This window comes from Marmota flaviventris, chromosome 3 (assembly GCF_047511675.1).
Source record: "Marmota flaviventris isolate mMarFla1 chromosome 3, mMarFla1.hap1, whole genome shotgun sequence".
Lineage (NCBI taxonomy): Eukaryota > Metazoa > Chordata > Mammalia > Rodentia > Sciuridae > Marmota > Marmota flaviventris.
Window position 1 is genome coordinate 252405 of NC_092500.1, and position 114670 is coordinate 367074.

The 114670-nt window shown below is 49.0% G+C and overlaps 9 protein-coding genes, 2 long non-coding RNA genes and 2 pseudogenes across 26 annotated transcripts; 10 read left to right on the forward strand and 3 right to left on the reverse strand.

The window, feature by feature from the left end:
• Positions 1–565: 565 nt before the first annotated feature.
• Positions 566–20228, reverse strand: LOC139705128 (uncharacterized). The gene is made up of 3 exons (XR_011706961.1): positions 19718–20228; positions 3021–3120; positions 566–638 (listed from the first exon to the last, which is right to left on the reverse strand). It is a non-coding gene; the product is annotated as an uncharacterized lncRNA (long non-coding RNA).
• Positions 20229–20330: 102 nt separating this feature from the next.
• Positions 20331–23928, forward strand: Chkb (choline kinase beta). 4 transcript variants are annotated; one of them, XM_027953126.3, is made up of 11 exons: positions 20331–20767; positions 21003–21111; positions 21366–21479; positions 21657–21790; positions 22002–22097; positions 22250–22308; positions 22386–22467; positions 22593–22701; positions 22837–22940; positions 23215–23296; positions 23455–23620. In XM_027953126.3, exons 1-11 carry the CDS (start codon positions 20523–20525, stop codon positions 23527–23529), a joined length of 1209 nt encoding a protein of 402 aa, XP_027808927.1. In that variant the 5' UTR covers positions 20331–20522; the 3' UTR covers positions 23530–23620. The 4 variants fall into 4 exon arrangements, 3 of the variants coding, with proteins under 3 accessions (XP_027808927.1, XP_071465454.1, XP_071465455.1); XR_003585163.3 differs by lacking the exon at positions 23455–23620 and having other exon boundaries at positions 22837–23000; positions 23215–23297; XM_071609353.1 differs by lacking the exon at positions 22837–22940 and having other exon boundaries at positions 23455–23928.
• A 192-nt stretch (positions 23929–24120) lies between these two features.
• Positions 24121–32286, forward strand: Cpt1b (carnitine palmitoyltransferase 1B). 2 transcript variants are annotated; one of them, XM_071609352.1, is made up of 19 exons: positions 24121–24349; positions 24792–24951; positions 25249–25388; positions 25699–25876; positions 26093–26194; positions 26387–26524; positions 26605–26682; positions 27427–27534; positions 27610–27694; positions 28281–28476; positions 28742–28927; positions 29189–29294; positions 29372–29488; positions 29888–30052; positions 30130–30264; positions 30355–30507; positions 31003–31116; positions 31710–31802; positions 31957–32286. In XM_071609352.1, the coding sequence occupies exons 2-19, from the start codon at positions 24811–24813 to the stop codon at positions 32038–32040; spliced, it is 2319 nt and encodes a 772-aa protein (XP_071465453.1). In that variant the 5' UTR covers positions 24121–24349; positions 24792–24810; the 3' UTR covers positions 32041–32286. The 2 variants fall into 2 exon arrangements, with proteins under 2 accessions (XP_071465453.1, XP_027808930.2); XM_027953129.3 differs by having other exon boundaries at positions 24121–24256.
• Positions 32287–39440: 7154 nt separating this feature from the next.
• On the forward strand, positions 39441–56553 carry Syce3 (synaptonemal complex central element protein 3). Its single transcript, XM_071609131.1, has 2 exons — positions 39441–39549; positions 56396–56553. Exons 1-2 carry the CDS (start codon positions 39441–39443, stop codon positions 56551–56553), a joined length of 267 nt encoding a protein of 88 aa, XP_071465232.1.
• Positions 56554–57655: 1102 nt separating this feature from the next.
• Positions 57656–59638, reverse strand: Klhdc7b (kelch domain containing 7B). The gene has a single exon (XM_071609132.1). It carries the CDS (start codon positions 59477–59479, stop codon positions 57656–57658), a length of 1824 nt encoding a protein of 607 aa, XP_071465233.1. The 5' UTR covers positions 59480–59638.
• A 6047-nt stretch (positions 59639–65685) lies between these two features.
• Positions 65686–66702, forward strand: LOC114106314 (partitioning defective 6 homolog gamma pseudogene; annotated as a pseudogene).
• A 5826-nt stretch (positions 66703–72528) lies between these two features.
• LOC114106303 (uncharacterized) lies at positions 72529–75528 on the forward strand. The gene is made up of 4 exons (XR_011706962.1): positions 72529–72882; positions 73103–73201; positions 74611–74676; positions 75457–75528. It is a non-coding gene; the product is annotated as an uncharacterized lncRNA (long non-coding RNA).
• A 3362-nt stretch (positions 75529–78890) lies between these two features.
• LOC114106323 (rhomboid-related protein 4 pseudogene) lies at positions 78891–80594 on the forward strand (annotated as a pseudogene).
• A 7287-nt stretch (positions 80595–87881) lies between these two features.
• Positions 87882–89524, forward strand: Cimap1b (ciliary microtubule associated protein 1B). Of its 6 annotated transcripts, none has more exons than XM_027953183.2 (6): positions 87882–88075; positions 88239–88442; positions 88690–88794; positions 88874–88995; positions 89096–89294; positions 89386–89524. In XM_027953183.2, the coding sequence occupies exons 1-5, from the start codon at positions 87967–87969 to the stop codon at positions 89276–89278; spliced, it is 723 nt and encodes a 240-aa protein (XP_027808984.2). In that variant the 5' UTR covers positions 87882–87966; the 3' UTR covers positions 89279–89294; positions 89386–89524. The 6 variants fall into 6 exon arrangements, with proteins under 6 accessions (XP_027808984.2, XP_071465457.1, XP_027808983.2 ...); XM_071609356.1 differs by having other exon boundaries at positions 89096–89260; XM_027953182.2 differs by having other exon boundaries at positions 89096–89236.
• Positions 89512–93604, forward strand: Tymp (thymidine phosphorylase). 2 transcript variants are annotated; one of them, XM_027953178.2, is made up of 10 exons: positions 89512–89932; positions 90137–90360; positions 90507–90709; positions 91127–91225; positions 91756–91885; positions 92124–92242; positions 92638–92800; positions 92893–93123; positions 93210–93350; positions 93447–93604. In XM_027953178.2, exons 2-10 carry the CDS (start codon positions 90147–90149, stop codon positions 93602–93604), a joined length of 1458 nt encoding a protein of 485 aa, XP_027808979.2. In that variant the 5' UTR covers positions 89512–89932; positions 90137–90146. The 2 variants fall into 2 exon arrangements, with proteins under 2 accessions (XP_027808979.2, XP_071465456.1); XM_071609355.1 differs by lacking the exons at positions 89512–89932; positions 91756–91885 and having other exon boundaries at positions 90268–90709.
• Positions 93605–94491: 887 nt separating this feature from the next.
• Positions 94492–95315, forward strand: Sco2 (synthesis of cytochrome C oxidase 2). The gene has a single exon (XM_027953184.2). The coding sequence runs from the start codon at positions 94492–94494 to the stop codon at positions 95269–95271; it is 780 nt and encodes a 259-aa protein (XP_027808985.2). The 3' UTR covers positions 95272–95315.
• A 70-nt stretch (positions 95316–95385) lies between these two features.
• Ncaph2 (non-SMC condensin II complex subunit H2) lies at positions 95386–106556 on the reverse strand. 4 transcript variants are annotated; one of them, XM_027953173.3, is made up of 20 exons: positions 106329–106556; positions 101516–101617; positions 100588–100643; positions 100393–100477; positions 100253–100321; positions 100059–100138; positions 99830–99975; positions 99376–99459; positions 98609–98766; positions 97609–97680; positions 97262–97328; positions 97022–97129; positions 96799–96852; positions 96602–96672; positions 96436–96529; positions 96281–96352; positions 96142–96197; positions 95955–96056; positions 95716–95865; positions 95386–95647 (listed from the first exon to the last, which is right to left on the reverse strand). In XM_027953173.3, the coding sequence occupies exons 1-20, from the start codon at positions 106434–106436 to the stop codon at positions 95507–95509; spliced, it is 1875 nt and encodes a 624-aa protein (XP_027808974.2). In that variant the 5' UTR covers positions 106437–106556; the 3' UTR covers positions 95386–95506. The 4 variants fall into 4 exon arrangements, with proteins under 4 accessions (XP_027808974.2, XP_027808975.2, XP_027808977.2 ...); XM_027953174.3 differs by having other exon boundaries at positions 96281–96349; positions 106329–106555; XM_027953176.3 differs by having other exon boundaries at positions 101516–101586; positions 106329–106403.
• Positions 106557–106825: 269 nt separating this feature from the next.
• On the forward strand, positions 106826–111103 carry Lmf2 (lipase maturation factor 2). Of its 3 annotated transcripts, XM_027953172.2 has the most exons (14): positions 106826–106962; positions 107536–107789; positions 107886–107914; positions 108021–108235; positions 108308–108486; positions 108629–108770; positions 108928–109062; positions 109132–109237; positions 109311–109407; positions 109483–109665; positions 109739–109907; positions 109980–110091; positions 110162–110258; positions 110340–111103. In XM_027953172.2, exons 1-14 carry the CDS (start codon positions 106869–106871, stop codon positions 110640–110642), a joined length of 2115 nt encoding a protein of 704 aa, XP_027808973.2. In that variant the 5' UTR covers positions 106826–106868; the 3' UTR covers positions 110643–111103. The 3 variants fall into 3 exon arrangements, with proteins under 3 accessions (XP_027808973.2, XP_027808970.2, XP_027808971.2); XM_027953169.2 differs by having other exon boundaries at positions 107536–107914; XM_027953170.2 differs by having other exon boundaries at positions 107536–107914; positions 110165–110258.
• Positions 111104–114670: the final 3567 nt, after the last annotated feature.

Here is a 114670-nt window from a genome sequence, read left to right on the forward strand (position 1 = left end):
ATACTCTACTGTCATGTATAACCAAAAAGAAAAGGATATTAAAAATATTATGAACAACCTTATGCCAATAAATTTGACAACTTAAATTAAATGAACAAATTCCTTGAACAACACAAATTACCAAAATTGAAACAAGAAACAGAAAAATCTGTTTGACCCTGAAGCTATTTTAAAAAGTAAATTCACTATCATAAACACTCCACACCCAGACTTCCTCACTGGCGGATTCTAGTAAGCACTGAAGAGAGAGAACACCAATCCTACACAGGCATTGGGAAAGCAAGGGTAAGAAGCCTCCCAACTCATGCTGTTAAGCCAAGATGCGCTGCTAAGGAACACTGAGAACAGGGACGACACCAGCATCTCCAAAGGAACTGCAGTCCTGGCTCCCAGCCAGCTTCCCGCGGGTCCAGTGCAGCTCTTCAGTGTTCACCTCCTCAGCCGCGGACTAGAAGCCTGAGGCCAAAGTCAGCAGCCCAGAGGACGGAGCCAGGAGCTGCTTCAGGAATCCTGTAACCCATCAGGAGTGAGTCTTGGTCACTCACACCTGAGAAGAGCGGTCAAGGGACAGCTGCCTCATCTAAACATGGGCTCTTACTGTGTTTATCCTCTTCTGTTTTATCCTGTGTTTGGGACACCTGAAATATTTTTTAGTTTATAAGTCACTGGATTTATACACTACTATACATTGGGAACGTTGGTGACAAATGACGTATCTTCTCATGTATAAGTCCCTGGGTGCTATGGCTTTGACCTGAAGTGTCCCCAAAGGCCACGTGTTACAGGCTTAGTCCCCAGGTTGGTGATACTGGGAGGCAATGGGAACTTTAAGAGGTAGGCCCTGGGGAGGTCTTAGGTCACTGGGGTGTGCCCTCCAGGGCAACTGCAGGGTCCCCATCTCCTCTGTGTCCCAGTGAGGTGATCAGTATTGCTCCACCATGCACACTGCCACAGAGTGTGGCCTTGCCACAGGCCCACAGACAATGGGGCCAACCAACTGCCACTGCAGGCTCTACCACCATGAGCCAGAATAACCCTCTTCTCTGTATAAGTTGATTATGTCGCCAGGTATGGTGTTGTACGCCTGCAATCCCAGCGACTCAGGAGGCTGGCAAGTTCAAAGCCAGTCTCAACAATTTAAGAAGGTCCTAAGTAACTTAGCAAGACCTGTCTCAAAAAATGAAAAGGGGGGGCGGGGTTGTGGCTCAGCAGTAGAGCACTTACCTAGCACATGCGAGGCCCTGGGTTCGAGCCTCAGCACCACATAAAAATAAATAAATAAAATAAACATATTGTGTTTGACTATAACTAAAAAGTAAATATTTTTTAAGTATTTATTTTTTAGTTGTAAGTGGACACAAATACCTTTATTTTATTTTTATGTGGTGCTGAGGATCGAACCCAGCGCCTCATGCATGCTAGGTGAGCATTTTACCGCTGAGCTACAACCCCAGCCCAAAAAATAAATATTTTTTTAAAAAAGGACTGGATATGTGTCTCAGTTGTTAAGTGCACTTGGGTTCAAACCCCAATACAAAAAAAAAAAAAAAAAGTTGATTATCTCAGTAACAGAAAGCTGACTAGCACGCTGGGCCAACTGGGTCTGCGCCTGGGCCTGCTGGAGTAAACTGCAGAGTGCACAGGCCTGTGTTTCACACAGGAGGCTGTGACTGCTGGGCTGTCACACAGGTCTCTCTCAGGTATAGGTGTGTTCCAGGTTAACAGAGCACAGAGAAACATGTTGGCCAGCCAAAGGGCCAGACTATAGCAGAAACTGATTATCTCCTAATCGTTTTTTGTTGTTGTTGTTTTTGTGTGTGTGTGTCCTGGGGATTAAGCCCAGGGGTACTTAACCCTTAAGCCACATCTCCAGACCTTTTTTAAATATTTTATTAGAGACAGGGTTTCGCTGAGTTGCTAAGTGCCTAAGTTGCTGAGGCTGGCTTTGAACTTGCACTCCTCCTGCCTCAGCCTTAGCCTCCCAAGCCGCTGGGATTACAGGTGTGTGTCACCTATAATAAATAAATAAATAAAATTATTTTAAAATGATTTTATTTATTTATTTGGCTGGCCTGACTGTGCCTGGCCTGATTGTCCCCTAATCTTATTCTACTATTCCCCCACAATTTTTTTTCTTTTCTTTTTTTTTTTTTTTTTTGAGATGAGATCTTTTTATGTTGCCCAGGCTAGCCTCAAACTCCTGGGCTCAAGTGATTCTCCTGCCTCAGCCTCCTGAGTGGCTGGAATGATAGGCACATACCATGGTACCTGGTTTGAGAACCCCTGGAGTTGCAGGGGTACATGGGGTGCTGGGGTAGAACCCAGGGCCTCACACATGCTAAGCAAGTGCTCTACCATTGAGCAACACCCCCAGCTCAAGAATCCCTGTTGTTGTTTTCTAAATAGTGGTAATGAGCATGCCATTTATTATACTTCTTTGTGTGTGTGGTACTGGGAATTGAACCCAGGGCCCAGCACATACTAGGCAAGCAGAATAGCACTAAACTACACCTCCATCCCAAATCCTTGGTTTTTAATCAGACATTTAGCCCTCAAAAATAGAGCCATTATCTAAGCCTAGGGCTGGCTACCTGCATGTTTTTAGATGCAATTGATAAATGCACAAGATGGTACAGGTGGGGTACTGTGCAATCCAAAGGCCCATGTGATGTAGGCTGTATGCTCACACACAGACAACATTGCTAAAATTTCCCTTACTTAAGTCCCTATTATTCTAGGTCTCTATGATTCACAGCCAGATGTTACCATAATTGCTAGAGTATAAATTTCTACACTGAGGAGAAATTTAGTACTGTTTCATAAGATTTGGTAAAACATATATATTCTATTCTCCCTTTGACATCCTAATCCTAGAGTGGTGGTTCTCAAAATATAGTTCATGGATTCCTGGAGCCCTAAGACACTGAAAGGGCAAAACAATTTGGGTATTATTTATCTTTCTGTGGTATTAACATTTGTGCTGATGGTGCAAAAGTAATGATTGGTAAAACTAGTGGTACCTTGGCACAAGTTATGGTAGTGGTCCCAAAATGTGATAGTAGTTGTTGAACTCCTCACTGTTACTTCTGGAAGGAAAAAGGCAATTCCACTGAAGAATTCCTTGAAGAAGCAAAAAAATAAAAAAAATTTTAAAAAATCATCAACTACATCTCAATACTAAGAAATATACACTATTCAGGGTGAGGACACAGGAAGAATACATAAAGTCCTTCATACTAAGTATGACTGTTGCCAAATTACTTACACAATTACTTACATTGCCAGCTCAACTAGGCACTTTTGTGGAGCACTATTTTTAAAATTTTTTTAAAGGTTCATTTTATTCTGTGATAAAGTCCAAATGGTTATGGATGTCTACATATCAAATAATATAACACTGACTCCACACAGCAAAACTAAAGAAACAGAGAAACATTATTAGCATGAGAATTTGCTTCACGTTTTAAGTCTACAAGTTGTGTGTGCATGTGCATGCAAACAAAAAATATCTGTGACAGCAAGGACAGATAATTCTTTTTGAAGAGTTATGTTTCATAGGAAAAAAACGAAATGGTTCTGCAGCTCATATAAATCTAAAACAGACCTCATGGTTCATTCATTCTTATTTAAACTTCTATTCTGTATAGAGAAAGAACAGAAATGTTAGCATCTTGTAACATAAAAAATTTTTAGATACCCATTGCACAATATTTATTTTTTTTCTGTGAAATTTTTCATAATAACATTTGTGGGGGGCTGGGGATATGGCTCAAGAGGTAGTGCACTCGCCTGGCATGCGGGCGGCCGAGGTTCGATCCTCAGCACCACATACAAACAAAGATGTTGTGTCCGCTGAAAACTAAAAAATAAATATTAAAAATTCTCTCTCTCTCTCTCTCTTTCTTTAAAAAAAATTTTGTGAAGTAAATTTCCTATTCATTGTTAAGTTAGCAAATGTTGCCCATTTATTCTTTAAGATATGCTAAAGGATAACTTTTTTAAAAGTCTAAATCCACTAATATTTTAACTGACATTGCACAAAAGTTCTGAATTAATTTTGAAATACCTGCTATTTCAAAAATGTTCAGCCAGGCACAGTTGTACACACCTGTAATTCCAGTGGCTATAAAGGCTGAGGCGGGAGAATTGCAAGTTTGAGACCAGCCGCAGCAACTTAGCAAGGTCCTGAGCAACTTAGCGAGACTCTATCTTAAAATAAAAAAATAAAAAGGACTAGGGATGTGGCTCAGTGGTTAAGAGCCCCTGGGTTCAATCCATAGTACCAAAAAAATGAAAAATAAAAATTGAAAATAATCATAACATGCTAATTTATGTAAATAATAATATCTTTCTATCACGGTAGAGATTCCATTTTCTTTACATAGGCTCTTATATTTCTCTTAGGGTCATTCCTTAGTCATTTACATTTTCTACTGCTATCATGAGTGAAATATTCTAAACACTGGACCATATAATTATTTTTTAGTGGTTTATAGGTCATAGTATGGATGTTCTGCATATTTGCCAAACATATGATTAATAAATAAGTTCTTTAAAAGTTGATGCTTTGGGATTTTCTAGGTTAAAATTTTATATTGTGTGTAAATGATGATTCTGTAGTATACATCTATGTTCTATACATTATTGCATTGTCTAGAACATTTAAAGCAATTATATAATAATGGTCATAGTATGATTGCCTTTCCCATATTTTAGAAGAAATTCTAAAAGTATTTCCAATTAAATACAATGCTCAGTTTTGGTTTAAGATGGCTATTCTTTATTATATTAAGAATGTATCTTTCTATTCCTAGTTATCTCAGAAAAACTGACGAATACATGTTAAAGTTTACCAAATACCCTTTCAACATTGAGATTATCATTTTTGTATTAGACCAAGAATTACTATATACATTACAAGGACAAATTTGATAATATGGGATAAAAAAATAATATTTGGTCATGGTAGATAGTTCTTTTAATATAATGTGAACTTTGGTAGCACTATTTTTTTAATATTTATTTTTTTAGTTGTAGCTGGACACAGTACCTTTATTTTATTTTTATGTGGTAGGGAGGATCAAACCCAGTGTTAGGCAAGCATTCTACCACTGAGCCACAACCTCAGCCCAGCACTATTTTTACTAGAAAGAACAATTGACAATCTACGGTTATTCATATTTGGATATTTGACAGATACTTTCTCAAAAATGAACAAAATGTGCATGTCACATGAAGGAAAACAACTGACAGTATTTGTTGCCAATAATAAAAATTTGAGGTTGTGGCTCAGCGGTAGAGCTCTTACCTAGCACGTGGAAGGCCCTGGGTTTGATCCTCAGCACCACATAAAAATAAATAAATAAAAATAAAAGTACTGTGTCCAACTACAATTAAAAAATAAATATTAATTGAGATTTTTTTTTTTTTTAGTGGTACTGGGGATTGAACCCAGGACCTTGTGCATGCAAAGCAAGGAAGCACTCTACCAACTGAGCTCTATCCCCAGCCCTAAAATTTGAGTTTTTAAGTAAAAAATTAGAATTCTGGAAAATCTGTGTCTATCACCATAAGCTTTGTTTCCCAACATTTAAAGATTTTTCTGATGAGTTTGTGGCAACATTAACAAGGATGATTTCTTCTTGAAGTGGGGATGGGTACTAGGGATTGAACTCAGGGGCACTTGACCACTGAGCCACATCCCCAGCCCTATTTTGTATTTTATTTAGAGACAGGGTCTCACTGAGTTGCTTTGTGCCTCGCTGTTGCTCAGTCTGATGATTTGCCTGTCTCAGCCTCCCGAAGGGTGAATCTGTTTTGAGGGGTGCCCACTGGGGATTAAACCAAGGGGTACTTTACCACAGAGCTACATCCCCAGTCTTTCTTTTTTAATTTAAATTTGTTTGTTTGTTTGTTTATTTAATGTGGTGCTGAGGATGCAACCCAGTGCCTCACACATGCTAGGCAAGCACTCTGCCACTGAGCCACAACCCCAGCCCCTTCCCTATTCTTTCTATTTTTTTTTTTTTTTTTTTTTGAGATAGGGTCTCACAAGGTTGCTCAGGACCTCACTTAGATGCTGAGGCTGGCCTTGAATCTGTAATCCTCCTGCCTCATTCTCCCCAGTTTCTGGGATTGCAGGCATGTACCCATACCCAGCAACAAAAATTATTTTAAAAATATTATGTAATAAAACCTGTCAAAATGTGGCTGCATATAACTCAGTGCACCAAAGTTTTCTGAATGACCAGCATATATGTTCCAAAATTATGCATGAGTCAAATATCCATTTAGCATGCAAAATAGACCAATGTATTTTTAAATAACAAAGGATAATGATATAGTTTTACATTACAAATTGCAACTGACATTTAAGAAAATACCTTTTGCTGAGGCTATAGTTCAGTGCTACAGCACTTGTCTAGAATGCTACAGGCTCTGGGTCCAGCCTGGGTTTGAGGAAAAAAGGAAGGAAGGGAGGGAGGGAGAGAGGGAGAGAGGGAGGGTGGATGGATTAACTCATCAAGTCTTAGTGAAATGTCAAAGAAGATACACAATTATCTGAAAAGTTATTGAAAACTTTCCCAACTACAAATCTGTATGAGACCAGATTTTCTTCACATATTTCAACCAAAACAACATACTGCAAGAGTCAGTGCAGCAGACACTGGAAACCAGCTGTCCTCAACTAAGTCAGATGTTAAATCTGAGAGGGCTGGGGGTACAGTTCAGTGGTAGACGACTTGCCTAGCATGTACAAGGTCCTGGGTTCAATCCCCAATACTGGGGGAAGAAACAGAAAGAAACTTGTGAAAAATGTAAAAACAGTGTTACTATCTCAGCCCATTTTGTGCTGTGGTGACAATAACTGAGAATGGGAAACTTAGAATGACTACACCTCTACTGGCTCGTAGTTATGGAGGTTAAGAAGTTCAAGGGACTGGAGTCGTAGCTCAGTGGGAAAGCACTTGCAAGTGAGAGGGACTGGGTTCGATCCTAGCACCACATAAAAACAAATAAAGGCATTGAGTCCATATACAACTAAAAAATAAAATTAAAAAAAAAAGAAGTTCAAGGGGAGGACTGCATCTGATGAAGGTCTTCTTGTCTCATTATCCCATGGTGGAAGGAGAAGAACAAGAGAGAAGAAGATCCAGAGAAGACACAAGATCAAACTCACAGTCTCAGGAGGTATAAGTGGCAATAATTGAGTCATGAAGCTGAGCACAGTGGCACGTGCCTGTAATCCCAGAGAGTTGGGAGGCTGAGGCAAAGGACTGAAAATTCAAGACCACCCTCAGTAGCTTAGGGATAAAAATTAAAAGGACACGAGAAGTAGCTTGTTAATAGAGAATCCCTGGGTACAATCCCCAGTACTGAAAAAAGAGCATCATGAAGGTAGGTACCCTATGACCTGAGCATCTCCCATAAGTACCCCACCTCCCAACATTCTTGTACTGTGAATTAAGTTTCCAATGCATGCTTTTTTTTTTTTTGGGGGGGGGGACATTCTTGGAAATTACAGTAGCCACTCTTATCATTAAAACTTTATTTTAAATAGTTATTTTTCATAAGATATTGTTTATGTTAACATGTAAAGGTTTACTATTATTTAAAATGATTAAGTAAAATACTCCTTCATGAATATACCATACTTCAAGTATCCAGAGGGGAAAATCAAATCACATTGTAATGGAGTCCACTTTATGCTATGAGTACAAACCTTTCACTTGACCACAAGTGGATTATTTTTTTATTTATTCTAATTAGTTACACATGACAGTAAAAAGCATTTTCACAATCATATATAAATGGAGTATAACTTCTCATTCTTTTGGTTGTACATGATGTAGAATCACACCAGTCATGTGGTCATATACATACATAGGATAATAATGTCTGATTCATTCTACTATCCTTCCTACCCTAAACCACCTCCCCTCCCTTCACTCCCCTCTGCCTAATCCAAAGTATTTCTACTTTTCCCTAGCCACCCCCTCTTATTGTGAATTAGCATCTGCATATCAGAGAGAACATTTGGCCTTTGGTTTTTGGGGATTGGCTTATTTCACTTAGCATAGTATTCTCTAGCTCCATCCATTTACCTACAAATGCCATAATTTCATTCTTTTCTAAGGCTGAGTAATATTCCATTGTGTATATGAACCACATTTTCTTTATCCATTCTTCTGTTGAAGGGCACCTAGGTTGGTTCCATAGTTTGGCTATTATGAATTGAGCTGAACATGGATGTGACTGCATCACTGTAGTATGCTGAATTTTTAAAAATATTTTTTTTAGTTATCAATGGACCTTTATTTTCTTTTTTGATATGCAGTGCTGAGAATTAAACCTAGTGCCTCACACATGCTAGGCAAGCACTCTGCCACAGAGCCACAACCCCAGCCCAATATGCTGATTTTAAGTCCTTTTGGTATAAACCAAGGAGTGGGATAGCTGGGTCAAATGGGGGTTTCATTCCAAGTGTTCTTAGGAAACGACATACTACTTTCCATAGTGGTTGCACCAATTTGTAGTCCCACCAGCAATGTATGAGTGAACCTTTCCCACCACATCCTTGCCAATATTTGTTGTTGTTTGTATTCTTTTTAATATTTTTAATTTTTTTATTATAGGTGGACACAATATCTTTGTTTATTTATTTTTATGTGGTGCTGAGGATCAAACCCAGTGGCTCACATGTGTGAGGCAAGCACTCTGCCACTGAGCCACAACACCAGCCTTGTTGCTTGTTTTCTTGATAATTGCCATTCTGACTGGAGTGAGATAAAATATTATTGATTGAGTTATTTATTTTTTTATGTTAAGTTTTTTGAGTTCTTTATACATCCTGGAGATTAATGCTCTATCTGAGGTGCAGGTGGTAAAGATTTTCTACCATTCTGTAGGCTCTCTCTTCATGTTATTGTTTCCTTTGCCGCAAAAAGCTTTTGTTTGAACCAATCCCATTTATTGATTCTTGATTTTATTTCTTGTGCTTTAGGAATCATTATGGAAGTCAGGTCCAAAGCTGACATGATGAAGATTTGGGTCTGCTTTTTCCTCTATTAGGTGCATAGTCTCTGGTCTAATTCCTAGGTCCTTGATCCACTTTGAGTTGAGTTTTGTGCAGGGTGAGAGAGTTTTAATTTCATTTTGCTGCATATGGATTTCCAGTTTTCCCAGCACCATTTGTTGAATGTATGTTTCTCCAATGTATGTTTTGGGCGCCTTTATCTAGTATGAGATAACTTGTGTTTATGTGTGTTTGTCTCTGTCTTCTATTCTCTACCACTGATCTATATGTCTATTTTGGTGCCAGTACCATGCCATTTTTGTTACTATAGCTCTGCAGTATAGTTTAAGTTTTGGTATTTGGTAGTTTTGATGCCTCTTGCTCCATTCTTCTTGCTAATGATTGCTTTGTTTATTCTCGTTCTCTTATTTTTCCAAATGCATTTCATGATTGCCTTTTCTATTTCTGTGAGGAATGTCATTGGGATTTTGGTTGGAATTGCATTAAATCTATATAACACTTTTGATAGTAAGGTCATTTTGACAATATTAATTCTGCCTATCCAAGAACAAGGGAGATCTTTCCATCTTTTCAGGTCTTCTTTAATTTCTTTCTTTAGTGTTCTACAGTTTTTATTGTAGAGATCTTTCATCTCTTTTGTTAGGTTGATCCCCAAGTTTTATTATTATTATTATTATTATTATTATTATTATTATTTTAAAGAGAGAGAATTTTTTTAAATATTTATTTTTTAGTTTTTCGGCGGACACAACATCTTTCTTTGTATGTGGTGCTGAGGATCGAACCTGGGCCACAAGTATGCCAGGCGAGCGTGCTACCACTTGAGCCACATCCCCAGCCCTTTATTATTATTATTATTATTTTTAAAGAGAGAGAGAGAGAGAATTTTTTTTAATATTTATTTTTTAGGTTTCAGCGGATACAACATCTTTGTTTGTATGTGGTGCTGAGGATCGAACTCTCACGCATGCCAGGCGAGCGCCCTACCGCTTGAGCCACATCCCCAGCCCCTATTATTATTTTTTGAGGCTATTGTAAATGAGGTAGTTTTCCTAATTTCTCTTTCAAAGGATTTGTCACTGTGTACAGAAATTTGATTTATGAGTGTTGACTTTATATCCTACTACATTGCTGAATTCATTTATTAGTTCTAGAAGTTTTCTGGTAGAATTTTGTGGATCCTCTGCTGCTCCTGACCCACGGGGGCAGGTGAACTTAAGGTCACTCATGTGAATTTCTAAGGACACCAAATAAAACACACTCACTTCACCTTTAAACAAACTTCAGAACGGCTCGTCTGCTCTAGGCCTCAAGGTCCCTAAATGGGAGAGCAAGGGATAGTCATGAGAGGCTGGCGAGAGACAGGGGGAGAGAGAGAGGGAGAGAGGGAGAGAGGGAGAGAGGGAGAGAGGGAGAGAGAGGGAGAGAGGGAGAGAGAGAGAGGGAGAGAGAGGGAGAGAGGGAGAGAGAGGGAGAGAGGGAGAGAGAGAGAGAGGGAGAGCGAGAGAGCACGAGAGCACATTGGTTTGGAAGTGGGCTTTTATTAGGAGCACCATCATTCTTAGATAAAGTTCCATCCAAAAAAATAAGAAGGGGCGGAGTTACAAGGGACATGTGAGTGTAATTAACCCAAGGGCTGTAGAGTGACACCAAGACACATCCTCAAACTTCTGGAACCCAGGCAATGTCCAAGTCACTACAAGATGTTGTGATAGTCAAAGCCTCTCCACTCCAAGAGGGAAGACGCGAATCATTCAAAGTGGCTCCCCACAACCCTCTAAGTATAGAATCATGTTGTCAGCAAATAGTGATAGCTTGAGTTCTTCTTTTTCTATTCATATTCCTTAATTTCTTTTGTCTAATTGCTCTGGCTAGAGTTTCATGGACTAAGTTGAATAGAAGTGGTAAAAGAGGGCATCCCTGTCTTGTTCCAGTTTTTAGGGGGAATGCTTTCAACTTTTTTTCCATTTAAAATGATGTTGGGGGCTGGGGCTGTAGCTCAGTGGTAAAGCACTTGCCTCACATGTGTAAGGCACTGGGTTTGATCCTCAGTACCACATAAAAATAAATAAAGATATTGTGTGTCCATCTACAACTAAAAAAATATTTTAAAAAATAAATAAAAATAAAATGATGTGGGGCTGGGGTTATGGCTCAGTGGTAGAGTGCTCACCTCATATGTGCAAGGCCCTGGGTTTGATCCTCAGCACCACATAAAAATAAATAAAAAAATAAAAGTTATTGTGTACGAACTACCAAAAAATAAATATTAAAAAAATTTTAAAAAGTAAAATGATCTTGGCCTTGTGTTTTGCATAGATAGCTTTTACAATGAGAGGTATGTTCCTATTATCCCTAGTTTTTCTACTGTTTTGAACATGAAGGGATGCTATATTTTGTCAAATGCTTTTTCTTAATCTATTGAGATGATCATGAGTCTTATCTTTAAGTCTGTTGATGTGATTAATTACATTTATTGATTTCCATATGTTGAACCAATCTTGCATCCCTGAGATGAACCCCACTTGATCGTGGTGCACTATCTTTTTAAATATGTTTTTGTATTCAGTTTTCCAGAATTTAATTGAGGATTTTTGCATCTATGTTCATCAGGGATATTGGTCTGATTTTGTTCCCTTGATGTGTCTTTGTCTGGTTTTGGTATGATGGTGACACTACCCTCATAGAATGAGTTTGGAAGGGTTCCCTCATTTTTTCTTTCATGGAATAATTTGAGGAATATTGGTATTAATTCTTCTTTGAAGGTCTTGTCTCAGCTGAGAATCCATCTGGTCCTGGGCTTTTCTTGATTGGTAGGCTTTTGATGGTATCTTCTGTTTCTTTTTGCTTGAAATTAATGTGTTTAAATTATGTATGTCCTCCTGATTCAGTTTGGGTAAGTCATGTCACTAGAAATTCATCAATGTCTTCAGGATTTTTTATTTTATTGGAGTATAAATTCTTTAGTATAAATTATTTAGTTCTATAGTTTGTTCAAAATAGTTTCTAATTATCTTCTGTATTTCAGTAGTACCATTGTGATATTTCCTTTTTTATCATGAATTTTAGTAATTTGAGTTTTCTTTCTCTTTCTCTTCATTAGCATGGCAAAGGGTTTATAAATTTTATCTATTTTTTCAAGGACCTATTTTGCCAATTTTTTAAATTGTTTCTTTTGTTTCAATTTCATTGATTTCAGCGCTGATTTTAACTATTTCCTGTATTCTACTGCTCTTGGTATTGATTTGTTCTTCTTTTTCTAAGGCTTTGAGATGTAATGTTAGGTCATTTATCTATTGACTTTCTATTATTTTAATGAATGAGCTTAATACAATGAACTTTCCTCTTAGCACTGTCTTCATAGTGTCCCAGAGATTTTGATATGTTGTATCATTGTTTTCATTTATCTCTAAGTATTTTATTTCATCCCTGATTTCTTCTGATATCCATTCATCATCCAATAGCATATTATTTAGTCTCCAGGTGTTAAAGTATCTTCTAATTTTTATTTTAATATTTTATTATTTCTAATTTCATTCCATTATGATCTGATAGAATGCCAAGGTAGTATCTATTTTTTCGCATTTGCTGAGAGTTTCTTTGTGGCATATGGTTTATTTTAGAGAAGGATCCATGTGCTGCTGAGTAGAAAGTGTATTTACTCATTGACGGATGAAATATTCTATGTATGTTAAGTCCAAATTATTGGTTGTATTATTTAGTTCTATAATTTGTTCAGTTTTTGTTTGGAAGATCTATCCAGTAGTGAGAGAGGTGTGTTAAAGTCACCCAGTGTTTTTGTGTTGTGGTCTATTTGATTCTTGAAATTGAGAAGGGTTGTTTGTTGTACATAGATGCTCCATTGTTTGGGGCATAAATATTTGTGATTGTTATGTCTTGTTGATATATAATTCTCTTAAGCAGTATGAAATGTCCTTCTAACTTTGGCTTGAAGTTCATTTTATCTGAGGATGGAAACCCCGGCTTGTTTACATGGTCCATGTGAGTGATATGTTTTCTCCCATCCTTTCACCTTCAGTCTGTGGATGTCTTTGCCTTGGAGACAACATATTGTTGGATCTTGTTTTCTAATCAATCTGCCAGTCTGTGTCTTTTGATTGATGAGTTTAGGCCATTAACATTCAGGGTTATTATTGAGATATGATTTGTATTCCTGGTCATTTTAGTTTATTTCTAGTTTTTAATTTGACTTAGTTTCTCCTTTGCCTTTTCCTTTAGTGTAGTCCCTCCCTTTGCTGGTTTTCACTTTTTTCTTTCATTTCCTCCTCATGGAATATTTTGCTGAAAATGTTCTGTCATACAGGCTTTCTAGTTGGGAATTCTTTTAATTTTTGTTTATTATGGAGGGTTTTTATTTCATCTTCAAATCTGAAGCTTAGTTTTGCTATACATAAAATTTTTGGTTGGGATCCATTTTCTTTCAGAGCTTGGTATGTGTTGTTCCAGGACCCACCTCTGAGGGTCTGGGCTGAGATACCAGCTGAGGCCCAAATTGGTTTTCCCCTATATGTAATCTAATACTTTTCTCTTGTGGCCTTTAAAATTCTATCCTTTTCCTATAAGCTAGGCATTTTTATTATAATGTGCCTTGGTGTACATTTAGGGTCCTGTAAGCATGGTTTATTTTAAAACTGACATTTTTCCCTCCTCTTCTTCCCCTTCCCTTCCCTAATAGTGGGGAAAACATGGCTACCATTTTTCCAACCCTGGCTAAGCTACCATGTCCTTCATACCTGGAAGGATATCACTACCCACCAGACTAAAAAAATTCCAGACCCGGGCCTGGAGCAATGGCTCCTTCAAGGACATCTAATGGACATAAATTAATTCTATCTACTGATGATATTTGGACCCCTGCACTTGTATTCCTATTTTAAAGGCCCTGTGTTTCCCCTGGGAAAGAGAATCACAGCCTCTGGGACAGGAGATTCCTGTGTTTCTCCTTTACTTGCAAATCAGTAAGGTGTTTTTTCTTTTTCTCAAAATCTTGTCTTTATTATTAGGTCTGTAATGGAGATAAGGATCAAGCTTGCAGTATCAACATCCAAGGAAGAAAAATCAGGCTGAACTCAGAACTTTCTTTTTTTTTAGAGAGAGAGAGAGAAGTTTTTAACATTTATTTTTTAGTTATCGGCAGACACAACATCTTTGTTTGTATGTGGTGCTGAGGATCGAACCTGGGCCGCACGCATGCCAGGTGAGCACACTACCGCTTGAGCCACATCCCCAGCCCCTGAACTCAGGACTTTCTAACTGCAATATTTAAGGACTAGGACACATGGAGTGAGGGGCTGAATGTTGTGAGTAAAATCCATACCTTAATCCTGGCAAGTGTTACCTTGTTTGAAAACAGAATCTTTGGAAATCTGATATGGGGTCCCCTCTTATCCTCTGAGAGTTTTGTTTCTATTCTTGAATAAATCTTACTCCTTTCGCTCTTAAAAAAAAATAGGGGCTGGGGTTGTGGCTCATTGGAAGTGTGCTTGCCTTGCATGCGTGGGGCACTGGGTTCAATCCTCAGCACCACATTAAAAAAAATAAGATAAAGGTATTGCATCCATCTACAACTAAAAAAAATTTTTTTTAAAGAATCTTTGGTGAGGTGATTAAGGATTCCGAGATAAGGAGATCATTTGGTTTATCCAGGTGGACCCTAATGCAATCATAAATTCCTCATAAAAGAGAGGCAAAAGGACATTGAGCAGATGAATGAAGAAGATGCAGCTTGACTATGGTGACAGAGATCAGAAGGGTGCTGCCACAAGCTAAAGAATGCTTATAGTAGGCCTGGATTGTGACTCAGTGGTAGAGCGCTTGCCTTGCATGTGTGAGGCACTGGGTTCGGTCCTCAGCATCGCATAAAAATAAATAAAGGTCCATCAACAACTACTAAGATATTTAGAAAAAAAAAAAAAAAAAGAATGCCTATGACACAAAGAGCAGGTTTTCCCTGAAGCCTCTGGAGGAAGTGCAACCTTACCCTCACCTTGATTTCTGGCCTCCTGAACTATGAAAGAATAAACTTCTGTTATTTTATGTCACTAAGTTTATGGTAACTTGTTACAGCAACAATTGGAAATTAACACAGTTACCCAAGAGTATTATGCCTAGTCAATTTATTTTTCTGTCACCAGCATATGGATACTAATCAAGTCATGGGTAAAAATTAGCTCAATTAGGATTCACAATCCTAACAGATCCAATACATTTAACATAACTTCTCTTTATAATTTGATGCATGTATACACTGCATAACCAACACCACAATCAAATTAATGATCACACCTATAACCATCCACACTGTACTTCAGGTGCCCAGAACCTGCTTATCTTATAACTCAAAGTTTGCACCCTTTGACCAACATCTCCCCATTTCTCCTACCTCCAAGCCAGGTTACACTGCTCTCTCTGATGCTTCTATTCCTTATGTAAGTGACATCATACAGCATTTGTCTTTCTGTGTCTGGCTTATTCACTTAGTATGTTTTCTAGGTTCATTCATGTTGTTAAAAATTGAAAGATTTGGGACTGGAATTGTGGCTCACTGGTAGAACACTTGCCTAGAAAGTGTGAGGCACTGAGTTTGATCCTTAGCTCCACATAAAAATAAATAAATAAAATAACGGTATTGTGTCCATCTACAACTAAAAAAATTTTTTAATTGAAACATTCCCTTCTTTTTGTGGCTGAGTAAAATTCCATCATATATCACACTTCCTTTATCCATTAGTCCCTGGATGGACACTGGGGTTGATTTCTTGTCTCGGCTGTTGGGAACAGTGCTGGTAAGCAGACCCTGCAGGCTCCTGCTGTACCAGAGAGCTCCTGGGGCAGGAAGTACAAAAACACAGATACGTGGCAGGTGCCTTAGAGGCAGCTCTGTGGGTCCACAGCAATTTAAGGTGGAATGAGGTCCTTCAATGGGAAGGCTGGTCACCACCTCTACAAGAGAATTGGTGCAAGAAATACAGCAAGTAGAGTTGCCACTGCTGCTGAGGCACCCAGGGATGTAAGCAACATTCATCATGACCCTCCCCTGCCTCACCAGCTGGGTACCACAGCTTGCCTAATGAGGTACCCAGACCTTCCCCCCTGAGGGGTATGAGCCCCTGCTGTTGACAGTGTTTGCTGCACTAGTACCTCTCATGGAAGTACTCCAATGCACAACTCCTCTAAGTGCCAGTTGTGTGGTAACACTCAACAGCCTCCTAACAGCCAGGGTCTGTTATCCCTTCCTCTTTTGCCTGCAAGTCCACCAGCAAGAGCTCAGAATGATATAGTTGTGTCTGCAGATTCAGGTCCAGCATCCTTCCCTGCCCATCAGTGGGATCCCCTCATGCAAACAGCCCAACTCCAGTGGATCCTAAGGCTGTGGAGACAGAGCATGTTTTACATGTGAGTTGCTAGACGATGGTGAGAAATAGTTAATTCCAGCCTCTAGGTTCGTGGACCTGTGTTTTTGCTCCCCAATCCTCACCTGCTGACTCTTAGTGGATCAGCATCACATATGGGGTTTTGATTCAGTGCACATACCCCAACTTCTCAGGATACTGTCCCAAAGCCAAGACCTTAGCTCAGCCTTTAGAGGTCATTCTAGGGCTGGGGTTATGGCTGGTGGTAGAGTGCTTGGCTAGCATGCACAAGGCACTGGGTTTGATCCTCAGCACCACATAAATGTAAAACAAAGATATTGTGTCCACCTAAAATTTAAAAATAAATATTAAAAAAAGAGGTCATTCTATCTTTCCATTAGACTAGCTTCTTGTGGGTAATGCAGGACCTCAGAGAAGCGGTGGATCCATGGCATTCCACATATTGCCACATCCCTTTCACTGTAAGAGAGTTTTTTGGCCTGAGGCAATGTTATACATGATCCCACGCTGGTAAACTAAGCATTCTCTAACTGTGGATAGGGAAGGCAAATCCACACTCAGAGTAGTTTTCAGTTCCAATGAGGATAAATCAGCCAGGAACAGTGTTGCACACCTGTAATCCCAGCAGCTCATGAAGCTGAGGCAGGAGGATCACAAGTTCATAGCTAGCCTCAGCAAAAGCAAAGCACTAAGAAACTCAGCAAGACCCTGTCTCTAAATAAAATACAAAATAGGGCTGGACATATGACTCAGTGCTTAGTGCCCCTGAGTTTAATCCCCAGTTCCAAAAAAAAAAAAAAAAAGATGAATGGGATAGAAAGGGTGGGCTGTAACCAACCTGCTAGAGTGACTAGCTGATATTGTCTACAAATGGCAGTACAACAGAAGCTCAGCTTGATCTCAGCTGCTAACAGGTCAGTCAACAGCAGTAATAACTAGAGGAGTTATCATTATGCTCTAACTTGATAAGAGCGAGCCCGAGTTAGTAGGCAAAACCTGCATTCCTGTTACCATGGCACCTCCAACCATGAGCTAGCTCACTGTATAGTACAGGAAGGCAGAGGCTGGTATCTCTGTCTTGTTCAGTGACTCCCCTGCCATGAGGAGGCACAAAGATGCACACATGCTGTGACCACTCCCTGGGTCACAGCTGTTTCCCCAGACCTCCAGTCTCTAGTCTTCTGCTCTGGCCCTTTCCTGACCAACCAACACTGTCACACCCAGGATTCCACCTGAACTTCCATAAGCTCCATCTACTCACTCTGCACCAAGTGATAGCCACGGCACTGCATGAGGTTCTGCTCACAGAAGATTCCCCTTATCATCACCCTGAATGGGACTGCCACACAGCAAGCAGCAGTTCATTTTCAGCTCGTAATACATCAAGATGACCCACTGTGAACCGGACCTGATTTTTATTTTCTGTTGATAGACAGGCATTGGTGCAACAAGGTAGGAGGTGTGGGACCACAGTCACCTTGTCCTGTAGATGACTGCTCCCTCGTGGAAAAGGTTGGCTCCATTCCCAAGGATACCTTTTTCATTGAACAATGAATGAATTATTCTTATTACTTGGTAGATATGACAATGTCTATCCCAGGACAAGCAGACTGAGTTGCAAGGTCATTTGGTGCCCCAATCAGGTGTTCAGCCTCTACTTGGGTGTGGTAGCATGCCAGGGGCTGTTTTTACCTGGCAAGTGATCTTACCAGGTGTACTACAAACCTCCTACTGAGGCTTGCTAGAGGTACCACTTAGGGCCTTTTCTTCCACAGATGAGCCCAACCCAGCCCACTGGTTCTGCTAAATGGCAGGGGAGCCCATCCCCCAATCTAGATCTTCAGGAAAGACTTCTTTTTCTCTATGCCCCACTCAAAACTGGCAGTTTACCAAGCTAGCTCCAAAATGGGGCTATATATATATATATATAGAGAGAGAATATATTAGTATATTCTCTAGTAAATTCTGGCTCCAAGTAGAGAAGTTCATTAAAGTGCTATGCCTCTTTCTTCTTGATTGGGATGCATAATACAATAACTCCTTACCTCAGAGGCAATGCCCCAGCTTCCCCTAGAACATTGTACCACTAAGATACAACAGATTCTATAACTTTGGAGGCTATATCCTCTAACATTTATGGTCTGAGCATAAATGTTAGAGCATAAATGTTTATGAGCATCAGTGTCACTTCCTTCTTCACCATGTCAAATTAGTATGACGTCATTTATGACTTGTGGAGTGTCCAGATGATAAGGTCCTTACAGACTATGTTGTAACAGAAAACAGGAGAGTTAAAACAGCCTTGGAGCCACATAATGCATATGGCTGTCCTTCCCATATAAATGTTATCTGCTTTAGATCCTCTTTACTATTGGGAATTGAAAATAACGTTCAGTATATCAGTCACTTCATTATCAATGACAGAGGTGCATTAATTGGTTCCAATAAAGACATCACACCAGGCATGGCTGCTGAGATTGGGAACACTACTTGGCTAAGTCTATGATAGTCCACCTTCATTTACATGAATATATTTGGATTTTCAGGGACCATCTAGGTGAAATGAAAGAGTGAAATGAAGGAGTGAAATGGGAAGGTGACACAATTCATACAAATTCACCTGGAAGGCAGTGTTGCTTCTGATTTACTACCCTGGGGGGACCACTAGGGTGGGGAGTTTCTACTTTGCTCCTCCTGCCACATGGTTCTTACTCCACAAGTCAGGGATGAATGTATGAGCTCTGCTTACTGTTAGGTATAACCATCCAAGCACACATTAGGACCAGGGAAACTACCACAAGGAGTTGGGGCAGAATTCCATTTTTCATGAGATTTTCATAAGCCCCTACTCTAATCAGAAGACCAGGATGCTTCAGGTGCCCTGGCGTCAGCTCAAGTCCTGTGTCTAATCTTCGGAGTTCTGGATAATCCCTTTTCCATAACAAATTAGTTATTTAAGTGCCTCTAGGCACCTTTAGGGGAGGAGTGGGGAAATATTTCTTGTGTATACTTATGGTAGCACTCTAGAATCTGTCCTCAAGGGAACCCTCCCTTTCAATCAATGGGCTTTGGGGTCTCAGAACTGGCTCAGATTTAAATGGAGTGAGGGATCAAGATTTTCTGCGGCAGCAACTGACATTTGCCTTCCCATTCTTGATTTCTTTCTGGTCATTCGAGTTAGTTAGCTGCCCATGTGTTTTATCCCAAAGAGCACCGAGGTTCAACACAAGCTGCCACAAATCGTAGTGGGTCAAACCTCCTGACTGCCACACCCACATGCACTTACCATGGGATGCCCTCCTGGGAAGTGAGTCTGAGCACTGCAAACAGCCTAGGTGGGCCAAGGAGAACTTACAAAACCCCAGATGTCTGCTCCAGAGCTTGATTCTGCAATTGATTCTAGGTCTGGAACCAATCACAGAATTGGTCAGTGAAGGACGCGCAAAGACGACAACTTCAAGCGGCAGCCAAGGTTTCATGACTCTGAGTTGCCAGGAGTCATCGGAACTGTTTAAACAGCCCCATTCTTTCACTCGCACGACAAACGTTTATTGCACGCACCATATACCCCCACTTCCCTCAACCTAGACGTGCGTCTCTCACGCATCCTAAGACTCTAAACCACACTGCCCAGAACAGCAACGCTGTGCGGGAGCCCCAAGGGCTCACCTCCACCCGTCCGAGCCTCCCGCAGGATCCTGCAGAGGGCGCGCCCCGCCCACGTGTCGTAAGCCTCACCGCTCACTCTTCTGATTGGCCAATACACTTTCTTAGTTCCGGGCCGCGGTCCACACAGCTCCCGGTCTTTCAAACGACCCCCGCCCAGAGGGGCGTGCCGACAAGCGCCCCACCCAGGGAAAGAGACTTTGCTTTTTGCCTTGCACAGGGGAGGGGCACAGCGAAGACAAGCGGCATTTGGGGCCTTCGGAAAACTGAGGTCACGGAGAGAGCCGAGTCTAGCCGGAGAAGCCCGAGTATGACCGGAGAAGCGCAGACCGGCCGGAAGCGGAGTCGAGCGCGGCCGGAAGAAGCCGAATCCGTCCGAAGGGAGCTGAGCGCAACTGGGCGTTGGGCCCGGCGGAGCCCGCGCCATGGCGGCGGAGGGGACAACTGTGGCCGAAGGCGGGACAACTGTGACCGAAGGCGGGGCTGTCGGCGGCCGCCTGGCCAAGGACAGCTTGTGGCAGTCTAAATCCCCGGACGCGGCCCCGACCCGGCGACGCTCCTCGTCGCTGTCGCGTGACGCCGAGCGCCGAGCCTACCAATGGTGCCGGGAGTACCTGGGCGGGGCCTGGCGCCGAGTGAGGCCGGAAGAACTGAGGGTTTTCCCTGTGAGGTGGGAGGTCAGGGGTTAGCCCCTCCTGTGCGCCGCCGGGGCCCGGGTCAAGGGTCAGCCTCGGAGTCCTCGAGACTTTCCCGCTTCTGCTGCCTCCGAGTGCTCACGCCTTGGGTGGGGCGGGGCCCGCGGGGGCGGGGCTCGGGGCGGGGCCCGCGGGGGGCAGAGCCGGGAGGGGCTAGGTCGCGCCGTGAGGGACTGTCTCCTGCTGAGGGTGCCTGATGTGGGTCTGCAGCGGAGGTCTCAGCAACCTGCTCTTCCGCTGCTCGCTCCCGGACCACCTGCCCAGCGTTGGCGAGGAGCCCCGGGAGGTGCTGCTGCGGCTGTATGGGGCCATCCTGCAGGTAAGGGGGAGTTAGGGCTGCAGGATGGCCCCATACGGCCGTAAGTCGTGCTGGTAGTGTCGTCCCCATTACGCCGTGGAGGCCAGGGACTCAGTGATTTGTACTTTATCATACTAGAACTTGTGCTCCAGAGCCTCCAGGTAGTAGATAGTTCCAACTATGGTGGGCGCAGAAAGCAGACGCTCCTGTATGTGCCAGGGCCCCACTGCCTTGGGTCCTCCTGACAGGCCCTTTTACTATCCATCTTCCTTCAGGGTGTAGACTCCTTGGTCCTAGAAAGCGTGATGTTTGCCATTCTTGCAGAGCGGTCGCTGGGTCCCCAGCTCTATGGAGTCTTTCCAGAGGGCCGGCTGGAACAGTACCTCCCAGTATGAACCCAGCCCACTTCTCCCCAAATCGCCTTCTCCCCTCAGTCCCTATCCCTTCCCCAGTGTCTGCATTCACATCCCAGTCTTTTCCCCAAGACTTTGGCCTCCTCCCATTCCCCTACCCCTTCCCCCTCCTGCCCCTGCCCCCTCACCACCCTGATAGGTTCCTGGGTGCAGAGCCGACCATTGAAAACTCGAGAGCTTCGAGAGCCAGTGTTATCAGCAGCCATTGCCACGAAGATGGCCCAATTCCATGGCATGGAGATGCCGTTCACCAAGGAGCCCCACTGGCTGTTTGGGACCATGGAACGGTAAATCAGGTTTAGGACTTACCTGAACTGGCATACACCTGAACTGAACCAAATTCTGTCCAGCCCTACAGTCAAGTGGATTAGGCATTCCAGTATCTAGTATGGGCACTCAAGATTCTCAGCCAATAGAATGACTTAATCTGGTTTCAAGGGCAGTTGGGAGAGAGGGTAAGGACAGCAGAGTGAGTGTATTCTATTCTTTGGGCTTCAGGTACCTAAAGCAGATCCAGGACTTGCCTCCCACTGGCCTCCTCAATATGAACCTGCTGGAGATGTACAGCCTGAAGGATGAGATGGGCAACCTCAGGTAAGGGCAGGCAAGCTGTGGTTGTGAGGAAGGTAGCACCAAGAAACTAGGAGTCCTCCCCAGGGTCTACTTAGGGTTAGGGTCATGGCCTAGCCCACGAGGGTGACTCTAGTCATTCCTAATCAGTACCCATGCCTCTCCTACCCTTGTAGAAAGCTGCTAGATTCTACGCCATCGCCAGTGGTCTTCTGCCACAATGACATCCAAGAAGGTAGGAGAAGTTTTCTAATCCAAGGTAGAGGGGCCAAAGGGCCCTCATGTGACCCGAACCCCATCCCTTTCCCCCAGGGAACATCCTATTGCTCTCAGAGCCTGAAAATGCTGACAGTCTCATGCTGGTTGATTTCGAGTACAGCAGTTATAACTACAGGTGAGGGTAGGAGGGAAGGCTCCTATACACCTGGTTGCATGGGAGGAAAAACAGACCAGGTGTTCATCTCTGCATTGTAGCTGCCCAGGGCATTTGGGAACTGAAAGTCTACCTTGTTTCCCCAGAGGCTTTGACATTGGGAACCATTTTTGTGAATGGGTTTATGATTATACTCATGAGGAGTGGCCTTTTTACAAAGCACGGCCCACAGACTACCCTACCAGGGGACAACAGGTATGTGGGCTGGAGGATGGGAAACAGGCCTTATCCTGTAAGAGAGGAGGGAAGTCAGTCTTGGAAGGGTATGGCCAGAAAGGGTGCTAAATATTTAAGTCTCTCCAGTTCCTGGCTCTTGTCCATTGATTTCAGCTCCATTTTATTCGCCATTACCTGGCAGAAGTAAAGAAAGGCGAGACCCTCTCCCAAGAAGAACAGAAAAAATTGGAAGAAGATTTGCTGGTAGAAGTCAGTCGGTGAGGAAGGGAGGGGCACCATGAGAGTAGGCCAGGGCTCCAAGAAAAGGGGGATTACAGGTAAGGTGCCAATGCACATTGAGGCCAGAGATATGGAACATGAGGTTGAGGCTGGCGAGGAGGAACAGTTTTGAGAACTGGAAGAGTCAGGATGAGGTAGGGATTAGAATAATGGAGAAGCTAGAGTTTAGGGACTGACCAGCCTAGGGAAGGGGATCCAGGCGATGCCAAACGTGCTCTTAAATGCCCCTTCTTATCCTGCCCCCACCTCCAGGTATGCTCTGGCATCCCATTTCTTTTGGGGTTTATGGTCCATCCTCCAGGCATCCATGTCTACAATAGAATTTGGTTACTTGGTAAGTAATCCAGGGGTGGGCATGTTGGGTGGGAGCTGGAGTGCACCAGGGACCATATGTCCTCTAAGAAATCTGGGTAGTCCCAGGTGGTCAAAGGATGGTAGAGGGTGCTGGTCCTAAGTTCTTCACTATTGTGAGAGGTGAATTTCCTTTCCTAGGAGTATGCCCAGTCTCGGTTCCAGTTCTACTTCCAACAGAAGGGACAGCTGACCAGCTTCCACTCATCATCCTGACTGTCCAGTTCCTACTCCTCAGAGTTTCTCCTGGAGCCTCCAGGGCAGGACCTTGGAGGGAGGGGCAGAGGGCAGGAATCCCTGGGATGGGGCTGTGCCCCACAGTGCAACTGTATGAGGAGGCTGACCTCTCCTCCAATTTGAATAGTCCCCAAGGCAGGCAGGCAGGAGCCCTTGGGCTGTGTACCTTAATAAATGAGCTTCTTCCTTCACAAGATATCTTGTTCCTGACTAGCTGCAGCAAAAATACCAAGCCAAGGAATGCACACAGACTGACCAAGTGACCACTGCTTTCTGTTCTGTGGTCTGAGCTTAAAATGGTTGAGGATCCATTCTGCCCATTGGGGTACCCTATCCCTCAACCCTCCCCTCTTGCAGCCTAGAATAACAAATAAAGGGAGGACTGGGGAGTGAAGAGGTTACAGAGAGCCCTGGGATGAGCAGCCAGCCTGAGAAGGGATCAGGGAACAGGCTGCACAGCTGACACAGCCAGCGACCTTTCCCTTACATTCAACTATTTTTAGCTCTAATGCCATCCTCCTCACGTGAAACTCTTTGCCTCCCCCCACCCCCATCGTTGTCCCCAACCCCTGGGGCTCCCAGATCTTCAAGCACCCTTCAGTCTGCAGGAACTACCCACCTGATTCCCACCGTGGAAGGGGAGTTTCTGGTTCCGCCCTGCATCTATTCTCTCGACCCCAATTTGGGAGTGGGTGTCAGATTCCCGGTAAGGGCGGGGTATCGGTGGCCAAGCCTGAAGGACGTGGGGACATGGGCCAGAGTGGCCAGCCCCATACACTGACAGGACCGAACCTGAGCTGTGAGTAGGGACCAGAAAAGGGCGGCCAAGCCCCCCACTCGGCCCCTAGCCCAGCTCGGGAACCAGGCCGGTGCTGAAGTCCAGAGTTGGGGGCGCCTGGAACCCGCCTCTGTCCAGGCCGACTCCGCTTCCCAGGACGCTTCTCCCAAGCCCAAGGCCGCCCTTCGCTGCCCTTGGGGTTCCTGGCGCTTTCATGGCCCGGACCCACTTCCTTCGCCCTCATAGCTAGGCCAGTGCGAACGTGGGCGCGGGTTCCGCGGCAGTTGGCGGGGCTGGGAGAGCCCGCCCGGGGGGCGCCGGCCTCGAGGCCACCAGTGGGGTGGGGGCAGGGCGGGAAGGCGGGGGGGGGGGGGGCGGGGGGCGGGGCCTCAGCTCGGAGACGGGGCGGCCCGGGGAGGGGCTGGCCTGAGCTGCTGCGCACCCTCCTGCCACCTACTCCCAGGTGCCGACCGGCCCCCAGGATGGCGGAAGCACACCAGGCCGTAGCCTTCCAGTTCACTGTGACCCCTGACGGGGTGGACTTCCGGCTCAGTCGGGAGGCACTCAAGCACATCTACTTGTCCGGAATCAACTCCTGGAAGAAACGCCTAATTCGCATCAAGGTGGGCTCAGGTGGTCCGGACCTCGCTCCCAGCCGGTGCAGGGCAGAGGCCCCATGATCAGGGTCTCTCATGGCTTTGCTTTAGCAGTGTGGTGGGTACAAGCCCTAGCAGTGCAGAAACCATAGTGGTGACAGAGGTGTGGTGGGGCACAGTGAGCAATGGGTGCTACAGGTGTGAGTGCCTGAGAAGGAGAATACAGGTGGTTGAGGCAATGCAGAGAGCCGAGTCCCGGGACTTCACAGGTGCCTGAGTACCTCATCTTTCTTCTCCACAAGGATGTCTATTTCTGCCCCACAGAATGGCATCCTTAGGGGTGTGTACCCTGGCAGCCCCACCAGCTGGCTGGTTGTCGTCATGGCGACAATGGGTTCCTCCTATTGCAAGGTGGATATCTCCATGGGTCTGGTCTGTTGTATCCAGAGTTGCCTCCCTGAGAGGTAAGAAGCCAAGAAGGCAAAAGTGTCAAGGGCAAACCAGGCCAGCTCCCAAGGCCAGGGTTCCTGAGTTGGGCAGATACAGGACAACAGCCATGGCTGGTCACAGGGGCAGTGCTCCCCCAGGGCCACCATCATCTCAGTCCCACATCAGTTTGTATTTGATGAATATACCTTAGTATGTGTGCCCAGAGAGTTTCTTGCCCCTCTGTGCCTCCCCTGAGATAGTTCCAAGTCATCAACTGCATGTCAGAATTCCCAAGACTGGTCTCCAGGGAGCCCTCCCCTGCAGCCTTCCTTCCTTCTCCAACAGGTGTGGCCCCTACCAGACCCCGCAGACCCGGGCACTTCTCAGCATGGCCATCTTCTCCACTGGGGTCTGGGTGACAGGCATCTTCTTATTCCGCCAAACCCTAAAGCTGCTTCTTTCTTACCATGGGTGGATGTTTGAGATGCATGGAAAGACCAGTCGCTTCACCAAGATCTGGGCTGTGAGCAGAAGTATTGGCGGGTTCAGGCACTTGGTTTGAGAACCTGCGGGGCTCATTTGGGGTCTGAGAAGGAGGTGAGAGGCAGACTGAGCACTGGTGTCTGGTGCATGGTTTGTCCTGAAGGGGTCAGGAGAGTTCTGAAGGCCTCACTTATCTGCTGATTTGTGTCTGTTCTTCCACTGGCTCCCGCACCAACTCTGTGCTCTGTGTCCCCAGATCTGTGTCCGCCTTCTGTCCAGCCGGCGGCCCATGCTGTACAGCTTCCAGACATCTCTGCCCAAACTTCCTGTCCCCAGCATACCAGCCACAATTCAGAGGGTGAGGGCCTGGGTCCCAGTGGGCACAGGAGGCTGGATTCAGAAAACTTGCCCAAACATAAAGAACTATTCCCTGTAAATAATGGGCTTGAGAGTAATGGGGCCAGGGTGAGGAGAGAGAGGTGGGAAGAGAGTTAAGGCAGAGGTAGCCATGACCGTCTGGCTCCCATGTAATGATAACTTGGCTGAACAGTACTTGGAGTCTGTACGGCCCTTGTTGGATGATGAGGAATATTACCGCATGGAGACACTGGCCAAGGAATTCCAGGACAAGACTGCCCCCAGGCTGCAGAAATACCTGGTACTCAAGTCATGGTGGGCAACGAACTATGTAAGTCTGCTGTCCTGGGATTGTCCTCACCCATAGGTCTGACTGCCCCTTCCCCTGCTCTAACCTCCATCCACCCACAGGTGAGTGACTGGTGGGAAGAGTACATCTACCTTCGAGGCAGGAGTCCCCTCATGGTGAACAGCAACTACTATGTCATGGTAAGAAGTAGAGCCCCCTGGCTCTGGGGCCGGGACTTAGGACAGCCCAAAGACTTAATGGAAGTTCCTGTGGGTGAGTGGGGGTTGTAGAGTGAGATCTGAGAGAGAGGGAGGAGAGAGGGGAGAGCCTGGAAGAAGAGTCCTGAGGCAATATAGGGGAAGTGGCCATGCCAGGACAAGGAGAATCCTGAGACCCTGCAGCCTGTCACTGCCTCGTAGGGTCTCTTGGGCTCACTGTGCCTGCCTAACTCAGACTTTGTCATTGCCTTTCTTGTTCCCTCACTAGCTTCCCAACCCCAGTTCCCTAGACACTTTCTAAGGGACTTCCTAAACCCACCTTGCTCTGTCATTCTGTGGAGCCAGGTGATGAGAGCCAGGCTTCACTTCTCAGGGCTCAGGAACTCACTGTCTGTCTCAGTCCACATGGCTGGCACTTGTCCTGACTGTCGCCAGCGCACAGCCAGCTGGTCTCCCTGCTCTCTCCTTTCCCACTGTCCAGAGTGCACAGGACAGGGCAGCCTATTGGAACTCCCCTCCTCTTCTTCAAAGCAAAACATGAACAAATAAAATAGCAACAGATGAAAAATGCAGCTCTGGTTGAAGCTGGGTAGCTGGAGCAGGGTAGTGTAAGTTACACGTTGGACTGAGAGCAACTCATGCCCTGGATAAGTTGGTCCTTGGTGGGGTGAGACCCAGGTGATCCAGACAGAGGCCCCCACCCTGCAGGCTCTGCTCTGTCTGTAGGACCTTGTGCTGGTCAGGAACACAGAAGTACAGGCAGCCCGCCTGGGAAATGCCGTCCATGCCATGATCATGTATCGCCGCAAACTGGACCGTGAAGAAATCAAGCCTGTGAGTTACATCAGGATTGAGAATGGGGTGGGAAGGGGAGGCCTGAGTCTGAGCCATCCTGGGTCTTCCTCCCAGGTGATGGCACTGGGCATGGTGCCCATGTGCTCCTACCAGATGGAGAGGATGTTCAACACCACCCGCATCCCGGGCAAGGAAACAGGTACCAGGCCACAGCCAAGCACCACTGGCCCATCATGGCTAGGTGCCCCACTGCTGCTCACCAACCAGAATCTCCAGTGTCTCAGGATCATGAACCTGTGAAAAGTGGTCAGTTTGTGACGGATACCAGACATGTGTCATTTGCAGGCATGATCCTGGTGCTGGGACCCCAAGGGGCCCAGAACAGAGCTTCTCCCCTCCGGGGCTTCACTGTGCATGGGAAGGTGGTCGTGTGAGTAAATGGCAGTGGAGCTTGGAAGCACAGATTCCCTCCCCAGAGTCCATAGAGGAGGGGAGAGCAGCAGGTTTGCAAGAGGCAGCAGCCTTCCCTGTTTCTGACACTGTCTCCTGGGGCTATCTGTGTAATTTCCTAGCTCGCTGGCTCCTTCTCCTATGGAAGATCTCACAGGATGGTTGTGAGAGGTAGTACAGGGCCTGGCTTAGCATGGAGATCCACCCCAAGGGGAAGGAAGGCCCAGGATAGAGCTGGGCAAAGCAGGCTCTGCAAGGGCCACCTAGAAAGGGCTCACATGGGGAGAAGTCTCCCCAAGGACCTGCCTCAGCCTGCCCACCGGCCTCTGTCACAGATGTGCTGCAGCACCTCTCCGACAGCAGGCACGTGGCCGTCTACCATAAGGGCCGCTTCTTCAAGGTGTGGCTCTATGAGGGCTCCCGCCTGCTCAAGCCTCGGGACTTGGAAATGCAATTCCAGAGGATCCTGGATGACCCCTCCCCACCCCAGCCTGGGGAGGAGAGACTGGCAGCCCTCACTGCAGGGGGAAGGTATCTGGGCCTGTGGGGAGGGTTTGCCTTGGCCTAGGTTCAGGGCCTCATGAGGAAAGAGCTTGGACCTGTCTGCCACCCTGGCATTGGGGGTGTGTAGGACCACACAGTGAGGGCCCTGGAGATGTCAGCAGTGGGCATGAACCTCTAACAGTCAGTGTGTGGCGGGCGGGACCAGATGCTCCTCCCTCACCCAAGCCCAGCCCAGCCCAGCCAGGTCCTGGGTGGCACCCAGATCCAAAGTCCTCTGCCCTTGTGCTCCCAGGGTAGAGTGGGCACAGGCACGCCAGGCCTTCTTCAGCTCTGGCAAGAACAAAGCTTCTCTGGAGGCCATCGAGCGTGCTGCGTTCTTTGTTGCCCTGGATGAAGAGTCCCACTGCTACAACCCTGATGACGAGGCCAGTCTCAGCCTCTACGGCAAGGCCCTGCTACATGGCAACTGCCACAACAGGTGTGTGCCTTGGCCTCCGTGTTGAGGGTTGGCCGCGGGGCTAGAGAATTAAGATAGAAGTCAGGGTCACGGTCAGTAGTCAGGCTGAAGTGGAGATAGAGGTGACTTTTAGGGTTACAGTTGAAGACTAAGGAGTCTTAACATTAGGTTTAGGTTTAGGGCTTGGATTATTGGTTAGAATTGAAGGATTAGGGATTGTAGTGTAAGGTTCTGTGTATGTCCCCAGCTCTTGAGTCACCCCTGTGTCTACTTCTCCTTCAGGTGGTTTGACAAATCTTTCACTCTTATCTCCTTCAAGAATGGCTTGTTGGGCCTCAACACAGAACACGCGTGGGCAGATGCCCCCATCATTGGGCACCTTTGGGAGGTAACAGGATTGGAGGGGGATCTGCAGGGCAGGCACTGGCAATGAGGCTTAGTTCTCAGCTTGACGTTTCTCTACAGTTCGTCCTGGGCACAGACACCTTCCACCTGGGCTACACAGACACTGGGCACTGTCTGGGCAAACCAAACCCAAGGCTAATACCTCCTCAGAGGCTGCAGTGGGACATTCCTGAGCAGGTATGCAAACCAAGAGCAGTAGGCTGGCACGTGAGTGATGGGTTCTGAGTTGCTCTGCCTTCTCCTCCCCTCTAGTCCCTACTACTTGGCCTGGCCCTCAGGGGAAAGGGACAGGAGCTCCCCTGGGGTGCCACAGGGAAAGCAGAGTCCCTGGGTCTTCTGTCATTGGTGAAAGGTGGAGATGTGAGGCTTATGTCTACCAGCACCTGTTAGTGCCTCCCTCTTCCCCCTCTGGCTTAGTCGGGCCTCACAGAGTCTCCTCAGGTTGTTCTTTGTGCCCCCTGCCAGTTAAGCTGCCTTTGCTCTTCACCTGTCACCAAGATGTCATGCCTCCTAGACATGACCTGGAGTCCTGCTTGGAGGGCTCTGCCCCCAGCTGACTCTTCCATGTCTTGGCAGTGTCAGGTGATCATCGAGAGGTCCTACCAGGTGGCCAAGGCACTGGCAGATGATGTGGAGCTGTACTGCTTCCAGTTCTTGCCCTTTGGCAAAGGCCTCATCAAGAAATGTCGGACCAGCCCTGATGCCTTCGTGCAGATCGCCCTGCAGCTGGCTCACTTCCGGGTAGGAGCCCCTTGGGTGCTGAGTGGGCAGGGCAGCACCAGGGTTACCTGATGGATTCACCCTTCTGTGTACCCCAGGACAAGGGCAAATTCTGCCTGACTTACGAGGCCTCCATGACCAGAATGTTCCGGGAGGGGCGGACTGAGACCGTGCGTTCCTGTACCAGTGAGTCCACAGCCTTTGTGCAGGCCATGATGGAGGGGTCCCACATGGTGAGCCCCCTCCCTTGCTTCTCATTCCCCAGCCCCCTGTCTGCCTCAAGGGTCAGGGCTACTCTTTACCCCTCTAATTCTGCCCTCCAGAAAGCAGACCTCCGAGATCTTTTCCGGAAGGCTTCTGAGAAGCACCAGAATATGTACCGCCTGGCCATGACAGGGGCTGGAATTGACAGGCACCTCTTCTGCCTGTATGTGGTCTCCAAGTACCTGGGGATCAGCTCTCCTTTCCTGGCTAAGGTCAGTGTTGATGGTGGGTGTGTCCTCCATCCCCCTGCATTCAGGCCCCAGGGGCTTGGCCTTGGGATGGGGCTCTACTCTTTTCTGCCTGGCCAGTTCCCCTGAAGTTGCTGTGGAGGGTGGCGGCCATCTTTCCCACACCATGCCCAGCCCAGGTCAGCAGGGTCCTCCTGGTGGAGTCACTGTGCTTGTAGGGGAGACACACACAAATGTGTGACCCATCAGGTGATGGCTGTGCTATTGAGAAAAGAAGCTGAGGCAGGGGAGGGGCAAGAAGGGCCTTGCATGGCAAGATGGAGGGTTTCCCACAGAGGCTGAGGTGATACAGAAGGGCTGTGTGGACCAGGGGCAGCAGCCAGGGAGCTCCTGTACATTGCATATTCCTGCACCTTCCGTCAGATGTGGCCTGCCTCAGGTCTGGACCTGAGTGTGCCTCAGGTCTGAAGTGGGTGCTGAGTGCCTCATGCCTAGCTGGCTTTCGCCTCCCTCTTGCAGGTGCTCTCAGAACCCTGGCGCCTCTCCACCAGCCAGATCCCTCAGTCCCAGATCCGCATGTTTGACCCAAACCAGTACCCCAATCATCTGGGTGCTGGAGGTGGCTTTGGCCCGGTGAGTATCCCTGAGGAGGCGTGGGCAGCACCAAAGCCCAGGGTTTCACTAGGGGGTGCAGAGCCTTGACCAAGGCAGACCAGGGTAGGAGTACCTTGTTTAGAGGAAATTCCCAAACCTGCATGACAGCAGAATGGCAGCTGTCAACCCAGCATACAGGACCAGGACCCAGCCATTCTAAGCACCTTTCCACTGAAGCGTGACCACATCCAGAGCAGGTTTCCAAGGAACAGGGCAACATGAAGTATGTCTACTCAGCGAGTCCAGCTCTTTCCTGCTGAGACATTCACCCAGACGCCCAGCTGGTTTCTCAGAAGGCTAGAGGCTTCCCTGGAGAAAGGAGGATGGTCTAGAGTATGAGGTTCTTGAGGGAAACAGCAGTCTGGGATACCTGGTAGGGGTCCAGAACCAGAGGGGCAGCATTGTTTGATCTTCACACTGTTTCCTGGGTGGGGAGAGGGTCCTGCCCCCTGGAAGGGTGCAGCATCTAGAGGTGGACCTCCTCCTGAGTCTGTCTTGGGAAGAGCAACACCAGCTTGGCTTTGAGGCCTTCACGGTCAGTGTACATCTTCTACTTCACCTCTCCTCCTCAGGTAGCAGATGATGGCTATGGGGTTTCCTACATGATTGCAGGTGAAAACACTATCTTCTTCCACATCTCCAGCAAATTCTCAAGTTCAGAGACGGTGAGTCTCCCCTGCTCCAGCTCAGCCCTGAGAAGGGGTACCACCTGGGGCAGCCCGGGAGCACACTGCACCTCTGGGTGGAGATTAGTCCTTGTTTGTGGGGACAGGGGTGGGAGCTCTGCAGATGGTGTGTCTGAGTCCTCAGTTCCCACAGAATGCCCAGCGCTTTGGGAACCACATCCGCCAAGCCCTGCTGGACATCGCTGATCTTTTCCAAGTTCCCAAGGCTGACAGCTGAGGACTGGAGAGATGCCAGCTGCCCTTTCATCCCCACGTTGTGGAAGAAGGGGCCTGTGACTGGATTGCAGACACAAGGGTGGCCGTGCACAGGTGCCCAGCTCTGAGGACAGCTCTGGCAGCAGGCACTCCCCAGGTGGACGCTGCTCCCTGAGGGCCTAGGTGGCGGAGGTGCAACGGGGAGAGAATTTTGATTTGATTTTTTTGTCTTGGTAGATACTAATAAAAATAAGGCTGTGTAATTCTCTCTCGGCCCTTAGGTACCTATTTTTTCTTTGGGAACTAGAAGGCCCTCCCCCTGCCCCAACTCAGGTCAGAATGGTGGAAAGGAAGACCTGGTCTGGGGAATTTTTCATGAGGGGCTTGTGGCCTGCTTTGGAGTGTGTGTATCTGCAAGTGAAGCCAGCTCTGAGGCTGCTGTTCACACCCTCATGTGCACTTGGAATAGATCATTGCTTCAAAACCTTCACTGGTTCCCCAAGGCCACCTCTGTTTGTTTTCCAGAGAGCAGGGTCCATCCATCTCCTCCACACTACCCCTCTGGGCTGGAGCACAACTCTGCAGAGGCCTGTGGCATCCTCCCAGATTAGGTGGGGCCAAAATCCCAGACCTGAGGCCAGAGTGCCGGGTGGTCATATCTGGGAGAAGGCACGTGGGATACAACATATCCCTCCACTCAGATTGACTTTTCTATTAAATAACTTTGAGTAAACCAAAAACAGTTCTTATGAGCAGTGTGAGTAGGTGCTGAATCACTATTGCTGCATGCTTGCATTAATCCAGATCTCAGTGTTCTCTAGGTGCTCAGAACACAGAAGTGGACCAGGTTAGGTTGGGGGCCTTCACTTGGAAACCAGTGTTTGCTGAGCACCCACCACAGACATGGCCCTGTGCTGAACAGGGCACTCTGTCTGCCCAGTGTAATTTGCTGCCAGGTGAGGCAAGCACCATAAGCACTGAATAGCCGCTGGAAACCAGGAGGCTTTGAGAATAACCCATTTAGCAAGTACTTACTGAGTGCCTGGCACTGGGCTGCAGCAGTGGACAAAGCTAGCCAACGCTTCCTGTGGGATGGGAGTCTAATAAAGGATACAGAAAATAGCTGAGAAGAAGATGGACATCACACAGTAAGTCAGATGGAGGTAAGTGCTAAGGAGACGGGGCAGATGGAGGGGTGGATGGTAATTCCAAAGGACAGGCCTTCCTGAATGGAGCCACTGCTGGCAGACTTGAACGAGAGGAGGGAGAAGAGTCGTCCCTCAAGTCCCATCCTTGAGGCAGAGCAGTTCCTGGCCAAAGGGTCAGCAAGAGCTAAAGCTCCGAGGAAGGAGGTGCCGGCTGCAGGAAGTCTGCACGGAGGGCCTGCAGCTGGTACGGTGTCTGCTGGGGAGAGGAGCAGGGGCAGGCAGACAGGGGGCAAGTCTCAAAGACCTGACTCTGGCTTCTTAAAAAGATGGGGAAGCTGGTGGGGTCTGAGCACAGGGTGACAAGAACTGTCCAAATTTTAAGAGGATCTCTCTGGCTAACCAGGATGGTAGAACAAAGTGGGATGCAGTAGGGAAGAAACAGGAGGCCTGTCAGGGAGCTTCACTGTGGTGGTGGCCGAGGGGCTTACACAAAGGTAGTACCATAGGACTGGAGAATTGAGGAACTGAGAAGCTCAAAGCTGGGACTGACAAGCCTGATGTAGAGGCATCAAAGATAACTCAATTTTTTTTTTTTTCTTTACTTTGGGTGACTAAGATTTTTAAGTGTGAAATTTGACTTGCCTATAAGGTATATTCATAAGAATGTCCCAAAGACTCTTGAAAACATAAATTAAAAACTAAGGCAAGATACAAACTCCTTATAACAGTTTTTTATTTTGTTTTGGGGTACCAGGGTTTGGACCCAGAGGTGCTTAACCACTGAGCCACATCCTCAGCCCTTTTTAATGTTTTATCTAGAGACAGGATCTCGCTGAGTTGCTTGGAGTCTCATGATCCTCCTGTCTCAATCCAAGCCACTGCGATTATAGAGGCATGCACCTCCACTTCTAGCCCTATAACCATTTCGAAGGTAGTTAAAACCTTCAGAGCAATGAGAGGATTCTCAGGGCACAGGCTTCTAACCGCTTGAGTCTCCATAAGTTTATAAAAATACTACTGTGCTCATAAAAATGTTACATTCTATATCAGAGCTTTCTTGGGCTTCCAAAATGTCTTCACAGACTTCAGCCTCTCACAGTCTGCACAGGAGGGCCTGCAGCTGGTATGGTGTCGGGGAGAAGAGCAGGGGACAGGCAGACAGGAGGCAAGTCTCCTGTCCTGGGTAATATCTCCTGGGAAAGAGGGTTTTAGTAGGTTTCTGGAGACATCAGTTCACCCAGTCCCTGGAGAGCAATGAAGCTGGCATTAAGTTAATGTTGAAATTCAGTCATTCAAGTTCTTTCATCGGGTTTGTTCTTGGTTCAAATAAGTGAGAGGAAAGGCAAGCGTGGTAGCACACACCTGTAATCCCAGTGACTCAGGAGGGTGAGGCAAGAGGGTCACAAGTTGGAGGCCAGCCTCAGCAACTTAGTGAGACCCCCTTGTCAAAATAAAAGATAACAAAGACTGGGGATGCATCTCAGTGGTAAAGTTCCCCTGTGTTGAAGTCCCACTACCAAAAGAAAAAAGTGAAAGGAGAAACAATAATGCTAAACCGGGGTATAAACCCCCCGTGAAAACCCGCCATACCCGAATAAGTTCCTTTATGTCTCATGGGTTTGCAAATCTGCATTAATTAAGACTAGTAGCCACAACAGATAAATCCTAAAATCTCAATGACCTAACCCAAAAGAGTAAAAGTTAAATTCTTGGTCAAATCAAATCCAGTTGCGTGAGGTTGGGGCTTTGCTCCATACCATTTTTTGAGGACCTAGACTAACAGAAGCCCTACCTTCAGCATGAACACTGAACAAGTACATAGGGCAAAGAGAAAGTGAGGGCCACTTGTGGAAGGCTTTGATGGACCTAGGCTGGAAATGATGAAGGGCACTTCCATCTACAACCCCCTGGCGGAGACTCATTGCAAGGGAATGTCAGAAGTGAAGTCGGGCTGAGTGCCCGGGCTGTAATGGAAACGTTTGATGACAGCTGGTCTCAGATGCACAAGGACACAGAACAGACTGACATCTTAGGAGCTTCCTAAGAGACCAGACCTTCAGGGCAGGGGCTCTGCAGGAAATTTCAGATAGCACACCTCTATCTGCTCACACTTAAGCCAAACTGATCTTCCCTGAGTCCCCTCTCCATTCCCCAAGGAAGGCAAGCTCGTCCACATCCTTACCTTTGCCCTTGGTGGACCTTCTGCCTGGAATCCTGGGCCCTTCTCAGCCTTGTAAACTCACTCCTCAAGTCTGATGGGACGACACTTACAATCAGAGTTAACCCCAATTCATGTTTTTCTGGAGTGTTATAATGGAAACCAGTGCTGGGCTATTTAAGCAAATGGAAGAATGATTGGAAATATGAAGGGCAGGTTCTGGCAGGAAAGGACAGCCAGAAAACCAGGTTCCGAAGGGACAGAAGCCTGGCAGCTTAGGGAGGAGGTGTGGCCCAGGGAGCAGTCTCTCCAATAAACAGGCAATGCTCACTAGTGTCCAGAACTGTCTGTCTCAATTCCAGCTCCTCTAACCTCCTCTTGGGTTAGACTGCTAAGAATCAGATTACTTTTAGATGCTTTTTTAAATGGAGAGAACACGCAACAGGGTCTGGGTTTGTCAGTATTTTCAGACACAGGGTGTTCAAAATTAACCACCTTCCAAACTGGCCTCTTGGTGCTCTTTTCCTCTCCACCTCGGTACCATTTCCAGCCACATGCATATTCCTTCTTTCTCCCTCACCTCCCACGCGACCAAGCTCTGTTCAGTACACCTTCTGAACACCTTTTGATCCTCTGTACTTCCCTCCACCGTGGCCATGCCTACCCTTCTCCACACCTCCATCATCACTCACCCAAAGAGCCAGAGCTTGCTCCCTCTCCATCCTGCGCCCCCACCCACCCGCCGCAGCAAATGGCCCCTCCATTGTCATTCCTCCCTGTGCAGCACGGGCGAGGGTGGGGTTAGCGTTCCCTGCTTGGTGAGTTCTGCCTCCACTGCCCAGAGGTCAGGAGCGCCAGGGGACCTGGGCCCACACTGCCTAGCTTCGCATCCTTGTGTGTACCCTGCTGCTTTTCGCAGGCGCTGCCCCAGTGTCACGATGGGCAAAAGGTGCAACTTACGCAGTCGAGGGGGAGAAATAAAGAATGGCCACACGCTTCTGCCCTTTCCCATGATTCATTCACTCAAATCACTCAATACAATTTCACTATAGGTTCTTGATCAAGAAAACGACGATCCTTAATGCAAGGCGTTGCAATAGACATAATCAATTCACAGCACACAGTTCTAGATTAATTAATTCTAAGCACTGCAAACACCCTCAGTCATGACAGGCTCCTGACAGACATTCCTTCTACATGCTAAGTTCAGGTGCTGGGTGTAAAGTCTCAGGCCTTAGGCTCCAAGTCCACAGATGCCCACGCACTCAGATGCCGTGATCAGGTCAGGAACCAAGGCAGACTTCCCCTGGGGTGGAGCCGATGGCCAGCTGAGGGGATCATAGGGAGAAGTCGCAGCCCCCACCAGGGTCAAGATGTGGCTATAGAGTTTGAGAGCAGTGAGGACCATGCAGAGGGTCAGCAAACAGTGACCAGTGATGGGATGTCAGTCCAGGTCCTCATCAGGCTCTGAGGTTTGTGTGCATCCTTGTTTTGGCTGGCTGAATGTGTGTTCATTTGCTCCTTCATTTACAGTAAAGTTGGGGGCTTCGGACCACCTTTCAATCCCTATCAGCTGCCACTGGATTTCTCAGTCATTTACCCTGGGGTTAAAGCTTCTGGTCTGGTGGTACCCACCCTAATTTTCTTGCCTTTCCCTCTTATGGGGTCCCTTTCCCCTTATGGGGTGAGCACAGCCTGCCAGAGGCTTCACTCTGAGTTTGTCAGGGAGGGGGAAGTGACTTGTCTGGGCCTGAGGGCCGCACTGGAGGGTCTGTAGGCAGGCCTGGTGAAGCTGCTGCTTTCAAACTGGAGTTTTTTTAAACAGAATGCTTCGGCTCTGGCCTAAGGCCTTCCTCACACGGGGCTTGGCTTGCCCTCCCTCAGGCCTCTGGTCCTTGGGAAGACCACAAATACTGGGCTTTCAGCTATTGTTTCTCACACACACACACACACACACACACAAAGGTTTAAAGCATTGTCTACACCACATGCTGCACCCCAACACAGGGGCACAGTGGTCAGACAGGTCCTCCACACGCATGGCCTCAGGCAGAAACAGGTGGGGGGAACTTCCCTGGGACCAGGTGGGGGGAACTTCCCTGGGACCAGGCGGGTGCCCTTCGACCCCTCTCCCCCGCCCCACACAGGGGTGCGCCCCGCCACCCCCAGGCGCCCCGCCCTTCTTCCAAGAACAGCCAATCAGTGTGAGAGGCGTGCTCTGGGGGCGGAGCTACCAACGGAAAGGGGCGGGGCGTGGTTGCCAGGAGCCCGTCCTGATTCGCGCGGTGCGGGACCGAGCCCCCAGCGCCTCTGGGCCAGAGCCCCCAGCGCCTCTGGGCCAGGTGAGCAGGCCCGCCACCCCCACCACCACCCTCACCTCTCACCTCACCCCTCACCTCAGCTCCTCACCTCACCCCTCACCTCAGCTCCTCACCCCTCACCTCAGCTCCTCACCCCTCACCTCACACCCCTCACCTCAGCTCCTCACCCCTCACCCCTCACCTCACCCCTCACCCCTCACCTCACCCCTCACCCCTCACCTCACCCCTCACCCCTCACCCCTCACCTCACCTCAGCTCCTCACCCCTCACCTCACCTCACACCCCTCACCTCACCCCTCACCCCTCACCTCACACCCCTCACCTCAGCTCCTCACCCCTCACCTCACCCCTCACCTCACCTCACACCCCTCACCTCACCCCTCACCCCTCACCTCACACCCCTCACCTCAGCTCCTCACCCCTCACCCCTCACCTCACACCCCTCACCTCAGCTCCTCACCCCTCACCTCACCCCTCACCCCTCACCTCACCCCTCACCTCTCACCTCACCCCTCACCCCTCACCCCTCACCTCACCCCTCACCTCTCACCTGTCATCTCAGCTCCTCACCCCTCACCTCACCCCTCACCCCTCACCTCACTCCTCACCCCTCACCCCTCACCTCACCTCAGCTCCTCACCCCTCACCTCACCCCTCACCTCAGCTCCTCACCTCACCCCTCACCTCAGCTCCTCACCCCTCACCTCAGCTCCTCACCCCTCACCTCAGCTCCTCACCCCTCACCCCTCACCTCACCCCTCACCCCTCACCTCACCCCTCACCCCTCACCTCACCCCTCACCCCTCACCCCTCACCTCACCCCTCACCTCTCACCTGTCATCTCAGCTCCTCACCCCTCACCTCACCCCTCACCCCTCACCTCTCACCTGTCATCTCAGCTCCTCACCCCTCACCTCACCCCTCACCCCTCACCTCACCCCTCACCCCTCACCTCACCCCTCACCCCTCACCTGTCATCTCAGCTCCTCACCTCACCCCTCACCCCTCACCTCACCCCTCACCCCTCACCCCTGCTCCTCCTTATTTAATGACAAGGGTCGACAAGACGGTCAGCACAAGCCCAACACCAGTTGAGACCTGCCGTGATGGGAGAGGCCTGGGAGCCATAGGCTACGAAATGGAGGCCTCTTAGTATAGCAAGAGCCAAGAACTGTACCCCACACGTGCACACGCACCCTGAGAGCAACGTTATGTTTGGGGCCATCCCTGCCTGATTAACAGTCACCTAGTTTCTTCCCTCATAATCTCACAGAGTGCAAATTCCCTGGCAGTTTCTATGGCCTCATTAATTCTTTTTCTCCCTTCTTTTCTAGCCCAGAGTCTTGTAGTTAAATAGATAAGCATCAATTATTAATGGGATGAATTGATGTGATTAGTCAAGATCAGAAGAAGATCTGGAGTAATTTTGTTAGCATTCAATATTTTAAATAACAATAAATATGATTTATTAAGTGTTTATTACTGTAGGTACTTGCAGAAGAGTACATGATTTATGACATTTAATCCTTACAAAAACCTTATCCATAAGGTACAGGTACTATTAGCCGTTCCCTTTTACAAAGTACAGAACTATAGTTGGAAACGTGAATGAGTTGCCTACTCAAGTCAGGACCCAGTCTCCCTGGCAACTGCTGCTCATGCCTCTGGAGTAAGTGGTACTGTCGGAATCTAAGAGCCAGGGAAGAGTTCTTTAAAGAATCACTGGCTGTGGAATGTGGAGTAGAAGTGAAATGCCAGTCCATCTCATGGCAGCTTCTTGCTGTGCACCACCTAGATGGCTGATTCTGACCCTGGGGAAAGAAATTACGACAATATGCTACGAATGCTGTCAGACCTGAATAAGGACTTGGAAAAGCTATTGGAAGAGATGGAAAAAATCTCAGGTAGGATGCTTTCCCAAACAGCATGCCTTCTTTTCAATAGCTTGAATATTCCCCAAACTTCTGAGCTCATATCCAGTGTTCCTTCTCCTAACAAGGCTTTCCTTGACCACCTTCCAATTTTCATAGCAGTAGCTGTACCACAAAATTTGACCCTAACATTGGATGACCTTGAATTATTTTCTGTGGTTTTGCATTGTATTTCTGCAATTGGACTATTATTATCTTCTTGAGGACAGAAATAGTGACTTGCAGTTGGTACATTACCAGATACAACTCACATGTAATGACAACTCACATCAGATGATAAACAGGTGACTATGATATCTGTGAGCAGACCAGGCAGGGCTTTCTTTCTGTAAGTCATTTAAATAGAAAGTGTTCAGCATAACAGTGATAAGAATGGGAGATACATTCAGTGGACTGAATGAGCAATAGGACTGAGCAGATTTCTAAATTTGGGGGAAGAAATGTTAGTTTATTGTCTTATTTAATCTGTTTCTACTCAGCAGCGGTAGTAACACCATTATAATTTTATTTGTTCTTTATTAACTCAGAATATATGTAATTCTTATAATTTGTGAGCCTAATCTTTGCTAGAAAAAATAATAATGGAAAACAAACTTTAGAAATCATGAATACCTTAGGGTTGGACATGTAGCTCAGTGGTAGAGCACTTGCCTAAGCATGTACAAAGCCCCGATTTTGATTCTCACCACCACAAAAACAAAGCAAAACAAAAAGCATGCATACTTTAACTCAAATTTTTAAAAAAAGGTTTTTGTTTGTAGTACCAGGTATTGAATCCAGTACCTCATACATGCTAGGCAAGAGCTCTGCCACTAAGTCATATCCCCAGCCCTTTTTTAAATATTTATTTTTAGTTATAGGTGGACACAATATCTTTATATTATTTTATTTTTTATGTGGTGCTGAGGATTGAACCCAGTGCCTCATGCATGGTAGGTGAGCACTGTACCTCTGAGCCACAACCCCAGCCCCCAGCCCTTTTTTAAAAAGATATTTTTTTAGTTGTCAATGGACCTTTATTTTTATTTATTTATTTATCTGTTTATATTTGGTGCTGAGAATTGAACTCAGTGTCTCACATGTGCTAGGCAAGTGCTCTGCCACTGAGCCCCAGCCCTAGGCTCTCCCTAACCCTTTTACAAATTTTTATTTTTGAGACAGTTTTGCGAAGTTGCTTAGGTTGAGCTTGAACTGTGATCTTCCTGCCTCAGCTTCCCAATTAGCTGGGATTACATGTGTGTGCCACTATGCCCAATGAAAACAAACTACTTTAAAAGACATTATTCATTTTTTTTAAACATTTAGTTTTTAGTTGTAGATTGACACAATACCTTTATTTTTTTTTATGTGGTACTGAGGATCAAACCCAGTGCCTCATGCATGCTAGGCAAGTGCTCTACCTCTGCCTCGACCCCAGCCCAAGATATTATTCATTTATTTAAAAAAAAAAGTATTCATTACAGCAAACTCTAAGAAATTTCTACTTAAAAATGTTTCCACTTTTCTGCCTAGATACTGGAAAGTTTTAAATATATTTTAAACTACCTATTTCAAAAGTTCTGTAATTCATTTTCCACTATAAACTATGTGACTCTTTCAATCTAGTGAAATGTTCTCTTTACTTAACAGCACTCACTGGGTATCTACCATGTGCCATTCTAGGAATACAAAGTCGAATAGAGATGGTCCTTCCTTAGATGTGGGTGGGGAGCAGACACAAACATTAGGATGACTAGTTACATTCCCTGGACTCATGTTAAGGCGATTATTTCCCTTTATTGAATTATTTCTTAGTTTTAGTTTCATATGTTTTCTTATTTTGTTAAAATATTTTTTAGTTGTAGATGGACACAATACCTTTTATTTTTATGTGGTGCCAGGGATCGAATCCATGCCTCACCCATGCTAGGTAGGCGTTCTACCACTGAGCCATAACCCAGGCCCCTATTTTCCTCTTTTATAATTCTATTTATATATAAATGTTCTACCTGTTATCAAATTTGGGGGTAATGTAGTCTTTTTAACAATTTCTCTAGCAGTGTGTCAGCTGCTGAAAGTATGTTAGCAACATATAAGCAGTAGCAGATTAAATGATATTTGAATTGTATAGTTTACCTTTTGTGCTGGGTGTGGTGGCTCACACCAGTAATGCCAGCTACTCTCGAGACTGAGACAGGAAGATTGCAAATTTGAGGTCAGCCTAGGCAACTTAATGAGACCCTGTCTCAAAATTTAAAGATAAAAGGACTGGGGATGTAGCTCAGTGACAGACCAAGCCTGGGTTCAATTCCAAGTACCACAAAAAAAAAAAAAAAAATCATACCTTTGGTAATTTTTTAAGCAATAGATGTTCTCGAACCCAGGGACTCAAATCCTAACATCAAAATATTTTTGTAACTGAAGTATAAGCAACAGAATAATTTCTTCATATTGTCCCTGGGATAAGTTAGGACAGTTTTTATTGGCAGAAGTAAGATAATTTTGGACCAGGATTATGTCATCTCTCATCCTGACCCTTTAGGTTAGATCTGAAGTGAGGCTCAGCATGTAACCCGTGACCTCTGATGCCCCCGCAAAGACCTTTGACTTGTTGTTCTTTGGATCTTTAATCATACCAAGGAGGCAATCCCTAACAAATGTAAAAATTTCAAGCAATATCAAAGGCAAAATCTTAACTCCAAGGCTTAAATTCCTCTTTCTCTACTGTCAAACTTAAGTCAGGACATGGCTAGGACAGCATTCCTGGCACAAGTTTAGCTGGCATTTTTGCTCCATGAGAGTAGAGGGTAGCAAGGTGGGGTTACCCCCGCAAGTCCACCCCATCCTCTCCTATCAATTTGCAAGTGATTTATGACTCGTGAGGGTCGTATGTATAGTAGGGCAGAGACAGCTATTCCATTCATAACGTTATGTTTTAAAAAGTATAGTATCAGGTCTGGGGCTGGGGCTCAGCGGTAGATCACTCACCTAGCACTTGCGAGGCCCTGGGTTTGATCCTCAGCACCACATAAAAATAATTAAAGATATTGTATCTATCTACAATTTTTAAAAAAGTATAGTATCAAACTATTTTCATTATTAACCTTGAAGCTCCCCTCATCATTCTTTTTCTTATTTTATGATTTTTAACTTTTCTCTCATTTATTCTTCCAGAGGAACAATATAGATTCATTTATTTAATACTTTATTTGGAATTGTGTTAAACCTATACATTAATTTGGGAAGAATGATTTTTTTAGGGAGGGTACTGGGAATTGAACTCAGGGGTGCTTTACCATGTGCTATTTTCCAGTCCCTTTTTTTAAAATATTTTGTTTTAGTTGTAGCTGAACATAGTACCTTTATTTTTATGTGGTGCTGAGGATTGAACCCAGCACCCCGCACATGCTAGGTGAGCACTCTACCACTAAGTCACAGCCCCAGCTCCCCCGGTCCTTTTATTCTTGTTAAGTTGCTAAGGGCCTTACTAAGTTGCTGAGGCTGGCCTGAAACTTGCAATCCTCCTGCCTTAGCCTCCCAAGCTTCTGGGATTACAGGTATGTTCCATTGGGTCCAGTAAAGAAGGATATCTTTTTAACATTACGTGTTCTCATTTAGGTAGAGTATGCCTCTCTAAATTATGTATTAATATGCATTAAGATGTCTTAAAATGAGTTTTGCAAAATTTTTCTGCAAAAGATTTTTTTCAATACATTTACTTCTGGTCTTTATTCCTTTTATATGTAAGGTCTTTTTACATTTTTTTTTTTTTTTGCTACATTAATGCCAGCATGGAGGAAGGCTGTGGATTCTTAGGTATGAGTGCTATTCCAGTGTTATCAGTGATAATGACAACAACTTATGTTGATCGTACACCATGTGTTGGTGTTGGACTCTGCCATATGCCTTACACATATTGTCTTATTTATTTATTAGAGAAAAAATCTGGGGCATAGATAGTATTATTATCCTTATTTTATAAATGAGGAAACTAGGGCTTACAGAATCTAAGTAACTGTTCAAAGATACTTGGGTCTGCACAATCTCTAGAGTCATATTTTTCCACATTCTGAAATTATATGTTTACTATTATAGTATTTGGAAGCAATTGGCTTTTTAATATTTCAAAGACCTCAATGACTCAACCATTGGAGAGTTTTTTTGTATAACTTTTCAGTTTTTTCTTTAGAAATTGCTTTGTTAAGATTATGTCAATCTGGATATTTTCTTCCAAATCATCTCTTTTAGCAACATTTTTTAATGTACCAAAATGATACTATATGCAGTGGAAATTTTCTGGTGTGAGCATTAGCATTTCAAAATAAATGGTTATTAGGTTTATAATTGCTAATCAAATAATAACATTTAAAGGAAATGTTGCATGTTCCATTTTAAAATTAAAAGTAAAATTTAAAATCAAAACAAAGTCATGATGGCCCTGAAGCAAAGGGAGAAATAAAATTAAGAAAGTTTGTGGGACCTCTGGCCACTCTAGCCCTCTGGAGACAGGATGGTAGACTGTGCCCTGAGCTCTGCCGTGGCAGCTATGAAATCCACCTGATAAGGAAAGGGTAGCAGGCTGCAAGGGTGCCTGGTGGCCAGAGATGTGCCCCACAGTGCCAGGCTGGAGCTGCTGACAGCTGGTCACTAGGAGACACAAAGTGCCAAGAGACCCCCAGGTCCTGGAGGGTAGGGGGTAGGGCAAGGGCCACTGCCCCATGTGGTCTGCTGGACACACCAGCCAGGCCATTTTAGGTCTGTGTTTTTAATTTTATCAGTGCTCTTACCTCCTGTACATAAGCCTGAGATTTGGAAATAATAAAACAGCAAAGTGTAGAAGAAAAAAGAAAGAAAGAAAGGGAGGGAGGGAGGTAAGTTGGTTTGTGGGAAACATTAAACTAGTGTTATTTCTTTAGTTATATCCTTTCACCTTATTCAGTATCTAATACCTGTCATCAGAAACACTCAGAACTTACTACTAAATACTACATATTAGATAATTGAGTCTCCACAACAATGTCATACAAGACTCTCATCCCTGTTTTATAGATGAGGAAACCAAGTCATAGTTAGCTGTTAGCTATACTACTCTTTATAACTAATCTACTATTTGTTGTTATCAAGATTTATAACATCAGCTGATCAAGGTGGTGCACCTGTAATCCTCGATACTCAGGTTGAGGCAAGAGGATCCCAAATTCAAGGCCAGCTTCAGAAAACATAGTAAGACCCTGTTTCAAAATGAAAAATAAAAAGGGCTGGGAATGTGGCTCAGGGGTAGGGCCCTCCTGGGTTCCATCCCCAGTACCACATACACACACATATACAAACACAAACACACACACACACACACACACACACACACAGAAGATTTATGACATTTAAGTTCTGTAATCATAACCCCTACAGTCATTGTGACATACATTTTTGTATTCAAACAGATGGAATATTTAAACCTAGTAACTATATTCTTTGATTTCATAAATGCCTGAGAATATCTGTCTGTGCTTATACCTGGATGGCAGTTTGGTGGAGTATTGATAACTTTCTCTGTGGCTTGAAGGAGAACTTGGTGGCACTGTGCAGTGGTGGGAGGCCTTCATTTCCTCTTGAGCAACTTGCTTCTTCTGCCTTTAAGATTTTTTTCTTTATCTTTGAAGATCTGTGATTCCAGCAAGATAAGACTGGTGTTATCATGTGACACTTTTCCTGGGACCTGGCAAGCCCTTGGAACAGTGGACTTGAGAATGCTCATGAACAAATTTTCATTTATTGTTTCGCTGGATACTAGTTGTTCTGTTTCTTTGGTTTCCTTCTTTAAGAATTCCAGTTGTCCATGTTGTGCATCTCCATTTTGCTGTATCTTTTATTATCATTTCTGTAATCAGTTTTATTTATTTGTTATTTTCCATTTTATTTTGTGTGGTCTCCTCAAGACTATCCCCCTATTCTCAAATTACACTGTTGCATGGTCAGTTTTTCATTTATTTCTATCTCAAATATAGAGGACTGATTTTTTTCATGGCCCTCGGTTCATGGTATATCATGATCATACCGGCCCTCCAGCTTAATTTTTTATTTGTCCCCTTTAATCTGTATAGTTCATTCTTTTCCCTCTCTCCACCCACAGAAACAATTCTAATGTGCTTAATGTATGCCTTTCTGTGTGTATGTTCTTGTAAAATGTATATTGGTGTTTTATGTACATATGTTTTTAATTTATGTAAATAGTATTGTTATATGTCTCATGCTATTTCTTATTTTTTTCATCCAGAACTACATGTGTTAGCTCCTTCCAAGATGTGTACAATCTATTACTTTTCAGTGCTGCAAGTTATGCTATGGTGTACATCACCCCTGGCCAGGGTGGGCTAGGCCACAGGGGAAATGAGACTGATGTTCAGGTTAAATTCGTTCTAGGATCTATGGGTGATGGTAATTCTCAGAAAAGGGTACATGGGCCAGGAAAGCATCTCAGTGTGCTTCTATTTTTCCATATTCTGACTTATCTGGATTTCTTGGGAGGGGGGAATTCCTCTGCTTTTCCTAATTTTTTATTGCTGTTTTATTAAAACTTTGAGTTGAATGCTGTGTTCATTTATTTTATTCTTTTAAATCACTTGGGGATGTAGATTTATCTCTGGCATATCCTTTACCACATTCATAAATATTGATATATAATGTTCTTGCTTTTTACTGTTCCTGAAGTCATCTTCATTAAGGTATAATTTACATACAATATAATAAATGCACTTTAAGTATAGAGTGCACTGAACTTTGCCAAATGTGGCATGGTAAACAACACCAGCATCCAAGTGCAGAACATTTTTGCCAACTCCAGAAGTTTCTTTTTACCTTGCCCAGCTCATCTCCAACCTCCATCCCTAACACCATTTAACAACTACCATGCATGCCCCGAGTTTCATCTAGATGGAGCTGCATGGTACATGCTCTTGTATCTGGCTTCTTTGGCTCACCAGTTCAATCAGCACAATATCATCGATGTTATGTACCAGCTGGTGTTAGTCAGCTTCTCACCACCATGACAAAATACCTGATAAAATCTACTTTAAAGGAAGAAAGGTTATTTTGGCTCATAGTTTCTGAGGTTTCAGTTCCTGGACTGTTGTCCCCATGGTTTTGGGGCATGTAGGGGGCAGAATATCACGGTAGGGAGCTAGTGGTAGGACAAAGCTGCTCACTTCATTATAACTAGATGCAAGTAGAAAGAGAAAGGAAGGGGCTGAGGTTCCAGTATCCCCTCCTCCAAGGGCACCTCTTACTTCAGTGACCTACTTCCTTCCATTGGGCATCACCTTCTCAAGGTTTCACCACCTCTGAGTAGTGCCATAGGCTGGTGACAGAGCCTTTCACACAGATCCAAACCCTAGCCACTGGGGAGTTGATAGACCTGATAAGGGTAGTGAAGGTGAGTTATTGGCCTGATCATCTAAAAGCAAACTGCTTCTGATTGGCTTTGCTCACATGTACCCAGAAAACGTTTGCCAGATCAACAGCTGCATACCAGGTACAAGGAATGTGTTCATTTGTTCATTTTTTCCAGCAACAAACCGTATCTGGAGTCACCTTCTGATTGAGTTTGATAATCTGCTGTCATTCTCTAAGATCCATTTTCTGCACAGGCCAAACAGGCAAGTGGAATAAGGATGTGGTAGGAATGTCCCCGCACCTCTCAGGGTTTTAATGATGGTCCAAGCCTGCAGTTTGCAGAAATGCAGCTGCTTTGGTTTACTGCTCTCATAGCTGGAGCAGTCCTGCTTGGCTTCCATTTCACCTTTTGCATCATGACAGCCCTCATGAGTCAGTGAGCCAATGTAGGGATTCTCCCGGTTACTGAATATGCTGTTTCAATTCTGCATACTGAAACTGTGAAAATAAACACAGGGTGGGTTCAGAGGTCTATGGTCCACTGTGAGACAAACCAGAGCTGACACTCCATTGGTCACCTGGCCTCCACAGCCTCAACTCTGACTGGTGGACCACAGTAATGCTCTGAATCTCCAGGAATTAGTGTAAGTTGAGTCTAATAACCCTCAAAAGGTCTGACTACTTTCCTTTTCACAATGTGTATGTGATACTGACCATGCAGTAGGTTCATAGTGAAGAGTGGTGGCCCAAGGACACAACCCTGAGAAATGCCCTCAATTGGAAAAGCAGACAAAGGTGTTTTACTGTAAGGGAAGAGAAAGACAGTCATGGGCACAGAGAACTGGAAGAGTAGCATCATGCCATCCAAGGCAGGAGACAGTTTCAGGAAGAGGTGATGATCAATACAGCCCTGTGTTTAGAAATACTGAGGTCATTTGGTGATTTGGAGAGTGCTGTTTTAGTGAGGACAAAAGGCTTGTGCTGAGGAGCAAATAGCCTTGCATTCCTAATGTGACAGTGAAGGAGCTGTAGCCTAGGGCTGGCCACACCTGTAATCCCAGCTGCTCAGGGAGCTGGGGGTGGGGGCCCTGCAGGATCCTTCCATCCCTCACCAACAAAACCTAGATAGAACACATTTTTAAGGCATCACTGGTCACACAAAAGGTAAGACCCCTAAATAAACTTAAATATAGTTAATAAGGCCTCTGCTGGATCATACTGCACCTCCATATAAATAGAGAAAAGGTGCTGCTTTTTCTGGGTAAATGATTGGAAAAATTCTCCTTTGTAATGAATTAGAAAAAGGCACCCCCTCTGGCCAGATAGCAATCTTCTCATATTGAAGAGAGGACCATAATTTAGATTTCAGCCCCCACTCACTCGCTTTCGCTGAAATCCTTCATGCAAGGCCAAAATTGCACATGGTACCATCAACCTAGTAAGATGAGCCTGGCTCAACTAGGTAGCTCAGCAGGTCATGCAGGAACTGGAGGTTCAATGGTGACAGGCTGGGAACAAATATCCTAATGCTGAAGGCAAAGTCCCAGAGCAAAGCCACCAGAACAGCAGGAGTCGGAGCAGCAGGAGGAGATCTTGCTCTGTAGTGGGATCCTCTGTGTGTTTGCTAGGTCTGCCCTACAAACGACTACAGTCTGGACAGCTTAAACAATAGAAATGTGTTTTCTCACAGTACTGGAGGCTAGCAGTGCGGTAAGGTTGGTTTCTCCTTGGCTTGTAGATGTTTCATCTCCTTCTTGTGTCCTTACATGATGACCCCTCTCCTTATCAGGATGCCACTCATACTGAATTAGGGCCCATTCCAAAGACCTCATTTTAACTAACTACCTCTTAAAATTACAATCTCTAAATACAGTCACATTCTGAAGTACCAGGAATTAGGATTTCAACGGATGAGATTAGGGAGGAAACAATCCACCCTATAACAGATACTGAATCTTGAAACATCAGAGAGGTCGAGAAGCTGAATGTATGACTCTTGCTCAGTACCAAAACCCCTGAGAGTGTTAATTTCCTGGATGGGGGCTACCTCAGCAATGACCTCACATACAAAGATAAAACCACAGACATGCAATGGTAAGCCACTGTGAGTGAAAGAAACTAGAATCAGTACCTTTAGATGTCCAAAGATGAAGTCAGACACAGAACATAAGTAGCTATACGTAAAATGGTTTAAGAAGTAATGAATGAAATAACAGATGAGCATAAAATAAATTTAAGAATGAACAGCCAAAATTGGTAAAAACAAATGGCGATTCTAAAGTGAAAAATATAATGAAATAAATAATATAATGAAAATATAATAATATAATTAAATTAAAAATATAATGAAATAAATAATATTTCACAATAAATATTGTGAAATAAAATGTCATCAATAACAGTTGAAGGGGCTGGGATTGTGGCTCAGCGGTACAGCGCTCGCCTAGCACGGGCGGGACTCTGGTTCGATCCTCAGCACCACATAAAAAATAATAATAAAGGCATTGTGTTGTGTCCATCTACACCTAAAAACTAAATATTTTTTTAAAAAATAACAGTTGAAGACTTGAAAAGAGAATTAGTAAACAGGAAAATAATGCTTCAAAAATAAAAAAGGGCTGGGTGCAGTGGTGCATGCCTATCATCCCAATGACTCAGAAGGCTGAGGCAGAAGGATCGTAAGTTCAAAGCCAGCCTCAACAATTTAGCAAGTCTCTGTCTCAAAAAAAAAAAAAAAAATAGAAATAGCTGGGGATGTGGCTCAGTGGTTAAGCACCTCTTACTAGGTTCAATCCCTAGTACCATAAAAAATAAAAAAGAAGGGGCCAGGGCATAGCTCAATAGTAGAACACATGTTTATCATGCACAAGGCCCTGGGCTAGATCCCTAACCCTGCAAAAATAAATAAATAAAATGAAAAAAGATTAAGAAGGTTTAGCATGGTTCTAATGGGGATCTCAGAAAAAAAGTTAAAATGGAATAATGACAATATTTAATAATATAATGACTGAATCTTCCAGAACTGATGAAAAATTGAATCAGAGATCCAAGAAACAAAATATATCCCAAGCAAAAGAAAATTAAATCCATACCTAGAGAGTGAAACTTCAGAACATCAAAGACAAAGAGAAAAAATTTGTAGGAAGCCAAAGAAAGAGAAAGAGATCATCAAAGGAAGGACAATTGGAATGATTTCCCAACAACAATCATGAAGACTAGGAATTGGTTGGAAAAAACTAAATATCATAAAAACACTATTAACCCAGAATTATGCATCCCAAAAAACTATCTTTTTTCAGAAAGATATTTTTTAAAGATGGACACAATATCTTTTTATTTATTTTATTTATTTATTTTTTATGTGGTGCTGAGGATTGAACCCAGTACCTCACAAGTGCAAGGTAAGCCCTCTACCGCTGAGCTATAACCCCAGCCCCCTGAAAAACTCTCTTTCAGAAGAGAAGACAAAGACATCTGCAGATGAACAAAACTGAAACTATTTATCACAAACAGACTTGCTCTAAAGATCCTCTAAAAGTCATACCAAGTAAAAGGAATGTGATCCCAAAGGATGATTTGAAATTCACAAAAATATGGAAAAATGAGTAAAATGTTAAACATGTCAGTTGGGGCTAGGGTGTTACTCAGTGGTGGGGTGTATTCTTGGCTTCTGTGGGAGGCCTTCGATTCAATTCTCAGCACCAAAAAAAAAAACCCAAAAAATAGATAAATCCTTGGGGCTGGGGTTGTGGCTCAGTGGTAGAGCACTCGCCTAGCATGCGTGAGGCACTGGGTTCCATCCTCAGCACCACATCAAATTGAAATAAAGATATTGTGTGTCCACCTACAATTAAAAAATAAATATTAAAAAATGGGTAAATCCTACTAAATAATTCATTAGGTACATTTTTGACCTTTCAAATTATTTCTTGTGACAGTATTGCTGAATTTTCTGCCTCTACATAACAAGGATCTCCTCTCCTTCAGCTTCCAATAACTTTTCTCACTTCTCTTAAAGCCCTTATTGTTAGTCTCATTAAAGTCCAAAATTCTATGAACAGTGCATTCAAGGCACTTTAAACTTTTACTAGCAAAATCCTTACAGCTCTTCTTGTTTCCACTTATCACCCATTTCCAAAGCCACTCCCAATTGTAGGTTCTTGTTATGGAAACACCAAATTCCCAATACCAAAATCAGTTATTTGTTATTTAGTGCAAGTTAACCCAAACTTAGAAAATGAAAATCAAAACCATTTATGATGACACAGTTTCTGAATGTCAGAAGTCTGGGTGTGGCATAGCTGGGTGGTTTCTGGTTGTTTCATATGAGATCACAGTCAAGATACCAGCCATGGCTTCAGTTTCTGAACCCTGGACTGGGTGCTGGAAAATCTGCTTCCAAGCTTAGGTGGCTGTTGTCGGGAGGCTTCCTATGTGGCCACTCCATAGGACTGGTCATACCTTTGCTCAGAGAAAATCTCAGATGGCATAATGTCATCTGTACCATATTGTTCCACGGATCAACTCTGGTATAAGAGAAAACTATACAAAGCTGTGCCTACCAAAAGGTAATGCCCACTGGGAGCCCACTTGGAAGCTGGCTGCTACCTCTAAAACACAAATGGTTGGAAATAATAGTTTAGTAATGTGGTCGGATATAAGATTTATATACAAAAATAGATTACATTTTTACATATCAGAGGCAAAGCATGAGGACATATTGTGTGTGTGTGTGTGTGTGTGTGTGTTGCTAGGAATTTTTTTAAATAAAAATAAATGGAGCCATAGTTAACTCTGTGAATAGAAAGGCTTAATGTAATAAATGTGTCCATTCTTTCCAAATTCCATCTAAGAGTACAAAGTAGTTTAATCAAAATCCTCTCTGGGGGGCTGGGGTTGTGGCTCAGTGGTAGAGCGCTTGCCTAGCATGTGTGAGGCCCTGGGTTCAATTCTCAGCACCACATAAAAAAATAAATAAAGATGTCCATTTATAGCTAAAAAATATTTTTTTAAAAAAATCCTATCTGGGGCTGGGGATGTGGCTCAAGCGGTAGCGCGCTCGCCTGGCATGCGTGCGGCCCGGGTTCGATCTTCAGCACCACATACAAACAAAGATGTTGTATCCGCTGAAAACTACAAAATAAATATTAAAAAATTAAAAAAAAAAAAAAAATCCTATCTGGATTTTCATGAAATGTGACAGGTTGATTCTAAAACATTTATGAGAGCCCTAAGAGTCAAGAATATAGTAAGATATTTCTGAGGAAGACAGATAGGGACAGAGGACTTACCCTATAATTAACAAGATTTATTATGAATCTATTTAAACTTATGTAAGTATATCATGTTGTATATATAGCTACATAATAGGTTAAAAGCTATATAAGTAAGCTATAAAGCTGTGTATTTAAAATGTTGTCATATTGGGATAGAAATAGACAAACTAAGCAATAAAACACAAAAGAGGGCCTAGAACCAGCACATTGCACTTTTATTTGATATACCTGGTATATCAAGTGGACTCCCACCTCCTCCCTGTTGCAGCACATGGCTTGTTTCCCAGCAGTACCTTTAACCACCTGCAATCACCCCAGTTGATGGCGGTCTCTCCCGTGCAGGAGAGCAGTGTGAACCTCATACCTTGCATGCCACCAGGGCTGCCTTTGCAAGTGCCATCACAAAAGTGTTCTGTAAACACCAAATGAATGAATGAAAAACTCAAGAAATGTGTATTTCTGGAGAATTTTCTGATGATTGTGAGTCTTCCTGCTGTGTGTATTCCAAAACTTTCCATGGGCCCTAGAGAGGGCTGTGTACCTTATGTGGTGTTTTGGTGTCTTGCTGAACTGCCTCTCTGAGCTGTGCTTTGCCACCCTGGTACCAGCTTTCTTTTACCAGTGATCCTAACATAGTAAGGAAGGAACACCTTGTATTTAAATGAGGATGCTAAGCTGGGAGGGAGGTGCACACCTGTAATCCCAATACTTGGGAGACGGAGGCAGGCGGCTGGGATGAGCCCAGGAGTCTGAGGCCAGCCTAGGCAACACAGCCAGTACCTTTCTTTTCGTAAAGACCCACTGGAAAATTGTCCTTTAGAGTAGTAGTGTTTTAAAGGATGGATTGTTTCTCTTTTGTGAATACTGAGTCATTTGAACATGTTTCTTTCTCTACTTTGGCTTAGGAAACTCAGAGTCAAAATTCTAGCTCCTATGGAAGATCATGTCTGTAAGCTGTTACCCGCCTACACCAATTTTAATTTCTTATCTATCTTCTTTACCCTGAATACCTCAATTATTTATTTTGTAAAAGTTTCTTCTTTCTTGAAGCAACTCTCCTTGTATAAATATCCAGTCTTGTTTCTTACAAGTTCTATCTTCTGCAAAACACTAGAAAACAAACACAGTTCAGCCAAGTTCTTTGCCACGTCATGACAAGCATCACTTTTTCTCTGGTTTCTGATAACTTATTCCTTATTTCCATCTGGTACCTCATTAGAATGGTTTGGCCTTTTGTATTTCCACAGTCTATTCTTGATCATTTATGTATTCTCTAAATTCTTCTTTTATTCTGAGCACTTACCAAATTACTTTTAAAGCTCCATACACAGGGTTGGGGTTGTAGCTCAGTGGCAGAGTGCTTGCCTAGCATGCTTGAGGCACTGAGTTGGATCCTCAGCACCACATATAAATAAACAAATAAAATAAAGGCATTCTGTCCATCTACAACTACAAAATTTTTTAAAAAACAAATAAATAAAAAAAAGTGGAGCTGGGGTTGTGGCTCAGTGGTAGAGCGCTTGCCTGGCATGCATAAAGCACTGGGTTCGATCCCAGGCACCACATACAAAAATAAATAAATAAATAAAATAAAGGTATTATGTCCATGTACAACTAAAAAAAATTTTAAAATATAAGCAAATAAAAGCTCCATACACAGTAATACTGTATCAGTTTCTAGCCTGCACTTCAAAGCTCTTGCAGCCTCTACTAACTGCCCAATTCCAGGGCTACTTCCACACTTTCATGCACTTGCTATAGCAACAACCCACTTCTTGGGACCCATTTGTCTTTTTTTTTTTTTTTTCTGTGATACTGAGAATTGAACCCAGGCATACCACTGACCTACATCTGAGCCCTTTCTATTTTTATTTTGAGATAGGGTCTTGCTAAGCTTCCCAAGCTGACCTCAAACTTGCAGTCTTCCTGCCTCAGCCTCCTGAGTTCCTGCAACTACAGATGTGCGCCACCATACCTGGCCTATTGCCTTATTCATTTTTGTTTGACTGATTGGCTGTTTTTTGTTTGTTTGTTTGTTTATGTTTGTTTTTGTTTTTGTTTTTGTTTTGCTTTGCTTTGTACTAGGGGTTGAACCCAGAGGCTATTTTCACTGAACTACATCCCCAGTCCTTTTATTTTTTATTTTGAGATGGGGGTCTCATTAAGTTGCTTAGGGCCTTGCTAAGTTGCTGGGGCTGGCTTTGACCTTGAGATCCTTCTGCCTCAGCCGCCTGAACTTCTGAAATTACAGGCATGTACCACTGTGCCCAGCACAATTTTTGTTTTCATTGTTTTGTGACCCTATAACAAATCGACATAGAGTGGTTTAAAAGACACAACAAACATTTATTTCTCAGAGTCCTGGAGGCTAGGAAGTCAATCTAGTGCTGATGAGAAGCCTTTTCCTACTTTGCAGTCACCTTTTCACTGTGTCTTCACATGGCCAAGAGCAAACTCTCGTGTCTGTTTTATAAGGATACCAGTCCCATTCACATGGACTCCATACCCAACGGCACTCATCTCCTAAAGGCCCTGCCTCCTAATGTTTTCATCTTAGGGTTAGATTTCAACATGTGAATGGGGAGGGGACACAGACACTCGGTCTATATGTCTCTTTGACACATGTGCTAGGCAGCTCATGTATATTACCCCCTTAATCTTCACAGCAAGCCATGAGATCAGGAAGTAGGCTCTGCTTTGCGAAGTAGAAACTGAGTTTGCCAAGTCTAACTCCTTATTCAAGGCCACAGGGACAGCCAGTGAAGAGTTGGGAAGCAAGTTCTGTTCCACAAACCTGGTCCATGTGTCACCATGTCAGCATTCAGCCACCAGCCCTGTGGTAGCTTACAGGCTAACAATTTTCTCTCCTTGGAGCATGGGGTGTCCCAGCAGGGTCCCGCTCCCTGGCAGCACAAGTGAGATGCCCCCAGGTAGCATAACCAGCTAGACAAGAATCACCATGGGGTGGGGGGTGGGGGCAGTCGCCTACATTGTAACAAGTGACCCAAGGGTCACTCAGGCTTCTTTAAGTCCAAGAATCCCTATACTAGCTAGAGTCATGAACTCTGTTGGGACACTGCACACTTTCTTTTCTTTTTAATATTTGTCTTTTAGTTATGGGTAAACACAATGTCTTTATTTTACTTTATATGGTGCTGAGGATCAAACCCTCCTCACGCATGCTAGGCAAGCGCTCTACCTCTGATCCACAACCTCAGCCCTACACACACCTTTTCTAACAATTTTCCCTAACCAAACAGGTGTTACTCTGAGCTTCAAGTCTGCCATGTGGCTGACCTTGCTTGTGTGAGATACACTTGTGCTTTTATCACTAATCATGCTTCTTGTATCATCTTTGGTTAATTTCCTTGAAGACATTGCTTCCCAGAGTACCAGTATTTTTTAGCTTGACAAAGAGGAGTGTTAAGGAGAGAGATCCACTGTGCTGCGCTGTCACACAGAAAGGGTGACCTTTGTTCTGTGAAGTTCTAGAATGTAGAGCCACAGTGATGGCGCCTGGTGAAAAGAGGGGGTTTTGCATACTTCCACAGAGTCTGCACAAGAAGCATATGTTCACCTGGAGACCCAGGGCACTCTGCCCTCAAGCTGCTCTCAGAGGGAAAGATCAGTGTGGACATTGAAAGCGTCTCATCGGGGAGGCAGCAGAACCTCCCCAGGAGAAGCCCTGGCCTGAGCCTTAATGAAAACACAGAGTTGTACAGCTGCAGGTGGACAGGTATCCCAGGCCACGGAGCATGGAGAAACATGAGAGTGAGGACTTGTAGGACTGGGAATGGTTGGCCTGCCTGAGCATGTGAACCAGGTAGACTCCTGTGGAGGTCACCCTGAAGCCACCAGCTGTGAACTGTGTGTCAGCAAGGACTTGGGGTTTGCTCCATTTTCTCCCGGTTCACATCAGACTGGCCTCCAGCTTTTACTGTCATGGGCTGATGGATCCAGAAGTTAAAACTGGAAATTAGGGAGCATCATGATTGCTGTTTGCAGGGAGTTTTCATAGGGGGTTTTATGAGCCCTGTGGTGGCTTACAGCTAACAACTTGCTCTCCTTGGAGCATGGGGGGTCCCAGCAGGGTCCCGCTCCCTGGCAGCACAAGTGAGGTGCCCCAGAGCTGCAGCGCCACCTGTGGCCTGACTGGGCCTGTCTGGTTGTTGCAGTGCAGGCGACCTGGATGGCCTATGACATGGTGGTAATGCGTACCAACCCCACTCTGGCGGAGTCCATGCGCCGGCTAGAAGACGCCTTCCTCAACTGCAAGGAGGAGATGGAGAAGAACTGGCAGGAGCTGCTCAGTGAGACCAAGCGCAAGCAGTAGGCCCCGCTGCCCATCCACGCTGCCACCCATTATGCACTGGAGCCACAGAGACGGGCCAGTGACCCAGATACATAGCTGTGTGTACAGCACTTGTTTTTCAATAAACTTATTTTTAAGCACAACCTGAGGACCCTTTCTGTCCTGTGCTGTGACCCACTCAGCTGTCTGCCATATTTTGTGAACTCAGCAAGACAAGGGTAGGATGCAGATGCTTTCAATGGGTGGGACATGTATTTGGTGCAGTTGTGTTGAGCATAAGAAAAAAGAGCCAGACAGGGGCAAGCCAAGTCAGTGCTGGGATAGGCAGCAGCACTCAATCGAATTTATTTACCTGCCTAATGTGGATTTTGAAGTGGGTAGGGAGAGAAAACATTCATTTCTCATGCTGTGTACCCCAGGTCCTGTGCCAGGTAGCCCACTGATGATCACATTCTCACGGCTCTCCTGAGAGGCAGGTGTCCATTATGCCGCTTTTACAGAAAAGGTAAAGATGGGAGGTTAAATGCATTGTTTTGAGTCCACATAACTAAAAAGGGGTTCATTTAGAGGGAAATCTGGGGGAAGGGGATGGGAGCCTGGCAGGGCAGAGAGACCTGCAAGTTGCAGAGGAGCCAAGCAGTCTGTCAGGTCTAGGCAGGGCCGTGTGCAGGGCTCCACCCCCAATCAGACTCAGGAGGAAAGAGTCAGAAGGCTCCTCCAAGGCAGAAGTTCCAGAGGCAAGGGCATCTCCTGGGGACCTCTTTGCCTCCACTTCCACCTGACAGAATACAGGGAGCACAAATAAGCTTTCATCCTCTCCTTCCTTAGCTCTGGGCCCAGGAGTTTCCCAGGAAGATGGGAGCCTGGGAGCAAGCTGAGGCATCCAAAGCAGGTAAGGACCTGGGGCAGGTACCAGCATGGTGTGGGGAGGGTAAGAAGGGAGGTGGAAGGGCTCTCACTCCAGAATAAGTGACAGCCTTTACAGCAGGAGACAAACATAGAAGGAAAAGTGTCCCAGAAACTGGAGCAGAAGGTTCTGACCCCAACCCCACCTCCACGCCCCACACCCCCTCAGACTACCCCAGATGAAAGGTGTCCCTGAAGTACAGTTCTCCACTGGCACTCAGAGTGAGGTCTGCAGCCGGGCCGCAGTGGGCAGAGTCAGGATGAATGGACAGAGGATCCCCTTATTCCCCAGGGGAAAGGGCTGCAGCTCCTTGGCCTGAAACTGCGCAGTCCCCTCAGAGACTGCAAAGGTGGCTGTGACCTGGTGGTTGAGACAGTAAATGGTGTTGCCCAACACAGTACAACGGAGTGGGATGGCCTCAGGCAGTGGCAGGGAGGCAGCACGGCTCCAGGAACCCGTCACCGTGTTGTAGCGCATCACTGCAGCGCCCACACCCCGCAGCAGGTCGAAGCGATACAGGAAGCCCCCTAGTGCCACCATGTCACTGGAGCGCCGGTGGCTGGCACTGTAGGGGCACTCATCCCATGAGTCCTTCACAGGACTGTATCTAAGCAGGCGGTAGAAGAGGTGACCTCCTGTGACATAGATGTCCCCACGGCAGGCCACAGCCTCATGGGCCACAGGGAAGGTGCCTGCAGGGAGGGGAGCACGTAAGGTCCAGGCATCTGTGCGTGGGTCGTAGCGCTCCATGCTGTACAGGCACTCGCCTCCAATAGCATACAGCAGCCCGTCCAGGGCCACCAGCTTGAGCTGGGCTCTGGCTTGCTGCATGGGCCGAACCTGGCTCCAGATGTTGGTCAGAGGGTTGTAGCAAAAGACCTCTTTGGAGCAGACAGCCTTGGCACCAGAGCCACGGATGCCGCCTGCAAGGAACAGGTAGTTGTGCATGGTGCAGAGACCACAGCCCCGGAGGGGGGCTTCCTCCGGCACCTGGGTCAGGGGCCGCCAAATGTTCTCTTGAGGGTTGAACACATGGAGGAATGTTCGATGAGGCAGAGGTGCAGTCTGAGCTTCAGGAGATTCCTCAGCACGAGAGCTCTTCTTGAACCCGGAACGGCACACCGGGTAGAGTCTGGGCAGTACAAGGACCCCCAGCCTGGCCTGGCCCTGGCCCGTCCGCAGGCCAAGGATGCGCTCCCGATCAGCCCCACTCAGCTGCCGGTAGAGGTGCGGGTCGCCCAGCACGTGCAGCAGGTTGCTGCTCATCAAGGCATAGGTCTCCTGGGCCAGGCCAGGCTCCCCATGCTGCTGGGCAAAGGCCAGCACCTCCAGGCAGCTGCCCAGGTCTAGCCGCTGGGGACGTTGAACAGCTGTGGCAGCCTCCAAGGCCCACGAGTGGGGCTTCTGGGATCCCTTGACCATCCCCCAACTCCCAGGCCTCTGCAGAAAAACCATGAGTTTTTGGGCCTCTTTCTGCTTCTCTGTGAGGACTCCCCTGCTGCCTGCAGAGCTGGCCTCCTCCCTGAGCACTTGACCCTGGTGCTGCTCTGGGGCCACCTGGCTGACCAGATGCTCAGAGCTCAGGGCTATTTCACACATGCTGTGTTTCCGTGGTCTGGGGATATGCTGAGAATCCCACCTCGTAGCAGAGGGTGGTGCAGAGCCAGACTGCATCTGCACAGAGCGCTGTGTGTGTCCCCCAGGCACTTCAGCTGAGGGCAGTGAGTCTAGACTTTTCTCCTTGGTTCTGTTTTCTTTGGGGCCTAGAGGTGGGCCAGGGGTGGGCTTCCCATTGGTTTCAAAGCCCACTGGCTGCGCCTGACATGGAGTCTTGGCCAGTCCTCCCGCCTGTGTGACAATCCCCAAAGAAGATGGGTGCCTATTCTGGAGGTTGGGGATTTCCCCTTCAGATTGGGAAGCCCCTGGTCTGTGTTCAGAATGGGTGAAAGAGCTGGGACCTGCAGGGCTCACAGGGACTGCCCTTAGGGCGCATCCTTTGGGCTTCTCTTGCCTGGGAAAGGGGTGGCTTCTAAGAACCATGGCAATAAGGTTTCCCCAGCTACTTGTAATCTGCCCTTCGTGGTAGCTCCTGGAGAGACCCACTTTGGACTCTCCAGCCGCAGGGCTTGACCCACCAGCTAAGGCAGGGGCTGGGAGTAAGGTTGGTGATGGGCATGGGGTTGAGGCAGGGGCTAAGGCTGTGGGCGGAGCTGAGGCTGCGGCTGCGGCTGGTGATGGGTTTGTCACTGGGAATGGGGCTCTGGGTGGAGAAGGGGCTAGGGTTACTGTTGGAGCTGAAGTGGAAACTTGGTCTGATGAGGAGGCCGGCGCCGCGCTGACATTTTCACCCTCAGAAGGATCCTGGCTGACTCCGTGGGGCAGAGAGTTTGCAGGAGAGGGGCTGGGGGCTGCAGAGAGGAGGCCCACGCCCGACCCATTTGCCTTCGGGGAAGGGCGACCCGCATCCCCGCCCCGAGGCGGGGGCGTGGCTGGACGACCAGTGGAGGGGACGCCACTGTGGCCCTCTACAGTTGGCCTTCCTCGGGGCGGGGTCTGCTGGGGCTCCAGGTCAGCCACCAGGCCACCAGCCGCCCGCTGCCTGCCCTGACGAGGCTGGGACTCCCTCCCTTCTCCCGCTCTGCCCAGCCCGGAGTCGAGGCGGGGGCCGCCGTCTGCTGGGCCCGCAGCCCCGGCCGGACGCGCGCCGCAGGACTCCCCCTGCACCTCCTCAGGCGAGAAGCCCCACGGCGGCCCCTCCGGCCACTCGCCCGCCGAGTCCAGGGCGCGGCTGAAGTCACCGGTGGGGCTGACCGCTTTCCTCACCCAGGGCCGGCCCTCCGTCGGGGCCGGGACGCCCGCAGCCTCCCGGGGGGCGAGGGCGCCGGTCTCGGGGACCTTGCCAGCCTCGCCCTGGGAGCCCAGGGGCTGGGCTGGGGCCGCCTGGGGGCTGCACTTCTCGCGCCCGCGCTCCGGGCGGTTGGTCCCGGGAGCCGTGAGCGCGGGTTGGGCCTGGGGCAGTGCCTGCTGGGCAGGACCCTTGGCGGAGGCCGACCACCGGGAGCCTGGGCCCGGGCTGCGGGAGCCGGCGTCCATCGCAGCGGCGGACGCAGCGTCTACAGCGTCCCACACACTCACCGCAGCGCCCAGGCGCAGGGGGTCGGGCTTTGGGGGCTGGCAGGTTCGGTCTCCCGAGACAGCGTCGGCCTGACGTCGCCGGCTGCGGCGGACGGTCCCCAGAGAGCCAGGCAGGTACCAGCGGTTGGTGTCCTGTTGCTCTCTGTGGACAGGGGCTGGCCGAGCTGGCCCCTTAGCACCGGCACCACCTGCCCCCGCCTGCAGTTCAGCTTCGCCACCAGAACTCCGAAGGGTGAAGTGGATCAGGAGGGGAGCAGGTGTCGCCCCTGCTTTGCTCCTACCCAGGATAGCAGTGTCTGGCCTGGGGGGCTCCCTTCCTTCACTTCGCTGGGCTCCTGGGGTGGTGTCACCACACCGCTCTCCCAAGGTCCCTCCACTGGTGGCATTTCCAAGAGTACTGAGTGGAGGTCCAGCTGTGACAGCCAAAACTCTGCCAACGAGGGGTTCCTGGTCCTGGGCCGCAGACATAGCAAGGCTCCCCTGACTGGGTCTTGGAGGGTGAGGCTTCTTCTGCCTTTCTCTGTCTCCCTTGCGGCCACCACTGACCTTGGACTCTGGATGCAGAACCAACCTGCCTTCTTGAGTAGACTGGGTCCCCCCGACTGTGGACTTCGGTCCTGCCACTTCCTGATCCTGTCCTGAGCGAAACCAATGCAAAGCCAGTGCTGTGGCAGCCACCACAGCCAGAGCCAGCAGACCAAGCGCAGCACCGTCCCAGTCATCATCACCGTCCCCATCCCAGCCCCAGAGGGGCCCACCAGCCTGGGCACCCTGGATCATGGTACTGGGTGCAGACAGGGTATGAGGAATCCAGTGCTGGTTGGCTGCTGTGCGTGCCCTGCTCACGGTCCTGGGCTGCCCTCTGGGCCAGTGGCATCCTGAGAGCCCCGCCCAGGGCTGCCCTGTTAAGGTGGACCTATTCTCTAGTACCTTGGGAGTCTCTTCCTGCCTGGAGGTTTGTCAGTAGGTCCAGTTGGAGATATCAGGAGACCTTCAACAGCCTTGCCAGGCTGCCTACCAGCTCCTGCCCCCTTCTCCTTTTCTTGGCATCCCAGGATCAAGTGGCAGTGTTCTCAGGCACTATGCTAGCAGCCCAGCCAACCTGCTTCTGCCTGACAGATCCTCACACCCCCAGTTCATCCCACACCCTGGTCCCTCCTCTGAGCCTGGGTCCAGCTGCAGGGGCCTGGCAGGGAAGGTAACCCGCGGGGAGATGTTATCTCTGGCCTTAGTAACATGATGCAACCCTGATGAAGTTACCAGAAACTGGAGAGGCCGATTCCACTGTGACAACAGGGAGGAGTTGGGGGGACAGACTTCCTAGTCTCAGACTAGGGAGGGGACCCTGGGACATGGGTCCCACAGTAAGACTATCATATCAGTGTGAGTATAGGTTTGTATCTGGGTGTTAGGACGGAGGCTTCCATACTACCTTCTTCAGCAGCCCCTGGACTTTCCTTGCCCTGAGGTCACCAGAGAGAGATGGGGTAGAGTTTTGAAGTCAAGAAAAAAAAAATGAAAATCCAAAAATGATGTTTCTCTCTTTGCAGCCAGGCTTATTCCCACCCACCCAGATCTAGGACCTCCTGAGCCCCGCTTTACTCCTCCAGACTGCTCAGATGTGGTTCCAGGTCCCAAGAGAGCCGTGAGCCTGCCTGCCCTGCTCAAGTTACATCAATCGGCCACCACCCAGATCTTTCAGAAGCCCTTCTGGCCCTGGGCCTCTGCCAGCCCCACATCTGAGTGTCCTCTCAGTCCCCAACCTTTCATGTCTGGTCTGAAATCTCACCTCAAGACCCCAACTCCTCTCTGCTTCCTCATCCAGGCTTAGGCCTCACACGCTGGTATGCAGACATGGAACACAATCTTGGTTCCCTAGGGAGGAGCCCTTCTCCATCTGCTTCTCACTTAAACCCACCTCAGGAATGAGTCTTGAGACAGGTGCCCATTGGAGCCCAGGTGTGAAACAGTCTGAAGTCCCTGGGACAGTGGCATACCCCCCAGTGTGGCTTTTTCCTTCTTCTGGGGACATAGTGGACCCAGCGACTTCTGCCTGAGTCTGGCAGCAAGGAGATGCCAAGAGTGTCCCTGGCACCCAGCCTGGGTTGTGCTGAGCCTCAAGTGTCTCTCCTGGCCTGCCCCCCACCTCTTCGAGTTCCCCCAGGACTATTAGATGACAGTGAGAGGGTGGGGTGGGCCCTGTGCCTTAAGGTGGACTTCAAGCTAGGGAGGATTTTCTTCCCTGATCCTCTGTCCTAGCCCCAGGCTCTGAATCTTGGTTTAGGTGGGGTCCAAGACTTTCAGAGGGTGGAGATGACACCCCCAAACCTCCCTATGGGCCATACAGTGCCCCTTCAGTCAGCTCCACCTAGCTTCTAAAGACTTGTCAGTCAGAGCCCCAGGCCACTATCAGAGCAAGTGATGGAGGACAACATGGTAGGGAGGAACAAGCACAGGGATCACCCCAACCAACCCACAAGGTGTGAGGACCATAGCAGGTGCTGCAGACACAGGTGATTAGGACCTGCTCTTTCCCTTTGGAAAGGAAGCATCATCCTTTGCCAAAAACAGACCGAGGGCAAAACTTTGAATGTAGAGACTTCATGTGGGTAGAGTGACTGTTTGGTCCTCTTGGCTTCCCAGAGAGAAAATGTGGCACAGCTGGGAATATAACAGAACCTCAAAGCACCTACACAAATCATGAAACACACACAATTGGCCAATGTGTGCTGTGACAGCATAAATACCACACATACCATAAAGGGTTGCAATGGAAGATCTGACCAGCAGCCAGGCGGCCGGTGCTTTTGCACAGGAGTTTCCCAGTCACCAGGTACGACCTAGCAGCCAGGCATTCTGTGTCTTTGCACAGAAACTTCTTAGTCACCAAGCTTGTCACAATCATGAAGTCTGTAGACCCCAATCCCAAACACATAATTCCTACAGACCAAGGCCGGAGCCCACATACCTGGGGGTCTGGCCAGCCATCCTCTTCTTGGAGTTGAAGCCCTAAACGACCATGCCCTCTGGGTAAGAGTGAGTGAAACACAAATCAGCCCCCACATGGGTCTGAGGCCGAGGTCTGTATGACAGAGGATCCAGGGACTTCAGCTTTGAACTTGGATCAGAGTGGTTCAAACTGTTCCTATCAGTCTTCCAACTGAAATCCTTTTTTTTTTTTTTTTTTTTAGAGAGAGAATTTTAATATTTATCTTTTAGTATTTGGCGGACACAACATCTTTTTTGTATGTGGTGCTGAGGATCCAACCCGGGCCGCACGCATGCCAGGCAAGCGCGCTACCACTTGAGCCACATCCCCAGCCCCCCAACTGAAATCCTTAAGAAAGTTACCATCCTCAGGCATGGTGGCCATGCCTGTGATCCCAGTGACTCCAGAGACAGAGGCAGGAGGATAACAAGTTTGAGGCCAGCCTCAGCTACTTAGTAAGACCCTGTCTCAAAAAATAAAAAGGGCTGAGGATGTGGCTCAGTGGTTAACCATCCCTGGGTTAAACCCCCTCCCCCCAAAAAAAAACCCCACCATTCTAGACCTCAAATAATTTCTACAAATAATGTTCACACTAAATATCCATGTGGGGGGCTGGGGATGTGGCTCAAGCAGTAGCGCGCTCGCCTGGCATGCGTGCGGCCCGGGTTCGATCCTCAGCACCACATACAAACAAAGATGTTGTGTCCACCGATAACTAAAAAATAAATATCAAAAAAAAACTCTCTCTCTTTAAAAAAAATATAATAAATAAATAAATATCCATGTGGGAGGCCAACCTTACACGTGACTGAGTTACACTCCCTGGCTCGGTGCTGAGGCTCTCAGTCACAGAAATGTGGCACCCTTCTTGGGTGCGAGGGTCAGTGTCTCGTGCATGGGTGTGTCTTGCTACAGCCCTACGGGTGAAGCTATGCTCACCTGTTCCCTTGTAATCTAACCCCTTGCCCTGTTTAGGATAGAATCCTCCATGGAAGTGCCTTGTGTGTGTCCCCTCCTCTTACTGTGCCCTTGGGTGTGGCCTACCCAGGTGTCAGTCAACCTGCTGACAGTGGACATCATGAAGATAGACTCAGCCCCCTGAAACCTGACCTTGCCTCATTTAAATAACTTCTCCTCAATAAAAGGGGTCAGAGTCTGCTTTCGCTGTCTCTCTTTCTGCGGACCCTTAAGGTCAGAGGAGCTGTCACAGTGACACCAAAGAAAAAGGTATTTGTGGCTCTTGTGAGGTTATTTTGTGCAGCCCAGTTAGCCCAGTTTAACTGGAGTGACCCCTGAGCCTCTTAGTTGTGAGAACAGAAACCCGGCATATCCAGGTTGCAGACACACGAGGAATAATGACACAATAACAAGGAACTAGCAAAGATGATAGACAACAGAAAAGTCCTGCAATGACTAGGGATGTAGTTCAATGGTAGAGTGCCCTGGGTTCAGTCCCCAATATTTTAGTCAGCTTTTTTGATGTTGTGACCAAAAGACCTGGCAAGAACAATTTTAAGGAGGAAAAGTTTATTTGGGGGCTCATCGTTTCAGAGGTCTTAGTCCACTGACAGCCAGCTGCATTCCTCATAGCCCAAAGTAGAAAGGTATGACAGAGGAAAGCAGCTCAGGGTATCACACCAGGAAGCAGAGAAAGAGAGACAGTCTTCTCTCACCAAGAAAAATATATATGTATACCCCAAAGGCATGCTCCAGTGACCCACCTCCTCCAGCACATCCTACCTCTCATAACCCATCATTTCACCTTAAGCTTTCTTGTATTGTCCCACACATGAGCTTTTGGGGGACACCTCACACCAAACCATAACACCCACTATTGCAATATAAAAAATACAGTATGGTGGAGCTGGGGATACAGCTTACTGGTAGAGCACTCACCTAGCATGATTTGATCCCCAGCCCTGGGGAAAAAACACCGATAAGCGCTAGCATAAGGAGAGACACATGCACATATAATCAAGAAATAAATGGCGCTCCGGCCGCGGCACACCAGGCAACCCGTCGCCCCAGCGAGCGCGGGCCGACGGCGGGGGGCGTGGCCCCCAAGAGTCTTTCTGCGGCCCCCGAGCTTTGAGGGCGAACCGAGACTGATCGGGCCGAAACCATGACCCGGAGTTTTCGCAAGTCTCGGCCCCCGCGCCTCTAGGACTGCAGCGCGGTGGAGGCCAAGAGCAAGTCTGGGGCTGAATTCCGGAGATTCTCCTGGAAGCGCCACAAGCCTGGCAAGTCTGAAGACTTCTCCAGCTGGTGGTGCACACCCAGCACCTCTCCAGCACCGAGGTGACCATCGGCCGTGCAGAGGCGCCTGGCGCCCTGCTCCCCATCGACGACGATGACAACTTCTGCCAGGCCGCCTCCAGCGCCAACCCCCTGCTCAGGGTCTTCGTCCAGAAGCGAGAAGAGGCAGACCACCACAGCTTTGGGGCTGGCACTCTCTCCAGGAAGAAGAAGGCGCTGGTGACCCTGGGGGAGGAGGGCCTCCGCCGTCGTGCCCACCTCGACCTCAGCCTGCCCCGTGACTTTCAGCCCGGGTCCTCCATCATCGACGTGGACTTCCTCCCCAGAGGCACCGCCGCGTGAGGCTGTCCAGACCTGGCTGCGAAAGGCCTCTGGGCTTCTACATCCGAGACGGCGCCAGCGTACGGGTCACCCCCATGGGCTGGAGAAGGTTCCAGGCATCTTCACTTCCCGCATGGTCCCTGGGGGCCTGGCAGAGAGCACGGGACTGCTGGCAGCGAATGACGAAGTCCTGCAGGTAAACGGGATTGAGGTGGCGGGGAAGACGCTGGACCGGGTCACAGACATGATGATTGCCAACAGCCACAACCTCATCGTCACTGTCAAGCCCGCCAATCAGAGGAACAATGTCGTCCGCAGCAGCCGCACGTCTGGCAGCTCTGGCCAGTCCACGGACAGCACTGCCAGCCACCACAGCCTGCCAGTGGCCCACGTGCTGCAGAACTTCCACCCCGATGAGATGGAGAGCGACGAGGAAGCTGACATCGTCACTGAGGGCACCTTAGAGCCTCAGAGTGTCTCCAAGATGCAGGGCACACCTTCAGGCAGCCTGGTCCTGCCGCAAGGCGGGGTGGAGGAGCACGAGCCAGCCATCACGCTATAGGCCCAGAGGCTGGGTGAGGCAAGTGCTGCCTGTCCCATGCAGGGGTTGTGGGAGCCGGTGGCCCTGGGAGGCACTGTGATTTCAGACGTGAAATTCCTAGCAGGAATATGCTAAAAATGTATGCCAACTTAAAACGAGGACAGCTTGTGTCCCTTCCTCCTTGGTCACAGGCGTAGCCCTCTTCTCTGTGTCAGCTCAGCACTATTTTATAGAATTTTGCCCCACAACTTAACAGACACATGCACACCCCAGGCCAGGCCCCCATGCAGGTTCCAGCCCTCTGAAAGATCTGAATACAGAAATAATTAGTTTTTAAATTTCAAAAGTACTTCATTTTTTTTTAATTAAGCTTTTGAAGTTCATGTTTTTTAACTCAGCTCACATGAAGATGCCCTTTATGCTGCGCGGTTTCTGCTGACCTGCACAAGACTTCCCCAAGAGGACCGAGGGGCCAGGCCTGTGCCAGGTCCAGCAGCAGCATTCACACCAGGCCAGACCCCCACGGGCATGTGGGTCCCTACAGCAACAGGCACCACCGTCTCAGGAAGCAGAGTGAAGGTGAGGCAGGCACTGCCAGAGGTGACTGCGAGCTGCGTGCTCCCAACTTGTCCTTCGGGGAGGTTTTCGAGTGTTTCCTGCAGAGGTGGTGGACAACGGGCCTCAGGCACCCGGACAGAGTTATCTCTGCCCCCACAGCAGCCAGCTCTTCCTGTCAGTTGATGAACACATACTGACCTCCATTCCTAACGTCATGGTCAGAGGCAGGGGTTCTCCTGCTTTTGAGTCATATGAACATAATGGTTTTAACAAATGTTAAATTCATTGTCATTTTCCTTTAAACTTTTAGAAGTTTATTCATGTTTGAGTCAATTAAATTTTATATGAAGTATGTCTTCAGCTTAAATCCAATGTCAGGGAGAAAACATTACATTTATGCTTTGAGAACAAACTTTGGCCAAATAAGTCTCCTGCAAACAAAGAGTATTTTCCAGGTTTTCTAAGCCTGAATTCCACTGCTGCTTTCTGCATGATCCAGCACCACCTGCTGGCCATCAGCAGAACTGTCTTGATCTGTTGAGGTCAGAGGGATTTGGTGCAGCCCAGCTGCATTAATTAAGTGAAAAGAAACTTCTTTTCCCTTTGAAACTATTTCTTGGGCAGAGTAGCCTTTTCCGAGTAGCTTCCTCCCTGCGTCTGAGTTTCTCATTTTGTACAAGGGGCCACAGCACATCTCCAGAGTATAGGACAGAGTGAGACACCACTGGGCCGGGATCCAGCCCCCAGGACGCATGGAGCTGCCACAGGGGAGGTGCTGGCCAGTGAGACAAGCCGTGGAGCCACGGGAATGCCCAGGAGGATCACCAAGATGAGGTTTTCACTGGGTCTCTGCTGGTATTAGTGTCCGTGGAATAACTGGGCCCACTACCAAGAAGGGAAGTTGTATTTCTAACCATGTATTAAATTGTTACACAAATGTGAATCCATGTTTTAAAGAGAACAAGGCTTACTCAGTGTGTAATCTTTGTGCCTGTTGCTGGTAACTGCAGGGGTCACAGGCTGCTTGAAGGAGCTGTGAGAGTGTATTTTTCTACCCGGATCTATACTTCTGCAATTTGTTTCTTAAAAGAAAAGCAACAAAACTATGTCACTATATATTAAAGATTTTTTGTTTGTTTGTTTTATATATCAGAGAATAAATTTTTTTGCCTTTGAGTTAAAAAAAAAAAAGAAAGAAATGGAAACAAACTCATGAAACCATGGCCAATTGACTTTTGACAAGGGTGCAAAGGCTGTCCAATAGTAAAAGAATAGCCTGTTCAGTAGATGGGACAACTGGATATCCACAGGTCTAAAGAATGAGGCTGGACCCCTACCTCACACTACACACAAAATTTAACTCAAAATGGATCAGCAACTGTCGGGAGCTGCCACGTAGGAACCGAGTGCCCCTTAGCCTTGAGCGATGAGAATATGGAGATGTGGCAATCCAGCCTTGGGCTGTGTGTGTGTGAATACCAGCACTGAGCCCACAGAGTGAATTGAACCAACATTGCCCCTCTGTTTTGGCGGGCCTCGCCCTGGATTTTTGCTTGCTCTGCCTATGACCCCCACACAGCTCAGTGTGGCCTTCCTAGATGTCAGTCAGTCGGCTGACGGCAGACATCACGAAGCTAGCTAGACTCAACCCCCTGAAACCTGACCCCTTGCCTCATTTGAATGGATTCTCCCCAATAAAAAGGTTCAGCATGTGCTCCTCTCTCTCTTTCCATGGACCCCTAAGGTGAGACGAGCCTCATAAAACCCAAGGAAAAAGGCATTTCTCTGTCTCTGTGAGATTATTTCGTGTAGCCCAGTTTACCTGGAGTGACCCTAAGTGTTTAGTCGTAAGACACAACAAGCAACCTACACATCAGAGCTAAACTTTAAAACTCTTAAAACAGAGGGTTCAGTCATCATGAGCTGGAATTTGGCAATTTGTTTTAGATGTGACATGAATAAAGTAAAAAAAAAAGTCACTTATGCCTCAATAAAATTTAAGACTCTTGTGCATCAAAAGAAATCATGAAGATATGACCTATAGAATGGGAGATTTCTTCAAGCCATGTCTCTGATAAGGGTCTAATATCCAGACTACACAAAGAACTCTTACAAATGAAGAAAAAAAATTTAAATGGGTAAAGGACTTGAGTAGACATTTCTTCAGAGAAGACCTGCAGATGTCCAGCTTGCAAAGGAAAGAGCTCAGCATCATTAGTCATTAGTGAAATGCAGATCAAAATCAAATCAAAGCTGGGAGCGATGGCACCCGCCTGAATCCCAGCGGCTCAGGAGGCTGAGACAGGGGGAGCTTGTTCAAATCCAGCCAAAAGCGAAGCACTAAGCAACTCAGTGAGACCCTGCCTCTAAATAAAATACAAAATAGGGCTGAGGATGTGGTTTACTGGTTAAGTGCCCCTGAGTTCAATCCCCAATACTAAAAAAAAAACCATAATGAAGAACAACTTCACATCCACTTGGGAGTGGATGTTAAAGAAGATGGAAAATAAAAGTTTTGTCAAGAAATAGAACTCTGGTACATTGCTGGTGGGAATGCAAAATGGTTCAGCTGCTGTGGAAAATAGTTGGGTGGTTCCTCAAAAAGCCAGACACAAAATGCATGCAGACCTGACCCTGCAGTTTGTCTGTAGGTGGTCTGTGTGAGAGAAGCAAAAGCAGAGACCTGAACAGCACCTGGAACACATACCCACAGCACTGTGCGGGAGGAGGAGACAGTCCACGTGTCTCCTAGGCCAGACAAACTGGTACACACACAAGAGGCATCCCCAAAAGGAAGGCGGTCTCATACCTGCCTGACTCCCTCGGACCTCCAGAGCGCCCTGCTGAGTGAGAAACCCCAGGCACAAGAGAACATATGCTAAATGAGTCCTCAAAAGAGGCTCCTGGGACAGGTGAGTCCATAGTGGGGGCAGAGGAGATCGCCTGGGCTGAAGGGAGGGGACAAGGGGAGGCATTATTTGTGGGTGCAGAGTTTATGTTAGAGATGATCAGAGGTTTGGGGAGGGAGTGGTGAGAAATGAATGGCACAGTGAATTATTCTATGCCACCCACTGTGCCCTTGAGAAGGTTAAAATGATGAATATGATCATACCATCCCCAAACTGTCCTTATTCTCTGGCTGGACATGGATTTTCTGAAGGCCCACGTACAGTCTCAACAGCGAGGTGACCAGGCCAATCGCTGTGTTGGACAACTGCAGTTCCCTCCAAGAGGGGCCCAAGTTCCTCCAACCAAAGAGAAATGCACAGAGTTCCCAGGCTCGGGATCCGCCCTCCCGAGAGCCCGCAGAGAAAGCCCAGGTGCGCAGGAGGGTCCTGGCCGCTGCCAAGGCCTTGGGGTCCATCACAGACTGGCTCAGCCCCGAGGGGCTTCTTCTCAGCTAGGCACCGGGAGCCAAAGGAACTGTGCACCAGCCCCTAGGCTGGGGACTTCCAACAGGAATCACTTGACTGTTAACATCACCGTCAAAATCTAAAAAATAAAAAAGTCAGCGGAGAAGTAACCATTGAGAAAATCGACTGTGTTTTACTTAGGAAAACATCTGAGGAGGAGGATGTTTCCAAGGATACTGGCTGGTAAAGTTGCTGGAGGAAAAAATACCACATGTCCCATGCATTTTTGCTTCAAAATATGCGGAGAATAAAAACAAAATAAACCACCAAAAAACAAACAAACAAAAAAAAACCCAAAATCTCTTCTTGGGCAAATGTAACATCGGCGTCCCCTACGACGATGAGCACCGCCTACTTCCCTGGGAGCGACCCCAGGCGCCGCCGTGGTACTCAGCGTGGAGCCCCGCAGGAGGGTTCGCGGGTCTCCACGGTTGCAGACGTGTAAGTGGCTGTTATAAAACTTCATTAAACTCATTCTCTGTGAAACACATGCTCAAGGCAGGCCTGGAGTTAATCTGCCACACCCACTGTGCCTTCCCTCACTGGCTGGCATTTTCTGCTATATACCAAACATGAATTGACTAGCTTTATCCTCAAGGGGCTGAATCTGCGCCGTGGGGAGTGGAAAGAGAGTGCAAACGCACTCCCACACCTCCGGCCTCAATTCCCCTGGCACTTACCAGAGAGAAGTGGAAACCTGCGTCCACACAGAAACCTGAGCACAACTGTTCACAGCGCTTCCGCTTCCAATAGCTCAGCTATCGTTAAATTAATGACAAGGGCCTGGGGCTGTGGCTCAGTGGCAGAGCCCTTACTAGCATGTGTGAGGCACTGGGTTCCATCCTTTGCACCACATAAAAATAAACAAATAAAATGCAGGCTTACTGTCTGTGTACAACTACAAAAAATGTCTTTAATTAATTAATGACAATAAAAACGATCCGTATCAAAAACTACCACCTATAACTAAAACCACATTTAGAGAAGAACCATTCATATTGCTTTTAACGCTCTGATAGTTAATGACTGGTAAAGAGTTTGATTAAGCCTGGGTTCCTAAAAATGTGAAGCAGGCAGAGACACCTGTGCATGGCGGTATCAGGAACCCTAGAAATGCCTAGGGGAGGAAAGAGTGAGGAAGGAAGAGGCCCAGGCCACAGGATGGGTCTCCTAACACTGGTCATTTCCCAACCCAGTCCATCCAGGAAAAGGGAGAGGATGAACCATGCAATCAGAGTTCTCCCCTGGAAGCCTGAGCAGGGGTGAGGCAGAGGCCACAGGGCTCCCTGAGGCTGGGAGGATCCAATATGGGCAAAAGGGTGTCTGACACACTAGCAAAGGTTTTGTTTTGTTTTGTTTTTTAGCTAGAGTTTAGGAAAAAGAAAGGATAATAATCAAAAGCAGAAAATACATAGAAGACAAAAAATAAATGATTCTGAATTTCAAAAGCTATAGCTAAATCATTGAAAATAAGAAATGAGCCAGGCCCACTGGTGCATGCGTGTGATCCCAATGACTGAGGCAGGGATATAGAAAGTCCAAGGCCAGCTTCAGCAACTAAGTAAGACCCTGTCTCAAAGAAAAGAAAAAAGAAAAAGACTGGGATATAGCTCAGTGGTAGAGTATACCTGGGTTCAATCCCCAGTATTGGAAAAAATAAAGAAAAGAAAATGAGAAATTGGGGGAGTCACCTCTTTTCCAGAGTTTGCATGATTAACATACAACCCCTTAAATATCTCAGTAGAAAAATGTACCACATAGGGACAAAAAAAAATGTTTTCTTTACATAGATTTCAAAGACTGAAAAACATATCTCACGGAAATATATGTCCCTCTCCTTGCTGGGGCTGGGACTCAGGGCCCTATGAGTGCTGGGCAAGTGCTCTAGCCTGAGCCACACCCAGCCTCAGAAAGACGGGGCAGTGCGGTGAGCAGCGAGCTGTGGCCTTCACGTTTACTGTAAGGGCTTGTTCCTCTGTTCCTGAGAACTCACTGCTTCTAACTTCCGCTTCTTCTTACCCCTAGTCCCGACTTTCAGGAGGACTTGGCATTTTCTTGCTTTTTGATTTTAAACCCTCCTCGGAAACACTTCACTCCCCTCCCTTTCTCCTAGCACCAGGAGGAGTTTGGAAGGAGTTGGGCTTCCACGACAGCTCAGCCCTCCAAAGCCTGCTCTTCCCCACCACGAAGCCTGCGGTTCCATTGGCTGTTGGCTCTCAGTCTGTCCTTGGTACCGTGCTCTGGCTGGGTGCTGGGTGCTCTCCTGGGGGCCCAGCTTCACGCTTCCACCTGCACAGGCTCCTGGGCTGCGTCTTCCCCGAGTTCCCTGCTTTCCAGCTTCCGCCACCCAGCACAAGTCTGAAGCCAGCCTGCTTTTCCTCCTGTGGGCCCTGGGGTTTCTTCACAGACCTGTGACTTCTTGTCTCTGAATTGAATGACTCTCCTCTCAGGCCTCCCGGATGAGGATCATACCCTGGCTTTCCCGAGAGCAGGGGGTGAATGGTGGGAGCAGGCTGAAACCCCGGCTCCCACACCTTACCTGTCAGAGGGTAAGTGCTTTACCACGAGCTACATTCCCAGACCTTTTTATTTCGTTTTTAATTTTGAGACAGGGTCTCACTAAGTTGCCCAGGTTGACCTCCAACTTGGCTTCCTCTGGTCTCGGCCTCCTGAGTCGCTGGGATTAGATGTGCACGCTGGGTCTGGCAGCCCTTCACCTGTCTGTGTGGACTTCTTCAGCAGCAATTTCACTTCATCAGCCTCACGAAGTCACCCAATTCAATCTCTCAGTGACACTGAGGTAGAAAAGGCCAGGCAGTGGAAAGCAGGAAAGGCCAGGGCAGGTGGACCAGAGGCCAGCCCAGGGATAGCCATTCCAACATGCCTCACGTGTTATAAGACAGTTCCTGGTTCTCAGAAGGGGTGTCAATCTCCATCTTGCCAAAAGCGACTGCATAATCCATAATCAGGTGGTGGAGCAATTGAAATATCAAAAGCCAGTCCAGAGGACCTTATCAACTTTTTTTTAGGTGCCTCTGAAGGGAGGAGTGCTGGAGGACTAACTGCGCCCTTGCCTCACCCAGGCACCCGGCCCAAGAATTCTGCATCTTTCTTTCACTTTCTTTTTCATAAAATCCCTGCTCTCCGGCTCAACTTAGTGGTGACCCAGGGTCGTTCTTCAGCTCTGTGGAACACAAGCTCCGGCCGGAGTCCTGTCAGCAATAACGTGAAATAGCTCAACAGGCACCTGTGAAGCTCAGCCCCGCTGCTCCCTGGTCTTCCTTCCGCTTCCTTCTTCCCAGCTGAGATGCCTGTTGTGAGCCCGGCCAGGCCAGCCTCAGCCAGGTCCCTCCCAAGCTTTGCAGATGGCACATGACCCTTGCCTCATCCCTGTCATGGGGTTGGAATACAATTCCTTGTGAGTCATGTCTAACCATTCCCAAGAAGCCTGTGAGTGAAAACAAGATGGCCCTGGTGACATACGAAATTGCACCAGGTCAAAAATAGGAAAACTGCCATTTTCTAAAGTATTTGTTTTTTAGGTGTAGATGGACACAACACAACGTTTTTATTTTTTATGTGGTGCTGAGGATCGAACCTGGGTCCCGCCCGTGCTAGGTGAGCGCTCTACCGCTGAGCCACAATCCCAGCCCCAAAAAACTGTCATTTTTTTAAAAATATTTTTTTAGTTGTACCTAGATGCAGTGTCTTTATTTTGTTTATTTACTTTTTTTTAGAGAGAGAGAGAATTTTTTTTTTAAAGAGAGAGTGAGAGACAGAGAGTAAAGAGAGAATTTTTTAATATTTATTTTTTTTTAGTTATCGGCGGGCACAACATCCTTGCTTGTATGTGGTGCTGAGGATCGAACCCGGGCCGCACGCATGCCAGGCAAACGCGCTACTGCTTGAGCCACATCCCCAGCCCGAGAATTTTTTAATATTTATTTTTTTTTTTTAGTTTTCGGCAGACACAACATCTTTGTATGTGGTGCTGAGGATCGAACCCGGGCTGCACGCCTGCCAGGTGAGCGCGCTACCGCTTGAGCCACATCCCCAGCCCTTTGTTTATTTACTTTAAAAAATATATATTTTTTAGTTGTATATGGATATAATACCTTTATTTTATTTATTTATTTTTATGTGGTGCTGAGGATCAAACCCAGGGCCTCACACGTGAGAGGCAAGCACTTTACCGCTGAGCCACAACCCAGCCACCATGAAAACTATCATCTTTAAAATACTACTTTTAAAAACTATGGAGATAAACAGTAATTTTGAAAAAAAAAATTCAAGAATGAGTTAAAGATTTAGCTACCAGAGCATACACACAATTTTGATGTTAAATGAAAGGTTAATAAACAGAACTTTACAAGAACAGAAAATGGGTTCCTTGGTGTTAAGTTGAAAGACAAGTCTGTCGAGTTGAGAAAGAAGCAGACAGAGAAAACACAAGCCTTGTCACTGCCTTGGAGAGACTATGTTCAGTGTGAAAATACTGTAAAGTGATAAACCAATGTGGAAATAAACAGAGATCCACCAAATGACAACAGGGACAGTTTATCCGGGCAAGGGAGTCAGTCACCATCAATTGCATTTTGGCAGAGATGCGGAAGATACGTGCAGGAAATACAAATGCTTCATAGTGGGGGAATAGGAAGGCTTCAGGTCTGCCCCCATTGGAGCTATTTTAAAAATGATAGTTTTCATATTTTTGAACTCAAATTTGTTCACTGTTATATTCATCTGTATTTGATATTCCTGAGATTTCTTATCTGTTTTATGACATCCGACTTTTATCTCGTAGGTCCTTTTCTCTACTGTACATCTTTGAAGATTGTGAACTGTGGCTTTAATAAACTTTCTGATTGCTACATCATTTCTATTTCCTGGGCACAAATTCTCCCATCTTTAAGATTTATAGGATGAGTATATTAATTCTCGGTTTCTTCATACATTGTGTGAATGGGGTTTGAGAGTTTATCTCTTCGGGGATTCAGAAGAAGTTTTCTTGGCTTTTTGTCCTTTCTTTTTAATTTTTCATGTATTTTTCTCCCTCCTTGTTTGTAGTTTCATGATTTTCTCATTCACAGACAATCAGAATTCAAAGGCAGCTCTTTCACAGTACCTCAGCTCTCCCTCCCCGATAAATCTGCAAGGTGGCCCTTCTGACCTCACATATGCAAAAATCCCCTCCCAGTTCCCACTATTGTTCTCCGCCAATAAAACCCTAAATCTGGGGAAGGGGGAAATCCACACCAGGAATCTAGACAGGGATCTAAGCAAGGCTTCTTCCCAATGGCATTTGTTACAGCCAGGCGAGATACTTGTGCTGCAATTTCATAGCAACCTGGGTGGAAGACGAAGTCTTCATGCAGCCTGAGAAGACCTCACTGCAGATGTCAAATGAAAGGACACTTGCCGACTCCACGCCAAGTCCAAAGACCATGCCACACGCCAGCATCTCATACAAGAGATTCATTGTCAGTAGCACAACAAACCGACCAGGCTGTCCCTCCAAGGAGAGCAGCAGAGCGTCGGCTCAGTGAGCAGCTTCGTCTGTAAGAGGGATTTCATAAGCTGCTTAGGAGTTTCGTCATAAGCTGGGGTAGGGTTGATCGTTTAGCAGGCACATGTTCTTTTTTTTTAATATTTATTTTTTAGTTTTAAGTGGACACATTATCTTTATTTTATTTATTTATTTTTATGTGGTGCTGAGGATCCAACCCAGGGCCTCACGCCAGCGAGGCCAGCGCTCTACCGCTGAGCCCCAGCCCAGCCCCAGGCACCAGTTCTTATGGGAAGCTAAGCAGCTTTGCTTCAGAATCGAAACTCTGGAGCCTCTAGATAAAATGGCTCCGGACCTAAAATGGGAAATCTGATGCCCATATTGATCTGATGCCCATATTGATCTGATGCCCATAGTCACCCAGAAGCGTGTAGAAGCCTGAGAAGCTGCACTCATCAAACATCTCACAACCTGAAGACCCAGGAAAGGTGGCTGAGAATGGGGCCAGATGCTGAGTGCAGAGCTGGAGACCTTTTCATCACTGACTTATCGGAGTGCTTGTCATGGCCAGTGCCCTGAGCAGGGCTCCTTGGCATGCAGGAGTCTTGCTTCTTTTGTTCTTCGTCCACACATGCTCTGAGTCAGGGGCAGCCCAGCTCTGTAAGAGTCAGATGGTAACTATTTGCCTCTGGGTCCCAAGGTCTTGTTGCACGAGGGCCCTGCCACTGTAGCAGGAAACCGCCAACGGGGGGCTGAACCCCACTTACAAGAGGACGAGGTGGAGGTGGGCTGGTCGGGGTGAGCCTGACCCTTGCTGGGGCTCTGTGTGCATGTCCAGTGGAGACGCCTCCTGGAATGTGAGCCCATGTAATCTTCACGTGGGTGGAGAACAGGTGTCTCCAGCCGGATTTGCTGGAAGACGGATCTGCTGGAGGCAGGACTCTTGATTCTCCACCGGTTCTGGATAGGGTCAGGGCATTTAGCTTTCACTCTGTTTATCTTAAAATTAGTTATGCAGATTCCCTTGCAGCCAAGTCGGGTGAGGTGGTGGTTCTGTGTGTGAGACAGGAAGACAAAATGACCCTGACTCTCCTGCTGCACACAAGGGTGTGGAGATGAGGGCAGCAAGGTGGCAGCTTCGATCTCAGGCTCCTGCCAGCCACAGCTGCCAGGTCACTTCTTCACAACAGTCCCTGGGCCCAGCTGCCTCCTAAACCACAGCCCACCCAGCAATTTCGCAATATACCCTGTGCTAAACCCACTTCTGCTTTAAACCCTGGGAGTGGTTTCTGTGTTCTGCACTGACCCCTCATGGACCTAGCTACCACCCCAGTCAAGGCTGCTTCTCTCTCCCTCTCTCCCTCCCGCTCTCCCTCCCTCTCAGCACTGGAGATCAAACCCAGGGAATTCTACCACTGAGCTACATCACATCACAGGCCTTTGTATTGCGTATTTTGAGGCGGGGTCTCATTAATTTGCTGAGGCTGACCTTGAACTCGCCGTCCAGCTGCATCAGCCTTCAGGGTCACTGGCAGTAAGTGGATCTCTAGGACATCTCTATTCGTAACTCAGAGATGGTTCTGACCGGAAGATCAAAACTTCAGATGTGAATGGCAGGGGACTGATGTAAAGAGCTGTTAACTGGTGACAACAAGGTGAACTACTGAAGTAGGTCAAGAGCACTCTTCAGGAAAACAGACGCAGGAAATGCAGAAAGTGGCACCACAGGTGGGGCTTAAAGCGGAGCCAGGAAAGGGCCAGGAGCTGGAAGAGCAGCTGCTGGGCACAGTAGGCGGACCAGCGGAGGAGGGGGGGAGGGGAGGGGCCAGTCAGAAGTTGTCTGAGAGAAAACCGGGAAGTCTCTTGGGTTTCCAAGGTAACGGCAAGACCAGAGCAGGCCTCAGGCACAGAGAGGAGTCTGTGACAGCTGGGAGGACAGGCTGTTAAGAACAGACCCAGGAGAGCACTCTGGGGACACCCTCCACAGTGCAAGTGCCCTCTCCACAAGACTCTTCTGCTGCCAGTCCCGGCCTCTCTGCCCTACCACACCTGGGGCAGGTGTGAAGCTTAAGGGCCTGGAGAGCCCCAGGTGCCCTGCAGGTGTGGAGAGTGTTGAGCTGCAAAGAAACTTCTGGGGATTATGCCACATCTTTCCACTTCCTTCCAGTGTTAAAAAAGAAGGCAGGAATCTGGGTTCGGTGTGATGCTGGATCACAAATTTAAAAGGAATTTTACCAACTAATACAGCAATCCGTGTCGCCCGTTCGGCCTGTGCATAACCCGTCGGTGATCTTTGATACTGTGTGTTAAGACCAGTGAGCACTCCTATGGTCCCAGCAGCCCAGGAGGCCCGGACAGGAAGCTCACTACCAGCCTGGGGTCTCGAAACGGAGGTCTCAGTTCTGATGTGGCTCAGTGGTAGAGCACCCCTGGATTCAATTCCAGTACCCAGAAAAAGAATATAGACTAAACAGACAGTGTCAAAATAAGATGCTCACAGATCACTGCTTGTTCTGGAGTGGAAGAGCCCCGAGTCTGCGGGAGTCTTTGTATGCCTGTCTAGACGTCCGGGAGTCCCACGGAGAAGACTGCTTCACTGCTGGGTGTCCTGTGCCGTGGGCAGGCTGCCTTCACTTATTTATTTATTTTTTAACAATAGGACTGCAAACCAAAAACCAGAAACCAATGAAACAATGAACTCTGAAATCTGAGATTTGAGTGCTTGAGGAGAAACACTCCCTGATTTCCCTGCCGCTTGGTCCCAGCAGCAGGGTCAGCAGGGGGGAAACGGGCTTCCTGAGAGAACACTGGGGCTCTTATTTTGAAAATAAACCTTTTTAATAAGGTATAAATTCACGTGCGTGCGAAGACGTGTGGACGCAGGCGGGCCACAGAGCGAAGTAAATGGAATTTTTCTCATTGGGATAGAAAAACAGAAGCTCAGAACGATTGATTACGTGATTTGCCCATGGCCACCTACTATTGTTAATTCTTAAGCTGGTCTACACTTGGACTCCAACAATTCATCATAATTACGATTTATGTGTTCCTACCAATTACTTCCTCCAGTATCTTCAGTTCTAGGTTCAGCTGTCTGTATGCCTCCCCATATTACTAAAATCTGACCATATTTCCTCATCACTGGGCTGTTTTCCTGATATATAATCATGCAGCGAAGATCAAGAGGGATTAATATGGGGCTCATTTTGCTCCTTTCTCAAATCTTCCAAGTTGGGATCAACAATATTCCACCTGTCACACTAGCAACTTTGGCTCTCAACATCTGGTTCTTCTTGAATCCTATGAAGCCACTGTATAACTCCTGCCTTAGCGTGGAGAAGTGTTACCAGCAAAAAGACTGGCAACGTTTACTGCTTTCTCCCTTTCACCATGCTGATGATTGGCATTTGTATTTCAATATGGCATCCATGCTCTGAAAAGGAATAAATCTGGAGAGAAGACTGGGAAGTAGATGGTTTGCTTACATCATCAGTACATTCTCCCTACTCACTGGGGTGGTGTATTTGCTCTTGCAATTTGGTTTTGCTGAACTTCTGGATGAGCCTGACTACAGAAGAAACTGTGCTGTGGGTTTCTCAGGAGTTTTGTTTGCCTTAAAAGTTCTTAACAATCATTATTGTCCTGGAGGCTTTGTCAACATTTGGGGCTTTCCTGTACGCAACAGATTTGCTTGTTGGGCAGAACTTGTGGCTATTCATTTCTTCTCACCAGGGTCCTCATGTCTTCTTAGGCTGCTGTCTTAATTAGCACAGGATGGCATAACAAATAACATGGACTGTGTGGCTTAAACAACAGAATTTATTTCTCGCAGTTCTGGAGCTAGACGTCTAAGATCAAATTGGCAGCATGATCATTTCTTAGTGAAGCCACTTTTCCTGTGTCCTCATGTAGCAAGGTGAGAAAGAAAGAGGCACAGATAGATGGATGGACAAAGGACACATGGGCACAAATACGCAAATTCTATTTTCACTTCTTACAAGGGTGCTAATCCTGTTGCAAAGGTCCCACCCTGCTGACCCCATCGAACCTAATTATTTTGAAAAGGCCTCATCTCCAAGTACCTTTACATTGGGTGTTAGGGTTTCAGCATGTTAATTTGAGAAGGGCATAATTTAGTCCATAGCAGCACCTCTGGACTATGGTTTTATTTATTTTTTGATGAAATTATGAAATATCATTTCAGAGCATCTGTGTGTAAACATCAGCTTTCATTTGCCTTTATGAAATTCAGAAGTAATGTCCAATTAGCCCATGGTTTGTAAGCAAATTTTAATTTAAGTGCATGAATAAATATTGTCTTCTGCAATTGGTTCCAGAAACACATGGGGCTGGGGCTGTAGCTCAGTGGTAGAGTGCTTGCCTAGCATGCATGAGGCACTGAGTTCGATCCTCTGCACCACATAAATATAAACAAATAAAATAAAGGTATATAAAAAATAAGCACATGGTATACAGGGATGCAAATATATATGAGAAATTTCCATACCAACTTGACTACACAAGCTGCAAATTAGACCCTATTTAGGGCCTGTTCTATCCAGTTAGCCAGCTCAGAATGCTGGTTGTAGAGCAGTAGGTAGAATCCAGGAAGCAGCTGCTTTTCTAGTTGAACAGAATTGTCTGGATTAAGGTTCACTACAGGGCTGGACCTAATTGGCCAACGTGTTGTGATATAATGTGGGTGTGTAGATGCAACACTAATTTAAGTTGTATTTAACTAACTAGACTTGTTAATGATCAATTCTGGTGACTTGGTGACAGGTACAAGACTTGAGTGCACTGTGTTGAATGTCTCAGATAATGAAAAAAAAAATAAAATAAAGAAAAGTCATGTTCAAGGTTAGTAGGTGGTATGAATAAATATATCTATTAAATTGAAGAGGACTGTATAATGTGTTTTACACAAAAAATAATGTTTTTTAATCTGAAAAGTTAATTATAAATTTACCAATAATTTTGACTTGGATTTTTTTAGTAACATATTTTTTCATTAAAAAAATAATGAAGCCTGTGGAAAAAAAAATAAGGTATAAATTCAAATTTAAAATACGTTTGAAATCTATAATCAGGTGGGTTTATAATTTTGGCACCAAGGACATGGTCTTATCTGAGGGTTTTTTGTTTTGTTTTTGTTCGAGTATTGAGTGCAGCAGTGCTTCACCACGCAGCTACACCCCAGAACTTTTTCTTTCTTATTTTGGGACAAGATCTAAATTGCCCAGGTTGGCCTGGGGACCCTCCTGCCTTAGCTTCCTAAATTGCTAGGATTAAGCAGCTCAGGAGGCTGAGGCAGGAGAATCACAAGTTCAAAGCCAGCTCCAGCAATTTAGTGAAATCCTAAGTAACTTAGTGAGAACTTGTCTCAAAATAAAAAATCAGAGGGCCTGAGGATAAGGCTCCAGGGTAAAGCACCCCTGGGTTCAGGCCCTGGTACTGGGAAAAAAAGAAAAAAAAAGCCAGAATTACAGGTATACATCACCATGCCTGGCTTTTCAATTATATTTATCTATTTATTTAATATATGACAGCAGAATGCATTACAATTCTTATTACATATATAGAGCACAATTTTCATATTTCAGTTATTTTTAAAGAAAAGGAGAAGAAAATAGTAGATTGTAATGAAACAGAAATTTTAGGATGGCAAAAAGAAAACACCAAATTCCCTTGTTGATTATAGTCTTTATTTACTAGTGTGTATTGAATTTTTAAATAACAGTCGTGTTCTCTCTTATTTTACAATCAATCTTGCATCGATTAATGATGAGGTGGCATTCTGAGAAATGTGTCATTAGACGACTTCTTTTTCTTTGTAGTTGTAGGTGGATGAAATGCCTTTATTATATTTGTTTATTTTTATGTGGTGCTAAGGATCAAACCCAGTGCCTCACAAGCTAGGCAAGCTTTCTGTCACTGAGTTACAGCCCCAGCCCTCATTAGGTGACTTTATCCCTGAGCCAGTGTCCGGCACTCACAGGAGCCCGGCTGGCATGGCCTGCTGCACACCTGTGCACACTCACACCTGGGTATGCATATGCAGCCCATTGAACAACCAAAGCCCTGATGAACAAACAGTATTAGGTCCATCAAGCACAAGAGAAAACCCTGCATCCAGGCTGCTATGACCAAGAAATTCATGAGTGCAGCGTGGCAGGGTTTCACGGCATTTTTTATGGTGGGCACACAAACCAAAACGCTGATAAAAAGCATCGTGTGATAAGTATGTGAGCCAGCAACAGTCGATGTTATCAGCCCCGAGCACCGTGCACTGTGCAGAACCGTGAGTGCTGCAGGACTGGCCGCGTGCCCCACAGTGGCACACCAACACAGTAAGGTGGCAGCTGCTGTGTCATTAGGCTGTGGGAGCTCGCCAGCTCCATGGTAACCTGTGGGACCGCTGGGACTGCTGCTGTAGAGCTGCCACGCGTCTGTACCTGTGAAGGTGCTGGGGATCAAACCCAGGGCCCCAGGGCTATGCGCCTGCTGGGCTGTACCCTCAGCCCCTACTTTTCTTATTGCCTGTGCTAGAACCTTCAAGGCAGTGTTAGATCATATGGTGACAGTAGGTGTGCTCACCCAGTTCCTCAGGTTGACAGTGTTGCCATGCGGAAGGATGTTAGCTTTGGTTTGCAGAGAAGCAGTTGACACCTGATTCAAGTCACCCAAGCTGACTCTACCACCGCCCTGAAAGGACTCTCATTTGTCTACTCACACAACACTTTCTTTTTAAAATTTTATTCATTTTAATTAGTTATACATGACAGTAGAATGCACTTTGATACATCACATATAATGGAGGATAATTTCTCATTCTTCTGGTTATACATGATGTAGAATCACACCGGTTGAATGGTTATATATGCACACAGGGTAATAATGTCTGATTCATTCTACGATCCTTTCTCCCCCTAATCTAAAGTACCTCTATTCTTCCCTAGCCCCACCCCCACTCTGAATCAGCATCCACATATCAGAGAAAACATTTGGCTTTTGTTTTTTGGAACACTTTTGACACAAAACATTAGTGTTTTCTAATTCCGCACACACCAGCTGGGGATGCAACGATCCAGTTCTGGCACCACCTGCCTGGACTCAGTGTAGACACCACAAGCTAAGGGTTCTGTCCCACAGAGGCCCCACTTCAAAGGCAAGGCACAAACCCAGACCTTCAGGACTCCTGGGGGACCATCTCTGAATTGGGGTCTCCACGGAAGACTCTCCTTGGATTCAGTCATTTGCTAGAATGGCTCACGGAACACAGGAAACTCTTTATTCAAGTTCACTGATTTATTAGAAAGGGCACTCACTACCAAGGTAGAGTCAGAGAGAAGACCCTGGGCCTATTGGGGAGGGGTCCTCTGCAGGCCCAGCACCCAGCACCCTGAGGCCTCACCATTCTCACAGCTTCATTTATAGTGGGAAGTTATCTGTCCTAAGAGCAGGTTAGGAATCACATGCAGAGCTCTTTGGGCCTGGTGAGGTTTTGTTGACTTTGCTTTGGTTTTAGTGCTAGGGATTGAACCCAGACCCTTGAGCACCCTAAGTACACACTCTACCACTGAGATACACCTCCAGCCCCCGGGAGATTTTTTTTTTTTTTAATAATAATAAAAAAAAAGTTTTTTCTCAGCAAGAGAAACAATAAGAGAGGTAAATAGGGAGCCTACATCCTGGGAACACATTTTTACTCCTCACACTTCAGATAGAGCCCTAACATCCAGAGTATACAAAGAACTCAAAAAATTAAATAAGATAACAAATAACCCAATCAACAAATGGGCCAAGGACCTGAACAGACACTTCTCAGAGGAGGACATACAATCAATCAACAAGTACATGAAAAAATGCTCACCATCTCTAGCAGTCAGAGAAATGCAAATCAAAACCACCCTAAGATACCATCTCACTCCAGTAAGATTGGCAGCCATTATGAAGTCAAACAACAACAAATGCTGGCGAGGATGTGGGGAAAAGGGTACACTTGTACATTGCTGGTGGGACTGCAAATTGGTGCAGCCAATTTGGAAAGCAGTATGGAGATTCCTTGGAAAGCTGGGAATGGAACCACCATTTGACCCAGCTACTCCCCTTCTTGGACTATTCCCTAAAGACCTTAAAAGAGCGTACTATAGGGACACTGCTACAACAATGTTTATAGCAGCACAATTCACAATAGCTAGACTGTGGAACCAACCTAGATGCCCTTCAATAGATGAATGGATAAAAAAAAAATGTGGCATTTATACAAAATGGAGTATTACTCTGCACTAAAAAATGACAAAATCATGGAATTTGCAGGGAAATAGATGGCACTAGAGCAGATTATGCTAAGTGAAGCTAGCCAATCCCTAAAAAACAAATGCCAAATGTCTTATTTGATATAAGGAAAGCAACTAAGAACAGAATAGAGAGGAAGAGCATGAGAAGGAGATCACCACTAAACAGGGACGAGAGGGGGGAGGAAAAGAGAGAGAGAAGGGAAATTGCATGGTAAAGGAAGGAGACCCTCATTGTTATACAAAATTACATATAAGAGGATGTGAGGGGAAAGGGGAAAAAAACAAGAGAGAGAAATGAATTACAGTAGATGGGGTAGGGAGAGAAGATGGGAAGGGAGGGGAGGGGAGGGGAGGGGAGGGGAGGGGGGATAGTAGAGGATAGGAAAGGCAGCAGAACACAACAGACACTAGTATGGCAGTAGGTAAAAAAGTGGATGTGTAACCGATGTGAATCTGCAATCTGTATATAGGGTAAAAATGGGAGTTCATAACCCACTTGAATCAAATGTATGAAATATGATATGTCAAGAGCTTTGTAATGTTTTGAACAACTAATAATAAAAAAAGATTTTTTTTGAGAGAGAGAGATAATTTTTTAATATTTATTTTTCAGTTTTCGGTGGACACAACATCTTTATTTTATTTTATGTGGTGCTGAGGATCAAACCCAGCGCACCCATGCCAGGTGAGCGCGTTACCGCTTGAGCCACATCCCCAGTCCCCCACTGGGAGATTTTTTATAGCAAATTTTAATCCCCCTTTCTGGCCCCCAATTTTGCTGAGTAAGCAATGATCGTAACTAAACAATATTTCCCAGTTTACAGCATATGAAAAGTCTATGACATAGTTCTAGGCAAAGAAGTGTAAAATTAACGGTTTCCTGGAAAGTCCCTCAGAAGGGGCCACCCTCAGCTAGACCTGCACCTTTGTCCTTCTCTGGTCCTCTTCTCCTAGGCTGGAGGTAGAGCATACACCTCCTGACCTGAGGGCTGAGAGTGGAGACACAGAACCTCGTCCCTACAGACTTCAGGGGGCCTCACTATTTACTCCTGGACTTCTTTTACCTTAATGGGGGAAACAAATGCTCACAGGAATTTGATCCATCGATCGGGAACTTTTCTGTTTTACTTACAGGGAGGTTGTTACTCATTGCCACATGTAATTCCTAACTGATACGCAGAGAACATTGTCTGTGACATTGTTCATTCCTAGGTTCATCAGGTGATTCTTATTTTTGAAAAATCACCATTTCTTGTAGGTTTTTAAACTTATTGTCACAGAGTTGCTCTATGAAAAATCAAATTATTTTACTCACTCTTTTCTATGTTTGAATCTTGTTTTCTTCTTAATTTTGTGTGCTCTTACTTTCTCCCTTTTGTCACAGGAGTGTGAGCAGCTGAAGCGCCAAATCTCCGCTCTTGTGTCAGATGGAAAAACTTTAGTCGGACACCAGAAGTTATGCAAGAAAACTTTATTGTAAGTGGAAGGAAAGTGAAGCTCAAGCAGAAAACAGAGAGGCAGAGAGAGAGAGAGAGAGAGAGAGAGAGAGAGAGATGTCTCTCAGCAGAAAACCACAAAGGAAACAGTGCCATCTCCAAGTTCATTGCTGTTTGATATTTGCCCTGAAAACGAAGGACCACATTATGCTCTCTCCTACAACTGGTTCAACCCCTCCTTCATGTCCAGTAGTGAAGTTTTTGACCCTAATTGGTCCTCTCTGAAGCTGTCATGACAGCATCCCACTCAGGGAGGCTTCCTCTACAAGTCGATCCTACGTTAACTGGGATCACTGGCCAGACAGAAGTTACCTTGATCCAGACGCACAACTAAAGAAACCTCCTTCCAAAATATACGGAGGCACCCATGGCTTTACCCTGACCTGGGTGGGCCCCATCAAGAGCTAGTCCCAGGCTCACCTAGTGTCTATCTACTTACCTGTCTTCTTTTCACAAACATCTATTCTGTTTATTGATCCTTTCTACTATATTGTGTTCATTCCTGTTTCACTCCTCTAGTTAACTGGTCTTTTTTGTTTGTAAAATAAGTTGGAAATTTCTTTAAATTTTTCATTAATGATGAGGTTATCTGAAATCTATGATTTTCCCTCTGAATATAGCTTTAGCTATGGGCTAGGGTTGTGGCTCAGTGGTAGAGCACTTCCCTAGCACATATGAAGCACTGCGTTTGATCCTCAGCCATAAGGATCACTGAGCTACATCCCCAGCCCTTCTTTAAAATTTTACAATAGAGTCTCACCTGGTGGGTGAGGCTGGCCTGGAACTTGCCAGCCCCGGGCTCAGCCTCCTGAGTCGCTGGGATTACAGGCAGATGGTTTGTTACTTCTGACCTAGTATCTTTTTGATCCAGAGGTTTTAAAATGGGGACCTATTAATTCCAATTGCTTACACTTGTGTCCCCCCACCTTTTATTTATATATATATATATATATATATATATATATATATATATATATATTTTTTTTTTTTTTTTTTTTTCTTTCATTTGGTTGTTTGCTGAGAGAGAACTGGATCGGATTGTGATCGAGTCACGTGTCCTTTTGTACTTTCATTCAACTTGTACGGTTATTTTCAGGTCCAATACATGATTATTCCACAGACTTAAATACGGGCAAAGTTCTCTACACATAAACTGAGCTTCCTATGTGAATTCTTTCTTTATTCGCACACTTGCTTTTTTTCTTAGTATACTTTTAGTTGTAGTTGATATCTTTATTTTATCTACTTATTTCTATGTGGAACTGAGGATGGAACCCAGGGCCTGCACCCGCGAGAGGCGAGCGCTGTACCACTGAGCCACAACCCCAGCGCTCCCACACCTGCTTTTGGTCTGCGTATTTGCCTCCTTCCGGAAGGGCTGGCTAAAACTTGGAAAAGGGTGAGGCCAGCTTCGGGGCTGAGTCAAGGACCCCCACCCCACCCGCCAGCGCCGCAGACCCAAGCAGAGGCCTGAGGAGTCCTGCCAGGGCCGGGTGGAGCAGGGGTGCTGGGGGCGGAGGGGTAGGCAGTCTGGTTGCCAGGAAGCCAGGTGGGGACACAATGGGGCCTGGCATTGGGCGGGGGTGGGAGTTAGGGTGTCCAGCTCTCTCGCTTTGCCTTCCCAAGCCAGGAGCCAGCACAGCAGGTCAGTGCATCTCGAGGCCTTCGCTCCTAGAACCGGTTCCTCTCCCCAGAACCTTCCCCAACCCTAAAATCTTCCCTGCCCGAGGTCGGGGTCTGCGCCGGGCCTGCGCGCGCACCCCTACACAAACCCGTCTGCGGGTAGGCGGCCGAGATGGCCCTGAAGGTGGCTCGCTGCCCCAGGCCCCGCCGCGGGGCCGGGACACCACTGTTTGTTTTCCGGGCGCCCGGGATACGGGGTGGGCCCCGCCCCCAGGGCTGCTCCGCCGCGGAGCCGGGTCGCGGGTTCCGCGCGAATCCGAGGTGGAGGGGCCGCGGCCGCCACCATCTGTCCACAGGTGCTGCCGGCTGTACGCGCCCCCGCTCGCGTCATGGGCTCGGACTACTGGGTGGGCCCTTGGCGGCCACACCGGCCCCGGGGCCCCATCGCGGCGCTCTATAGAGGACCCGGGCCCAAATACCAGCTGCCGCCGAACACCGGTAGCAGGGGCCGGCTCCGGGGAGGGCGAGGGGCGCCCGGGCGGGTTTGCGTCTGGGCTGCGGTGGTCGTACCCGGAGCCCGGGGGCAGAGTCGGTGCAGGGGATGGGGGCCGTGCTGGGGGAGGGCGGGGGGCGGCCCGGTTGATGCTGGGACGTTCCGCAGGCTACATCCGGCACGACCCCTCGCGGCCCCGCGCCCCCGCCTACACCTTCGGTGCGCGCTTCCCCACGCAGCAGTCAACCTGCGGCCCCGGGCCCAGCCACCTGGTGCCCTCCCGCATGACCGTGCGCGGCCCGGACAGCGCCCCCGCCTACTCCATCTGTGGCCGCCTGCGGCACTCTGCGCCCTTCCGCACTCCCGGACCGGGTCAGGACCCCTGGGACCCTGGTCTCCCCAACGCCTCCGGGGAGGCGCACCTGGGAACCTCCCCACCTGAACCCCGAGACCCCCTCTCTACCGTAACATCGTATATTCCGGATCTCAAAGTCCAGAACCCCAAGCCCCACAAGGCTGTGACAAATTGTGGTTCCGATTCCCCAATTCCAAGACCCTAACCCGGCTCCACCAGACCCCCCCCCCCCAGTTCTGGCCCACACCTTGGTCTGTCCCCCAGGGAGGTATTTCCCAGAACGAGCCGGGAATGCGACGTACCCCAGTGCGCCTCGACATACCATTGCTTCCCGAAACTGGGGTGTCCACGCGGAGCCGCAGGGTCCAGGTGAGACCTGAAAGGCCCCGCCCCGGGACCGCCCGCACGCGCGCAGACCGCAGTGACCGACCCCTGGCGGCTCCTTCAGGTCCCGGCGCCTACACGGTGCCCTCGCTCTTGGGCCCGCGCGTCATCGGCAAAGTCTCGGCCCCGACTTACTCCATCTACGGCCGCACCAGAGTGGGCAGCTGCTTTGAAGACCTCAGCAAGGTGCGAGGAGGGCCGCCGGCCCAGCGCAGCGAGAGGTCAAGAGGGTCAGAGGTGCGCGGGGAACCCAGGCCAGACCCAGCACTCACTTTGCCTCCCACAGACGCCGGGCCCCTGCGCCTACCACGTGGTGAACCCCGGGGTCTACAAGACCCGGGCCCCCCAGTTCACGATGCTGGCGCGGACTTCGTTCCCCCAAGACAGCACCCTGAAGCCCGGACCCGCAGCCTACAACGTGGACCAGGTGGTCTGGAGTTCAGGGTCAAGGGTCAGAGGCAAGGGATGAGGATCCCCAGTCGAGGGTATGGGTCGGGGTTCAGAGAGAACAAGGCTCCCCGCGCGAAGCCGTACGCCCCCGGCTCCGCGAGGTCAGCGACGTCTTCTGGCCCGCAGCACCGGAAGCCTCGCGGCTGGACCTTCGGGATCCGGCATTCGGACTACCTGGCCCCAATGGTGACCCACGTGGACGACTGACCCGCGGGCGGGGTGGGGGCACAGGCCCACCGCAGTGCGCTTAAAGCTTCCGGAATCAGCCACGTGTCCGCCTCTCTCTCTGTGCACGGGCGGGGTCAGGGCGGGAGCGTCGAAGTCTGTTGGAGAGCTGGAGAGGGGTGTCCCCGCCGCACAGTGCCGGGAACTGGGCGGAGCCCGACAGAAACCGGGCGGCGCCCACTCCCGAGCCTCGAGGTCCCGGAAGCCCTGCATTCGTCAGGCAACTCGCGGACTGGCCGCAGGCTGCGAGCAAGGCTACTGGCCAGATCCTACAAGCTGTGCCTGCGGTCCTTGGGCCGCTCTGGGTTATTGCCGACCTGCCCCTGCTGGTGGCCAGTGGCCAGGTGTGCACGGCACCTGCAGTCTCGACCCCGTGGCCAAGGGTGACGTGGGGTGGAACCCGAGCAGACTCCGGAACAGGACGGGCGAGGGCCGCAGTACGGAATAGGTATGGGCCAGGGTCACGTTGTGAGAGCGAAAAGTGGAAGTCAGACACCGAAGGAGCGACACAGTCATGGAACCCAAGGGTGGACACCAGAGACACACACAGGAGCCGAGTCGGGTCAAGGGCAGGGGGTGGCAGGGACATGGATGGAGGGGTGGGGAGGGAGGGCGTTGTCCTGGGCGATATATGTGTCTGGCTTCCCCGCAGGCCCAGAGCAATGGCAGCCCCAGGAACTCCAGCCCCACCAACCCCAATCGCACCAGGTGATGGTTTGCTGGGAGGACGGGGGGGACCTCCTGACTCAATGCCAGGGGCCAAGCAGCTCCCAGTGCTGATCCGCAGGAAGCGAGATGGAGGCCGCTTAAGTGAGGAGGACATCAAGGGCTTCATCAGTGCTGTGGTGGAGGGGAGTGCACAGGGGGCACAGATTGGTATGTCGGGAGAGCCAAACACCCCAATTCCCACTTAAACTCTGGCCCCCACAACCCCATAGACTGCCTGTCCCCATGCCACAGCACCCCATCACTGATGCCAAAATACGATGCTGTGGGGACATCCCCTCTATGTTCACATCCAGGGGCCATGCTGATGGCCATCCGGCTGCAAGGCATGGATCTGGAGGAGACCTCTGCGTTGACCCAGGCAATGGCCAGGTCTGGGGAACAGCTGCAGTGGCCAGAGGCCTGGCACCAGCAGCTTGTAGACAAACATTCCACAGGGGGAGTGGGAGACAAGGTCAGCCTGATCCTGGCACCTGCCCTGGCTGCGTGTGGCTGCAAGGTTAGAGACTACTTCCTCTCCAAAACCTTGACTCAGTCAGCAACCGGGCCACCCTCACTTCCCAACTCTGGTCTGAAGACAGAACCCAGGCTTGTCCCTGCCAGCCCTCAGTATGGAACTGGGGTCCGCCTTAAGCCACAGCAACAGAAAACAGCCCCTGCTTCCCTGTAGGGAGAGGGTCCTGAAAGAAAGAGCTAGCTACTACTTTCTCTCTGTGCCCAGACTTATCTCCAGGGATGGTAACCACCTTCTCCCTCACTGACATCTGTACTCCCCCTCCTGGCCAGGACAGTTATTCTCCATTCTCAGCTGGGTTAATTCCAGCTAAAGTCTATCTAGGGAAGGTGAGGAAACACTTTTGAGTGAGTGGTGAGGGGGACCGTGCAGGTGAACTCAGCCAATATCCTTGCCTGCCAGGTGCCAATGATCAGTGGACGTGGCCTGGGGCACACAGGGGGCACCCTGGACAAGCTGGAGTCTATTCCTGGGTTCAATGTCATCCAGAGCCCACAACAGGTACAGGCAGGCCACTGACTTTTTATCTGGATTGATGGAGATCTTAGCCATAATCATGGAAGGGTTATTCATCAGAGTCATTAATGGGAATACTGAGTATTCAAAGGTCACTGATAGTCATTGGGCATGGGTCAGGGTGGAGGGAACTTTGATCAGGATCATCACTGGGGACTTGGTCAAAACCACTGGTGGGGCCGGGCATGGTGGCGCATGCGGCTGGGGAGAGATAGGAGGATGGCTAGTTCAAAGCCAGCCTCAGCAAGAGTGAGGCATTAGCAACTCACTGAGACCCTATCGCTAAATAAAATACAAAAGGCTGGGGATGTGGCTCAGTGGTCCAGTGCCTTGGTTTAAAAAAAAAAAAATCACTGATGGACTACTAATTTACAGCTATACACTGATCATCTTTGTCAGGTCACAGAGCAGAGCCACTGCTGAGAATCTAGAGTCATCCATAGGTCACTGTCACTGAACAGGGCCAGTAGGATCCTTCATCAGAGGCCACTGGGGGGGCGGGGTGTCTTGACTAGATGCAAGTGCTGTTGGAGCAAGTGGGCTGCTGTATTGTGGGTCAAAGCAAGGAGCTGGTTCCTGCAGATGGAATCCTGTATGCTGTACGAGATGTGACAGCCACTGTGGATAGCCTGCCACTCATCACAGGTGACCTGACTCAACTCCAGGGACAGCTCTCTGCCTATGGGGGTTATGACCCCTATCTCTGACCTCACAGTCAAGGTCCTCTTATTAGAAGGACCCTAGTGAGAATACCTGACCACAGATTCATGAGGGTGACCTGATGCTTAACGCACTAGGCATTGCCACCCCATCCTAGGGGCCAGCCCCTCCTCACCCCAGAGTCAGCGTCACATGGAGTGATATCTCTGCCTCCCCCCAACAGCCTCCATCCTCAGTAAAAAGGCGGTGGAAGGGCTCTCTGCCCTGGTGATAGACGTTAAGTTTGGTGGCGCTGCAGTCTTCCCAGACCAGGAGAAAGCTCGGGAATTGGCAAGAGCACTGGTGAGCCCCTGCACATGCTGGGCCAGTGTAAACTCAGAGAAGCCCCTGCCCCCGTGGGCCCCACCTCCTTACACCCTCACTCGCCTCTGCCCACTCAGCAGTCCACCCCTCCCTCCTTCACCCGCCATCAGCCTTCACTGACCGAGGCTTAGTCTTATGCCTTTAGAAAATCTCCAGGTTGCTCCTCCACCCCACGCCAGACTCAAAATGCTTCTGACACCCACAGTTGCGGACTGGCATAGTGCTTCTGGTCCCCACCCCCAAGCCCTCAACGACCTCGTTCTGAGGGTCTGGCCACCCAGGGTACTTCCGGAGCTGGAATTTGATGATGCAAGATTGGGGTGGAGGCCCCACGGGGTGCCAAGTAGAGTCCACACTGAGCCAAGGCTCTGCAGGTTGGCGTGGGGGCGGATCTGGGGCTTCGGGTGGCAGCAGCCCTGACAGCCATGGATAACCCTCTGGGTCGCAACGTGGGCCATACCCTGGAAGTGGAGGAAGCGCTGCTCTGCCTGGATGGCACGGGGCCACCGGACCTGCGGGACCTGGTCACTAGACTCGGTAAGGGAAGCGGTTGAGGTTGGGGACTGCAGAGCCGCCCTACCGGACGCCCAGGCCCTACGGCACCTAAAACTCGCCCTGCCGACTGGCAGGCGGTGTCCTGTTATGGCTCAGTGGACATGCGGGTAGCTCGGCCCAGGGCACCGCCCGGATCGCTACGGCACTGGACGACGGCTCCGCGCGGCGCCGCTTCGAGCAGATGCTTGAAGCACAGGGCGTGGATTCGAACCTGGCCCGATCACTGTGCTCCGGGACCCCGGCGCAGCGTCGTCAGTTGCTGCCCCACGCCCGGGAGCAAGAGGAGTTACACGCGCCTGCGGACGGTGAGCGCCAGGGACCCGGGCCCCCAACCCGCTCCCAACCCGGGTCCCTCCTGAGGCTGCCAGACGCTTTCACTCTCTTCCCGCAGGCACCGTGGAGAGCGTCCAAGCGCTGCCACTAGCGCTCGTGCTGCACGAGCTCGGGGCCGGACGCAGCCGTGCAGGGGAGCCAATCCGCCTGGGCGTGGGCGCCGAGCTGTTGGTGGACGTGGGTCAAAGCCTAAGCCGAGGTGAGTACCACCCAGGACTCCAGGCCACGTCGTCTTCCCCGCCCCTTCCGGGTGCGTCCTCCCGCCCCGGAAGTCCTGACCGTCCTCGCCTGGCAGGGACGCCCTGGCTCCGCGTGCATCTGGACGGCCCTGCGCTAAGCGATTCGCAGCGCCGAGCACTGCAGGCAGCGCTTGTGCTGTCTGATCGCGCGCCCTTCACGGCCCCCTCGCCCTTTGCGGAGCTGATCCTGCCGCCCACCGCCGCGCAGCCTTGAAGCCCGACGGCCTCCGAGCCAAGTACGTGCAGGGGCGGGGCGGGCCGCGCCGCACGTGACCTCGAAGCATGCGCCGTGATGGCGAGCCGGGACGGCGCTGCTTCCGGGGTTGGTGCCCCGGGCGCGGTGCGGGCACCGGAGTAGGGGGGGTCCCGGCTGTACCTGCGCTGTTTTTCCAGGGCTTTCCGGCCGCCTTCCCGAGGGGCCGAACCTGGGGACACTAGGACCGAGGTGGCCCCAGGCACCGTCTCATATCCTTGGGGATTTTCTGGAGGGCAAGCTCCGTGCTCTATCCCTGCAGCCACCCGTTTGGGTGTGGGGGCCCAACCTTCGCCAGGCAAGGACTGTAGGGGTAGCAGGGAGGTGCGTGTGGGACCTCCAGGAGGGCGCATACGTCGTCTGCCAGCTGAGGTTAAGTCTGGCAGTGCAGGGTTTCTGCTGAGCCTGGGAGGAGACCGGAGAGCCACCGTTGAAGTAGCCCTTGAGGTGACCGGCTGGAGAGGGCTACTTCCGTCAAGAAGTAGATTTATTTCAGATATATTTGCTTGCAGTGCCCTTGTTAAGCAGGACAAGAGGCTCACAGAAGTGAATGCTGGGCTGGGCTTTGCAGGTGCAGGTACAGGGCAGGGTGAGGTAACGAGATCAAGGCTACTAGGCTGAAGGGACAGGAGGGACTGTTGTGAAACTGGCCATATGTGGACTTTGGTGCCACTTAAGCTGGAGCTTGAGGTTTCAAAGGTGGACAAGTTTGGAGCTTCAGCGAGCAGGTGCAGGAGGCTGGCAAGCCAGAGTAGGAGGCAGGTCTCCAGGGAGGGGACCCCAGGCAACTTTTGGTGCTCTCTTTCTGGGGCCTGACATCTTTGCTTTCTTTCAGGAGGATCAGGTCCATGCTGTTGCTGGCTCGGGGGCCCAAGGCCAAGGCTTGGCTTTGGCTTTGGCAACTTAGGCCACCAGTACCCCCTATGACCCCTGGAAATGAAGCCCTGCACATGAGGCCCCGGCACTTCTCGTGGCAGGGCCCACCTCAAGGCCCTAGGCTTCGAACCAGGCTGCTCATCACTGCCCTATTTGGGGCTGGGCTGGGTGGGGCCTGGCTGGCTGCCAGGGCTGAGAAGGAACAGCGGCGGCAGCAACAGCGGACAGAAGCCCTGCGCCAGGCTGCTGTGGGTCAGGGCGACTTCAGCCTATTGGACCACCAAGGCCAGGCTCGCTGCAAGGCCGACTTCCGGGGCCAGTGGGTACTGATGTACTTTGGCTTCACACACTGCCCAGACATCTGCCCAGATGAGCTGGAGAAGCTGGTACAGGTGGTACAACAGCTGGAAGCCAAGCCTGGACTGCCCCCTGTGCAGCCCATCTTCATTACTGTGGACCCTGAGCGGGATGATGTGGCAGCTATGGCCCGATATGTGCGAGACTTCCACCCAAGACTGCTGGGTCTAACGGGCTCTGTTGAGCAGGTGGCCCAGGCTAGCCGCAGCTACCGTGTGTACTACAGTGCTGGCCCCAAGGATGAGGACCAGGACTACATCGTCGACCACTCCATTGCTATCTACTTGCTAAACCCTGATGGCCTCTTCACAGACTACTATGGTAGGGGCAGGTCTGCTGAGCAGATTGCAGACAGTGTGCAGCGGCACATGGCTGGCTTTCGCAGTGTCCTCTGAACCACTGCAGCCTGGGGCCATCATTAAACCACACTTCTAAGTTGTGTGTGTGTGATCTGTGCCAGCAGTCCACAGGAAGCCAGGCAGCTCTACAGAGTAGATAATTTCAGTGGGTTTTGTTTTAAGGGTAGGTGAGATGGCAACACAACTTTTATTAGGCTGGGCCAGCCAGGAGGCAGAAGCAAGCTCTCAGCACACAGGGAGAACTGGCCCACCCTCCCATCACAGCTTCTGCTTAGGGCTGGGCCATGGAGGGAGCCGTGTAGGTCTGAAAGCGCTTGTGGGCTCGCTGGTGAGTGAGCAGTCTCAGAGACATGGTGTCCACAGCTGCTTCCAGCCCTGGCTGTTGGCTGATCTCCACCGTGTAGTCATTGGCCTGCAGGGGCAAGCCATCAGCAAGGTTTGGGGACCATCTTCCCCACCCATGAGACCCGAGGCACTCACCAGCTGCAGGGAGGCCAGCATGGAGCGACACACCTCAAAGGCAGGCTGGCCTGCCACCAGCTCTGCAAAGGGACACCACTTGTTGAGCTGGGGGAATCGTGAGATCACCTGGTCCCCGTACGTGTGGATATCAAAGGGCACATGCTGCTCCTGCATGGGGGAGGGGCGTGTTGGTGACAGAGAAGGACAGCGTGGGCAAAGCTCAGGCAGGAAGCCCCGGTCCTCAAGAACTGCCTCACCTGCTCCAGGAGCAGGGGTTGGATGGTGTCTTCCCAGTCCCTGATGCGCTGGCTCAGCTCTGTCTCCTGGACAAACTTCTGGGAGTTGGCGATGAAGAGCTCCTGGGGGGGACCGTAGGGACTTCCATCTTGTGTGCAGGGACCTGAGGCTTCCTCACCCGACTCCCTGCCTCTGACCCAAGCCTACCACATTCCTTCGAACCAGCTCCTCGTAGCTCAGGGACTCTGGCATGGCCTCTGCCTCTGAGAAGGGCCGTCTGTGAGTTGCTGCAGCTGTGGTGCTGCCACGCCCTCCCCTCCAACAGCTCCCGCTCCCTCAGACATACCCAGGTCAGCAGCCTCCCCAGGCTTTGCCTCCTCGGGCTCCACATACCCTTCAGGTTCCAGAAAGTCGTCTGCTGGGACACAGGAGAGACAACCACAGGCAGGAAGTCAGCTGGTTCTACTGATGAGCCCCACCCCAGAGCCAGCAAGCACCCACCTGTTGCCCCCAGGTCTTCCAAGGACTCCTCCAGGCGGTCATCCTCTGCAGGCCACAGGCCCTCTTCAGCCCTAGGCAGCCACCGCTCAGTTATCTGTTCAGAGAGAGCATCTGTGAGGACACTGTCCTCTTCCACAGGGGCCCCCTCAGCCACACAGGTACTCACCTCCCGCCTCTGCAGTGTCCGGAGGGTCTCCAGCTGCTCCTTCACATGCTTCCAGTACAGAACCTCCATGTCTACAGATAAAAGCTTTGTGAGGGGCTCCCCTCTCCTGTCCAGGCTCATTCCAGTCCACCCAGGGCCTTGGGTGACCCTGTTCAGGTAGAAGGCACAGTAAGGTTGCCCATGGGGCCTTGCCTCACCTGCAAAAGTCGGGCCTTTTCTCCGGGGCCTCCTGCTGTCAGCGTGGTCAGCATCTGTGAGGAAACTTGGTCGGCAAGAACCAGGCCAAGGCCTGGACCTCCCCATCAGTTAGGGACTGCCAACAGCATTAGGGAAAGATTGCTGTCCTCCTTCCTCCACCAGCCCTGACCTGGCCCCAGCACCCAGGGACAAGGTGTCCCACCCAGCCCACCATGTACTCACAGGTGGCCAGGTACCACTGGTGGAAGTCCTGTAGCTTGGCAGTGGCTTTCCTCTTGCGCTTCTGTCCTGGAGCCTCCTCCACACAGGGGGGCACAGAGTACGGCCTGCCTGGGGTCAGGCTGGGGCTGTCTCAAGAGCAGCCATGGGACTGGGGTCCAAAGCCCACCCCCACCCTACTACCCCAGACCCCAGCACGCTGGGGAAAAAGAGCCTGAGTGGAGGTGTCCCCCACCCAGTTACCTTTCTTAAAGGGCTTGGAGTCCAAGGAGTCAAAGGGGTCTAGGCTCTGCCAAGGGTCTGGGGTCTCCTGAGCACAGAGCACAAGCAGATGCTGGGGGCGGTTAGGGCCGCACACCCTTCTTCCCAAGCCCAATACCAAGTGCATGACAGCCCAGGGAGAGGCTGCCCGCTCAACCCAGGGTCAGAGTATGACACCTGAGGCAGGGGAAGGGGCCCAGCCTGTGGGGGGGGGACGTCAATTTCTGGAAGCCAGCCAATTCCTCAAGAGTAAAGCCAAGAAGGGAACTGAAGGGCCACGGGAGCAGAGGCGTGACAGGGAGTCCTGCGGCTCACTCCCTGCCCCTCACCTTTAGCCGGGACATGGGGTCCGGGGCTCGCTCCCGCTCCCGCAACATGTACCTCCTGGTCAGGACGGCACTCTGCAAAGAAGGAGCCCACAGCTGCCCTGACCTGCACCTGTCCATACAAGATGCTGGGTGCCCCAGCAGCTCTGCCCTGGGGTCCATGACAAGAACTCTGCAGGGACCCTCTTCGGGTCCCATCGTTCAAGGACTAAAAACAACCCTAAGAAAAACTCTAGAACATCCCAACTAGCCATCACAGAAGAACTTTTCTTTTTTCAAAATATAAAACAAAATATGGAATATGCAAACATCCGTGTTAACGTTCCCTCCCATCTAGGTCGGGTTGGTTGAAGCTTTTCTTTTTTAGTTGTAGATGGACAAAAGCTTTATTTTATTCAGTTATTTTTATGTGGTGCTGAAGATTGAACCCAGTGCCTCATCCGTGCGAGGAAAGTGCTCTGCCTCTGAGCACAATCCCAGCGCCTGCTTTGAGCTTTTTATTGCTGGACTGATTTGTGATGCTGGGGACTAAACCCAGGGCCCCAGGGATGCTCAGCAAGTGCGTTCCTGGAGCCACACAGCACACTGTTTTGTTGTTGTTGTTGTTGTTTTAATTTAGAGATGAAAAGAAAAGAAATCCTTCTTTAGAAGGGGACAGATTCACCCCACGGGAATCGAGGGAGGCAGCAGAGGCCTCTGGAACCATTCCCTCTGGCCAGCCTGACCTCAGGTACAGTGAGCTCCATGGGGTTCAGACCACTGATAGCAGCCCACCCCTGAGGAGCAGCAGCTGCTCCACTCAGAGGAGAAGGACACAGAAGCTGCCATGAAAAGGCTAGCTGCGGGGCGAGTCCCTAACTGGCCAGATGTATCCAAAGCAGACAGCAGGGAAAGACCAATATGGGAAGCACCATATTGTGCTGTGCTCCCTGTGTGAGGGTTACTGCCCCAGGGTCAGGGCTGCCCAGTGGGCAGCTCAACTCAGTTGCCTCGGGGGCCCTACCTGGTGGGGGCTCCTGGGCTCCTCAGGCTCCACTGTGGCCTTGGGGGCTCTGGCCTCTGGGAGTTCTACTGCGTCAACCACCACCGCCGCCTCCGCCACCTCCTCCTCCTCCTCCTCCTCATCTCCACTGCTGGGCGCTAGGCCTTCTGGAGCGGTGCCTGGGCAGCAAGAAATCTGTCAGCCCCAGGGGATCCTGGAGCCCAGAGAGCAGACAGGGCTGCCCTTGGTGGAAGCCCAGGTAAACCTAACAGGACACTCCCTCTGCTCAGCGTCACTCCCTGCACATGAAGTATCTGCTGCACATGGAGGATCGGGCAGGCCTTACACTGTCACACTAGTGTCTTTGTTTGGCTCATTTCTTTTCTTTTTTGTGGTTCTGGAGATTAAACCCAGGGTCAGGCTGGCTTTGAACTTACAACCCTCCTGCCTCACTCTCCTGAGTAGCTGGGATTATAGGCATGGCCACCACACCCATCAGTTCATCTTCTTGCAAACCTTCCTCTCTATGTGCTGCCACCTATGTCTGTCCAGAGAAGGCCAGGAAGGCAGTCCAAGGGCAGTTGCTGAGGCTCCATGAGGCCGGGGGCTCTTGAGCTCTCCAAGGCTGTGCCTGCTCCCCCTGCACCTCACCCCTCACAAGCTGCTGAGCCAGGGACAGGCACGGCAAGCTGGGGAAGCTGAGAGCAGCCCATCTGGAGTCCTGTCCACATCTCTGCCTCCTGGGTCCCTTCCTCAGCCCTGCCAGTCCACCAGAGATCTGCTCTCACCTGGCTGCTGGGAGAAGTCAGGCACAGTGACAGAATTCCGGCACCCAGAGACGTCCATTGGCTGCTCCTCGGCCCTCCTGGCATCTGGGAGGCAGGGGTGAGACAGAGGTCAGCACCCCCTATGTTCCGCCTCATAAGGTCCCTACCTGATGCCCAATGAGCCCCTCTACAGGGGCAGCAGCAGGCAGAGCCCAGCAGGCCCCAGGCCTCAGGCTGGGGAGAGGAGTGGGTGTCATATCCTAGTACTGAAACTAGCTGGTCCCTCACTGGCTGGCCACTGAGGCACAGTGAAGGTGGGAGAAATGGATGAGCTTCAGCCAAGCCACCCAGTGGAGCAGGAGCCTGGGAGGAGGCAGCTCCCAAGAACAGAACTGGTGGGCACAGGGGAACCAACAGGAGTCCCTGAAAGACCCTTCCTTCCCTCCTACCAAGTGCCCAACACCCAAGCCCTTACCCTTCTGGTTTCTTGGTATGGTGCACGTGCCCACAGGCTCTATGGGGCACATGCCCACTGGCTCTAGCATGAAGGCCCCTTTGGGGTGAGGGGTGCACGTGTTCATCCTGAAATCCTTCCGGCTAGCCAGGACCTCACCCTGGTGGCTGTGTTGGCAAAAACACACTCACTGAAGAGGCCCTTCTTGGGTAGGCCTCTCCCCCTCCCCAAGCTGGGCTCAGGCCCATACCTGTACAGAGGGCTGCTGTTCTTCTCCACTTCATCAGGGGCCACCAGGGCCATGGGCAAGAGAGGGACAATAAGAAGCTCCTGCATGAAGGCCAGCATCAAGTGTGGGCCCTGAATGCCTTGAGCTCTTAGGCAAGGACCCACACAGAGCATTCCAGATAAACCCCCACCCCACCCAGAGAGCAAGGCACTCACACTGGGCACCTGGTCGTTCTTCAGATCTACATTAGCACGGGAGTCAGGGAAGTCGTCCAGCGACAGGAACTGTGGAGACAGCAGGAGTGCATAGAGTGCAGCTCAGACGCCACAGGGCAGGGGTCACCAATTCCACTCACCTCATCCTCTGCCTCCTGGGGGGCCTCCAAGCTGGCGGTCCCATTGGCCCCATCTTCCTGTGCTGAGGAGAGCTGCTTGGCTCGCCTGGGAGAGAAGAGCACCTCATGGGTGTCCTGGGGGCCACAGGGCCTTGAGCTGCACCCGCAGTGTGGAAGTGCTGGCCCCTGCCTCCCGGCTCCACCTCTACCACTCACCTCTTGCCAGAGATGAAATCGAGAGCCTGGTAGACCAGCGAGTAGAGGTACTCCACCTGGCAGCCAGAAGCCAGCAGTAAGGACAAGTGAAGGAGGCACCACCCACAACAGCCCACGGCCCTCCCACTCCAAGGCCTGGCCATCATCTCCAAGCCTCCAGCATGAGTCCTGCCAATTTTGCCATCAAAAATAATTCTCACGTCAAACTAGTAGTCTTACCAGCATTACCCCAAGGCTGCGTGCTTCTCTCCTGTCTCTGTTTTCCATCAAGCAGCAAGCATGGCCTCAATGAGTGGCACCACTACATCCCGAGGGGTGCCCCACACAGCCCTGGTGGGCAGGCCCCACAAATCAGGCCCCTCGCACAGGCTCCTGCCAGCTCCTCCATCCTAGAAGCCTGTGGGCCTCTGACAGCCCATCAGAAATCAAGCCACAGTGGGCCACCTGACAGATCATTCCCCTGGCTTCTTGTCTGTCTCCTCCACAGAACGCTCTTACCACTAGGGTGAGGGCTGGAGTTTTTCGAAATGCTGCTGATGAAGCACTTTCAGGTGAGAGGCAGGGGAAGCAGAGTGCATGCGTACCCTCGCCACCTCTGTGCTGCTGCAAGTGTGCACAAGGGATGACAGAACCCACAGCGCACACCACCCTCTCTTTCTGGCAGTGACAGTTCGTTTATTTTTTGCTAGAGACTGAACCCGGGGCTTCAGGCATGTTTAGCAAGCACTCTACCCTGAGCTACACCCTCAGGTCCAATGTACCATTTTAAACCCAAGATCATCCTTTGGTATTAAAATATGTGAATGAGTCAGGGGTGAGGCCTCTGGTGCTATCAGGGCAGGTCACAGACAGGATGAGCACTGTTCCCTGCCCCAGCAAGAAAACTGACCACCGGGCACTTGCCACCAAAGAACCCCGCAGGGCCCACCTTCTTACTGTAGACACAGGCTGAGCCCTGGATCAGCAGTGCAGCCTCGATGAAGTTCATTGTGGTTTTGCCTTCGTCAAAAGAAATACAGATCTGGTCCAACTGCAAGAAACAACACCAGTGCCAAGGAAGCCAGGGCCCAGTCTGTGCCCATTCTGCCCAGGGAAGCCCTACCCACCACCGGCCATAGCCCAACAGCTCCAGCTCTGCTCTGATCCCGTCAGCTGTCTCAGGGTGTTCCCAGAGAGGAGAGACATGTCTTGTGATTCCCTATTTCCTGCATCCTCTAAGACCTGGCGTTTTGGGAGAGGGAGGCCCCCAGAGACCGCCCTGACCACAGCAGTTCCCTCAGACAATATGCCCACGAGCATCAGGGCCAACTCAGATGGACCTCAGCAGGAAGACTCCTTACCCTGAGGGAAGGAAAAGAACCTCAGGATGAACACAACAGAAACAAATGTTAGGGTCTCCATCCTCTGAGCAGAGACCTTGACAAATAGGTCCAGTGAGGCATTCTCTTTCTTTTGCAACTCCCCGAGTCCCCTGAGCCTCAGCTCCTGCATCCCTCTAAACACCACAGTCCAAGGGGCTCCATCCTCAGCCCTCTCCTCCCATGGCACACCTACCAATGCACCTGTTTGTCCACCCCATGCTACCATACGGCTACTCATGCTGACACATGGCTACCATCCATGTGTCAACAGTTCCCTGCCCATCTCTAGACCAGCTTTCTTCAAGAACTTGGCCTCATTAACAGAGGTACTAAGCACCCCCCAGAATGTTTTTTGAGGTATTAGAGATTGGACCAGGGCCTCACACATGCCAGACTCTACCACTGAGCTGCACCTCAGTGCCCCCCACATTTAACTCAGGATCTTCCCCACGAAGCAGGCTCCTCTACCACACTGCTCCCACCAACACTCAAAGCCCCTTCCTATTCCTGCCCTCTGATTTTGCTTTTCCTTCTGCCAGGAATGCCTGGCTCTAAATGTCCCAGTGTAAACTCCCCTGCAGGGGCCTCCTTGCCACCCATCATCAGTGATTTGTTGGTGTGTGGTACTGGGGATTGAACCCAGATGCACTCTACCACTGAGCCCATTTTATTTTTTATTTTGAGACAGTCACTAAGTTGCCCAAGCTGGCCTTGAACTTGCAATCCTCCTGCCTCAGCTCCTGAGCAGAAGGGAGTGCAGGTAGGAGTCACCATGGCTGGCCCTGTCAGTGTTATCTTTTTGCACTACTTTCAAGTCTCTCCTTCCTTAGTGAACTGTGGACAGCATCAGGTAATTTCAGCCTTCCATTTAGTGCCCAATGCTGATGCCAAGTAAATATCTGATGAACTAAAGAAGTGGTAATATCAGAGCTAAGCCTGAAAAAACAGATAGAAACTCACCAGGCAGGTGAAAGCATAGGACTTCAGAAAGAGCAATCCCCTGCCTATGAAAAGGCAGTCAGCAGAGACAGGATACAACTGTTCAGAAAAATGCACCTCACACAAACATGGCCAAAGTGTGGGCTGCGCTGGCAAGAGAGCTAAGACGCTGGGCACTGTGCTGCACAAGGAAGGGGAATGATCTGCAAGGGCGTCACCAAGGGGAGCTAATTTCTGAAGGATAAAAGAAATTTGGGGGGTGGGGTGCAGGAGCACCAGTCTACAGAAGTGTGAGAGCTGCAGAGTGCCCTGCCCTGAAGAAAGGATGTACAGGAGGCCCAAGCTAGGGCCCTTCCCTTTGAAGACCCCCCAGCCCAGCCAGCTCACTTGCTACAGGGATATCACACTCCAACAATCTTCTCATGACTCCAGGTTGGATTTCTCACCTAAACCCGTACATCCAATTGCTTTCTTCAATCATTCAGATGTTTTAACCAGATTCACAATAAACATGCCCACACTGAATTCTAGGCAGCACCCAACTCACCACCCAGAAACTCAGGGTCTCAGCAGCTTTCTTCCCCTGCCCACGTCCCTGCCAAATCCAGGCTGCCCTCCAATCAGCTGTTGCCCAGGCCTAGCTTCAACCTCTGCACTGACAGGACTCCTCCCACCTCTCACATCCCTGCATTTACTCTCATCACTCCACCACACAACCCTAATGGCTTTGTGCTACTCTTACGAAAAAGCCCCCAATCCTAACCAGAGCCCCTAAGGCAGGCTCCCTTGCTTGCCATTTCCCTCTCCAGGCCCTGGTCCTTCCCTGCTGGCCCACAATAGCACATGGGCCCACTTTCAGGACCTCCACTGAGCCAATCATCTTCCCACCTCAACTTTCAAACACTGTGTCCCTCTGCATGGAACATTCTTCAGCTCACCATGAGGAAGCAACTCCTTTAACCCAAACACAATTAGGTTTCCATCACACCCTTCCCAGAACCCTAAACCCTTCTTTCAAAGCTGGCATGACTTTGTAGACTACCCAGGTTGCAGTGGGAAGTGAATGTGCTCTGTCCACTATCACCTGTGACTTTGGGCACACAACTTCTCTCTCTAGTGCCTGCATGAGTAGTTTTTGTAAGGATTATGTGAATTTATCTGTGTGAAACAACAACAGTGCTTGACCCAAGTATGCACCAAGTGTATGATATTTATGACTCTGTGTTGCTACTGCCTTACGTCCCAGCCATCTGTCAAAGTACAAGGCCTACCAAAGCACAGATTGTTTGCTTTGCTCACCATTATTTTTGCAGAGTTTTGGTTCTTGTCACACAATGGACATTCAGCAACAATAAATACATAAGTAGATAAGAGAATATAACATCATAACGTGTTATGAAAAAAAATCTGATAATTATATGGAAAACAAAAGCAGCACTCCGAGGAAACCAGAGGTCAGGAAATCAGGCCCTCCAGGACAGAGAGGGTCTGGCAGAGCAGTCATGAAGCAGGAGGGAAGGTGAACAAGCCAGGAAATATTCTTATCAAGTATCCCCAAGGACCCTGCTTGATGTGGAAACCTAAATCCACCAGGCACAGTTCTCTGAATTTTCTTAGCAGACTGCATTGAAGCAGAGATGGTCAATCATCAGATCACAGGTTCACTTAATAAACATTTATTCCACACCTACTATATGCCAAGCACTCTACTAAGCAGAAGAGAGTATATACATAATCCCTGCCCTTGCAGAATTTAACACTAGGTTGAGAGAGGCCAAAACAAGTAGATAAGTAGGAAATGTGATAAACATTCCAAAGTACACAAGTACTATGACAAGAGTTGGAACTATTTTAGTCACGTATACAGTGACCAGCTGATATTTAAGCTAAAATATAAAGGATGAAAAGGACTTTATCATAAAAGAATATTCTCCAGTGCAAACAAAGTGTACGGAGCCCAGCGAAGAATGAGCATGGGGAAGCAGGCTGACTTGGTTCAACTGAACAAGGCAGAGAACAGCTTGAGATGAGGCTAAAACAGTGAGCACAGCCAGACTCAGAAGAGGAAATTTGGATTTACTCTAAGTGCAATGGAAAGCCACTGAAGGGTTTTAGGCTGAGCAGTGCTTTGGCATGATTTTTAATTTTTGAGTCACACCTGCTTCTGGGTGGAGAATGGACTGGATGGGGCCAAACATGGAGATAGAGAATCCAGATTGGAAAATGAAAAAATGAAGCACTCCACTTTAAATAAGTTAAAACTGAGATGCTCACATCCTAGTGGGTGTCAAGAGAGCAGCTAGATACAGAGAGAGAGAGAGAGATTGTGTGTGTGTGTGTGTGTGTGTATGTGTGTGTGTTGGCCAGGAATGGTGGCCTACACCTGTAATCCCAGCAACTGGGTAGGCTGAGGCAAGACAATTGCAAGTTCCAGGCCAGCCTTAGCAACTTAGCATGGTCCTAAGGACTTAATGAGACCCTGTCTCAAAATAAAACACACAAAAAGGGCTGGGGATGTGGCTCAGTGGTTAAGCAACCCTGGGTTCAATCCCCCATCACCAAAAAAATAAATAAATAAAAGATCTGGGACCAAGCCATAAATCTGGGAGATGTCCTCATAAGTCACCTATACGGAAAAAAAACATCACAGAAAACAGTGAGAGAGACTGTTTAAGGGAAAGAGGGCTCCACCCTGAGGAGCTCAAAACTTAGGATAGAAGACAAAAAAAATAGGCAGAGAAATAGGAAGAAAATCATGGCACCACTATTTCGAGAAGGAAGGAGTGGTCAACCCAACAAATGCTGGCGAGCTGAATAAACTGACACATCTAGTATCCTTTGAATTTAGTAGGATGGAGGTCACTACTGATGAAGACAAGAAATTTGTAAGTAACACTGTAGTGGACGCGGAGTAAAAGAAAAGTGCAACACTAGACGACAGCTCTTAAGAGAGGTTTAGACACAGTTGTCAAATATGGAAGGAATTAATTGCTGATAGGATCGAACAGCATGCTAGCTTGCAACAGGTTTGAACGTCCAAAACAAGAAATCCCTCTCGCAGCACGTAGCTCAGTGGCAGAAGTGCTTGCCTAGCATGTGTGAGGCCCTCGGTTCGATCCCCAGTACCTCAAAAAAAAGGGAAAAACCCCTCCTACAGAGCGACCCAGATCCCTCAACACACACATGCACACAATAGCTGAACCAAGACGACGATGCTTCCTAGTCGGTACGCTGCAGTGGAGACAAATGCTGGTCACCAGCCCATCTCACGGCAACGTCAGCTCCAGGCTTCCCCCGTAAGGGATGGTTTCAAGAAGAGCTGGAGCTGGGGCAAAGAAGGGGGCCGAGGACGAGCGGCAGAGCCGGACGGCCGCAGCCTTAGAGGCAGCCGGGCCGCCGCAGGCCCCGCGCGCCGCGCCCGCGCCCACCTCGCCGCCTCACCTCCTCTAGATACTCGCCCAGCTGGGCCGCCACGTCCACCTCCCAGTTCTTGGTGAGGTCGCGGATGGGCTGCAAGAGGTGGGCGAAGCGCGCCTCCACGTCCTCCATGTCCGGGAGGGGCCGGGCGGCCGGGGAGCGCAGGGCTGGCTTCAGACAGCGCTCTCGGCCTCAGCCAGCCACTGGTTCTGGCGCCATTTTGCTGTTCCCGCCCAGGAAGTACGTAAGCTCAGTGCCTCGCGCGTACCTATGACGTGCACAGGTCCCTGACTTCTGAACCAACCCCAAGTCAAAGGGCCCTGGAAAAGGGGCGGGGCGCTCTGGGAACCATTCGGGGCGGGGCTTGCAGCTGCCGGGAGCCGGACGCGAAGCAGAAGCTGACTAGTGGGGCGGGGCGGGGCCGCGGGGCGGGGCTACAAGAATGGGGTTGGGCCTGGGGCGGGGTCTTAGGGGCGGGGTCATGGGAATGGGGCGGGGCCTGGGCGGGGGCTGGGCGGGGTCGTAGGAACCGCGGGCAGCTCTCCAGCCGGTCGCGTAGCGGACATGGCGGGCTCCCGGCTCCCGCGGCAGCTCTTCCTCCAGGGTGTGGCCGGCGTCTTTATGTTCGCCTTCGCTTCCCTCTACACGCAGATCCCGGGTGAGGGCGCCGTGGATGGGACAACACCCCCCAACCTGTGCGCGGGTCCCTGTGTGGTCGCATACCCCGCCACTCCGCATTCGTGCGGTCTGGGGCGAGAGTGAGTCTAGGCCTTGATGTCGCGGTGTGTGACCGCGGTTCGTGTCCTGCGAGCCGCGGGGACGTGGCGGTAGGAAGATGTGCGATGGCTCGTTTCCCGCAGAGTTCGAGTTCTCACCTGGGGTGGGGGTAGAACCCCTGGGAGGGTGGGAAACAGATTTCCGCCCAGACCTGGTGGGGCAGGTAGGAGAGAAACGTGAGCTGTTGGGCAGAAGATGCTGACCCTGGGAGTCGGGCAGTCCTCCTGGACCCAGGGTGGGTATCAACAGGTTCTGTCCTCGGGGGGGGGGGGGGGGGGCGGTGTCTTGAGGGATTGTAGGCCACTTCTACAGGGAGGGGGAAATCTGTAGACCCTGGGGGGTATCTGCAGACCCTACAGTGGGATGGGGGATACCTGCAGACCGTGGTTCAGGTAAATTTGGCAGGGGCCGCTGTGAGTAGCCCAGGAGTAGCCCTGAAACTGCCCTCCCACAGGCCTCTATGGCCCTGAGGGCATTCTGCCTGCTCGGAGGATGCTTCGGCCACAGGGCAAGGGACACTGGCAGCAACTGTGGGAGACACCAACACTGCTGTGGGAGGCACCAAGGCTGGGGCTGGACACAGCCCAGGGCCTAGAACTGCTGAGCCTGTTAGGCACAGTGCTGGCCCTGGGTGCCCTGCTTCTGCGTCCACTGCGCCACCCCCTCGTCTATCTGCTGCTCTGGGCTGCTTACCTGTCAGCCTGCCAGGCAAGTAGGACCCTTATCTCTTCATCCCCTTCCCACTCCCACCTCTACCTACTTGAGGACAGACACATCTGCCCCCTGACAGCCCTCTCCCTGCAGGTGGGCCAGGTGTTCTTCTATTTCCAGTGGTGAGTGACTCTTGGGCAGGGCTGCTGGAGGCTGGGTAGGAGTTGATTGCCTTTCCCCAAGACCCTTGAGGGGAGGGACCCTTGGTGCCATTTCCTCTCCCTGTAGGGATTCCCTGCTGCTGGAAACAGGCTTCCTGGCTGTGCTGGTGGCCCCGCTGAGGCAGTTCCCCAACCGTAAGCAGGCCCAGGGTGGGCTGACAGGGGCCTTGCCCCATGAAGGCCTTCCCTTCTGGCTCGTGCGCTGGCTGCTGTTTCGCCTCATGTTTGCCTCGGGTGTGGTCAAGCTGACCAGCCGCTGCCCCACGTGGTGGGGACTCACTGGTGAGGGTCCTGGCCTGAACCTGGGGTGGTCTGGGGTTCTTTCTAGCCCTGACCACCTGCTTGTCCCTGTAGCCCTCACCTACCACTATGAGACACAGTGCCTGCCCACACCTGCTGCCTGGCTTGCCCACCACCTGCCCGTCTGGCTGCACAAGCTCAGCGTTGTAGCCACGTTCCTCATTGAGATCGCCGTGCCCCCTCTGTTCTTCGCTCCCATTCGCCGCCTGCGCTTGGCCGCCTTCTACGCTCAGGTGGGTAAGAGACAAAGCATGGCTTTCTTTAGTACTGATCAGGGGTCCCTCTTGGGATAGAGCAGTGCTGGGAGACAGGCAGCCTTGCAGCTGGTCTGGAGATTTCGGGTAGGGGGCCGCTGTGAGTGCAGACCCTTCTTAGGTGCTGTTACAAGTCCTCATCATCATCACTGGCAACTACAACTTCTTTAACCTGCTGACCCTGGTGCTCACCACTGCCCTCCTGGATGACCAGCACCTGACTGCTGAGCCTGGTCTTGGCCGCTATAAGAAGACACCCACCTGTGAGTGTCAGCCTGTTCAGAGGCCCACCTTCCTCACCCACACTGTCCTCCCAGAGTGTGTCTTTCCCTCCAGCATCCCATGCAGTGCCCCTGCTTTAGCTCCACCCTAGTCCCCTGCTATAAACACTCAGCCAACCTGTAACTGTCCTGCCCACAGCCTGGCCCAAGGCCCTGCTTACCACACTATCCTTGCTGCTGGAACTGGCCGTCTATGGACTGCTGGCCTATGGCACTGTGCACTACTTTGGCCTAGAGGTTGACTGGCAGGAGCACGCCATCCACTCCAGAACCAGTGAGTGCTAGATGCGGGGCCAGGGGCAGGGCGTGGGCCAACCTTCCTCACACTCCCCTTCTTTGGTAGCTTTCACCTTCCACCAGTTCTCCCAGTGGCTGAAGACAGTGACCCTGCCCACTGTGTGGCTGGGGGTGGCCTCCCTGGCCTGGGAGCTGCTGACTGCCCTCTGGAGGTAGGTTCTTGAGTGTACGGGAGTCGGGGAGCTTCCTGGACGGGCCTGAATACACTTGGGCTCCCTCCCTCAGGTGGACCCAGGTGCGGGGGTGGCTGCCGAAGCTCCGTGCTGCTATCCAGCTTTCCATCTTGGGTGCTGCCACAGTGGCCTTGTTCTTGATCAGCCTGGTGAGTAGCATTATGGGGGAGTGGGGTTGGGGGGGTCTGGGGGTAGCCCTGAGCATTTTGCCCGCCTTTCTGCAGGTGCCCTACTCCTACGTGGAACCTGAGACCCACGGGCGCCTCTGGACTGGAGCTCACCGCCTCTCCGGTGCTGTGGGACACCTGCAGCTTGCCAACTCATATGGCCTTTTCCGACGGATGACTGGCCTGGGTGGGCGCCCTGAGGTGGTGCTGGAGGGCAGTTACAATGGACACCACTGGACGGTGAGCTTCCCACAGGTTGGGGGACTTAGGGGCCAGTCTCACTGGCTCAGCTGACCATGGGCTCACCTGGCAGGAGATCGAGTTCATGTACAAGCCTGGGAATGTGAGCCGGCCGCCCCCTGTCGTGGTGCCCCACCAGCCACGCCTGGATTGGCAAATGTGGTTCGCAGCCCTGGGCCCACACACACACAGCCCCTGGTTCACCAGCCTGGTTCTCCGCCTGCTGCAGGGCAAGGAGCCAGGTGAGGGGGCAGGCTGGGGGAGCCACTGGAGGGGGTGCTGGCCCTCGTGCTGAGCGCCTTCTCCCACCACAGTGATCCACCTGATCCAGAACAACATCACCAGGTACCCCTTTCACAAACAGCCACCCACCTACATCCGAGCCCAGCGGTACAAGTACTGGTTCTCACAGCCTGGAGAGCAGAGGTGAGGCTGTGGTCCAGGGCGGGAGCTGGATCTGGGCTCCAGCCGTGTGCTGAACATGCTCCTGTTGCAGCAGGTGGTGGCGTCGGCAGTGGGTGGAGGAGTTCTTCCCACCTGTGTCCCTGGGGGATCCAGCGCTGGAGACACTGCTCAGGCAGTTTGGGCTTCAGGTAGGAGGGTGTCCACCAGGCTGAGGGAGGTGGCAGAGGTAACCTCAATTCTCGAGGTCTTCCTCAATTCTTTTCCCACAGGACAAGAGCCCACCCCGGGCCCGCAACCCCCGCAGCGCCCTGGTTCAGGCCCTCCACTGGGTGCGGACCCAGCTGTCTCCCATAGAGCCTCCCACCCTGCTCTGGGGGCTCCTAGGGGCCGTGGGGGCTGTCAGAGTCATGCAGGCCCTGCTAGTATCCCGGTCACTCAGATCCTCCCCCCAAGACAGAGGGGAGAAGCCCCAGCCAGCCCTCAAGAAGACCTCTGGAGCTGCCTCTGAACAGGCCAGCCGAGCCACCAACAACTTGAGCAGCAGTTCCCGGCCTGCCCGGCAGAAAAAGTAGCTTCGTGTTCTCTCATCCACATATCCTCAGAGGGTTGGGTCCCTGCGGAGTTCTGACCTGCGGGACACGGCCCAGCCACCGTGCCTTAGCTGATCCTCCCAGGACAGACACAGGCTGGGGTGCTGCCCACTGAGGTTGCTACCTTGAGAGCCACAGGTCCTCCAAGGCTACCACCTTCCTCCCCAGTCACTCCCCCACCCCTGTTGCCTTGGCTGTCGGCTTGGGAGGTGGACATGTAGCCCAGTGCTGGATCCTTCCTGGGATACTGAAGTCAGTGCATGGAGGCCCTGCTCCTTCCCTGGGCCAGAGGGTCTGAGTCTGGAGCCCCTGACCCCAGTGCCCATGTGGGGGGATAAGGTGCAGTCATTAAGGAGGAGAGCAGGCAGAGCAGCCGCCTGTGGTATCACCACACCAGCTGCCATCCTTCAATGCTCCCACCAATAAAGGTGTCCTTCGTGCTTGCTGTGTGCCCAGTGTGCTTCCTGCTGGGGATCCCTGAGGACAGTGGGCAAGACCCCAGTGTCTACCACTAACCTGGCTTAATGGATGTCCTCCCCAATTCTCCTCAATGTTCTCCTTCATAAAATAGACACAAGGGCCTGACCACAAGGGATTTCACAGCCTCTGTGACCTGTAGGACAAAGCCCAGCCACTGTGCCTTGGACTGTGGAGCTGTTGCTGGATTGTAGAGCCTGAACCCAAGTCCTTCCTCCCTCCTGCTCTGCTTTCTGGTCTTGAGAAAGGACAGAAGGGTTAGAGTAGGCAGAGGGAGGTGGTGAGGTGGGCAAAAGCCGAGGGTTTGGGGTAAGGAGCAAAGGTGTACCCAGTCCCCTCCTGGAGGAGGACACCAGGGAGGTGGAAATTGGCACTGTCCAGGTTTCTGCTGGGGGTCACCTTTCAGTCAGAAGACATCTAACCCTTCCTGGGAACTTGCAGCATGGCTTCCCCGGCCCCTGACACCCCACACACCCCCCACACACCCCTACCAAACCAGAGGCAGCTCTGTGCTCTGGCAGAGCCTGCTCCATGAGCTTTGCCACACCTTCAAGGGGGCCCCTGTACACAGAATAGAGAAGGTGGAAGCTAGGTTTGGCCTAAGACGGTGACTTAACATTCTAAAGCCTGCTCTTTTTCTTAATTTTTTTTAAACTTTTTTTTTTTTTAGTTTTAGGTGGACACAATATCTTTATTTTACATTTATGTGGTGCTGAGGATCAAACCCAGTGCCTCGTGCGTGCTAGACGAGCACTCTACAACTGAGCCACAACCCCAGCCCCCCCCCTTTTTTTTTTACCCCTCACAAAGATGTTTTATTTTTCATAGTGTTAGGGTTCGAACCGAGGGCCTTGGACATGCCAGGCAGGGGTTGCACCATGAAGCTACAGCCCCAGCCTCTTTTTTTTTTTTTTTTTAATTATGTTAGTTGTAGATGGACACTGTATCTTTTTTTTTTTTTTTTTTTTGTACCAGGGATTAAACTTAGGCATTCAACCACTGACCCACATCCCCAGCCCAATTTTTATGTTTTATTAGAGACGGTGTCTCACTGAGTTACTTAGCGCTTTGCCATTGCTGAGGCTGGCTTTGAACTTGCCCTCCTCCCGTCTCAGCCTCCTGAGATGCTGGGATTACAGGAGTGCGCCACCGCGCCCGGCCACAGTATCTATACTTGCTGTTATGTGGTGCTGAGGATGGAACCCAGGGCCTCACACGTGCTAGGCAAGCGCTCGACCGCTGAGCCCCAGCCCCAGCCCCCAAGCCCTCTTTTTCTCAGGCTTTTAAGCTCAGTTGATAACTCTCCTGGGCTTGCTGTAACAGCTTTCTGGATCATTCTTGCACTGTACAGTCCACTTGGGTTTTTCTGTACCAGGATTTGGACTCAAAGGCCCACACCCCCAGCCCTATTTTCGTATTTTTATTTAGAGACAGGGTCTCACTGAGTCGCTTAGCGCCTCGCTGTTCTGGCTTTGAACTTACGATCCTCCTGCCTCAGCCTCCCAAGCCACTGGGATCACGGGCTTGTGCCACTGCACCCGGCCACTCCACCCATTTAAAATGCAGGGTTCAGTGGCTTTTGGTATATTCAGCCATCATGATCCAGAACCTTCTCATCACCTGTACACCTTGTCAGTCACCCTCCAACCCCTTCCCTCCCAAACTCTCTATGGATTCACCTATTCTGGACACTTCCTATAAATTAAATCATTTACAGAATGGAGGTATAAGGACGGGTCAGGGGGTAGAGCACTTGCCTAGCATGCATCATCTCAATCCCCAGCAACCAGAGACAAATGAGCTACACCACGGTGCCTTTTGTGTCTGCTCCGTGTGCTTGCCTGATGCCTGGGAGCTGCACCCACTCTGGGGGCCACATGTCAGGGCTTCCTTCTCTGACGGTTGACATTTCATTACATGGATGGGCCAGTCCCCCATCAGTGGCCATGAAGCTGTTTCCCACTTTGCTGATGTGGATAATGCTGTGTGAACCTTCATGTACACTAGATTTGGATGCACATCTGTTTTCATTTTTGCTGTTCTGTTTTATTTGTGATATCTTTACAGAAACTCAAAACACTTTTTTTTCCATTCATCAATGCTAAATGCCACAATTAACTGCTTTATAAAATATAATTTTGTCAATTTATTTTAATTTATATTTATAGGTAAAAATACACAATTTTAAAAATATTTATTTTTTAGTTGTAGTTGGATATAATACCCTCATTTATTTATTTTATGTGGTGCTGAGGATCGAACCCAGGGCCTCGCCTGTGCTAGGCGAGGCGATCTACCGCTGAGCCACAACCCCCCAAAAATGCACAATTTTTAAACCTTTTTTTTTTCTCCTTTTCCCTTGGTATTAGTACTGGGGATTGAACCCAGGGGACTTTACCACCAAGCTACATCCCTAACCCTTTCTATTTTGAGATAGGGTTTCACTAAGTTGTGAATCTGGCCTCAAACTTTTTTTTTTTTAAGAGAGAGAGAGATAATTTTTTTTAATATTTATTTTTTTATTTTCAGTGGATACAACATCTTTTTTTTTTAAGAGAGAGTGAGAGAGATAGAGGTAGAGAGAGAGAGAATTTTTTTTAATATTTATTTTTTAGTATTTGGCGGACACAACATCTTTGTTTGTATGTGGTGCTGAGGATTGAACCCAGTGCCCTGCGCATGCCAGGTGAATGTGTTACCACTTGAGCCACATCCCCAGCCCTGGCCTCAAACTTTTGATCCTCCTTCCTTGGCCTCCCAAATTTCTGGGATTACAAATGTGATCACCACACCCAGCCCTTTGCCAGTTTTTTAAATTGGGTCATTTGCTTTTTCTGTAACTGAGTGGTAGCAGTTCTTTGCGTATTCTGGATATTCTTTATCAGACATATGGTTTGCAAATACTTTCTCCCATTTTATAGGTTATCTTTCTCTTTGATATGCAGAAGTTTTTCTCTGTGTTGCCTGTGCTTTTGGTGTCATCTCCAAGAAGTCATTGCCAAATCAAATGTTGTGAGACTTTCCCCATAAATTTTCTCCTAAGTTTGGTCATTGGTACATTTGAGTTAGTTTTTGTGTATGGTGTGAGGTAGAGCTCCAGCTTCATTCTTTTACCATATGAATATTCAGTTTCTTCCCATTTGTTGAAAACACGATCTTTCCCCATCCAATGGTCTTGGCACCCTTGTTGAAATCAGTTGATTCCCAGGTCCTGATGCCTCAGATTCTGACCACCACTGCATTCGCTGTGGCTTGGGGGGGGGGGTCTAGCTCAGCTAGCAAGGAGGTCTTCTTTGTAGGGTGTTCCTCTAGGGTTGAGTTACACTCACCTGTCCCTTATAGTCTGCCCCTTCTGCCCTTTTTTTAGATAGAACTTTCTAAGAATAAAAGTCCCCCAATAAAAGCTCACTTCCGAACATGTTCCCCCTTCTCTTTCTCTCTCCCTCCCTCTATCTATTACTCTTTCTCCCTCCTCTCTCTCTCCCTTCCTCTCTCTCCCTCTCTCTCTCCCCTTCCTCTCTCTCCTCTCTCTC

Coding starts and splice junctions, on each gene's coding strand:
- Chkb (XM_071609353.1), top strand. CDS start 20,523: ATGGCGGCGGAGGGGACAACTGTGGCCGAAGGCGGGACAACTGTGACC. Junction 20,768..21,002: donor CTGAGGGTTTTCCCTGTGAG/GTGGGAGGTCAG, acceptor GTGGGTCTGCAG/CGGAGGTCTCAGCAACCTGC. Junction 21,480..21,656: donor GGCTGGAACAGTACCTCCCA/GTATGAACCCAG, acceptor TCCTGGGTGCAG/AGCCGACCATTGAAAACTCG.
- Cpt1b (XM_071609352.1), top strand. CDS start 24,811: ATGGCGGAAGCACACCAGGCCGTAGCCTTCCAGTTCACTGTGACCCCT. Junction 25,877..26,092: donor GCTTCACCAAGATCTGGGCT/GTGAGCAGAAGT, acceptor CTGTGTCCCCAG/ATCTGTGTCCGCCTTCTGTC. Junction 27,695..28,280: donor CATCCCGGGCAAGGAAACAG/GTACCAGGCCAC, acceptor CCTCTGTCACAG/ATGTGCTGCAGCACCTCTCC.
- Syce3 (XM_071609131.1), top strand. CDS start 39,441: ATGGCTGATTCTGACCCTGGGGAAAGAAATTACGACAATATGCTACGA. Junction 39,550..56,395: donor AGAGATGGAAAAAATCTCAG/GTAGGATGCTTT, acceptor TGGTTGTTGCAG/TGCAGGCGACCTGGATGGCC.
- Klhdc7b (XM_071609132.1), bottom strand. CDS start 59,479: ATGGTTCTTAGAAGCCACCCCTTTCCCAGGCAAGAGAAGCCCAAAGGA.
- Cimap1b (XM_027953179.2), top strand. CDS start 87,967: ATGGGCTCGGACTACTGGGTGGGCCCTTGGCGGCCACACCGGCCCCGG. Junction 88,076..88,238: donor CCAGCTGCCGCCGAACACCG/GTAGCAGGGGCC, acceptor GACGTTCCGCAG/GCTACATCCGGCACGACCCC. Junction 88,443..88,689: donor CTTCCGCACTCCCGGACCGG/GTCAGGACCCCT, acceptor TCTGTCCCCCAG/GGAGGTATTTCCCAGAACGA.
- Tymp (XM_027953178.2), top strand. CDS start 90,147: ATGGCAGCCCCAGGAACTCCAGCCCCACCAACCCCAATCGCACCAGGT. Junction 90,710..91,126: donor TGGCTGCGTGTGGCTGCAAG/GTTAGAGACTAC, acceptor CTTGCCTGCCAG/GTGCCAATGATCAGTGGACG. Junction 91,226..91,755: donor TCATCCAGAGCCCACAACAG/GTACAGGCAGGC, acceptor TGTCTTGACTAG/ATGCAAGTGCTGTTGGAGCA.
- Sco2 (XM_027953184.2), top strand. CDS start 94,492: ATGCTGTTGCTGGCTCGGGGGCCCAAGGCCAAGGCTTGGCTTTGGCTT.
- Ncaph2 (XM_027953173.3), bottom strand. CDS start 106,436: ATGGAGGACGTGGAGGCGCGCTTCGCCCACCTCTTGCAGCCCATCCGC. Junction 99,460..99,829: donor CATACCAAGAAACCAGAAGG/GTAAGGGCTTGG, acceptor CCTGCCTCCCAG/ATGCCAGGAGGGCCGAGGAG. Junction 97,130..97,261: donor CTCCAAGCCCTTTAAGAAAG/GTAACTGGGTGG, acceptor GCCTGACCCCAG/GCAGGCCGTACTCTGTGCCC.
- Lmf2 (XM_027953169.2), top strand. CDS start 106,869: ATGGCGGGCTCCCGGCTCCCGCGGCAGCTCTTCCTCCAGGGTGTGGCC. Junction 108,487..108,628: donor TGGCCGCCTTCTACGCTCAG/GTGGGTAAGAGA, acceptor GACCCTTCTTAG/GTGCTGTTACAAGTCCTCAT. Junction 108,771..108,927: donor CTATAAGAAGACACCCACCT/GTGAGTGTCAGC, acceptor TCCTGCCCACAG/CCTGGCCCAAGGCCCTGCTT.